Source organism: Misgurnus anguillicaudatus, chromosome 12 (genome assembly GCF_027580225.2).
Source record: "Misgurnus anguillicaudatus chromosome 12, ASM2758022v2, whole genome shotgun sequence".
Taxonomy (NCBI): Eukaryota; Metazoa; Chordata; class Actinopteri; order Cypriniformes; family Cobitidae; genus Misgurnus; species Misgurnus anguillicaudatus.
Window position 1 is genome coordinate 35,754,614 of NC_073348.2, and position 129,368 is coordinate 35,883,981.

Genomic DNA, 129,368 nt, shown 5'->3' on the forward strand with positions numbered 1-129,368 from the left:
ATATGATCACACTGGTGTTTTGATGTTGAATGGAGCAGGTAGCACATTCACCAGGACTCTCAGATTTATGTCTATCACCTGACTTAGCAAGTTGCATGATCGTGACTAAAGTAACTATTTTTATGATCGGAGCAAGCATGGGGCGGCCAGACATAAAAATATTAGTTTACCCGGCAACCTCTGACTAAAATCAGAACTGGCAATTTTGTGTCCGTGAGATGTACGCAAACGGCCGGCGTATATCCTGTGCGATATCGGGTCCCTAATGAACGAATAATTAAGACTATGGGAATTTATAAATAAAGAAACATCTAAATTATGATCAACAGATAATTGGAATAATGCACAAAATTCTTAATATATTAAATTGGAGTCAGATTATAATTTAAACACAGAGATCAAAGAAATTAATTTAATCATGTAATTATTCTTCTAGAAGCGCTGAGGAAGGAACGAACACGAGACCCCTTCACCCACTCCACTTGTATCTGTCGTTGGGCTTGTGGGTGGTACCTTACAAAAGCATTCACATAACGCATCTGAGTAATATACTTATGCCGCAATAGCTAGCCTGTCTGGAACCAAGCATATATTAAAACACAATACTGTGTGACACTTGCATTACATGCAAACCGCCCCTACGCTAATAGGATTTGGTTTCTCTCCCCGTTCTGTCCTCGAACCCGAGAACATTGAGGCAAGGTTCAGGCTGCCGTGGAGGTCAACACACCACTAATCTACTTGCCGCCCTTCGACGTGATGCCCAGCCGATGCCTGACCAACGACCACTGACGGAACCCGTTAAATCTCCTTATCCGTTTACATCCCACATATATATATATATATATATATATATATATATATATATATATATATATATATATATATATATATATATATATATATATATATATATATATATATATATATATATATATAACATCAATATATCTATAGGGTTTTTTCCTCCTATAACTTTTTGTTCCTCCCTGAGGAACCCCTGGGAGTCAGCCAACATTGGCTTAAATAGCCGCTGTATTTTGCTACTTTTATTGTCTGTCAATTTTTCTGTGTTTCCCCTGCTTCTTTTAACGTAAAGCTGCTTTGAAACATTTACAAATTGTGAAAATATAAATAAAATTGGATTGAGTAATTACTCAGGTGTTTAGTCTTAAATCCACCAGAATCATACACACTTGCTACTCATGCACAATGTTACTGTTCAATAAAAATGTCTTATTTATTATTATTACTACCTACAGCAGTGGTTTTATTATCTACTTTGACAGATATATGAAATTGCAGGAATGGAATTTCCATGTAATTTGGCATGAAGTCTATGTGAATTGGTGTCGAAGGCTTACAGTGCCACGAGTCAAGCCACTTTCTTATGCTTTACACCATGGCCATCCTGCAGGTACATTAGGCTAAGGTGCTAAGCCGCTTTACTTAGAGGGAAAGGACCGCAACAGATGACTCTGACATCATAAGGAGAGCCAAATTTCAATGACCTATTTTTTCATGTACTTGTAGAGAATGGTTTACCAAAACTAAGTTACTGGGTTAATCTTTTTCACATTTTATGTAAGGAATAATTGACGACGGGCCATTGAATTATAAGAAAATAATGCACACCAAGGTGGTAATGCGGCACGACGCGAAGCGGAGTGCCGTTACACCGCAGGTGTGCATTATTTTCAAATAATTCAAAGGACCGGAGTCAATTATTCCGCTTATACCACGGTTACCACAAACATTGCTCTGGTGCCTATTTTTAAGACATTTGAAAGGTAAGTGTGCGGTTTACAGAAAAATAATCAACACCCATAGAACATTTCTCAGCCAATCAGAATGCAGCATTCAACAGACCCGTGGTATAAAGGTTGATAAAAGCACCGGGGACCCAATCATAGCACTTAAACAATGAAAAAGATTTTCATGCCATGGCCCCTTTAAAGATGCAGATTTCATTTTAAGTTGGTAAAATGACCATTGGTGTGCTTGACCGGACAGCAAACTCACCAAACCTTAGCTCCATAGAAAATCTATGAATATCAAGAGGAAAATAAGAAACAAGACAAAAAATGCAGATGTGCTAAAGGCCACTGTCAAAGAAACCTGGGCTTCCATAACACCTAAGCAGTGCCACATCACCTCCATGTCAAAACTATATACTTGTCAAAATTCGAAGTGGATCAAAGCCTTACATAAAAGTTGTCTTCAAATCAATACAGATATACATACATACAGTATGTACATACATACTTGTATCTGGATACATCCATTCAACCATAATTTTTCATGCTTGGTCTTTCATGATTTTGAAACAATACATATGGATGGATATTTTTGAAAGGACTGCACAATTAAGACCAAAACAAAAATCATAACTGTTAGTTATTTCCCCTGATATTGCATTTACAGTTATCGTTTTGATTAATGGTATTTATTTTATTATTGTTGTAACACTGTGAAAACCTGGTAATTGATATCTAGGATGTTAGGTATCAATTACTAGGAGTTGCTGACATGTTTTAAAATGATGCCGTTTTAAATAACAAAACAGTAATGAAAAGAATATCATGTTGGATTTGGTGACTTACTGTACATAACCAACGTAGAAATTGAAAACACAACAAAACATTCTACAAATTCAGAGGGGATTCTTCTTCTAACCGTAAGAGGAAAAGACCAAAAGCACTCTGCCCTGTGTAAAGTATCGGTGTTACAAATAACCATACCACCTGTTAGTTTGTGCCCCGCTTACACCTAAATATCTTTTTGAAAAGTTGAAATCATTATGCAACATCAGAGTGGGTGGTGAATGGGTTGAGTCAGTCTGTTTCAGATATAAATGAAAAAACAGTAGAGAGAACAGATCAAACTCTTGCCAAGAGAAGACTTTACTCATGGCCTATGAGACAGAACATCATGAGACTCAATACTGCTTTCCTGCCATTAACTCATCATGCATCAAGACAAAACGCTCCACACATGAATACAATAACATGGATGTGTTTATTTCTTTGCTGTCATTATGGACTCTGTTTCTGAATCTGCTGGTGATCATCTCCATCTGTCCCGTCAAGAAGCTTCAGACTCCAACCAACATGCTCATTCTCTCTCTGGCTGTGGCTGACCTGCTCATTGGACTTATTGTCACACCCTTGGAAGCGATTAGGTTTATTGAAACATGTTGGTACTTTGGAGACACTATGTGTAGACTGTTTTTAATAATCATGGGATTGCTCCTCAATACATCTCTGAGTAATTTAGTTTTAATAGCTGTTGACCGTTATGTGGCTGTGTGTCAACCTCTGCTGTACCCACAGAAAATAACAATGACTAGAACAATAATTATTATCTGTGTTTCCTGGTTCTGCTCTTCAGTTTATAACATTTCAATTGTTATAACTACCTCACAAAGTAAATACACATGTTATGGAGAATGTACATTTAAGGTTATTTTTGTCTGGAAAATAATTGAGATGTTCCTGTCTTTTCTGTTTCCTTGTACCATCATTACAACGTTATATTTGAGAATCTTTTATGTCGCACATCAGCAAGTGAAAGTTATAAACTCTCTGATGAGCAGTGGAAAACATCTAACAGAAGGTTCAGTGAGGAGGAAATCTGAGAGCAAAGCCGCTCTGACATTAGGAATCATTGTGACAGTTTATCTGTTTTGCTGGATTCCCTTTTTTATTTTATCTCTAACACCAATCACAAGCATGACTTCTGCTATAGCCTATTTTATGTTATGGATGTTGTATATTAATTCAGGTGTGAATCCTCTCATCTATGCTATATTTTACCCCTGGTTTAGAACGTCAGTTAAACACATCCTATATCTATCCAAAATATGTAAGGCAGCATAACTGCTATTGGTCTTGTTCATTATAATAATAATTAAGGCTCTGGATTTACTAGCTTTTTTGATCAGTCAAGGGGGTTCAACACAAGATATTATGATTACAAAGAGTGGTTTGCCATATTACTAATAAACCCATTAGAGTGCTCAGTAAGCTCCTGTGTAGCTCAGCGGTAGAACATTAGCAATTCATAAGGTCATGGGTTTGAACTAAGGGAACACACATACTGATAATAATGTATAATGTACCTTGTAATGCACTGCACGTTTCTTTGGATAAAAGCGTATGCCAACTGTGTAAAAGTTTATGAAAACTGTAGGCCAAATATATAAATTATAGGCTGCATGTGTAAAGCTGTATACTAATAAAAGCAACTTAAAATGTTAAAGCTTGTTGCCTTATGCATGTTGTCAGCCTGATATAAAATTAATTTCTTTATTTCATGAGAGCAATTAAGCTGGATTTTGGTCTCAATGATAAAAAATTGCCTCCTAGAAAGAAAGGTAATATGGGCTGATTTATCTCGTAACAATATCTTTGCTCATTTGATCTCTTGGTTATTTACTCCTATACTGACAGGATCAAGAAAAAATTAACCATCTGAGAAATCAATTACAATAAACTCTGAAGGCCAATTATATTTGTTAGGCTTTGCTATTCAAAATGTGTGCAGGGTCTTGAGGGTCCTGTTAACACCTTTATGCTGCATCTAATCCACCAAAGCATCAATAAAAGTGTGAAACAAACTAACATTTAAGTAGATTGACAGACTGATGAAATAGTTGCTCTTCATGCAGGTCAGTGTCATGTCTTGCCCGTTCATGTGATGTTCAGTTAGCCAACAGTAAATTATGCATAAAAAAAATCATATTTCATATTTAATTCAACAATAAAATCAGCTTTATCTTATTGAGACACCTGTCCTGACAAATTCGTTTACTAAAAAGCTAAATAAGACATTTTATAGAACAGTATCATTGTGCCTGAGTAGCAAGTGTGCATGTTTGATTGTTTCATTTATAACTGCAATTTATAACTGACTAAAAATCGCAGTACTTAAACATGAAGATAACAAGTAGGAAACAAGTTATTATGTTTCAGACTGCACATTGTCTTTAAGTTAGCACATTTTTATTTCTGGCATAAAAAGATAAAAAAATCTGTAGTTTCTGTTTACATTTTGTGTGAACCGTTAAGACACATGCAGATTCATGTGCAGAACATACACTTAGGCATGGTCCGGTGTGAGATTTTGGTGGTATGATAACCTTTAGCAAAAATACCACAGTTTCACAGTTTTGCTGTATTGCCATTGCAACACTAAAAATAAAGCTTTTCAATTATAATTTTATTTAAAAATATATATAGTATAAAGTATAAAACAACAAGACTCAAAAGTCCAGGTGGGTAGATGAATGGAGGGCCTGAGATCCAGGGAGGTGCCGGTAGAGCAGGAAGCAATGGAGGTGCCGGCAGAGCAAAAAGCCAGTGAGCCGCCGGCAGACCAGGAAGCCAGGGTAGACCCGGTAGACCAGGAATCATGGACGGAGCCGGCAAACCAGGAAGCCAAGGCAGAGCAGGCAGACTAGGAAGGCAGGGTCGGGGCCGACAGACCAGGAAACAGGAACCAGGCCAAAACTGGAAACCACAGTGGCGCTGGTGATGACAGGAACCTGGGTAGCGAGACAGAGGAGAGAGGGACCATCTTCGCTGAGATAGATAGACAGTGGGATTCCAGAACAGTTACTTTAGCTGCGACAAGGAGCTTTAGAATTACCATTCTGGAAAGGACCTGACGTCATAGTAACTCAGGCACAGCCATCCTGGCAAGGGTAGAAAGTCTAGGAAGTTCTGAGGTGACCACATTGGCTGACCCTTTGGTCATGACAGAAAGTTCAGGGGATAACAGTTCATACTCTGTGGCCATGACATGAAACACAGCAGAATCAGGTTCAGACCTTTCGCCATGACAGGAAATATAGGAGAATCAGGTACATCCTCTGTAGAAACTGAAGAACAGAACGTAGCTCACACACACCACAGCGCTGTTGCCACCACAGGAAGTAGAATGGATAGGGGACATACCTCAGATGCCACAAGGACCACAGAACTAGAAACCGCCACACATGGGACACCAACCACCCGTAGAGACACCAGAGGGGTATCCACTAAAATAGACACCAACTGCCTGATATTCACCATAGACCCTGGCGAGACGGCCATCTTGGAAACTGGCTTTGGTGTGGTGCCCATCTTGGCCCAAAAAACTATTTAGGCAGAGCCTCCTTATCGGCTTTGCCCACAGTGAAGGGGAATCTGCTAAACGCCAGAGCCATCTCCAGAAAATCCACAAAACTCCCTTGAGGAACACATGGCATGAGTAGATTGCAGAGTGGTTGATTTAAACTGACACAATGAAAAGTAATAAGAGACTTATGAGGAAAATATGTGTTATGGGCAAAGACCAAAAAGTCCTGAGTGTGGTCCTCAAGGGAGTGGGAGCCCTGGAGGAGCATTAGGAGTCTCATGGCCGGAGACCAAAAAGCTGCTGGATCCATGTTCGGTTGAGTATTCTGTCACGTGGAGGTAGGCAAGAAAAGGCAGTGGATCCAAAAGCAGCTTAAAGTTAATTAATAGTCCTAAAGGGTGCATAAAACAGGAACTGAAACAGGAACTAGTGACATGAAACAAAATATACATATATATACATGGCCGGACTTACCATTGGGCTTGATTGGGCTTGAGCCCAGGGGCCCCGGCCAATAGGGGCCTCCGTGCTGGCTTGCGTTCGTTTGATTTGTTCAGTCGTTTTCATTTTTTATTTTACAGCCTGTTGGTTGGTGCGGAATTGTTTGGTGCTGCATTTAATTCGTTAATATATGTCAGTCATCTTGGTGCTGAATATGACGCGCTGAGTTTACTGCTTTTGAAACCCATAGATGCTAGTACAATATTACGCGAAATTAGAGTCATAAATGAGCTTTACAGATAACAAGAAAGAGCAACGCGAAAATGAAGCGCTCCGTATGAAAGATTACTAGAGTAGGTCTTGTAACTCTAGTTTTTCTTGTTTGTTTGTAATCTAACGTGATACGCAGCAAGTATACGCAGTATACCCACTAGGAAAGGTCAAGGATTTCCGTATACCCATTTAAAAAAGCGTGAAAATACTTAACAGTGTGTGACAAAACTTTGACACTTTCATTCATAAATTGACATCTGAATCACTCACCATTCGCATGCTCCACTTGTTACTTTGGCGGGTTTAACCTCATATACAGTCGGCTATTTGATATTTGGTACATTTGACATCATGCGGCACTGCGCGATCCAATCATTATATGAAATCAAATTATCACGGCGCAAAAGTGACTGTAAAGCAGACGGGGGTATTCATGTGGTTCAACAACAGCCAAAAAAATGACATCAGAGTACCGCGAGAGTGATTCGGAAATCACACGGAGAAGTCTGCTTTCTAATCGCTCTCGCGGTACTTTGACATCATCACCAAGCGGTCTGCGTAGCGCCAAATGAAATCCAATCTGCTCGCAGTCTGCAGCTCACACGACACTAACCAAACAGTCCCTGAACAAGTGAACGAGTGGAGCAGAGCTACGAAACATAACAAAATCCGGAGAGTTAACTACGCACATATGATTATGTCAACATTTAAATCATCAGTCCAGTTTATTACTTCATCTGGAGGTGAGGATTCACTAAATCATGGCCATGTTGATGTCCTGATGGTTTTTGATATAATCCACTAACTAGCCTACCTGTAGTTTCTCTTTCAGCATGTTTGCTTGTGCTTAACAGAATCACAGTTTAAACTTCTGAAAAGTGTTCATTTTTATATCTACGCTCAAGGTTTTAATGTATTACGTTCATATCAGACGCAAAAAATAATTAATGATCATCTTCTTCACTTTGGTTTTTGGTGTCTAATATTACATGAAGGTCTTGTCATAATTATTAAATAACATCCTAAAATCTTTTCTTTTCACTGCACCACTTAGGCTATATGCACAAAATACGCTTGTTGATTATGTTTATAACTTTATATAGTGTGATAAGGTGAAGGTTAATCAAAACATATCATTCTTTTCTTAAGCTAAATCTAACACAATGATTTTAAATGTTGTTATGGGGTATTTTTTAATGTGCATGATTAATTTGGATTTGTGACATCCCTAAAAATACATGATTTAATTTTAGACTGGGCTTATGTTCTGCTATAGAGATATAGGGGCAGTTTCCTAGTCAGGGCTTATCCTAGTCCAAGACTAAAATGCATGTTTAATCTGTCTTAATTTAAACACATATTGCACTGATATATCTTAACATATATCATTGCCATTGTTTTGTCTCAAGACACACACCAGTGATGTTTGTTGTAAGGTTTGTTTGTAAAACTACTTGAATGCCCTTATATAACCTAGCAATAGGCCTAGTGCTAGATTATTCTAAACCCTGTCGGGAAACTTCCCTAAATTGTAGTTCTATGATATATTTTTTATTTTAGGTTGTTTACTGTATGTGCACTCTCAGAATATAATTTACACAAGCTGTCACTGGGGTGGTACCCTTTCAAATAGTACACCTTTGTACCTAAAGAGTGCATATAATGGGTACAAATGTAACTATATCTGTACCTAAATGGTAAATATTAGGACCCATTTAAAGGGTACCGTTCCAGTGACAGCTTTTGTACCTTTTGTTTTGATAGTGTAGGGCCCAAAATTTATTCAAGCCCAGGGGCCTCCACCCTGTTAAGTCCTGCCCTGTATATATATATATATACAATATACAAATGGGTTACAAACAAAATGAAACAATAATCAACAAGATGACCAATGAACGAAAACTGAACAAAGAAATACAAACATGACTTCAAAAAAGATACAGGAAAGTGTAGACGCAAGACATGACTGTGACAAATATGATGCCTTTTGTTGTAAATTAAGTCTGTTGTAGTATCTTATGCCTACAATTAGTCACTTCCTATTATGAAAGTTTGATCAATTGTACATGAGGACATGTGCAACAAATACATATACTGTAAAGGATATTCTATTTATTATTAAAGTATTTATTAGTAATACATACAATGTTAATCATTGTATTGCATGGCTATTTTAAGGTGTGCCCCTAAACTTTTAGCTTAGCTCCTAAAATTTTCAGTCAGGGGCTGCATTGCTTCTAGTTAAAAAGTTTGGAACACTGTCTGTACTGTATGTATGTATCGACCAATGCTGTATAACCAAAGCTGAAACTACATGAAACTACATCTAAGATTTTAAAAGAATTGGCTGTTTTTTTCCAGAAAGCATAAAATTAATCACATAGGAAATAAAAAACACGTCATTATGTATCAGAAGAGTGGGTGGGAAGTCTGACCCTAGAAACTACATAAAGGACTAAAACCAGACAGAAACAAATTTCAAACAGAAGAACTCATGGCATATGAGACAGAAGATCATGAGACTCAATACTGCTTTCCTGCCATTAACTCATCATGCATCAAGACAAAATGCTCCACATATGAATACAATATCATGTATTTGTTTTTTTCATTGCTGTCAGCATGTACCGTGTTTCTGAATCTGCTGGTGATCATCTCCATCTCTCACTTCAAGAAGCTTTACACTCCGACCAACATGCTCATTCTCTCTCTGGCTGTGGCTGACCTGCTTATAGGACTTATTGTCATGCCTTTGGAGGCCATCAAACTGATTGAGACGTGTTGGTACTTTGGAGACATTTTTTGTGGATTTTATTCAGTGTTCATTGGACTGCTCCTCTCAGCATCACTAAGTCATTTAATTTTAATCGCTGTTGATCGCTATGTGGCTGTGTGTCACCCTTTACATTATCCACAGAAAATAACTACCGCTAAATCCATATTGAGCATCTGTATCTGCTGGTTTTGTTCTACAGCTTATAATATTGTCCCTGTGAGCAGCAGTTTACATTCTGACTTAAACAAAATGGATGTATGTTATGGAGTGTGCACTTTTACAGTTAGCTATGCATGGAGAGTCACTGATCTGATCATGTCCCTGCTGTTTCCATGTACTGTAATCATAACTTGATATATGAGGATTTTCTATGTTGCACATAAGCAAGTGAAAGTTATAAACTCTCTGTTGAAGGGTGGAAAACATATAATGAAAGGTTCACTGAAGAGAAAGTCTGAGAGCAAAGCGGCTCTGACATTAGGACTTATTGTAACAGTTTATCTGCTTTGCTGGATTCCATTCTTCATTTTAGTTCCAATAGAAAACACAACAATTATTTTTACCACAACAGTTCTCTTATGGATTGTATATTTACACTCTGCTGTAAATCCTCTCATCTATGCTTTATTCTACCCCTGGTTTAAAATGTCAGTTAAACAGATCATAACTCTTAAAATATTTCAACCAGCATCCTCTCTCATGGACATTTTTACAGATAATGAATCATAATTTTTGTAGGAAGGAGGGTTGGTTTTAGTTTTAGTTGAATTTTATGATAAATAAGGTACCCATTAAGCCCATGTTCCCTTTTAGGACCACTTTCAATTATGACATCAAATTATTAAAAGGGAAAATGATCTTTTTTGCTGTTTATTATTTTGAGCAATCCAGTAATTGGGTACTTCCCTGACATTTTTGTTGCATGCCAATCACATGTCGTCAATCTTGAGTTAGCCCTATTTACTGTATGTGTACACTCTCTCGGTAGACCTCACACAATGATACCCAAAATCTTTGGTGTATCAGGACCCTTCAGAAATGAACACATTTCTGCAATTTTCAGTCATATTTTTTAATCTTTTGTATATGTATTAATATTATGTCAAATAAAAGATACCAGTATTGTTTTTATTGTGTATAAACGAATAATAATCATTTTATATTATTTTCCTTTAAATGGAAAGATGAGTTGTATGAGCTTGTGCACAAAGCTAATCTAAAGGTCAAACCATAAGCCTTACTGACTGCTGAGGAATTAAGCGTGTGAACACTAAATGTTTTGTGATTGATTTTACATTCATTTACAAATAAATACACCGTAAATTATTTTATTAAACAGATTATATTCATAAATTAACTTTTTTAAAGATTTTTCTTAACTGGTAGAGTGCCACAAAACACATGCAAACTATACCAAACACAAGCTACAGTAAAACCACTAATGAATAATACAAACTATTTCTTAATTATTATCTTATATATTTAAAAGAAAAAAGTTTAATTTTTTACTATTTCAGCCCATCCTGTGTGTCTCAGTGAGGAATCATGTTTAATTTCAAGTTTAATTAAGTTTGATGATTGTCACTTTGATGAGTTAACAGTTCATTGTGTGCTTTCACCTTACCAACCGTCTACCTTACCTTACAGTAACACAATGTTAACCACCAATACAGTATAATAGATGTCTGTTACAGTTTTTTACAATCACTTTGCTGCTGTTTTCGGAACCTTGATGTCATTTTTCACAACTCTAGATACAAAACTCATAACCAAAGATCAAAATGCACATTTTTCAAAACTCTTAACTCTTTTCTCAATTGCTTGGATACAATACACATAAAACTTGGATCATTTGTTCATTCAACCAAAATCACCTGTTCAATATGACACAACTTAACATCAAAGTACAACTGTTTCAAAAGGCTATTCACACATCACATTTCAAATAAGTGTCTATTCATTTTCTTACAATGATCTAACTATCAATCAATACAACTGCCCAAAATGATAAGTAACTATTCGTAATAGTTGTATGGAAACAGACAAAGAATCTTCCATGTTTACTGAAAATCATGAAAGTTTCAAGATAATGAGGTTCATTGTAACCAATAAGCATGGAGCATGAACCAATTATCACTGTACTGTATAGATGCAGGCCCTTGTAATTGCTTGTCCAATTCTGCCAACTTGTTACTGATGATTGAGTGCAGATTGTGAAATGATGTGACCTATGTTGTGATTGTACTGTAGTGTTTTCATCAATACATTACAAACTTTGTTCAATGATTCCAATGTGTCTGTCGTATTCTCTCTACTACTGCAGTACTTTTATAGATATGTATTTGCTCTACATGTACCATAATGAAATCTGTATCACCAATTTTGTTCTACAATATTTAATGATTGTACAAACAATGACTTAGTGGAACTATCAGTTGCTTGTGTGTGGGTGATCTATAGTTATGTTTCCATGGTATTTCACAGTAAATTTGTGTTTTGAAACAATGATTGTGCAAGTGCAAGATGTCTTTAAAGATGTGAATGCACAATGCAATGTTTTGAACACTAGACAGCCTGTGTTACAAGTGATTACCGTTTTGAGTTTTGTATCTAGAGTTGTGAAAAATGACATCAAGGTTCTGAAAATAGTAGCAAAGTGATTGTAAAAAACTGTATCTCTAACACCAAACACAAGAATGACTTCTGTTACAGCCTATTTTATATTATGGATGTTGTATATAAATTCAGGTCTAAATCCTCTCATCTATGCTATATTTTACCCCTGGTTTAGAACGTCAGTTAAACACATCCTAAATCTATCCAAAATATTTAAACCAGCATAACTTCCACTGGTCTTGTTCATTATAATTTTGGATTTACTAGCTTTGTTCAAATCACTCAATGATGGGAATCAACACAATATATTAAAAGAGTGGTTTGCCATATTACTAATAAACCCATCAGGGTGCTCAGTAGGCTCTTGTATAGCTCAGTGGTAGAGCAGTGATAATGATGTATAATGTACCATGTTATGCACTATAAGTCGCTTTGAGGAGAAACATCTGTCATCTTTGTAAATGTTTACGGAAACTGCAGGCCAAATATATAAATTAAAGACTACATGTGTAAAGGTGTATATGAATTTTTTTGTACTGTACATTTCACCACTAAGCCACTCAACATAACAGACATAAAACAAAATGAAAGTTGTTAGCCATCACTTCACATCTTTTTTTTTAGTTAATGCTTTTAGATAAAGGTTTAAAGCTGTATTAACATATATTGATATACCGTGTACTGTTAAGTAGCAAAAAGGCACAATGAAATTGAAACAAAAAAAACTTTATTTTTTTATTATTGTAGTATTTTTCAAAAAAAAAAAAAAAAAAAATTATTGTAGTATTTTTACAAATTACTTATCTGTGAGATTCATAATTTGTATTTATTTATGTGCATGCCTGGATTGGCAATCGGGAGGATCTCAATATTATCCACCCCCACTCGCATAATTTGCACGTGGGCGATGTCCCCACCACTTTATGCCCAAGTTGATCTCAAATCCCGACCACTTACTGGAAGAATTATTGCATTAAGGTCTATTAACATCTTAAACGCATGAAAAACACCAGGACTGCTTTTCAAACCACTCACCTGCGACATTACGCTTGCCGCTAAGTCATAGATGTAACAATGAATCATCATTATTATCTATCGCAAGAGTTACAAAAATCTATTTGATGCATAACATCTCAGTACATTGGAAAAGTTTTATATGAATATGATGTTTTCTCGAGTAAAATTACATTTTAAAGTTTGTTTTTTGAGAAAGTATGCTTACATTATGTTATTTGACAATATACATGATCTAAGTACTACAAAAATAAGACAAGGATTTTTACTTTTCCATCTGCTTCCCCTGCCTACTTGATCAATTGTGTTTTTTTCAACCCAACAGGTAATATTACGACCACCATTTTCTAAAAATAAAAATATAGGGGAAAACAAACATTAATTCCCTTTTAGTAGTTTTTACCTTATGGTAGGGCTGCACGATTATGGCAAAAATCATAATTATTTAGGCTACTGTATTTGCATTGAATTGGAAATGATATATTTGAAAAATATAATGAATTTTTAGGCTGCAGAGAACAGTGCACTTTTGCAGATTTATATACGTTACTGAGGATCTAATTATATTAATATAGTCAGTCGTGAACTAAAGTGGGCCAGTCTAAAGGAGGTCGCACACCGCACAAGAAGTGCAGCACCACGTCTAGGCCAGCTCGGAGGTATCGTACACCGGAAGTGCACATTAAATAGCGCAAGCTTAGTCAGATAGGGTCTGCTTCAAAATGCTAAATATACGTAAGCAGCCAATGTTAATCGCTAAAGATTTTGGACAAATATGATGTTATTTAATGCTAAACTATGTGAGTGGCGCTCTGTGTCGTGACAGGGATTTGAGCAGTGTCTGGGGCATTCTTATCTCTAACGCTCATAGCTCCCCTGTGGTGCCTAGCATGATCCACCACTTCTGATTGCGATTTCTCCAGCCACATCACAGATGATTTCTTTAAGTCGATTTCTTTGTTGTTTCTATAACATTGTTTCTGTGGCTATCGGCTAACAACAGGCGTGGACTCTGGGTGCCTGGCATTGGTGAACTTGCCACAACGCTTCATCCTTGATATCAGTCATTAAAGAACTTGAACTCCTACGTCAGCCCCGGTTTTGTGTAGTAAGTGCTGCTTTATCTGAAAGCAGGTGATGACGATTTACTCTAATCAAGAAACCGACTTACTGACGCTCGCCTATGCAGAGTCTGCTTTCATTTGCCGGTGAGAGTACTTAGGAGCAGGCGCAACATCGCCCTTGGTGATGTTTCACAACCCCCTGTCATTGCCAGAGAAAAAGGAAACTGCTCTTATATTGACAAACTGGTGGCCCACAGTGAAGTGCAGGTCAGATGTAACACCCTCATCTGCCCTGGGTGAGGGAAGACAACAATGACAGTCTTGTCTCCCCTGGATCCGTCTCACTAGGACTGCTTTGAAGCCCAGGGGGTTCTAAGGGGGCTGGTGAGACAACCTCCTCCAGTTTGATCTCAGCTGTCGCTATGGTTTAGACTAGGGAGGTCACAGAACCAAAAATCTAGTAGTCGGTACCAATAACACAAAAAGTACACAAAAAGTATACGGTACTTGGTACTTAAGTCTGTTCCACAGTGTGTAAAAAAGAAAAATTATACTTTTCTCCTGACTCTCCTGGTGTACATCAATTTGTGCGACAGAAGCAGTTAGGTTTGTAACCACAGTAGGAGCAGCTTGGCAAGTAGCAGCTTGGCGGGAAGCAGGCGTAGCTTGCTTTATGTCGGGACCAAGTGCGGCAAGATTTGCTTAATTGCCTCTGTCTGCTTTTTCACAGTCGAGGACTTTACGCAGCAGTTCAATGTCAAGAGACTGTTCTCAAAAAGAAACCAAAAATGTCTGTGACTGTTGAGATATTTGTATGGTGGAGAGGTTGAAGGCTGGAATTCAGGTTCTCTGTGTTAAAGTTTTTTAGGCTTCTTAAATGTATTTCACATTTAGGCTTGATGTGAGAAGAGACCACCTTGAGAGATGGGGCGTTAAGAAAGCGTACTTTTTCAGCATTCCTCATCCCAGCGAGATTAAGCCATATGTGGTGTTACAAGAACAGCATTGTGGGCATTGCACAACCCAGAGCATGTGTGCTGACTCTAGTCACCCGAAGGGCAGGGGTCAATCACTGTGCACAAATCCTGCATCTGCTCTGGATCGTAACCACCCTTGTCTAGATTTTTTAATACCTTGGCCTGATATACCTGCTGGATGGGATGACCATGGCATGGAGGGTGGAGGCAGACTGTCCCATGGCAGTATAAAACTTACAAAGCTTACACGCCTTTGAGGGGAGCTTTGGCTCTAGAGGCACCAATGCACCACAATGGCGCACTCGACTGAAGGGAGCTGAGCGTAGCCCTTGGCTGCCCCCATCGAGGATGGTTAGGATGGACAAGCCCACAAAGCAGGTGCGCGCTGTAAAAGACTTTGTTAGCTTGTCGAGCACCTCTGGGAAGAAAGGCACTGGCACTGGATGCAGCTGAGCTTCGAGACCCGACCCCAGAAACCAAACGTCAAGCCTCAAGCGTTCTGGGGAGGGCAGAGGGTTCCACTCCAGCCCAATACTCCTGGCCGTACATTACACATTAGAGCAGTATGTTATCAGTCAAGCATTGTCTTCTTAACTGTAAGTTGTTAACTAATTTGTGGAGTACATAACTTACTGTTAAGCTAATAAACAATGACTCCATAAGTTTTCCTTTTCAATACAAGTCCAATATAACGTTATCTCGACAAAACTGCTAAGGATTCAAGTATATGTATATATATATATATATATATATATATATATATATACAGGCCAGCTGACAGTCTTGCCTGGGCCCGGGACAAGATAATCTTAGAGGGCCCCCCACCCCTTACTTTTTACTGGTAACAAGACATTTGGCATTATCAGATTCAGGACCCACGAATATTGCATATTATACATTGTATAAAACGTTTAGTTAAAGGTGCAGTGTGTAATTTTTAGAAGGATCTCTTGACAGAAATGCAAAATAATATACAAAACTATATTATCAGGGGTGTATAAAGACCTTTTTATAATGAACCGTTATGTTTTTATTACATTAGAATGAGAAGTTTTTATCTACATACACAGAGGGTCCCCTTACGTGGAGGTCGCCATTTTGTGTCGCCATGTTTCTACAGAAACCTTTAACGGACAAACTTTTTTTACTAAGTTGTCTCTGACGATGACATGTTTTACCGGTGGTGGCTACTGTAGCTTCTCTATGCGTTTCAAAAGCGAGGGGTGAGTGGATTGAGCCGTTGGTTGCAATATGCAACCTCACCACTAGATGCTTCTAAAATTTACACACTGCACCTTTAAATGTAGTGCACTGAGGGGGGATATTCATTGAATTTAATCAGTTTTTTGGGATGGGCGGTTGCAATCAATTTGTTTAAGCTACATTTAAACAAAAAAGATTAGTAAAGTAAAATATAAAACTTTTGTTTGAATGTAGCTTAAATAAATTGATTGCAACCACTTACCTTAAAAAACTGATTAAATTCAATTAATATTTTTTTTCAGTGTACTGACACTGTATACTGACACAAAATATCATAATCACGTATGAATTATGAACAGACTATTGGAAATATCAGTAAAACAACTTCAGCTAATATTATGCCGTGTTTGGACTAAAAATTGAATAAATATTACTCCTCTCTTTAGAAATTTGAAGTAAACATATAAACTCAATCAAAATTTCTCCAAACATGCACGCCTTTGAACCAAAAGCCCAGAGGGATATTATTTTGTAAAGAGCTTTCATGATGAGCATGCATTGCATTTTTCTCAATGAATGCGACTGAGGGTAGAGCCCTGCATTTCAGCCCAAGCCCGACCCGACCTTTTTACACCCCTCAGGTCGGGTTTCGGCCAATTTTAACCTCACAGCTGATACGCGGGCGGACCTTGAGCTTATTTAGGCTTCTCCGTCTTTTTATATTTTTCAATTTAATTAAAATAACATTTTGACAGACGATGATTGCAAAACAAACGTAGTAAGACTTTTAACCTATAGCACGAGTCCGCTATAAGCACAGCCAGCCACACATTTACAATGCAGCTGTTGCGTATTTAACAGCAGTACCGCAGCGCACCGGGAAAAAATATTAATGGAGGACTAAAACCTTGGATACTGCGCATAATCTATGCAAACAGCATCCAATACATAATCTATATATGCATAGCGAGGTTGTAAGCAGGTTGCATGTTTATTCGGTTTCATGTTTATTTCGTTTTGTTTTGTAGCTATAGCCCTTTTCATTTTTATATTTCTGCCCCCGTTGCAGCTGCGAGCAGCAGAGCAACCTGCCTCCGCTTTTAAAAAATAGTGTGTGTAGATAATAAACGTTTAAACTAACACTGTGATATGCTGAAAATATATATTTTATGTAGTTGTTATTATAGACAAGTGAAGTGTTGATTTGAGAGTTCAATTCATCAAACATGTCGTCAACTTGCTGTCGGCTGCTAACCGCTTGTTGGAACAAACAAAAATACTCTAAAATGTAAATAAAAAAAAAGAAATATAACTATTTTGCCATTTAAAACAAATCTGAACTGCTTTAATTGCTGCAAGAGTAGTACAGCTGTATATGGAATCTGTGCAAGGAGTTATTTTTTGCTATTTCTGCGGATTTCTTTTGCAAAATCTATGCGGAATTTTGCAGAATAATTAAACATGTTTTAAGCACATTAAGCACATTCATTTGAGAGAATGTGCGCTGTGAATATTACAAAACAATAAAATATTGTATAATTACATTTTATTAAAGGATTACCCTAAATTAAACTGGACCAACATGAACCAACAGATAATGAACAATGTGCTGTCACGACCATAGAGTTTTATATAAAATACATATATTACTGTCTACAGTGTAACAGTAAAAAGAAAAGGCTTCTCATTATGAATGTAGCCTATATCAAGATAATTTCATCTGTTTAACAATTTATATTTATCTTGTAAACGGATTTGAAATAATAAATAATTGTCGCGTCACTTAGCAATATAGATCTCATCTCATTATCTTCTCCGCGGTAAGTTTTATTTCAAATTCAAGTTTTACACATTAAATATTAAATAGTTTGTGCTTTCTCTCATAAAAACCTCACAACAAACAGCACATACTTCTAAACACACGCAATGCAGTGACTATATCTGCGGTCACAGATTCCTAATGGGGAGAATAAGGAATTCTATTTTCCTCTATTTTCCTCTATAAGGCCTATATTTTCTTCTTTTCTTTTATTTTCTGAGCACCGGACTTGTGCTGAGTCTGACCGGACATTTTGAGCGTACTGAACTTCAAATCAAATGAATAAAATATTTTCTTTATTTTTAACAATTATTCCATAGGTTCCAGTTCTGGGCCCCCCTCTGGGCCCACCCCCACCCTGGGCCCGGGACAACAGACCCGTTTGTCCCCCCCTGTCGGCGGGCGTGCATATATATATATATATATATATATATATATATATATATATACATATATATATACTCGAATCCTTAGCAGGTATATATTGTTCTGTTTGTGTTTTAAAGTTACTTATAATAAGTAAAGTTAACTGTTTAGTGCACTGATATCAGACTCAATTTGGATAATAAAGTTTATTCAATTGTTAAACACCCTGCCTAAATTACATATCATTGTCATGTCATTACAGTATAAGTTTTTGATCACCACATTTGAGTGATCGTTGCAAAAAATGTATATATTTATATATAGTATATTCTGTTAATGTATATAGTGTATTCTATGTACCGTACTGTAGTATAATATACTGTAGTATATATGTACTGTACTATAATATACACAAAGAATATTGTCAGATATATCTTTACCGGTCTTGTTTGTACTCCCTGATATCTGTATCTGCATCGGCCCAAAAAACAAACAAACATATCAGTCCATCTGTGTGTATGCACGCTTGAATATACTGAAACCAGTGCGGACATGTCTGTGCATGAGAAGGACACAGAAAGAAAGTATTTCCAGATACCCGGCCCGTGTAAAAAATGTACACACATTATCAAAAAAATTATGGCATTTTTGACCATTTTGGTCGCAGACTAGAGTCCTGCTTAGATGGTTTTGTATCTGAGCTCATCATTTACAAACATCTAAAAAGGAAAATGTTAAAAAATGGCAAAATAACATCTACTGAAAAACAATGTTGCATCAGAGTGGGAGGTAAATGGGTTGAGTCAGTCTGATTCAGATACTATATAAATGACAGAACAGTAAGGAGATCAGATCACCTCCTATCAGGAGGAGACTTCACTCATGGGCAATGAGACAGAAAACCAAGAGACACAATACTGCTTTCCTGCCATTAACTCATCATGCATCAAGACAAAACGCTCAACACATGAATACAATATCATGTATGTGTTTTTTTCATTGCTGTCAGTATGGACTGTGATTCTGAATCTGCTGGTGCTCATCTCCATCTATCACTTCAAGAAGCTTCACACTCCAACCAACATGCTCATTCTCTCTCTGGCTGTCACCGACCTGCTTGTAGGACTTATTGTCATGCCCTTGGAGGCGATTAGGTTGATTGAAACATGTTGGTACTTTGGAGACACTATCTGTAGACTGTTTTTAATAATCATGGGATTGCTCCTCGTTACATCTTTGAGTAATTTAGTTTTAATAGCTGTTGACCGTTATGTGGCTGTGTGTCACCCTCTGCTGTACCCACAAAAAATAACAGCGACTAGAACAATAATTATTATTTGTGTTTGCTGGTTTTATTCTGCAGCTTATAACATTTCAGTTCTTATAACTACCTCACAAAGTAAATACACTTGTTATGGAGAATGTACATTTATCACTACTTTCGCCTGGAGAATTGTTGACGTGCTCCTTTCTTTCCTGTTTCCTTGTACCATCATTATAACTTTATATTTGAGAATCTTCTATGTGGCACATCAGCAAGTGAAGGTTATAAACTCTCTGATGAGGAGTGGAAAACACCTAACAGAAGGTTCAGTGAGGAGGAAATCTGAGAGCAAAGCCGCTCTGACATTAGGAATCATTGTGACGGTTTATCTGTTTTGCTATATTCCTTTTTTTATTTTATCTCTAACACCAAACACAACCATGACTTCTGTTATAGCCTATTTTATGTTATGGATGTTGTATATTAATTCAGGTCTGAATCCTCTCATCTATGCTATATTTTACCCCTGGTTTAGAATGTCAGTTAAACAAATGCTAAATCTATCCACAATATTTAAACCAGCATAACTGCTATTGGTCTTGATCATTATAATAATAATTGAGGTTCTGGATGTACTTGCATTGTTCTAATTGGTCAGTGGGTTTCAAAACAAGATATTACACTTAAATTTGGCAGGGCTTAAAACACTGGTTTGCCATATAACTTATACATTACTGTATAGTTCAGTGGTATTTTAAGATGATCTCTATTTCATCTGATGTCAATATTTGTTGGTTTAATTACCCATGGAAAGTCTCTGTTAAAGTTTTTTTATATTTTCCAGTTAAGTAAGTGTACACTTTAAAACTGTCATGTCAATAACGTGGCTTCTTTCTTATTAATGTCAATACAATAAATAAATAAATAAATAGCAATACTTTCTTCATTTGCTGGATATAATTGCATCTGGTTTGTGCCTTTTAATTCACAGAATTTGCTTAAAGTATGTTGTCTCTCAAAAGCTTATGTCCATTTTTTGTCACATCCATATTGTTTAGGAAAACATAAACAGATTGTTTAATATATCTGTCTTAATTCTGTCCTAATAGGAGAAAATAACCAAGAGGTCAATCAAGTAAAAATATTGTTACTACATCTAGAACAAATCAGCCCACATTAACTTTCTTTCTAGGTGGCAAATTTTTATTATGAGGATCAAAATTCAGCCACACAGACCCCTTCACGGTTCACGTCACAGGAGGTTCCCTCTGCGCATGTCGGGGTCAGAAAAGCCATTACAGCAGATTGAGGCTGTGAAAATCGCACCAGGTCTTCCGTTAAGTTTTCGCGATTCATGCAGAATCTCAAAAACAAAAAAATACAACATCTGCAGCTGCAAGCAATTAATGTGCCGACTGGAACAATGCAAATATCAAAGAGGCTTGTGTTTGTAGTGCTCACTTCATTTGAGGTAAATCATCATTTTTCGTCCCTAGATTAAATTAAATTATAAAGCCTGGATGGTATGAACAGTTTGACCCCATGCTGCGCGTGCACCCGATAGTCATTCAATGTTTCCAAACCTTAAAGGGGTCTATTGCTCTCATGAAACTAAGAAATTGACTGATTGACATCTAATTAACATTTATAAGACAATACACATTAAAAATTAAGATTAAACATAGAAAATGAGCCATTGTGTACCAGACTCAGAAAGGTTTGCCAGCCTGTAAAACACATTTTCTGTCAGTTAGCAAATTTTTAACCCTGGCAAAAAAATCCATTGTTTTTGTCTAAATTTAAATTGAATGAGTTATTGACCTTTGTGTGAACAGTTATGACACATGCATTTATTTGCAGGAAATACACTGAACCTGTATTTTTATTGGCCTAAATAAATAAAATTCACAATACCTGTTATATAGATCAATGCTATTTAACCAAAGCTGACACCACACTGTTAGAAAAATAGTTTCCTAAAAAAAGGGAGAAAGTACTAGGACAACCGAGATGCCTGGCTAGCCGCCCTGACTAAAGGTTGTCTCCCTGGAGAACATGGGCTGACATTGGATTAACACAGAGATTGTAAAACCATGCAAAAGTATTAGGTATCACCTAACCCGCAGCTTACAGACTTCTGCTAGTGTGGCGCCCTGTGCCAGTGCCCAGGATGAGGCAATGCCTCTGGTGGAGTAAGCTCTCACTCCAAATGGGCACGGCGTAAATATTTTTCACAACATTGGACGTAGCTAAGCCGATGTAGGGCTTACACCCAAAATTTTTACGTATGGCTGCTGCAACCAGTCCCAGGAGGATGCGCCCCATGCAGGCATAAATGCACCACAATGGCACGCTTGACTGAAGGGAGCTGAATGTAGCCCTTGGCTGCCCCCCTTTAAAGGTTGGTGAGGAAAAGGTGCTGTAAAAAGGTGACTTCCACAACTTTGTAAGCTTGTTGTGCACCTCTTGGAAGAAAAGCACTGGCGCCGGTTGTGCCTGAGCTTTGCGACCCGACCACAGAAACCAAACTTCAACCCTCAAGTGTTCTGCAGAGGGTTCCACTCCAGCCCAGTACTCCAGGCCACCCTGGAAAGCACAGTCGCCATCTCTGCCTCCTTCTCACATAGCGCCAGCCCACCAGCCAGGGGAGGGTCTGTCAAGTCGCCAGCCTCCGGAGGCAAAAACCCACCTTCTGATGCTGTGATTGATAACTCATCCACATCCTGAGTCCCAAAAGTACCAGAGATGCCACAATAAGGCTGCATTTCTTCTGGAAACTCAACAGGCTGTAACAAGCATGTTGAGCAGTAAACATCCTGTTGGAAATCATCCAACCGAGAAGCACTCACTGTGGATCCCAAATCTTGTGACCTTGCTTTACTATTTTTACTGAACTATTTTTACATAAATTGTATGAGCAAGACATATCATCAGTTTGCAATCATGTATTTATTTTAACACCCCAGTGTATGTTTAGCTGTATTTGTTTTACACCAGTTGATAAACAACTAAAAAGGACACCTTTGTTGCAAAACTCTGCTTAAGGTACAGGTTGTAAAAGGACAATCATGTAAGCATTTTATCTTATTTTGTATCTCTTCTGCTCCTAATGGACAGCTTTGTTCAAAAATCATCTGCATATATCAAGACGTATATCATTAAGCATGTTCAACTGTATGCAGAGCTGCACAGACCAACTAAAATTAAAGTATTGTGAGATCAGATTGCTTGTTATGCTTTCCAATGGCTCTCGTGGAACAAAGATGCCGCCGAGACATGGCACTGTAGCAAGAGCTCTCCTGTGTGCTGTCTGTTTTATGTTTGTTTTTGTCTTTGATGGACTTGCCACTCTAAATTATGGCCGCAAAAACACTTCTGAGGATTCGTGAAGAAGTTTGTGGACTGTCATTTGTCAATACTGGACTGAGGTGTGCTGATTTTGATGCGTGCCCCCCCCACTCGAGGTAAAGGAGGCCAGTCATGCCCGCGGAGGTCGGGAGACTGGGCGGAGGTTTCTCCACTGAGCCACATCAAGACCCTGGGCGAGGCCCGGGACTGCTTCCATGTATTGTCTGACAGTGACGTGGCTACACAGCGGCGCACCAGGCTTCTCTGTCTACCGCTTGGATAGAGTGAAGGAGCGTACCAGGAAATCAAGGTGTGTTCTTTAATAATTAATGAACTTTGGTGCACAGATTGTGTCATTGTGAATAAAACTGCCAACGTTAATGTTAATGTAAATAATGTCTTATTTTGAAATGCCGCCCCTTTTATCTCCAAATAGTTTTCGGTGATGTTTCTGTGTGGAGAACATCCATGGGCAGACATTTCTGCTGCCTTGAGTGAATTAAATTACATCGTATACAAATTTGAGAACTCTAATGTTAATACTGTGAATATTGTAGCTGGTGATTGTATTAAATGTAATTTTAAAACTGTTTCTCCCAACTACTATCAGCATTTTAACACCCAAATAGGGGAGCACACATCATGGATCACTGTTATAATAACCTTAAATCTGCTTATAAATCCAGTCTCAGACCAGCCATTGAAAAAAAATCAGAAACAACTTGCTTTTGAACACTTCAAAAACGTGTGAACATCTTATTGATTTTTGTCACAATAGGAATCAGTTGCCTCTTACTATCAATGATTCAGATTAATGAGGATTGTAAATTCTTGGGCTTGACTCTTTCTCATGATTTGAATTGGAGCTCTAATACGACAAATACTGCTAAGAAAGCGAGACAGCGCCTCAAATTTTTTACATAGGCTTCAAGTAGTTTACTCTAAATACTAAGATACTGTTGCATTTTTATTATTGTGCAATCGAGAGTGTTCTGTTATTATCTGTTAATAAAGGAGCTCCTCAAGACCCTCGCAAATCTGTTCTTTGTTTTCTTGTTGTTTGTGCTAAACCTTGTTTGGGATGGTGAATCAGCAACCTTTCCTGATCTATCCTAAATTTGTGAATGTCCTGTAAATGACACCAAGCAATGGTTCCCTGGCTGCCTGGTAATCATTTGTACAGCGTACAGGTATGTGTCACACGTGTCCATTTGTGTGTATGCATGCTTGAATATAGTGAAAGTGGTGTGGACATGTGCGGACAAAGAAAGAAAATATTCTCGGATTTGAACTCGCACATTATCAAAAAATTATCACATTTGTGACCATTTTGGTCGCAGAGTCATGCTTAGAGGGGTTTGCATCTAAGCTCATCATTTAAAAACATCTAAAAAGGAAAATGTTAAAAAAAAGGTAAAAAAAATCTACTGAAAAACAATGTCGCATCAGGGTGGGTGGTAAATGGGTTGAGTCAGAATGATCCTGACAATGTATAAATAAGAGAACAGTAAGGAGATCACATAGATCACATCAAACTCTTTACAGGATGAAACTTTACTCATGGCCTATGATACAGAAGATCATGAGACTCAATACTGCTTTCCTGCCATTAACTCATCATGCATCAAGACAAAACGCTCAACACATGAATAAAATATCATGTATGTGTTTTTTTCATTGCTGTCAGTATGGACCGTGTTTCTGAATCTGCTGGTGATCATCTCCATCTCTCACTTCAAGAAGCTTCACACTCCAACCAACATGCTCATTCTCTCTCTGGCTGTGTCTGACCTGCTCGTAGGACTTATTGGCATGCCCTTGGAGGCTATTAGGTTGATTGAACCATGTTGGTACTTTGGAGAAACAATCTGTAGACTGTTTATATTAATTGTAGGATTGCTCACCTCTACATCTCTGATTAATTTAGTTTTAATAGCTGTTGACCGTTATGTTGCTGTGTGTCACCCTTTACTGTACCCACAGAAAATAACAACAACTAGAACAATAATTATTATCTTTGTTTCCTGGTTTTACTCTGCAGCTTATAACATTTCAGTTCTTATAACTACCTCACAAAGAAAATACACATGTTATGGAGAATGTGTAATTATCATTACTTTTGCCTGGACAATCATTGACCTGTTTGTATCTTTCCTGTTTCCTTGTACCGTCATCATAACTTTATATTTGAGAATCTTCTATGTGGCACATCAGCAAGTGAAAGTTATAAACTCTCTGATGAGGAGTGGAAAACATCTAACAGAAGGTTCAGTGAGGAGGAAATCTGAGAGCAAAGCCGCTCTGACATTAGGAATCATTGTGACGGTTTATCTTTTTTCCTGGATTCCCTATTATAGTTTAACTCTAACACCAAACACAAGCATGACTTCTGCTATAGCCTATTTTATACTATGGATGGTGTATATTAATTCAGCTCTGAATCCTCTCATTTATGCTATATTTTACCCCTGGTTTAGAACGTCAGTTAAACACATCCTAACTAGATCCAAAATATTTATACCAGGATAACTGTTATTGGTCTTGTTCATTATAATAATAATTAAACTTCTGGATTTACTGGCATTGTTTCAATCGGTCGGTGGGGTTTAAACAAGATATTATTTTAATTTAATTTTAATTAAATTTGGCAGGGCTCAAAGAATGGTTTGCCATGTTATTCATAAATGTATAATTAAATGGTAGGACATTGCATTATCAGTTGGACACTTTCATGCAAATGTCAACATCATATAAAAAAACAGTTATCCATTCTGAAATCTCAGATGTCAATATTTTACATTTTTTATTACCCATTAATAGCAATCCTTTCTTCATTTGCTGGATATAATTGCATCTGGTCTGTGGCTTTGTGCCACAGAATACCCACAAAGTATATTGTCTCTCAAAAGCCTATGTCTGGTTTTTGTCACATCCACAACCCTTTATAAACTGTTGGTTATGCATTCTCTGTAAATATATATTTTTTTGAAGTTTCGACTACAAATGTCACATCCATAATGCTGGGATTACTCAGGTCAAACTGAGGGAATAACATACTGATAATAATGTTTAATGTATGTTGTACTGCAGACCAAACATTGACCGTTATAAGTTACTTTGTAGAGTTGTGACTTTCGCGAACGAACCGATTCTTTTGAACGGCTCATAAACATGAACGATGGGAGCCGGGTCGCTGCTGGAAGGGAACTGTTCTTTCTGTTGTTCCTTTTTTCCCATGCGTGTTTCACACAAATTATCTCTTCCGCGAGACAGAACAGTTATTGGGGGAGGGGCTCACCCAGCGCAGGGGTGCTAATGCCTAACAGCATGAATCATTGCAGCCCACTTTGTTAATGTTCATTTAAGACTTGAAGGGGCTGATGTTCTATTTGCAAAGTTTACAGTAGTAATAGTAGTAATAGTGGACTGTATGTAGACATTTCCATTTTATTTATTATAATTTGTGGAAGTGTTTGTAGTAAAAGCTGTTTTGCACAGAAATTCATTGCAGCCGGCATTGTTTTTGATGTTTATTTGTGAGAAGGTATTGTATAAATAACATAAGTCAACGTAGCTTTACACATACACACACTTTGTACTAAAGGTAAATCCAAAATAGTGATGTCACTGTCTAAGCAGAGGGATGTTGTGCAACCCTATGGAATATAGTCAACACATGACAAATGGGGTAATAATCAATATTTCAGAATAATTCAAACTCAGATATTGGTGTGTGAAATCTGAGTTTTAATTATTTGACTATAAATCTCACCTTATCATTCCTCCCAGTGATTTTTCCAGGATAAACTGAGATGCCCCCAAGCTGGCTTCTAAAAACGGACTGAATTTAAAAAGAGCCAAAAAAGCCGTTCTTTTGAACGGATCGCCAAGATCCGGATCCCCTCAAAGAGCCATAAATCCCATCCCTATTACTTTGGATAAAAGCATTTGCCAACTGTGTAAATGTTTATGGATACTGCAGGCCAAATATATAAATTATAGGCTACATGTGTAAATCTGGATACTAGTATAAAACATAAGAACTTTAAATAAGTACTGTCTTAAATCCATCACAATCAACATTACAGTTATAGATGAAACAAGCAAACATGCAAGCTTGATTATTAACTAAGTTGATTAATTATTTTGTGTGCATAAATGACTATTGGCCAACAGAACATTTCTCACATGAACGTGCAAAACATGACACTGACCCGCATGAAAAGCAACTATTCCATCAGTCTGTCAATCTACTTACATGTGAGTTTGTTTCAGGCTTGACCTGGGCAATGCCTACGGGTCAATCCTGCATAGGCTGGTAGAAACCTCACTCGACCGACATTACTTTCCAAACAAGATCAAGAACCTCATACTGGACTATTACAACTCCTTCAGTTTGAGAGTCACCTCAGGAGCGTAAACATCTGCATTTCATCGGCTGGAAAAGGGCATTATCACTGGATGTACAATTTCTGTGATATTGTTTGCTTTGGCAATGACTATGCTGGTGAAGTCAGCAGAGGTGGAGTGCAGAGGCCCAATCACCAAGTCAGGCATACGGCTGGCCCCCATCAGAGCATTTATGGATGATCTGACGGTGACCACAACATCAGTCCCGGGGTGCAGATGGATCCTCCAAGGGCTCGAGCACCTCATCAAATGGGCTCAGATGGACTTTAAGCAGCCAAGTCCAGGTCCCTGGTAGTGAGGAAAGGTAAGGTTACAGACCATCTCCGTTTCACACTAGGAGGCATCCAGATACCATCTGTTCAAGAAAAGCCAGTCAAAAGCCTAGGCAAGATCTACGACTGTTCCCTAAAGGACACCGCAGCAATCCAGATGACCACTAACCAGTTGGGAAGCTGGCTGATGGCTGTGGACAAGTCAGGTCTACCAGGTAAATATAAAGCCTGGATTTACCAGCATTGCATCCTGCCCCGACTGCTCTGGCCACTGCTGGTCTACCGTTGAAGGCTTTGAGAGGAAAGTCAGCTGTTTCCTGGGAAAGTGGCTAGGGCTACCAAGGAGTCTCAGTGACATCGCCTTGTACGGTAGGAAGAACAAGCTAAAACTGCCTTTCAGTAGTTTGAAAGAAGAGTTCATGGTAACCAGAGCAAGACAGGAGCTACTTTACAGAGACTCCAGTGACATCAAAGTCTCTTCAGCAGGCATAGAGGTCAGAACTGGCAGGAAGTGGAAGGCCCATGAGGCAGTAGAGCAGGCTGAGTCATGGCTGCGACATGGCGAGCTGGTAGGAGCGGTGGCATCTGGACGGGCAGGACTCTGGAGCAACCCAAAACCTCGCTTTAACAAGGCCCAGGGAAAATAAAGGCGGCCGCTGATTCAAGATGAGGTCCGAGCAAGGGAGGAGGAAGCCTGCGGCAGCAGAGCAGTAGGGATGCGGCAGCAGGGGGCATGGACCCAATGGGAGCAGGCGGCAGAGCGGAGGATATCATGGGGAGAATTGTGGAAGTCAGAGCCACACCGGATTAAATTTCTGGTTAAGTCTGTCTATGATGTCCTCCCTAGCCCATCCAATCTATTTCGCTGGGGCTTGTCAGATACACCTTTGTGCCCACTCTGCAAGAGAGGAGGATCATTGGAGCACATCTTGAGCTGCTGTCCCAAAGAAGTGGGAAATGGGCGGTACCGTTGGCGCCGCTACCAAGTGCTGAGGGCCATTGCAGAGGTTATCAGCACTGGGATCGTAGGTAGCAAACACCAGCGACCAGTAAGGCAAAACATCGCCTTTGTTAAAGCTGGGGAGAAGCCACAAAAGCGCCTGAAACAAACAGGAGGGCTGCTCGCAACAGCACAGGACTGGCAGCTGAATGTCGACCTAGGGAGACAGTTCAAATTCCCAGAGAACATCGCAGTGACCACGCTCAGGGCAGACATAGTCCTGGTGTCGAAAAAAACAAGGCAAGTGTTCCTGCTGGAGTTGACGGTCCCCTGGGAAGACCGGATGGAGGAGGCGTTTGAGAGGAAGAAGGCCAAATACGAGGAACTGGCAGCCGAAGCAGGGGGTGGAGGACATGATGCAATCCTATTGAGGTTGGGTGTAGAGGATTTGTCGGCCAGTCACTCATTAGGGCCCTCATTAGGGCCCCAAAATGCAATAAACTCCAGTCCTCCTTCTCTGGAGAATACAATATATCTGCTCAACAAATCACAGTGCACCATTCCACGCATTGAAAAAAACAATGGCGGCACTTTGAATAGACACAGAATCCTAGTTTTCCTCCTCTACTTTGTACTTTGTGATCAACAAACAAACAAAAACAAAATAATACCTTTGTTGGAATGGACAAGCCTGTGGTGGTTTTCCACTCGGGCAACGAAAAAATGCCAGCTGTTGTTCTTACACGACTACATCAAGCTTCTGTCATGCTAACACATTGACCTCAGGGGATCTTATGAAAAACTTTTCATTATTTTACTCGAAGTCAACGAAAATCAAGCAGGACCAAAACATTTTACACCTGATCGCTGTCAAAAAAGTTCAGTGAAGACGTCCCAAGGATGACCACAGCAATGACAGTGTTCTTAATATAACAAAGTAAGTGTTTTGATTCATGCCATTAATATTTATTTTATCAGTGTATACCACAAGTCAACTAAATGAATATAACATGGCAAAGATGAATGCACATTTATATATTGATTCAATAGATTTAAAGCAATTAAAAAATAGTCATGAATTTATTGCATTTTGCAGAAAAAATATCAGTTTTTATAATAAATCTTTGAAAATCAAATTATGGATTTGAATTTTAATGTTATTATAACCTAAAGATGCTATGTGAAAGTTTGTAACAGAAAATTGTGGATTTCATCTTGTCACTTTCTTGGTATAGAAAACACATTTTTATCCAAATTAGTCAAAATGGATTTATTGCGTTTTGGAACCAAACGCTTCAAATATTGTAAGACAATGTTGCATCAGAGTGGGTGGTGAATGGGTTGAGTCAGTCTGATCTTGACAATGTATAAATGACAGAACAGTAAAGAGATCAGATCAAACTCTTAACAGGAGGAGACTTTACTCATGGCCTTTGAGACAGAAGATCATGAGACTCAATACTGCTTTCCTGCCATTAATTCATCATGCATCAAGACAAAACGCTCCACACATGAATACAATATCATGTATGTGTTTTTTTCAGTGCTGTCAGTATGGACTGTGTTTCTGAATCTGCTGGTGATCTTCTCCATCTCTCACTTCAAGAAGCTTCACACTCCAACCAACATGCTCATTTTCTCTCTGGCTGTGGCCGACCTGCTCGTAGGACTTTTTGTCATGCCCTTGGAGGCGATTAGGTTGATTGAAACCTGCTGGTACTTTGGAGACATTATCTGTAGACTGTTTTTAATAATCATTGGATTACTCCTTATTACATCTATGAGTAATTTAGTTTTAATAGCTGTTGACCGTTATGTGGCTGTGTGTCACCCTTTACTGTACCCACAGAAAATAACAACGACTAGAACAATAATTATTATCTGTCTTTGCTGGCTCTTTTCTTTAGCTTATAACATTTCATTTGTTATAAATACCTCACAAAGTAAATTCACATGTTATGGAGAATGTACAGCTATCACTACTTTCGCCTGGAAAATCATTGAACTGTTCCTGTTTTTTCTGTTTCCTTGTATAGTCATTATAACTTTATATTTGAGAATCTTTTATGTCGCATATCATCAAGTGAAAGTTATAAACTCTCTGATGAGGAGTGGAAAACATCTAACAGAAGGTTCAGTGAGGAGGAAATCTGAGAGTAAAGCCGCTCTGACATTAGGAATTATTATGACTGTTTATCTGTTTTGCTGGATTCCCTATTTTAATTTATCTCTAACACCAAACACAAGAATGACTTCTGTTATAGCCTATTTTATGTTATGGATGTTGTATATTAATTCAGGTCTGAATCCTCTCATCTATGCCATATTTTACCCCTGGTTTAGAACGTCAGTTAAACACATCCTAAATCTACCCAAAATATTTAAACCAGCATAACTTCCATTGGTCTTGTTCAATAAAAGAATAATTAAGGTTCTAGATTTACTTGTATTGATCGAATAGGTAAATGATGGGGTTCAACACAAGATATTATGCTTAAATTTGGTAGGGCTTAAAAGATTGGTTTGCTAGTTTAATATATGGGTAGTTAAGGCATTCTCTGTTAATTAATATTTTAAGTTTTAACTATAAATGTCACATCCATAATGCTGGGATTGCTCGGTTTAAACTGAGAGAACACATATCCTGATAATAATGTATAATGTACCTTGTACTGCACTGTAAGTCGCTTAGGATAAAAGCATCTGCTAACTGTGTTAATGTTTGTGGAAACTGTAGGCCAAATATATACATTTAAAAGCTACATGTGTAAAGGTGTGTAAAAAACAACATACGATGTTTTGTCTTAAATAATCAACATTGCAGTTGAATGTATAGATAAGGGGTGCCACAACTTTTTCCTAGCCAGTGCCAAAACTCAAACCTGATGGAGGGCTGTGGGCCGAAAGTAAATGATTCTGTGTTATATTAAAATTAAATATGCCCCGATTCTCTACCTAGTTTGGTATAGATGAAACAAGTAAACAAGCACACTTCCTACTCAGGCACAATGATTTTGCTTGATTAGTAACTAAGTAGATTAATTATTTTTATGTGCATAATTGATTGTTGGCTAACTGAACATTTCTCACATGAACATGCAAGACATGACACTGACCCACATGAAAAGCAACTATTGCATCAGTCTGTCAATCTACTTACATGTGAGCAGTGGTGGACAGTAACGAAGTAAATGTAATTCGTTACTGTACTTAAGTAGTTTTTTTGCGTATCTGTACTTTACTCAAGTACTTTTATTTTGGGAGACTTTTACTTTTACTTTACTACATTTTAAAGTCAAATATCTTACTTTTTACTCCACTACATTTAAAAAAATCGGTCGTTCCTTTTTATTTATCAGTGGATAAAAAACGTAACTGGGCAAACTAAAGCTGCACAAAAAAACCTAAGATGCACACGTGATGCGTCAAACCACCAATCAGGGTACAGCATGCGCTTCGTTTTGAACTTGTTGCCGCGCTGTTTCACGTAAGCTACGCGAGTCGCACGAGTGCAGCAGAGAATGAAACTGCATTCAAAAACAACGGAGGAGAATCCTCAGGAGATAACTGACCCGTCAAAACAACAATGGCTTTATTTATGCAAGTTTTTTTAAGTCCTTGAATAAAAGAACGAGTCCTTCGTGTCTTATGACTGCCTTGAAACTGTGCTATTTCGTTTTAAAAGAATACTCTTTCAAATCTAAGGAAACGTGTAGAGGTAAGCCATTTTTATTCTGGTTATATTTTTAAATGAGCAATCTTAACAGTAGCTTGCAGAAAACTGTTAATTGTGTTGCTAAAATATATACGACGTTATCATGAATGAACTTACCCAGATAGCAAAAAATAGCAATGAGTCGGCGGACCACCGGCGGTGCTCTGGCGGCAGTAAGCGTCATAAGGGCGTAATCGCAAACAGGTCTGACGGCGGACCGCCGCGGCAGCCGCTTTTGCATAAATTAAGCAGTCGGTCCGCCGGCTGCATGCTGGCGGCATCTCGCAACAAATGAGAGTGACGTATTCGGCGGCAAAAGTTTCATCCCCGCCAGCGGGACGCACCTATAGCCGACAGCTTTGGGCTGGCGGCATATAGAAGCCATGCGGATATTTTTTGCTATCTTAATCTTAAATTTAAGCTATGCAGGCTGAAGCTATTTTTAGCCGTATAGTTAGCTGTTTCACTTAAGTTCATTGTATTTGAAGCTCAGTGCTCTGTTATTTTGAAATGACAATTAATCACTATTAACACTGTTGTAAAATATAAATGACATTTTGACTAGCCATGCAGTGTATGATGCTTAAACAGGCAGGTGGATTGGAGTGCTCCTTATTAACTGAGATTGTTATTAATATTTTCAAAAGTTTTGCTTCCAAAATATATAAATACATTTAATTATGTATTACAATCAGTGGTGTAGTCTACGTGATACGCAGGAATACGCCGTATAAACTAGAAGTTGTCAAGGATTTCCGTATACCCACTAAAAATAGCGTCAGGATGCGTAACAGCATGGTTTTGTGACATTTCAAACTTTTAGTCATAATTTAGATGTGAAGCACTAACCATTAGCATGCTACACTTGCTACTTTAGCGGGTTTAATGGATATACATAAGCTATATATTTGATGACTTCCTGCCGAACTGCGCGATCCGATCGGCGTATGAAATCAAATTACTACTATAGCGGCGCTAGAGTGACTGGGGAGCAGACTGCTGTGGCACCACAAGAACCCACAGGCGAGTGACAACAAAGTACCGCGAGAGCGATGCCAGTTATCACATGGAGAAATCTGCTTTGAATCGCTCTCGCGGTACTTTGATATCACCAAGAGGTCTGCTTAGCGCCAAATGAAGTCGAACCTGCAGTGTAGCTGCTCACGTGACACTGTAAACAAACAGTCCCTGGAGAAGTGAACGAGAGTTATCCGGAGAGTTAACAACGCACATGTGAGTAAACAACATTTAAATCATCAGTCCAGTTTAATACTTTATCTCGAGGTAAGGTTTCAAGTGCAATAAAATAAGCCCGATTATGTCCTGATGGTTTTAAGCCTCTTTCAGCATGTTTGCTTGTGCTTCCCTTCTCTGTGTTCATTTATTTATCTACGTTCAAGATATGATCTTATATATCTTAAACTTCTATGATATATGATCTTAAACTTCTGTGAGGAAATTCATGTCTGCTCAGAGTATACTCACTACAAAAATCTAGACTACACCACTACTTACAATATACATATGACATGCTAAACCACATGAAACGTTTCTGAAATTATATTCTGTAAGGCTTGTTTTATTTGTCAAAGAAAGGGAGACTGATTTCTAGATAACGTTATGTATTTAATGTTTTGAAAACAATTGTGAACCTGTGCTTAAGTCAAGTTTTTATTACACTTAAACTGATAAATTATTTAACAAATAAATCTTGAAATGAGACTTACTGCTCTCAAATCCTGTTATTTCATTTGATGCTAAAGGAAGTTTTTTGTTTTTAAGGTTTTAGGCTTATGATAATTTTAATAGACATCAGTGTCTGATTTATTAATGTCCTTTTATTAATTGATTGGTTAGCCAAGAGAGTTATTTCACATAATTTGAGTTTTGTGACAAAAATGATACGGCCATAATAAATCACAGTACTTTTGTACTTAAGTACATTTTGAGGCAGATACTTTTGTACTTTTACCCAAGTAAAAATTTTAAGCAAGTACTTCTACTTTTACTTGAGTAATATTTTACCCTGGGTATCTTTACTTTTACTCAAGTACACGATTTGTGTAATTCGTCCACCACTGCATGTGAGTTTGTTTCACACTTTTATTGATGCTTTGGTAAATTAGATACAGCATAAAGGTGTTAACAGGACCCTCAAGACCCTGCACACATTTTGACCAGCAAAGCATTAACAAACATAATTGGCCTTTCAGAGTTTACTGTAATTGATTTCTCAAATGGTTATTTTTATCTTGATCACATCAGTAACCAAGAGGTGAAATGAGCATATTGTTATTGTGTCTAGGACGAATCAGCCCACGTTACCTTTCTTTCTAGAATGCCAATTTTTATTATTTCAGCCTCATTGCTCTTATAAAATTAAGAAATTCAATTAGATTGAGAACATGTGTTAGACAATAAGCATTAAAAATTAAGATTAGATGTAGAAAATGACCCATTAGGTTTCAGACTCAGAATGGTTTGGCAGCCTAAAGCAGATGCGAAAAAAACACAAAGTAAAAGACATTGTTTGTAAGTCAGTGAATTTTTATCTCTGCATAAAAAAGGTTTGAAAAAATCTATTTTTTCTGTCTAAATGGTAAATTGAATGAGTTATTGACCTTTGTGTAAACAGTTATGATTATAAGAAACAGTTATGAGAAACACCCAGAGTGACGTTGGAATCGTAGTCAACCAAAATCTATGCGATAGCAGCATGGCTGCCAACCGTGTTACCGACCTCCTCATGTCCATCAAAATCGACTCAAACAATCTACACCTTCTGGTGGTATGTTGTTATGCGCCGCAGCTTGGCTTCCCAGCAGATACCAAGGAGGAATTTTGGGAACAATTTGATGGACACATGCAATCAATAAACAGAGAAGAGTAGTTAGTGATTGGTGGAGACCTAAACGGACACGTTGGAAACGCCCGGGATGGATACCCTCAAAACCATGGTGGCCAAGGATATGGTACTCGGAACGATAAAGGAAACCAAGCCCTGGACTTTGCGGAAGACCATGATCTTCTCCTCGACCAGCACGACAGTCCCAATCAGGGAGTGCAAAGGGAACGTGGCAGAATGCTCGAATTACAGGCCAATCCAGCTCCTGTGTCATGCGATGAAAATGTTTGAGCAAGTTTTGGATGCGAGGATTAGAAACATCATCACCCTCTCACCCAACCAATGCGGCTTTGTCAAAGGATGTGGCACTACGGATGCCATGTTTGCGGCAAGGCTCCTGCTGGAGAGGTACAGAGAGAAGAACAAAGCTGTGCATGACACATTCCTCAACCTTGAAAAGGCATTTGACAGGGTAGCCCACAATCTCATCTGGCACTCACTTCGATCCCATGGACTCCATGTAACCTACGTGCATTGGGTGCAACTCCTATACAAGAATGTCACCAGTGCAGTCAGGTGCGCAGTGGGCATATCACCGCCATTCTCCCTCAGCGTTGGAGTGCACCAAGGATCGGCCCTGTCACCACTCCTGTTCATACTGTGTATGGACATGATCAATGGCGACCTGCACACACCCCTGCCATGGTCAATTCTCTATGTGGATGACGTCTTCCTCTCAGATGAAGAAAAAGGAGAAGTGGAAAGGCAAATGCACCTGTGGAAGGAACGTTCAGACGAAAACGGGATGAGGCTCAACACCAAAAAGACGTCACCATCAGCATTGATGGAGAAGATCTGAAGAAAGTGCCTTCAAGTACCTGGGCTCTACCATCAGCTCAGATGGAAGTATCACAACTGATGTGAGGTCACGTTTCAATGCGTCATGGATGAAGTGGAGGCAAGTCACTGGAGTCCTCTGTGATCTGAAAATGTCTGACAGGCTTAAGGGCAAAATCTACAAGACCATCGTCTGGCCGGTAGCACTCTATGGATCCAAGTGTTGGCCAGCCACATCCGCACATGAACAAGCCCTCCACACCATGGAGATGAGGATGCTCAGATGGAGCCTCAGACTCACTCTATATGATCCTGTCATGAACAAAGACTTCAGGGAGCAACTTGGCGTGACCCTCATTACGGACTAGATGCTTGAAGCATGGATGTGGTGGTACGGCCATGTGATGCGAAGTGAAGAGTCATCAGTGGCCAGGACTGCCATGCGTATTGAGCCAGAGGGCCGCTGCCCACACGGAAGAAGTAGACAGAGTCTACTTCAAAAAGTACAGATTTGGACCTCAAGAGTTTATATTAGTATAGAGATAGAGACTGTATTAGTATCAATCTCATAGGTACATATTGGTACATACTGAAACATATTAGGACCTTTAGAAAGGGTACTGCCATAGTGACAGCTGTTGTGCATATTTTTGACCTTAACAGTGTAAATGCAGGGTGATATCTATTATTTGCTCATCATATAGTGCACCATTAAACCCATTATAGAGGTGGGAGGTGAAACACAAACACCCGAAAATTCTCGGGGCAGCCGCATATGTCGAAATTTCAGTCAAAACCGTTCTATTTCATCATAAACAATCTGAAAACAGGGCTTTAAGTGTAAAATACCAAACTTGTCCTTTAATATATCTAAAAAAATTTAAATCTGATAAGTTTCTATTTAAACACGCTCTAGATGGAAATGTTTGACCATATGCCTGCGTCTTGTGTCTTTTGTAGCGTCATTCACATTAAAAAAATTTAACTTTTAAAAGTGACATGCATGATCTCTGAAAGCCAATGTTGATATTTGAAATCACCTAAACAAACACGCCCCTACTCCAATAGAATCGGGACCTTCTTTTGATAGACCCGGCCCACACATACGCAACCCAGTCAACGATGTCGGTTAGTAGACCCTTACTGCTGATTGGCTCGGACACAACTCTTTATTCCAAAGTGTTTTTTTTTTCAAAAATCATGCACCCGCCTTTAATGTTTATCAATGGCATTTTACAGCAGTGGACCTATCAGAAGTCCCCGCAGGCAGGGCAAGTGTTGTAAGCATGTTTATAATAGCAAACTGACATGGAAATATCTGTTGAATTAAAAACATTTTTTTCCCTGAGACCCTTGCAAGTCTGATCTTCGTTTTCTTGTTGTTTGTGCTAATTTTGTTTGCGTTGGTACATCCACAACATTTTCTTATCTATCCTACATTTGTGAATGTCCTGTAAATGACGTGAAGCAGTTGTGCCCTGGCTGCCTGGTAAGCATTTGTACAGCATACAGGTAAGTCTCAAATGTGTCCATGTGTGTGTGTGTGTGTGTGTGTGTGTGTGTGTGTGTGTGTGTGTGTATGCATGCTTGAATATACTGAAAGTGATGCAAACATATGCGTACGCGAGACGGCACAGAAAGAAAGTATTCCTGGATACCCGGACCATGTAAAATTTTAAATCACACATTATCAAAAAATTGCATTTGTGACCAGTTTGGTCGCAATCTAGAGTCATGCTTAGAGGGGTTTGCATCTGCAGCTCATCATTTAAAAACATCTAAAAAGGAAAATGTAAAAAAGGCAAAAAAAAATCTACTGAAAAACAATGTTGCATCAGAGTGGGTGGTGAATGGGTTGAGTCAATCTGATTCAGATACTATATAAATGACAGAACAGTAAGGAGATCAGATCAAAATCTTAACAGGAGGAGACTTTACTCATGGACAATGAGACAGAAGATCATGAGACTCAGTACTGCTTTCCTGCCATTAACTCATCATGCATCAAGACAAAACGCTCAACACATGAATACAATATCATGTATGTGTTTTTTTCAGTGCTGTCAGTATGGACTGTGTTTCTGAATCTGCTGGTGATCATCTCCATCTCTCACTTCAAGAAGCTTCACACTCCAACCAACATGCTCATTCTCTCTCTGGCTGTGTCTGACCTGCTCATTGGACTTATTGTCATGCCCTTGGAGGCGATTAGGTTGATTGAAACATGTTGGTACTTTGGAGAAATTTTCTGTAGACTGTTTTTAATAATCTTGGGAGTGCTCCTCTCTACATCTCTGAGTAATTTAGTTTTAATAGCTGTTGACCGTTATGTGGCTGTGTGTCACCCTCTGCTGTACCCACAGAAAATAACAATGACTAGAACAATAATTACTATCTGTGTTTTCTGGTTCTGCTCTTCAGCTTATAACATTTCAATTGTTATAACTATCTCACAAAGAAAATACACATGTTATGGAGAATGTACAATTATGACTACTTTTACCTTGACAATCAATGACCTGTTCCTGTCTTTCCTGTTTCCTTGTACCTTCATTATAACTTTATATTTGAGAATCTTTTATGTCGCACATCAGCAAGTTAAAGTGATAAACTCTCTGATGAGGAGTGGAAAACATCTAACAGAAGGTTCAGTGATGAGGAAATCTGAGAGTAAAGCCGCTCTGACATTAGGAATCATTGTGACAGTTTATCTGTTTTGCTGGATTCCCTATTACAGCTTAACTTTAACACAAAACACAGTAATGACTTCAGTTATAGCCTATTTTATGTTATGGATGGTGTATATTAATTCAGGTCTGAATCCTCTCATCTATGCTATATTTTACCCCTGGTTTAGAACATCAGTTAAACACATCCTAAATCTATCCAAAATATTTAAGGCAGCATAACTTCTTTTGGTCTTGTTCATTATATTAATAATGTAGTGTAATGTAGCTACATGTTTATATTCAATTTTTCGTACTGTAAATTTCACCACTCAAAAATCACTCAACTAAATTTTAAAAGCCACTAATTTTAATAGGCATGAAACAAAGTTGAAATTGTTAGCTATCCCTTTTTTTAAAACTCAGGTTTAACAGTTTACAGATATACTGTATTCTATACCCACATTGGCAGTCCGTCTTAAATGTTTTTTTTACAAGTTTTTCATTTGCTCTGACATGCACTGTGAGCTGTAAGGTCTTATATAGACAGGTGTGTGCCTTTCCTAATCAATTCCAATCAGTTTAATTAAACAAATCTTGACTCCAATGAAGGATTAGAACCATATCGAGGAAGATCAGAAGAAATGGACAGCATGTGAGTTAAATATGAGTGTCACAGCAAAGGGTCTGAAAACTTATGACCATGTGATATTTCAGTTTTTCTTTTTTAATAAATTTGTCTACATGTCTGTTTATTTTCTGTCAAGATGGGGTGCTGAGTGTACATTAATGAGCAATAAAATTAACTTTTTTGATTTTAGCAAATGGCTGCAATGAAACAAAGAGTGAAAAATTTAAAGGGGTCTTAATACGTTCCATAACCACTGTATATGATCTTATGTATATGTATATAATATGTTGTTCTGAGATTGCATTTTTATATTCATGTGTGGCATCATTTTAAAAGTCATAGTGCGATGGAGATCTAGTTTACAGATGGTTAAAGGAAAACCCACCGTTTCAATTTTTTACTATGTTCTTACCTCAACTTAGATGGAGTAATACATACCTATCTTTTTTTAATGCTTTTAATTAATCTTTGTACAGCACGTCGTGAATGTGTAAGCATTAAGCCTAGCCCCATTTATTTCTCAGGACCCAAACAGGGATGAACCCAGAAGCCACCAAACACTTCCATGTTTTCTCTATTTAAAGACTGTTACATGAGTAGATACACAAGCAAGTATGGTAGCACAAAAATGGCACTTTTTTAAAGGGATAGTTCACTTTAAAAAGAAAATTCTGTCATCATTTACTCATCCTCATGTTGTTCTAAACCTGAATGATTTTTTTTCTGGTGAACACAAGCACACAACAGTAAGTGACCATTGACATCTATAGTAGGAAAAAATATTTTGGAAGTATTGTGATAAATGACTAAGAAAATATTTTATGATGGTAAGCACACAGTTGACGGTACACATTAAATTCCATCATATTTTTTTATTCCTACTATGGAAGTCTATGGTCACTTACTGCTGTGTGTTTACCATCATTTCTCAAAATATCTTCTTTTGTGTTCATCAGAAAAAAAATATTTCATACAGGTTTAGAACAACATGAGGATGAGAAAATGATGACAGAATTTTCATTTTAAAGTGAACTATGCCTTTAAGCGGATAAAAATGAGAACTATATTGTATTGCAGAAGAGCACTTAGTTTGCAGCACTTCAACATCGGGCGCAATAATATTTACTGAAGTGTGAGTGAGAGGGGGAGTAGTCAGGAGTGATGATGTTACTGCGCGCCAAGGTTGAAGCAGGGCTCCAGACTAACTTTTTTCATTAGGAGCACAGTGACCCCAACTGAAAATTTTAGGGGCGCAACCCAAAAATTTAGGGGCATACACCGTAAATCAACATGCTGACTAAATAATCACATTTCTACAAATTTCCTAATAAATACTTAGATGATAGATGAAGAAAGTATAATGTAATGTGCTGTTTCAAATTCAGTGTCACATCACAAAAAAGGTCAAATTTACTGGTCGCACATGTGCGACTGGATGTAAAATTCAGTGGCACACTTTAAATTTTTGGTGGCAAAATGCCACCATTTGGGGGAAGTCTGGAGCCCTGCGAAGTGCTGCAAACTAAGTGCTCTTCCACCTTCACACAGAACATGTTTTTAACGCTTAAAAACGTGAGGCAGATAGCATTGCCTTTATTTGATTGAATTTAGGAAAAAACAGTGTGCTGTGGTTTTTTAATGTTGCTAGGCAACCACCGAGTCAGCTGTCCTGTAAGTCAAGGATTAAGCGTGAACGCAATTAAAACTTTGGTTTGCTGTTAACTGTCATATTGGCAGAAACTTTAAAAAGAAGCAGCATGCTCTGACATTGATCGAAGGTGAGAGGGGCAAAAACAGTAGGCAAAAAGTACCAGACTTTATTATCCCGTGAGCCCCACGGATATTTATCCAACAAAGAAGAAAACAGAGAGCCGTTGTTTTATAAAAATTGCCAAAAGAGGTAACTCGACTCTATTCAAATGCAAATACATAAATTAAACAGCTGCCAATTGTGGTTAAGTTGCGCTTGTTTAACGTCCTTCTAGTTAATGACTAACTTTTTATCACGTGAAGCATCAATATGGCGTATGTAGTACGCCCTATATGCTATTTAGTACATACTGTTTTAATGGTCGATGAGTAGGTAATTCATCTAATTCAGTCTTCGCTTGTTCCATGCGAAGAAAGGCCCATTCTCTCCCCGCATTTATTTGGACAATGAAAAACCATGAATGACGTTGAGTGCTTTTCGCTCAGCTTTGGCTTTTTTCAACTTCAGGCATTAAAAGCACTCATGCAAAAACATGGGGCGGAGGTGGCAAAAACGCAAGGCCCATAGGTTTTGCATCTGAGCTCACCATTTGAAAACATCTAAAAAGAAAAATGTTAAAAAAGGACAAAATAATATCTACTGAAAAACAATGTTGCATCAAAGTGGGTGGTGCATGCGTTGAGTCAGTCTGATCCTGACAATGTATAAATAAAAAGAAAAGGAGATCAGATCAAACTCCTATAAGGAGAAGACTTTACTCATGGCCTATAAGACAGAAGATCATGAGACTCAATACTGCTTTCCTGCCATTAACTCATCATGCATCAAGACAAAACGCTCCAGACATGAATACAAAATCATGTGTTTTTTTTCAGTGCTGTCAGTATGGACTGTGTTTCTGAATCTGCTGGTGATCTTCTCCATCTATCACTTCAAGAAGCTTCACACTCCAACCAACATGCTCATTCTCTCTCTGGCTGTGGCCGAGAGAGCACATCTAATACTAATAATAAGTCAATGGACTTGGCAAAAACTACGATAACACCTGTTGGAATGTGTAATTTGCAGCGATTTTTGTGTGGGCATGCCAGTGAACACCCCTGGCCACTCGGTGAGTTTCACGTCTTTGTGGACGAGGGTTTGGTGCATTTTGGGAAGGATTGTTCCAGTGCACCATTGGACCCATTGTGGAGGTGGGAGCTGAAACACAAACACCCGAAAATTCTTGGGCAGCCGCATATGTCGAAATTTCAGTCAAAACCGTTCTATAACATCATAAACAATCTGAAAACAGGGCTTTAAGTGTAAAATACAGAACTTGTCCTTTAAAATATCTCAAAATTTTTAAATCTGATCATTTTCTATTTAAACACGCTCTAGATGGAAATGTTTGACCATATGCCTGCGTCTTGTGTCTTTTGTAGCGTCATTCACATTAAAAAAAATTTAACTTTTAAAAGTGACATGCATGATCTCTGAAAGCCAATGTTGATATTTGAAATCACCTAAACAAACACGCCCCTACTCCAATAGAATCGGGACCTTCTTTTGATAGACCCGGCCCACACATACGCAACCCAGTCAACGATGTCGGTTAGTAGACCCTTACTGCTGATTGGCTACATGTGTGTTTTGGTACTCGGACACAACTCTTTTTTCCAAAGTGTTTTTTTTTTCAAAAATCATCCACCCACCTTTAATGTTTATCAATGGCATTTTACAGCAGTGGACCTATCAGAAGTCCCCGCAGGCAGGGCAAACTGACATGGAAACATCTGTTGAATTAAAAAAACATTTTTCCCTGAGACCCTCACAAGTCTGATCTTCGTTTTCTTGTTGTTTGTGCTAATTTTGTTTGCGTTGATACATCCACAACATTTTCTTATCTATCCTACATTTGTAAATGTCCTGTAAATGACGTGAAGCAGTGGTGCCCTGGCTGCCTGGTAAGCATTTGTACAGCGTACAGGTAAGTCTCACATGTGTCCATGTGTGTGTATGCATGCTTGAATATACAGAAAGTGATGCGAACATATGCGTACGCGAGACGGACACAGAAAGAAAGTATTCCTGGATAGCATGTAAAATTTTAAATCACACATTATCAAAAAATTGCATTTGTGACCAGTTTGGTCGCAGTCTAGAGTCATGCTTAGAGGGGTTTGCATCTGAGCTCATCATTTAAAAACATCAAAAAAGGAAAATGTAAAAAAAGCAAAACAATGTTGCATCAGAGTGGGTGGTGAATGGGTTGAGTCAATCTGATTCAGATACTGTATAAAAGTACAGAACAGTAAAGAGATCAGATCAAAATCTTAACAGGAGGAGACTTTACTCATGGCCTATAAGACAGAAGATCATGAGACTCAATACTGCTTTCCTGCCATTAACTCATCATGCATCAAGACAAAACGTTCCAGACATGAAAACAATATCATGTATGTGTTTTTTTCAGTGCTGTCAGTATGGACTGTGTTTCTGAATCTGCTGGTGATCATCTCCATCTATCACTTCAAGAAGCTTCACACTCCAACCAACATGCTCATTCTCTCTCTGGCTGTGTCTGACCTGCTAGTAGGACTTATTATCATGCCCTTGGAGGCAATTAGGTTGATTGAAACATGTTGGTACTTTGGAGACATTTTCTGTAGACTGTTTTTAATAATCATGGGATTGCTCGTCTCTGCATCTCTGAGTAATTTAGTTTTTATAGCTGTTGACCGTTATGTGGCTGTGTGTCACCCTCTGCTGTACCCACAGAAAATAACAATGACTAGAACAATAATTATTATCTGTGTTTTCTGGTTCTGCTCTTCAGCTTATAACATTTCAGTTTTTATAACTACCTCACAAAGAAAATACACATGTTATGGAGAATGCGTAATTATGACTACTTTCGCCTGGACAATTATTGATGTGTTTCTGTCTTTTCTGTTTCCTTGTACCATCATTATAACTTTATATTTGAGAATCTTTTATGTTGCACATCAGCAAGTTAAAGTTATAAACTCTCTGATGAGGAGTGGAAAACATCTAACAGAAGGTTCAGTGAGGAGGAAATCTGAGAGTAAAGCCGCTCTGACATTAGGAATCATTGTGACGGTTTATCTGTTTTGCTGGATTCCCTATTACAGCTTAACTTTAACACAAAACACAGTAATGACTTCAGTTATAGCCTATTTTATGTTATGGATGGTGTATATTAATTCAGGTTTGAATCCTCTCATCTATGCTATATTTTACCCCTGGTTTAGAATGTCAGTTAAACACATCCTAAATCTATCCAAAATATTTAAACTAGTATAACTTCTTTTGGTCTTGTTCATTATATTAATAATGTAGTGTAATGTAGTGATCTGGATTTACTAACATTGTTAGAATCATCAATGATGGGGTTCAACACAAGATATTATGCTTTCATGTGGCAGAGCATAAAAGAGTGGTTTGCCATATTACTAATAAACCCATCAGGTGTTCAGTAGGCTTCTGTATAGCATAATGGTACAGCAGTGATAATGGATTAAACTTTGGATTAAAGCGTCTGCCAACTGTGTAAATGTTAGAAACTGCAGGGCAAATATATAAATTATAAGCTACATGTGTAAAGATGTATATTAACTTTTTCGTACTGTAAATTTCACCACTCATAAATCACTCAACTAAAGTTTAAAAGCCACTCATTATAATAGTCATGAAACAAAATTGAAATTGTCAGCCATTCCTTTTTTTAAGGCTCAGGTTTAACAGTTTACATTGTATAAGAGCCATACACTGATATACTGTATTCTATACCCACATTGGCAGTCCATCTTGAATGTTTTTTTTACAAGTTTTTAATTTGCTCTGACATGCACTGTGAGCTGTAAGGTCTTATATACAGGTGTGTGCCTTTCCTAATCAATTCCAATCAGTTTAATTAAACAAATATTGACTCCAATGAAGGATTAGAACCATCTCAAGGAAGATCAGAAGAAATGGACAGCATGTGAGTTAAATATGAGTGTCACAGCAAAGGGTCTCAATACTTATGACCATGTGATATTTCAGTTTTTCTTTTTTAATAAATTTGCAAAAATGTCTGTTAATTTTCTGCCAAAATGGGGTGCTGAGTGTACATTAATGAGAAATAAAATGAACATTTTTGATTTTAGCAAATGGCTGCAATAAAACAAAGAGTGAAAATTTTAAAGGGGTTTGAATACTTTCCATACCCACTGTATATGATCTTATGTATATGTATATAATATGTTGTTCTGAGATTGCATTTTTATATTCATGTGTGGCATCACTTTATACAGTAGGTCATAGTGCGATGGAGATCTAGTTTACAGATGGTTAAAGGAAAACACCACTGTTTTTAAATTTTTTACTATGTTCTTAAACCAACTTAGAAGAAGTAATACATACCTATCTTTTTTCAATGCATACACTTAATCTTTGTACAGCGTGTTGTGAATGTGTTAGCATTTAGCCTAGCCCTATTCATTCCTAAGGATCCAAACAGGGATGAATTTAGAAGCCAACAAACACTTCCATGTTTTCCTATTTAAAGACTGTTACATGAGTACAGTAATTACTCAAACAAGTATGGTAGCACAAAAAATGTGGCAATTTTTTAAGCGGATAAAAATGAGAACTTTATTGTATTGCAGAAGAGCACTTAGTTTGCAGCACCTCGACCTCGATGGCAGTAATATTGACTGAAGTTTGAGCGATAGGGGGAGTAGGGGAGTGATGATGTTACTGATGTTAATGTTGCTAGGCAATTACCGAGTCAGCTGTCCTGTCAGTCAAGTATTAAACGTGAACACTCTTAAAACTTTGGTTTGCTGTTAACTGTCATATTAGCAGAAACTTTAAAAAGAAGCAGCATGCTCTGACATTAATCGAAGGTGAGAGGTGCAAAAACAGTAGGCAAAAATGGAATGCAAAATGCAAATACATAAATTAAACAGCTGTCCATTGTGGTTAAATTGCGCTTGTTTAATGTCATTCTAGTTAACGACTAACTTGTTATCATGTGATGCATCAACATGGCGGATGTAGTAGGTCCTATATGCTATTTAGTACCTACTGTTTTAATGGTCAATGAGTAGGTACTTCATCTAATTCAGTCTTCGCTTGTGCCACGCGATGAAAGGCCCATTCTCTCCCCGCATTTATTTGGACAATGAAAAACCCATGAATGACGTTGAGTGCTTTTCCGCTCAGCTTTGGCTTTTTTCAACTTCAGGCATTAAAAGCACTCATGCAAAAACATGGGGGAGGGGGCAGGCGGCAAAAACGCAAGGCCCATAGGTTTCGCATCTGAGCTCATCATTTAAAAACATCTAAAAAGAAAAATGTTAAAAAGGACAAAACAAAATCTACTAAAAAACAATGTTGCATCAGAGTGGGTGGTGCATGCGTTGAGTCAGTCTGATCCTGACAATGTATAAATAAAAAGCAAAGGAGATCAAATCAAACTCCTATAAGGAGGAGACTTTACTCATGGCATATGAGACAGAAGATCTTGAGACTCAATACTGCTTTCCAGCCATAAACACATCGTGCATCAAGACAAAACGCTCCACAAATGGATACAATATAATGTATGTGTTTTTTTCATTGCTGTCAGTATGGACTGTGTTTATGAATCTGCTGGTGATCATCTCCATCTGTCACTTCAAGAAGCTTCACACTCCAACCAACATGCTCATTCTCTCTCTGGCTGTGACCGACCTGCTCGTAGGACTTATTGTCATGCCCTTGGAGGCGATGAGGTTGATTGAACCATGTTGGTACTTTGGAGACATTTTCTGTAACCTGTTTTTAATAATTATGGGATTGCTCCCCTTTACATCTCTGAGTAATTTAGTTTTAATAGCCGTTGACCGTTATGTTGCTGTGTGTCACCCTCTGCTGTACCCACAGAAAATAACAACACCTAGAACAATAATTATTATCTGTGTTTCTTGGTTCTGCTCTTCAGCTTATAACATTTCAGCTGTTACAACTACCTCACAAAGTAAATACACATGTTATGGAGAATGTACATTTATCACTACTTTCGCCTTGACAATTATTGACGTGTTCCTGTCTTTCCTGTTTCCTTGTACCTTCATTATAACTTTATATTTGAGAATCTTTTATGTCGCACATCAGCAAGTGAAAGTTATAAACTCTCTGATGAAGAGTGGAAAACATCTAACAGAAGGTTCAGTGAGGAGGAAATCTGAGAGTAAAGTCGCTCTGACATTAGGAATCATTATGACGGTTTATCTGTTTTGCTGGATTCCCTATTATACCTTAAATTTAACACCAAACACAAGCATGACTTCTGTAACAGCCTATGTTATATTATGGATGTTGTATATTAATTCGGGCCTGAATCCTCTCATCTATGCTATATTTTACCCCTGGTTTAGAACGTCAGTTAAACACATCCTAAATCTATCCAAAATATTTAACACAGCATGGTCTTGTTCATTATAATAATAATTAAGTTTCTGGATTTACTAGAATTGATCGAATCGGAAATTATGGGGTTCAGCAACTAGACTGCTCCACATTTTATGATAAATTTCGTGAAAGACAAGAGCGCTCGCTGGCAAAAAAAATGGTTTCAGTGAAAAATACAAAATGGCAACAGTGAATGATGCTGTTGCACAATCTTGTTTCCACTTATCTGCAATTTTATGTAAGACTACACATATTTTTTACATAGCTAACAATTGTTATCAAGTGTAAATATTGGTATGTGTGCTGTGGGAGTTGTGGGTCAAGATATTACGATTACATTTGGTAGGCCTTAAAAGAGTGGTTTGCTGGTTTATTATATTGGTAATAAATGCATTCTCTGTTCATTTATATTTCAAATTTTAACTACAAATGTCACATCCATAATGCTGGGATTGCTCAGAGGCAACACACATACTGATAATGATGTATAAATGTACCTTGTACTGCACTGTAAGTCGATTTGGATAATTATTAAATGTTTATGGAGACTGCAGGCCAAATATATAAATTAAAATCTTGTGTAAAGGTGTGTATAAATAAACAACATACAATGTCTAATCTTAAATCCATCAGAATCAACATTACAGTTGAATGTATAGATAAAACAAGCAAACAAGCACACTCACTACTCAGGCACAATGATAATTATTTAACTTGATTAGTAACTATGTTGATTAATTATTTTATGTGCATAAATGATTGTTGGCTAACTGAACATTTCTCACTTGAACGTGCAAGACATGACACTGACCTGCATGAAGAGCAACTATTGCATCAGTCTGTCAATCTACTTACATGTGAGTTGGTTTCACACTTTTAATGAAGCTTTGGTGAATTAGATGCATCATATAGGTATTAACAGGACCCTCGAGACCCTGCACACATTTTGAATAGCAAAGCATAACAAATTTAATTGGCCATCAGAGTATACTGTAATTGATTTTTCAGTTGGTTATTTTTATCTTGATCACGTCAGTAACCAAGAGGTCAAATGAACAAAGATACCGTTACTGCGTCTAGGACAAATCAGCCAACATTACCTTTCTTTCTAGGAGGCCAATTTTTATTATTTCAGCCTCATTGCTCTCATGAAATTTAGAAATTCATTTAAATCAATTGACAACATGTAGCAATTAAAAGTCATTTGCCAGTCTAAAAAGTCATTTGCCAGTCTAAAGCAGATGCGGAAAAAAGTAAAACCCATTGGCTGTTAGTCAGCAAACTAGCATAAAAAGATTTTTAAAAAATCTATTGTTTCCGTCTAAATGTTAAATTGAATGAGTTATCGATCTTTGTGGAAACAGTTATGTTGCGTGCATTCATGTGGAGAAAATACACTAAACTTGTATTTTTATTGGCGTAAAGTAAATAAAATTCACAATACCTGTACATATCAATCAATGCTGTATAAATATGGTCAAAATATGTACACTAGCTGTCAATAGGGCTGTACCCTTTCAAAAGGTATAGATTTGCACTTATAGAGTATATATTAGTACATAAAAGATAGATACTGTATTAGAATCTCATAGGTACAAAAGACTTAAACCAGAAGCAAACTCCAAACTAAAAAAACTCATGAGGATCACGAGACTCAACACAACTTTTCTGCCATTAACTCATCATGCATCAATACAAAACGCTCCACACACAAATACAAAATCATGTATGTGGGTGGAAAATGTGTAATGAAAGGTTCACACAGGAAAAAGTCTGAGGGCAAAGCGGTTCTGACATTAGGATTTATTGTCACGGTTTATCTGCTTTGTTGGATTTTGCCTGCAATTATGAATACAATATTGCCCACCCTATCAGTGAACTATGGCTCTGTGTAGTAAATGGCGCTCCATTTGAAATCATGTGATGGCCATTTACTACTAATCACCGAACCGGCTTTACTGACGAGGTGCACATAACAATCTCATCCGATGTATCGTCCAGCCATAGCTTATTGTGAATTCAAAATCTTGAGTTCACGTTATACAGTAAGTGCACAATGAGTGTGACCTCACATAGTGATCATACTGTAGCATGAGTGCACTGTGAGTTTGTCGTGAGCTCACATCATGATCACACTCACTCTGCCATAGCAGGACAGCACACATATGTCTGGAAAATGTTGGCCCAAGAACATCACCCTAAGAAATATTATAATGTAAGATGATCATCTGATCAAATTTAGGATACTTTTGACCCAGCATTTTGTACAGCCCTACACATGATGTGTATAAACCATATAAAATGTCAAGACATGGTTATGACATCAAGAAGCCTAAATAAAGGCTATAGAAAGCTCACACATACAGTAGGTAAATGGAAATTCACTAATTTATGTTGTTTAAGTATCGTGGCCTAGTGGTTAGAGAGTCAGACTTACAGTATTTGTAACCCTGAAGACTCCCACAGCTGGCAGGAAGTGATTGAGTGTTGGGTTGTGTCAGTTATAGTTGCCCTGTGTGGGTGCGTGTAGTTTGTGTGTGCTCATGACTTGCTATGGATGAGTTTGCTATTCAGTGGATGGTTTAAATGCAGAAACAATCACGTCTCTTTCAGTTTTTCTTTTATTAGCTGAATAAACTTTATCAATTGCTTTCAATTACCAAACACTAGCATATTAGCTCTCTGAATGACATCTGGAACTTGTTATATTGTGTGCTTTATGGGTAGTATGAGCACACAGTGAGTGTGCAGTGTGGTTACACTTTTAGATTACTGTGACCCACACATTGTGACAACATTATGAGTATCTTGTGAGCTCATGTTGACTACACTGAGAGACCAAATTGTTGACTGGGATTGACAGTGATTTAAAGCTTGATATATTTAAATATTTTATTCTGATAATTTTCTATGTGAACATGCTCTAGATCAGCGATGGGCAACTTCGGTCCTGGAGGGCCAGTGTCCTGCAGAGTTTAGCTCCAACATGCCTCATCACAACTGCCAAAAAGTTTCTAGTATGCCTAGTAAGACCTTAATTGGCTGCTTCAGGTGTGTTTAATTATGGTTGGAGCTAAACTCTGCAGGACACCGGCCCTCCAGGACCAGAGTTTCCCATCCCTGCTCTAGATGGACATGCTTGACCAAACGTCTACGTCTTTTGCATCGTCTTTCACATTAAGCATGTTCATTTTTAAGTGTGGCTCATCAATGGCAAGTGGACCAATCCAAAGTCCCCAAAGGCAGGGCAAGTGCTGCAAACATTTGTTTGTAGTACAAAACTGACATGGCAATATCAGTTATTAAAAGGAGCTCCCAGAGACCCTTTCATTTTGTTGTCACGGAGTGACTTTTTAGGGGCGGAACTGAAAGTGATGGAGATTAGTTCCGCCCGGACAATAATCCCCGAACACCAGCCACTTCCGGGAACTCCGGGCAACTGAAATCTGGGCTTTATTGATCCCAGGTGTGCAGATGAGCGTGGCGGTCGTGGATTGGGCGATTCGAAGAAGAGGAGGAGAATAAAGGGAGCCTCAAAAACACCGGAAGAGAGCAGTTTATTCCAGCCGATACAGTGGGTGAGACGGAGTGTTTGGGTGAGTGAAGGGAACGAAAGTGCTGTGGATATCGTTGACTGGGAGAAGAGAAATCAAGGATTTGGCATGAACGGAGACTGGGCTGAGTATACATCTAAGCTACCTACATTTGAAATGTCCTGTGGAAATGTGTAACGTGCTTTGAAGCGATTGTAAGCAGGAAGACTTACCGGAAGTACCACCGAAGGAGACCGACTTACCATTTTACCCCAAATTACCATTGTGTCAGCGTTACCTCATGAGTGTGAAAAAACAGTAAGCCTCTTGTGAGTTGTGGCATAGTGTGTGAGCGGCCCCACTGTGGGAAGGATTTGTCGGTGAGCTGGGAACAGCTAGAGAGGGAGGACGTTGGATTGTCGTGGCGGCGACGCTTATATCTGGCCACTCGTTACAGCAGTGCCTCAACGATTCCCAGGACGAATCCCCGGTCCGATGTGGTTCTGACCCTATTTTCACTGAGAGTGTGTGGAGTGCAGTGGGTGAGTCTTTTGCTTTGCTGTGTGTGTACACTTGGAACTTGCAGTGTAGTGCTGTGTCCATGTTGTCAGCAACCACCTTTTAGGCCGGACGTAGATCCTGTGAAGAGATTGAGTATTGGTGCTGGTGAATGACCATCTTCACATATATGCCGCTTGTGACATCCTGATCCCTTTTCCCCACTTGGCGGTGGCGAGGCAATGACATCAAGTAAGAACAGTGTGAATATTGTGGGAAATATTAACGGTGAGAAGTTGTGGCTGCTGTATGGGAAAACCAGATGTGTGGGTATGACTACCTGTTTGTGGAGTGTCTTCAGAGGTTTGCCCCTGTCTCGATCTCTTGTCCTGTTAGTTGGAAGAGAGGAAAGGGAAGCATTCGATCCACTCTTGTGGTACACCACGGGTGTAACAACTTACCTGAACATACCTGTGTGGTGACACCAGCCGAGGCCGCGTTAGGCCCAACGAGCAGCAGCCTTGACCCGTGCATCTATTTGCCCTTGTTCGAGGTCAAGAGGTGGTATACCCTTTTCCCACATATTTACTAGAGCCAAGTACATTCAAGAAGGAGTTTGTGTGTCTGCTTTTGCTATTCGCCCAATAGGTTGATCCTACGGCTCCGTGTCGTCGTGAAAGTGTTGTCTACGGTTGAAAGGGACCGTGTGGAGTGCTGTCCGGGAAGACTGTCCCGGCGAAGAAGGCCATCAGTGTCGTGCCGAAGATATCCTCTCCTGTCTCTCAAGCTTCAGATAAGGCTAGAGCCTGACGTCCACCTCCCTGAAGGTCTGTGAGTTATGTCCATTTCCTGCACCTTCTGTACACTGACCGTACGCCCAAAGCTAAAGCCAGCATATTGTTTTGTATACTCACCTGTATGCCCAAGCAAAGACCCAGTCGCCCTCTTGTATACTCACCTGTATGCCCAAGTAAAGACCCAGTTGCCCTTCTGTATACTCCCGTACGCCCAAAGCTAAAGCCAGCGTATTGTTTTGTATACTCACCTGCATGCCCAAGTGAAGACCCAGTTGCCCTTGTGTATACTCACCTTACGCCCCAAGCTAAGAAGCCAGTGCATTATTCCTGTACTCTTACCTGTATGCTCCAGTAAAGATTCAGCATACCCTTCTGAAATACTTACCTGAACGTCCAAGGTTGGGAGGCAGCGTAGCACCCGAGAGGATCCAGTGTGTCTGTCTGTACGTCGACCTGTTGCTAAGCATTAAAAATCAGTGTTTGCTCTCTGTACACTTACCAGGACAATCCAAGCCAGATCCCGTGCAGCCATTGTGCACCTCTGCCTGTATCTGGAAGGCCAGGAGTCCAACACGCTAGGCCGCCCAGGAACTCGCCGTGAATACCATCAGGTACTCGCCTCGCATATCATTCAGTGGTACTTACCATCTTCATCTTTCACGTCCAGGAATGGAAAGGGCCCCCTGGCAGTTCCCCTGCAAAACAGAACGAAGGCACGCTGTGAATAATCTGATTGACGTTGCCTAAACGGAGAAATAAGAGGAGTGGAAGACCCACCTGAAAGTCCCTGTGACGGAGTCCGAGCGACTCGAGAATACTTACTCTCTGGCCCGAGAGTTGGATTTTAGCCCCCCTTTCCACCTTTCCACTTACCTTTTGAATAATTTAAAAAAGCTTGTTTTAAACTTTACATACGCTCTCTGTGTGTCTGGTCATTGGGGTGCTCTTGGGACCTCCTCGAGGTGGAAACTAGGGAGGGGCCAGACTCACGACACCTGTGGTCCGCTCCGACCTGTGACATTGTTCCCAAGACATTCGCAAATCTGTTTCTCGTTTTCTTGATGTTTGTGCTAAACTTTGTTTGATGGTTGAACCGTAACTTTTCTTTATCTATCCTATATTTATAAATGTCTTGAAAATGACGCAAACCTGGTAATCATCCGCACAGGTATGCACGCTTGAATATACTGAAAGCGCTGAGGACATGTGCATGCATGAGACGGATCCAGAAAAAAAAATACCCAGATATGGACTCATGTGCCAGGCAGGTACTATAACAACCTGAACTTTATGTATTCACAATAACGCAACAGTGTAAAATTTTGACTCACACATTATCAAAAAAATTATCGCATTTGCAACTATTTTGGCCGCAGTCTAGAGTCCTGCTTAGAGTGTTTTGCATCTGCACTCATCATTTACAAACAAAAGGCTAAATAATATCAATTGTAAAACAATGTTGCATCAGAGGGGGTGGTAAAATGGGTTGAGTCAGTCTGATTCAGATACTGTATAAATAAATGAACAGTAGGGAGATCAGATCAAACTCTTACTCATGGCCTATAAGACAGAAGATCATAAGACTCAATACTGCTTTCCTGCCATTAACTCATCATGCATCAAGACAAAACGCTCCACACATGAATACAATATCATGTATGTGTTTTTTTCATTGCTGTCAGTATGGACTGTGTTTCTGAATCTGCTGGTGATCATCTCCATCTCTCACTTCAAGAAGCTTCACACTCCAACCAACATGCTCATTCTCTCTCTGGCTGTGGCCGACCTGCTCATTGGACTTATTATCATGCCCTTAGAGGCGACTAGATTGATTGAAACATGTTGGTACTTTGGAGAGACTATCTGTAGACTGTTTTTAATAATAATGGGATTGCTCATCACTACATCTCTGAGTAATTTAGTTTTAATAGCTGTTGACCGTTATGTGGCTGTGTGTCACCCTCTGCTGTACCCACAGAAAATAACAATGACTAGAACAATTATTATTATTTGTGTTTGCTGGTTGTGCTCTTCAGTTTATACCAGTTCAGCTTTAACTACCTCGCAAAGTAGATACAACTGTTATGGAGAATGTACATTTATTGTTACTTTTGTCTGGAAATTTATTGACATGTTTCTGTTTTTCCTATTTCCTTGTACCTTCATTATAACTTTATATTTGAGAATCTTCTATGTCGCACATCATCAAGTGAAAGTTATAAACTCTCTGATGAGGAGTGGAAAACATCTAACAGAAGGTTCAGTGAGGAGGAAATCTGAGAACAAAGCCGCTCTGACATTAGGAATCATTGTGACGGTTTATCTGTTTTGCTGGATTCCCTATTATAGTTTATCTTTAACACCAAACACAAGCATGACTTTTATTATAGCCTATTTTATGTTGTGGATGTTGTTTATTAATTCAGGTCTGAATCCTCTCATCTATGCTATATTTTACCCCTGGTTTAGAGTGTCAGTTAAACACATCCTAAATCTATCCAAAATATTTAAACCAGCATAACTTCTATTGGTCTTGTTCATTTTAATAATAATTAAGGTTCTGAATATACTAGCATTGATCGAATCGGACAATGATGGGGTTAAACACAAGATATTACGTTTACATTTGGTAAGGTTTAAAAGATTGATTAGCTTGTTCAATATATTGGTAATAAAGGCATTCTCTGTGAATTTATATTTCAAGTTTTCAATACAAATGTTAACATCCATAATGTTGGGATTGTCCGGTTCAAACAAAGGCAACACACATGCTGAAAATAATGTACCTTGTATGGCAGAATGACTACATGTTTAAGACAATAGGCATTAAACATTAAGATTAGACATGTAAAAATAACCATTATGTTCCAGACTGGGACTCAGAAAGGTTTACCTGCCTAAAACAGATGCAGAAAAAAACACATTAAGCAAAACAAACAAGAACAAAAAATCTATTGTTTCTGACTACATTTAGAACGAGTTGTTGACCTTTGTGTGAACAGTTAACTTATGACACATGCTTTCATGTGCAGAAAATACACTGAACCTGTATATCATTGGCCTAAAGCATGGGTCTCCAACCCTGTTCCTGAATGGCACCTGTCCTGCAGAGGACATGTGCCCTCCAGGATCAACGTTGCAAACCCATGGCCTAAAGCAATGATTCTCAACTCCAGTTCTCGGGCCCCCAATCCCAGAATGTTTTAGATGTCTCCTTATATGAAACACCTGATTCCACTTATCAGGCTCTTTCCAGAATGTTTGAAACCTTTCCTTAACACTTTCACCGCATTTTTCATGATTTTCACAAAAGTTTAATGCCTTCCAGAAAATGCTCCTTTTTAAATATATAAACATATAATATATAAAATAAAAGAACAGACCCTCTGCTTTCAAACAAAAAAAATCTGTTTCATCCTACCTTTATGTGTTCTGTTTTTATCACCTCTCAAATATGGGTAGGTTTCATCAAAAACAGCAAATTTTGAGCAAAAAGCTGAGAAAATTCCATTTTTGTGAAGGACTTTTGATAGAGATCAGATGCAGAGCGATCTTTAAAACATACACGGACTTACAGCTGTTTGCCCTAGGGCAATACTTCCGGTTTTTATAAGTTGCCACCTGGTGGATAATAGCGGTATTGCAAATTGACGAGATATCTCGTCAATGGCGTGGAAAGAGTTAATTAACACACTAACAGGCTGATGAACTGAATCAGGGGTTTTATACATGGAGAAATCTAAAATCTCCCGGGACACTTTAATGTTTCAGATCATCAAACAAATGTAAATATTGTAAAGATAATAAAACATGCAGTTTTTAAATGGAGGTTTTTATAATTAAGAGAAAACTAAATCCAAAACTACATGGCCCTGTGTGACAAAGTGTTTGCTCCCCTGTTAAAACATGAAAGCCATCATGCAGAGATCCAAAGATATTAAGAAACAAATGAGAAAGAACGTAATTGAGTTCTATCAGTCTGGAAAAGTTAAAAAGCCATTTCTAAAGATTTGGAACTTCAGCGAACCACAGTAAGTGCCATTATCCACAAATGCAGAAAACATGGAATAGTGAAGAACCTTCCCAGGAGTTGCCGGCTTACCAAAATGACCCAAAGAGCGCAGCAACAACTCATTCAAGAGGTCAAAAAAGACCCCACACCAACATCCAAAGAACTATATGCCTCACTTGCCTCAGTTAAGGTAAGTGCTCTTGACTCCACCATAGGAAAGAGACTAGGCAAAAATGGCCTGTATGGCAGAGTTCCAAGACAAAAACCACTGCTGAGCAAACTGTTTGTTACCTTAAGCTGAAAATAGCTTTGATTCTGCAACAGGACAATGATCCAAAACACACTAGCAAGTCCACCTCTGAATGGCTGAATTAAAAAAAAGTAAAGTATTTGGAGTGGCCTAGTCAAGGTCCTAACTAATATATACTGATATATTGTACTCTTACATCCAAATTACCAGTCAGCCTTGAATGTATTTGATGGCAAGATTTACATCCTTAAATGAACAGTTCAGTGGAGGTTTATCAATTCAATTGTGGTCTCTTGATTATAAAGTCTGACTTGTAATCCAAAGGTTGCAGATTTAATTCTCAATGCAGGCAGAAAATGACCAAGATGCTCACAACCAAAACTCACTGGATAAGTTAAATGCAGAGGTCAAATTTCATTATGGGATAAAATACTTGCCAATTGTATCCCTTTCAAAAGAAGCAAGTGTTAACAGTGCCCTCGTGCGTACATATAATAACTATAAAATACCTATAATTGGGCCAAAGTAAAGTTCAGGAGAGAAAGCATGCACCTTGCGGTGTTCAGGAAAGTAAGGCTTGCACCTCCCGGTGTTCAGGACAGTGACAGAGCAGGATGACAGGGGGGTACCAGCAGAGCAGGATGACAGATAGGTGCCAGCAGAGCAGGATGACAGTGAGGTGCCAGCAGAGCAGGATGACAGGGAGGTGCCAGCAGAGCAGGAGGACAGGGAGGTGCCAGCAGAGCAGGATGACAGTGAGGTGCCAGCAGAGCAGAATGACAGGGAGGTGCCAGCAGAGCAGGATGACAGTGAGGTGCCAGCAGAGCAGGATGACAGGGAGGTGCCAGCAGAGCAGAATGACAGGGAGGTGCCAGCAGAGCAGGATGACAAGGAGGTGCCAGCAGAGCAGGAGGACAGGGAGGTGCCAGCAGAGCAGGATGACAGGGAGATGCCGGCAGAGCAGGAAGCCAGGGAGGCACAGCCTGCCCCAGGAGCCATTGAGGTGCACCCGCACACAGGAGAGACAAACTGCATCCTTCTCCATCACATAGGAGACTGGAGAATTGGAGAGGCAGACAGCCGCCATGGCCGTAACACAGGTGAGGGAATAGTAGGAGAGGCAAAAGGCCACAGTGACAGTGAGAGGATAGCCCTGCAAAATTTTCTTTAAAGAGTTTAGGGAGGTGTTAGCAGCCCAAATGCACCCTATGGCTTGCACCTTGTGGCAGTTAGGAGAGCAAGCATGCACCCTGTGGTAGTTAAGAGAGTGAGCGTGCACCTCGTGGTGTTCAGTAGAGCGAGCAGGCACCTCGCGGACTTCAGGAAATCGAGCAGGCACCTCGCGGACTTCAGGAGAGCGAGCAGGCACCTCGCAGACTTCAGGAGAGTGCGCTTGCACCTCAGAGAGTGCAGAAGAATGAGGGTGCACCTTGCGGAGTTCAGGAGTGGACAAATTAAGGACGTCTTGTGGGAAAATCTTAATATCAGGATTTGTGGAGGTATTTGAAACAGGTTTTGAGGTTGTTGGAGCACTGCTCTGTTTTCGGGATAGGGCTGGATGATTAATTAATTTGTCCTCGTCAGCAATGTGAACCTCGAAATTAGAGCCAAGTAATTGGATGACATTATAAAATTGACTAGGGTTAATTAATCATTATCAGGCGACAGGGGAAAATCAAATAATCCATTCAAAAACAAAGATTGAGCATTGCGTCGCCCAAACTTGCTTGATGGGCAAAGTCCAAAATTTCCTCCACTAACATCTTCAGAGGCTGACCATCTTGGTGGAGGTGGAAGAAGGTTAAACCTACACTCTTAAAATAAATGTGTTAATTTAACACATATCTGTGTTATTTTTAGAACAACACACTTTGTGTTGTTTTAACACATCTTGTGTTGTCCCTTTTATTTATATGAACTCAAAATCATCACGAAATGACACATAATGTGTTAAAAATAACACATAATGTGTTAAATAGTTTAACACAAAACAGTGTGTTAAAATTAACACATCCAGGATGTGTTAATTTTAACACATTATTTTGTGTTAAAATATTTAACACATTTTGTGTTGTTTTTAACACATTATGTGTCATTTGAGTTCATAAAAATAAAAGGGACAACACAAGATGTGTTAAAACAACACAAAGTGTGTTGTTCCAAAAATAACACAGAGATGTGTTAAATTAAGGACAACACACTAGATGTGTTGTCCTTAACTAGACACAAGATGTGTTAATTTAACACATTCGTTTTAAGAGTGTATCGAGATAACATGTTAAGGAACGGTCTTCTGTCATGTTACGTGTTGTGGAGGATGAAGGAGATAAAGAAGATGAGGAATATCCAAAAATCAAAAACTTTAATAAACAATAAACTTAAAAAACATACAGGCTAGGAATAAAACAAAACAACGTAACATAAACAAGACTGGAAAACAATGGGGCAAACAGACAAGAGTACATATAGTGGAGCTCATGAGGGTAATGGCTGGCAAGTGAGGAGGATTGCAGACAATAAGCAGGAGAGGGAATGTGGAGGATTATGGAACATGGAGAAAATGGGAAAAACATGGAGACCGAAGCAGGCAGACAGACCGGAGCTGATAAAATCAGTTTTAGAACTAGTAGGCATAATGTTTCTTAAAATGAAACATGGCAGGTAGATCCAAAACCTGCTAAACGCCTTATACACCAAAAATTAGATAATGATATTAAACGGATGCTTTTGGCACGCATTATATTTTAAGTTTCAAATTCGCTTAATCACAGCCTCAGGCCATTCAGAAAAACTGGTTTGTTGGCAGAATTCATTCAAAGTCTAAGAAAAAAGCTAATTTACAAGAAAATGTCAGATGCACTAACGTGGTTTTGCATCTGAGCTCATCATTTAGAAACATCTACAAAGGAAAGGGTAAAAAAGGCAAAATAATATCCATTGTAAAACAATGTTGCATCAGAGTGGGTGGTGAATGGGTTGGTTAATCTGATTCTGACAATTTATAAATAAGAGAACAGCAAGGAGATCAGATCAAACTCTTAACAGGAGGAGACTTTACTCATGGCCTATGAGACAGAAGATCATGAGACTCAATACTGCTTTCCTGCCATTAACTCATCATGCATCAAGACAAAACGCTCAACACATGAATACAATATCATGTATGTGTTTTTTTCAGTGCTGTTAGTATGGACTGTGTTTCTGAATCTGCTGGTGATCATCTCCATCTCTCACTTCAAGAAGCTTCACACTCCAACCAACATGCTCATTCTCTCTCTGGCTTTGGCTGACCTGCTCGTAGGACTTATTATCATGCCCTTGGAGGCAATTAGGTTGATTGAAACATGTTGGTACTTTGGAGACACTATCTGTAGATTGTTTTTAATAATCATGGGGTTGCTTCTCAATACATCTCTGAGTAATTTAGTTTTAATAGCTGTTGACCGTTATGTGGCTGTGTGTCAACCTTTGCTGTATCCACAGAAAATAACAACAACTAAAACAATAACTATTATCTGTGTTTCCTGGTTTTGCTCTTTATTTTATACAATTTCAGCTTTAACTACCTCAGAAAGTAAATACACATGTTATGGAGAATGTGCATTTATGATGTCTTTTGTCTGGAAAGTCACTGATGTGTTCCTGTCTTTCCTGTTTCCTTGTACCATCATTATATCTTTATATTTGAGAATCTTCTATGTCGCACATCATCAAGTGAAAGTTATAAACTCTCTGATGAGGAGTGGAAAACATCTAACAGAAGGTTCAGTGAGGAGGAAATCTGAGAGCAAAGCCGCTCTGACATTAGGAATCATTATGACAGTTTATCTGTTTTGCTGGATTCCCTATTACAGCTTAACTCTAACACAAAACACAAGCATGACTTCTACTATAGCCTATTTTATGTTATGGATGTTGTATATTAATTCAGGTCTGAATCCTCTCATCTATGCTATATTTTACCCCTGGTTTAGAACGTCAGTTAAACACATCCTAAATCTATCCAAAATATTGAAACCAGCATAACTTCTATTGGTCTTGTTCATTATAATAATAATTAAGGTTCTGGATTTATTAGCATTGATCGTATTAGACAATGATGGGGTTCAACACAAGATATTACAATTACATTTGGTAGGACTTAATAGAGTGGTTTGCTGGTTCAATAAATTGGTAATAAAGGCATTCTCTGTAAATGTATATTTCAAGTTTTAACTACAAATATCACACCATTTGGATTGTTAGGTTTGAACTGAAGGAACACACACTGATAATAATGTATAGTGTACCTTGTACTGCACTGTAACTCGCTTTAGATAAAAGGATCTGCCTGTGTAAATGTTTATAGAAACTGCAGGCCAAATATATAAATTAAAAAGCTACATGTGTAAAGATATGTACAAAAAACAACGTACAATGTTTAGTCTTAAATCCATCAGAATCAACATTGCAGTTGAATGTATAGATGTAACAAGCAAACATGCAAACTCAATACTCAGGCACAATGATAATAATTTAGCTTAATTAGTTACTAAGTTGATTGATTATTTTTATGTCCATAAATGACTGCTGGCTAACTGAACATTTGTCACATGAATGTGCAAGACATGACCTGCAGGAAGAGCAACTATTGCATCAGTCTGTCAATCTATTTGCATACGAGTTTGTTTCACACATTAAATGATGCCTTGGTGGATCATCTTTAGATGCAGCATATAGTTGTTAACAAAACCCTTAATACCCTGTACACATTTTGAAGAGCAAAGCATAACAAATATAAATGGCCTTCAAAAATTACTGTAATTGATTTCTCAGATAGTTCATTTCTGTCTTGATCCTGTCAGTATATGAGCAAATAACCAAGAGGTCAAATAAGCAAAAAATACTTTTTATTTAGTGCAATTTTATTTCATATCTGCAATTTTCAGTCATTTATTTTGTATATGAAAAATGCATGTGTTTGTTAACATATCATATGTATTTTAAAGGAAACTATTTACATAAGCCCACCTTTTTTCATTCAAAGGTCAGTTTCAACTGTGTCCAATCTACAAGAGCAGTACATATTAATATACTGATATACTGTTTTACAACCACATTGAAAGTCAGTCTTGAATGTATTTAATGGCAAGATTTACATCTTTAAACAAACAGTTCAGTGGAGGTTTATCAATTCAGTTGTTGTCTCTTGATTATAAAGTCTGATTTTAAAATGTTGCAGATTTGATTCTCAATGCAGGCAGGAAATGACCAAGATGCTCACAACAAAGACTCACTGGATAGGTTAAATGCAGAGGTCAAATTCCATTATGGGAGAAAATACTTGCCAATTTCATCCCTTTCAAAAGAAGCAAAGGTGTTAACAGTGCCCTCGTGTGTACATACACTCACCTAAAGGATTATTAGGAACACCTGTTCAATTTCTCATTCATGCAATTATCTATTCAACCAATCACATGGCAATCTGGTCAAGACAATCGCCTGGGCCCGGTTGCATAAAGCACCTTAAGTGTAATTTTCCTAAAGTTGTTTCCTTTAAACTTAAGGGTGTTGCAGAAAAACCCTTAAGTTTTTTCTGTTGCGTCTCCATGGCAACAATAGTATTTTATAACAACAAACCGGGGTTGCTGTCATGAAACACTTAACGATTACCCTTATCTAAAAGAATCGTTTAAGGGATTATATGCAAAACTCTTTAATTATTATCTTACAGTAGTTAAGGGGAATTTACCCCTTACGTGTCATACTTAAGGGAAAAACTTAAGGTGCTTTATGCAACCGTGCCCTGAACTCCAAACTGACTGTCAGAATGGGACAGAAAGTTGATTTAAGCAATTTTTAGCGTGGCATGGTTGTTGGTGCCAGCCGGACCGGTCTGAGTATTTCACAATCTGCTCAGTTACTGGGATTTTCACGCACAACCATTTCTAGGGTTTACAAAGAATGGTGTGAAAAGGGAAAAAGATCCAGTATGCAGCAGTCATCTGGGCGAAAATGCATTGTTCATGCTAGAGGTCAGAGGAGAATGGGAACTGATTCAAGCTGATAGAAGAGCAACTTTGACTGAAATAACCACTCGTTACAACCGAGGTATGCAGCAAAGCATTTGTAAAGCCACAACACGCACAACCTTGAGGCGAATGGGCTACAACTGCAGAAGACCCCACCGGGTACCACTCATCTCCACTTCAAATAGGAAAAGGAGGCTACAACTTGCACAAGCTCACCAAAGTTGGACAGTTGAAGACTGGAAAAATGTTGCCTGGTCTGATGAGTCTCGATTTCTTTTGAGACATTCAGATGGTAGAGTCAGAATTTGGCGTAAACAGAATGAGAACATGGATCCATCATGCCACTGTGCAGGCTGGTGGTGTAATGGTGTTTAGGGATGTTTTCTTGGCACACTTTAGGCCCCTTAGTGCCAATTGGGCATTGTTTTAATGTCACGGCCTACCTGAGCATTGTTTCTGACCATGTCCATCCCTTTATGACCACCATGTACCCATCCTCTGATGGCTACTTCCAGCAGGATAATGCACCATGTCACAAAGCTCGAATCATTTAAAATTTGTTTCGTGAACATTACAAAGAGTTCACTGTACTAAAATGGCCCCCACAGTCACCAGATCTCAACCCAATAGAGCATCTTTTGGATGTGGTGGAACGGGAGCTTTGTTTCCTGGATGTACATCCCATAAATTTCCATCAACTGCAAGATGCTATCCTATCAATATGCGCCAACATTTCTAAAGAATTCTTTTAGCACATTGTTGAATGAACGCCACGTAGAATTAAGGTAGTTCTGAGGTGAAAGTGGGTCAAACTCAGTATTAGTAAGGTGTTCCTAATAATCCTTTAGATGATTGTATAATAACTATAAACTAACTATAATTGGGCCAAAGTAAAGTTTAGGAGAGTAAGCATGCACCTTGCGTTGTTCAGCAAAGTGAGCTTGCACCTCCCGGGGTTTAGGACAGCGACAGAGCAGGATGACAGGGAGATGCCAGCAGAGCAGGATGACAGGGAGATGGCAGCAGAGAAGGCGGCCAGGGATGCGCTGACAGAGTAGGATAACAGGGAGGTGCCAGCAGAGCAGGATGACAGGAAAGTACTGGCAGAGGAGGAGGCCAGGGAGACTGTCCATCACTTAGGAGACTGGAGAATTGGAGAGTCAGACAGCCGCCGTGGCCATAGCACAGGTGAGGGGATAGTAGGAGAGGCAGATGGCAACAGTGGCAGCGAGAGGATAGGTCTCAAAAAATTTTCCTCAAAAAGTTCAGGGAGGTGTTAACAGCCCAAATGCATCCCATGGCTTGCACCTTGTGGCAGTTAGGAGAGGAAGCTCACACTTTGTGGCAGTTTAGAGAGCGAGCGTGAACCTCGTGGTGTTCAGGAGAGCAAGCGTGCATCTTACAAACTTTAGGAGAGCAAGCAGGCACCTTGCGTTTTCAGGAGATCGAACAGGCAGCTCACAGAGTTCAGAAGAGTGCGCTTGTACCTCATGGAGTGCGGAAGAATTGGTGTGCACCTCGCAGAGTTCAAGAGTGGACAAACGAAGGACTTCTGGTTGGAAGTTCTAGATATCAGGATTTGTGGAGGTATCTGGAACAGGTTTTGAGTAAGTTGGAGCACTGCTCTGGTTTCGGGATAGGGCTGGATTATAAATTAATTAATTTGTCCTCGTCAGCAATATTAACTTTGAAATTAGAGCCATTTAATTGAATGTCATTATTAAATTGACTAGGGGTAATATATCATTAGCAGGCGACAGGAGAAAAAAAAACAAATAATCATCAGGTCTATGCAAAAACAAAGATTGAGCATGGCGTCATCCCAACTTACTTGATGGGCAAAGTCCAAAATTTCCTCCACATACATCTCCAAAAGCTGACCATCTTGATGGAGGTGGAAGAGTAGGTGATCCTATGGAGATAACATGTTCAGGTACGGTCTTCTGTCATGTTACGTGTGGTAGAGGATGAAAGAGATGAAGAAGATGAGGAATATCCAAAAATCATAAACTTTAACAAACAATAAATGTAAAGAAACAGGCTAGAAGTAACACAAAACAATGTAACATAAACAAGACTGGAAAACAATAGGGAAAACAGACAGAGTATATATAGTGGAGCTGATAAGGGTAATGTGTGGCAAGTGAGGAAGATTGCAGAAAATAAGCAGGTGAGGGAATGTGGAGGATTATGGTAAATGGAGAAAATGGGAAAAACATAGACAGACACAGGAATAAAGACTGTAGCTGAGAAAATCTGAGTTTTAGAAATAGTAGGCATGTTTCTTAAAATGAAACATGGCAGGTAGAGACAAAACCTGCTAAACCCCACCTCCGCCAAAAATTGGATAATGATATTAACCGGATGCTCTTGGCATGCATTATATTTTAGTTTCAAATTCGCTTAATCACTGCCTCAGGACATTCAGAAATACTTGTTTGTTGGCAGAATTCATTCAAAGTCATTTACAAGAAAATTTCAGATGCACTAACATGGTTTTGCATCTAAGCTCATCATTTACATACATCTAGAAAGGATAAGGTAAAAAGGCAAAATAATATCCATTGAAAAACAATGTTGCATCAGAGTGGGTGGTAAATGGGTTGAGTCAGTCTGATTCAGATACTTTATAAATAAGAGAACAGTAGGGAGATCAGATCAAACTCCTATCAGGAGGAGACTTTACTCATGGACTATGAGACAGAAGATCACGAGACTCAATACTGCTTTCCTGCCATTAACTCATCATGCATCAAGACAAAACGCTCCACACATGAATACAATATCATGTATGTGTTTTTTTCATTGCTATCAGTATGGACTGTGTTTCTGAATCTGCTGGTGATCATCTCCATCTGTTACTTCAAAAAACTTCACACTCCAACCAACATGCTCATTCTCTCTCTGGCTGTGGCCGACCTGCTCGTAGGACTTATTATCATGCCCTTAGAGGCGACTAGGTTGATTGAAACATGTTGGTACTTTGGAGACACTATCTGTAGACTGTTTTTAATAATCATGGGGCTGCTCCTCGCTACATCTCTGAGTAATTTAGTTTTTATAGCTGTTGATCGTTATGTGGCTGTGTGTCACCCTCTGCTGTACCCACAGAAAATAACAACAACTAGAACAATAATTATTATCTGTCTTTGCTGGTTTTGCTCTTTATTTTATAGCATTTCAGCTTTAACTACCTCACAAAGTAAATACACATGTTATGGAGAATGTACAGTTATCGTTACTTTTGTCTGGAAAATCACTGACATGTTCCTGTCTTTCCTGCTTCCTTGTACCGTCATTATAACTTTATATTTAAGAATCTTTTATGTCGCACATCATCAAGTGAAAGTTATAAACTCTCTGATGAGGAGTGGAAAACATCTAACAGAAGGTTCAGTGAAAAGGAAATCTGAGAGTAAAGCCGCTCTGACATTAGGAATCATTATGACAGTTTATCTGTTTTGCTGGATTCCCTATTACAGCTTAACTCTAACACCAAACACAAGCATGACTTCTGTTATAGCCTATTTTATATTATGGATGATGTATATTAATTCAGGTCTGAATCCTCTCATCTATGCTATATTTTACCCCTGGTTTAGAGCGTCAGTTAAACACATCCTAAATCTATCCAAAATATTTAAACCAGCATAACTTCCACTGTTCTTGTTCATTATAATAATAATTAAGGTTCTGGATTTACTAGCATTGATTGAATCAGACAATGATGGAGTTCAACACAAGATATTACGCTTACATTTGGTAGGGCTTAAAAGACTGGTTCGCTTGTTTAATAAATTGGTAATAAAGGCTCTCTATCTGAATTTATATTTCAAGTTTTTACTACAAATATCACATCCATAATGGTGGGATTGCTCGGTTTGAACTGAAGATACACACATACTGATAATAATGTATAATGTACCTTGTACTGCACTCTAAGTCGCTTTGGATAAAAGGATTTGCCAACTTATAAAATTTTTATGGAAACTGCAAGCCAATATATATAAATTAAAATCTACATGTGTAAAGGTGTGTATAAATAAACAACACATATAATGTTTGGTATTAAATCCACGAGAATCAACATTGCAATTGAATGTATAGATGTAACAAGCAGACATGCACACTCACTACTCAGACACAATGATAATTATTTAGCTTGATTAGTAACTGTTATGTGCATAAATGACTGTTGGCTAACTAAACATTTCTCACATGAACGTGCAAGACATGACACTGGCCTGCATTAAGAGCAACTATTGCATTAGTCTGTCAATCTTACAGTGAGTTTGTTTCACACTTTAATGATGCTTTGGTGGATCATCTTTGGATGCAGCATACCATAGGTGTTAACAGGACCCTCAAGAGCCTGTACACATTTTGAATAGCAAAGCATAACAAGTATAATTGGCCTTCACAAATTACTGTAATTAATTTCTCAGATAGTTAATTTCTTTCTTGATACTGTCAGTAAATAGGAGTAAATAACCAAGAGAGCAAGCAAATAAGTAAAGAAGTAAAGATATTGTTACTGCGTCTAGGATGAATAAGCCCATGTTACCTTTTTATCTAGGAGGCCAATTTTTATTATGGAGATCAAAATCCTGCCTCGTTGCTCTATCAGATTGACTACATGTATAAGGCAATAAGCATAAAACATTAAGATCAGACATTATGTTCCAGACTGGACACTAGAAAGGTTTCTCTGCCTTGATGAAGAAAAACACCTTAAGCAAAACAAACAACAAGAAAAAAAAATCTATTGTTTCTGTCTAAATTTAGAACAAGTTGTTGACCTTTGTGTGAAAAGTTATGACACGTGCTGCGTCCGAAACCGCCTACTTCCATACTATATAGTCCGCGAAAAGCAGTAGGCGAGGCAAGTGGTATGTCCGAATACACAGTATTCAAAAAACAGTATGTGAAAAGTACCCGGATGTCCTACTACTTCCGGTTAAATTTTGCAGCGTGCACACGATGGACATTTCACTATCCCATGATGCCCCAGAAGAGGAGTTATCCACGAAGAAGACGGCGTGTAGGCTGAATTCGCACTGGAATGACACAACATGATGACAACGTATGTCATGTGATGTAGCAACATGCCTGATGTGGTACTTCCGAATTTCAGTCATACTACCAGGATTCATACTATACAGTACCTACTGTTTTAACGGTAAGTAGGTACTTCATCTCATTCAGTACCTACTGTACAGTATGCAGTTTCGGACGCAGCCATGCTTTCATATGCAAAAAATACACTGAACCTGTATATCATTGGCCTAAAGCATGGGTCTCCAACACTGTTCCTGAATGGCGCTTGTCTTGCAGATATCAGCTCCAACCCCACACCTGAACCTGCTACTCAAATTAGAGGCAGGTGTGTTGGAGTGGGGTTGGAACCAAATTATGCAGGACATGTGCCCAGGAACAACATTGGAGACCCATGGCCTAAAGTAAATAAAAATCACAATACCTGTACCCATCAATGTTATTGTGGCCAAAGCTGACATTACTTCGCCAGAAAAAAAAGATCAAAATATATATACCCCAGCTGCCACTGAGGCTGTAACCTTTCAAAAAGTACAGATTTGCACATATATAGTATACAATGGTGTGACAAAGTCTTGTAAGGTTTTTATTTTTAAGGTTTATATTATTAAGAAAAAACACAATTTTAAAACTACATGGCCCTGTGTGAAAAAGTGTTTGCCCCCCTGTTAAACATGTTAGCCATCATGCAGAGATCCAAAGATATTCAGAAACAAATGAGAAAGAACGTAATTGAGATCTATCAGTCTGGAAAGGTTATAAAGTCATTTCTAAAGATTTGGGACTTCAGCGAACCACAGTAAGTGTCATTATCCACAAATGGCAAACATGGAACAGTCAAGAAGCTTCCCAAGTGACCAAAATTACCCTAGAAGCGAAACAACTACTCATTCAAAAAGTCACAAAAGCCCCAGAACTGCAGGCCTCCCTTGCCTCAGTTAAGGTAAGTGCTCTTGACTCCATCATAAGAAAGAGGCTGGGCAAACATATAATAACTCTAAAATAACTATAGTTGGGCCAAAGAAAAGTTCAGGAGAGCAAGGGTGCACATTGCAGCGTTCAGGACAGCGACAGAACAGGAGGCCAGAGAGATGCCGGCAGAGCAGGAGGCCAGGGAGGTGCACCTTGCACAGAGGAGAGACAGACAGCATCCTTGTCCATCACACAGGAGATTAGAGAATTGGAGAGGCAGACAGCCGCTGTGGACATAACACAGGTGACGGGAGAGTAGGAGAGACAAAAGTCCAGAGTGGCAGTGAGAGGATAGCTCCCCAAAATTTTATTGAAAGAGATCAGGGAGGTGTTAGCAGCCCAAATGCATGCAATGGCTTGCACCTTGTGGCAGTTAAGAGAGCGAGCATGCACCTCGTGGAGTTCAGGAGAGCAAGTGTGCACTTTGCAGTGTTCAGGAGAGCATGTGTCACAAGTCGGGGCTGGCCACTAATGTAAATGAGCCACGCCCCTTTTTAACTTCCACCTCGAGGAGGTCCCCAAAGCCAACCCAATGACCAGACAACACAAGTGCGTGAAGAATAAAAAATATAAATTTTATTTAATTTAATTAAAATGAATAGGGGAAATAGGGAGGGGGAAAGGGATTTAAAACTAATACTCTTTTTCTGCCCTCCAGGTGGGCCGTGGTCGGAAGAGTAAGGGGGGGGGGGGGGTTATGATCCCGTGGCGCCCTCCTCTTCCTCCTGGAGGCAGAATGGAAAATGACAAGATAAGTGCTGGGTCAATGGGCCTTTTTTTGTAACGTACCCTTCCTTTAGTTGGTTCTGTAGTTTTTCAATACGTGACGTTGGGATTAGCTTCGTTGGTGTTCCTCCAATCACGAGTGTCTCTCTCCTCTCTCTCCACAGGCTACTGGCAGGGACACAGAAGAACAGTTATCTACACAGCTGACTTTCCTCTCACCGCTCCAGCGTGAGGCGACATACAGTAAGTATGGTGCAGGTAAGGTTCCACTTTCTCTCTTTCTCCACAGGCTGCTAGCTGGGACACAGAAGAGCAGTTATCTACACAGCTGACTTTTCTCTCACCTCTCCAACGTGAGACGGCGTACAGTAAGTACGGTACAGGTAAGGTTTTCACTTTCTCTCTCTCTTCACAGGCTGCGGGGTGGGACACAAAAGATCAGTTATCTACACAGCTGGGTTTCCTCTCACCTTTCCAGCGTGAGACGGCGTACAGTAAGTACGGTACAGGTAGGGTCTTCACTTTCTCTCTCTCTTCACAGGCTGCTGGCTGGGACACAAAATATCAGTTATCTACACAGCTGGGTTTTCTCTCACCTTTCCAACGTGAGACACATACAGTAAGTATGGTGCAGGTAAGGTCTTCACTTTCTCTCTCTCTTCACAGGCTGCGGGCTGGGACACAAAAGATCAGTTATCTACACAGCTGGGTTTTCTCTCACCTTTCCAACGTGAGACACATACAGTAAGTATGGTGCAGGTAAGGTTTCACTTTCTCTCCTTCTCTCTTCACAGGCTAACACTCGTGGCTAATAGACAGCACATTCGAATTACATGCATCTCGTTTGGGATTGTAAAATGGTGGACTTACAGTGACCGTATTCCCACACTTGACCGATGCCTCGAGACTGTATGGTAAATTTTTGGGCGTCGGGGAACAAATCCTCCCAGCGGCTCCTACTATTGCGAGGGGGCAATTCTACACCGTCACACTGAGCTGAGCGCTGCCCTCTCCTCTCCGTTCCCTCGTCTATAGGACACTGAACTTTGGCGCCCCTTTGAAGAGGCTTCGGGACAGGTGGGATCTAAACTCCCCCTCCCTCCGCAGACAGTAGATATTATGCAGTATGTATGTACAAACAAGCATTAATTCTTCATTATACTCACACGGTCTCCGGTGGTCACTCTTCACCACCACTCACAAACAACCCAGATCCAAAAGATGGCCACTGACTATCACCATGGTAAATCTTCCCATTAAGGGCTCGCCCACAGCATATGCCAGGCAAAATATAATGACTGGTGCCGGCAGCCTTTCCGTTCTTCCACGATAAAGGGATGGAGGCGGGGGTTTAGCTGACAATACACACACAGCAAAGACACTGCACCACTTCAAAGTGAATTTTCCACAGCAATACAGACTCACCCACCGCACTCAAGTGAACACTTAGGAACCCCGTCTTCTTCCACTTCACCGGAGTTCGTCTGGCGTTGTTAGCACAGCCCAGTCTACGTCCACAGAGCTATAGCAGCCCAAACTCGTCCTCTTCCGGCTCTCCCACCACACTGTTTCGTGGTAGGGCCGTCCTCCCTTTTCTGAAGTCCTCTGCCACACAACGGGTTAACATACAATGCCACACAATCACAATTTGTGTACTCACAGTCACCGTATAAGCTGCTCTGCTGCTTCCTCCATCTTCACACGTACACAGGCCAGTATTTCCAGCTTCACACAATGAGGCGTTTGACTCCTATGACAATGTTTACTCAAAGAGTTCAATAGCTTCCAGTTTCTCCATATAAACAATCACTCACGCTAACTCCGATCCTCTTTCTGTTCTTGTTTCACATCCCAGCGAATACGATTTGCTTCGTCCCACACAGCCACGCCAGCCTAGCCTGGAAAGTGTACAAGCTCTAACACAGCGCCGACACAGCACCAACAACGACTCCAGCAATCCACTTCTTCGTGGTGCTCCTTTAAATAATCCACAGCATGCCTTTCTTTCACCTCCTGCAGCTCTGTCCTCTCTCCGCTCGCTTCCCAGCGATCCCCGGATCAACAGAGCCTTCGGCTCTTCAAAAGGTGCGTGTCTTTAGTCCGCCCTTGGCGAAAAGGAGCTTTCCCCGTGTCAATCGCTCCTCTACTTGTGTTTCCTGCAGAGCTATTCATGTGTGTCATCCTCACCCAGCCTCCAATCAAAATCTGCTTCCTTATTGTTTTGCACCTGTGGCTCGTAAGGTCCCGATTGTGTTGCCCTGGAAACCAGGAAGTACTGGTGTTCTTTTTCAAATTTGGTCCGGGCAAAAACCATCTTCGGGCGGAACCAAGTTTGGCCATTTTCTGTTTCGCCTATAAAAGTCACCCTGTGACACATGCATGCACCTCGATTTCTGTTATGTTACGTGTGGTGGAGGATGAAGGAGATGACCAATAAACAATAAACTTAAAAAACATACAGGCTAGGGATAACACAATAAACAACATAACATAAACAAGACTGGAAAACAATGGGGAAAACAGACAGCATATATTGTGGAGCTGATGAGGGTAATTGCTGGCAAGTGAGGAGGATTGCAGACATTAAGTAGGTGAGGGAATGTGAAGGATAATGGGAAATGGAGAAAATGAGAAAAACATGGAAACAGAAACAGGCAGACAGACTGGAACTAGTTTTAGAACTAGTAGGCATAATGTTTCTTAAACTGAAACGTGGCAGGTAGATACAAAACCTGCTAAACGCCAAATCCATAAAAAAATTGATAATGATATTAACTGGATACTCTTGGCACGTATTATATTTTCATTTGAAATTCGCTTAATCATGGCCTCAGGCCATTCGGAAATACAGGTTTGTTGGCAGAATTCATTAAAAGTCTAAGAAAAAAGCTAATTTACAAGAAGTGTCATATGCACTAACATGGTTTTGCATCTAAGCTCATAATTACAAACATCTACAAAGGAAAGGGTAAAAAAGGCAAAATAATATCCATTGAAAACCAATGTTGCATCAGAGTGGGTGGTGAATGCGTTGATCCTGACAATGTATAAATGAGAGAACAGTAAGGAGATCAGATCAAACTTTTAACAGGAGGAGACTTTACTCATGGCCTATGAGACAGAAGATCATGAGACTCAATACTGCTTTCCTGCCATTAACTTATCATGCATCAAGACAAAACGCTCACCACATGAATACAATATCATGTATGTGTTTTTTTCATTGCTGTCAGTATGGACTGTGTTTCTGAATCTGCTGGTGATCATCTCCATTTCTCTCTTCAAGAAGCTTCACACTCCAACCAACATGCTCATTCTCTCTCTGGCTTTGGCTGACCTGCTCGTAGGACTTATTGTCATGCCATTGGAGGCTATGAGGTTGATTGAAACATGTTGGTACTTTGGAGAGACTATCTGTACACTGTTTTTAATAATCATGGGGCTGCTCCTCGCTACATCTCTGAGTAATTTAGTTTTAATAGCTGTTGACCGTTATGTGGCTGTGTGTCACCCTCTGCTGTACCCTCAGAAAATAACAACAACTAGAACGATAAATATTATCTGTGTTTCCTGGTTTTGCTCTTTATTTTATACCATTTCAGCTTTAACTACCTCACAAAGTAAATACACATGTTATGGAGAATGTCCAGTTAGCGTTACTTTTGTCTGGAAAATCACTGACGTGTTCCTGTCTTTCCTGTTTCCTTGTACCATCATTATAACTTTATATTTGAGAATCTTCTATGTTGCACATCAGCAAGTGAAAGTTATAAACTCTCTGATGAGGAGTGGAAAACATCTAACAGAAGGTTCAGTGAAAAGGAAATCTGAGAGTAAAGCCGCTCTGACATTAGGAATCATTATGACAGTTTATCTGTTTTGCTGGATTCCCTATTACAGCTTAACTCTAACACAAAACACAAGCATGACTTCTATTATAGCCTATTTTATGTTATGGATGATGTATATTAATTCAGGTCTGAATCCTCTCATTTATGCTATATTTTACCCCTGGTTTAGAACGTCAGTTAAACAAATCCTAAATCTATCCAAAATATTTAAACCAGTATAACTTCTATTGGTCTTCTTCATTATAATAATAATTACGGTTCTGGATTTACTAGCATTGATCGTATCAGACAATGATGTGGTTCAACACAAGATATTACACTTACATTTGGTAGGGCTTAAAAGACTGATTTGCTTATTTAATAAATTGATAATAAAGGCTCTCTCTGTGAATTTATATTTCAAGTTTTAATTACAAATATCACATCCATAATGGTGGGATTGCTCGGTTTGAACTGAAGATACACACATACTGATAATAATGTATAATGTACCTTGTACTGCACTCTAAGTCGCTTTGGATAAAATATATATTAAAATCTACATGTGTAAAGGTGTGTATAAATAAACAACACATATAATTTTTGGTATTAAATCCATGAGAATAAACATTGCAATTGAATGTATAGATGTAACAAGCAGACATGCATACTCACTACTCAGACACAATGATAATTATTTAGCTTGATTAGTAACTGTTATGTGCATAAATGATTGTTGGCTAACTAAACATTTCTCACATGAACGTGCCAGACATTACACTGGCCTGCATGAAGAGCAACTATTGCATCAGTCTGTCAATCTACTTACATGTGAGTTTGTTTCACACGTTTAATGATGCTTTGGTGGATCATCTTTGGATGCAGCATACCATAGGTGTTAACAGAACCCTTAAGACCCTGTACACATTTTGAATAGCAAAGCATAACAAGTATAATTGGCCTTCACAAATTACTGTAATTCATTTCTCAGATAGTTCATTTCTTTCTTGATCCTGTCAATATAGGAGAAAATAACCAAGATGTCAAATAAGTAAAGAAGTAAAGATATCGTTACTGCGTCTAGGATGAATATGCCCATGTTACCTTTTTATCTAGGAGGCCAATTTTTATTATGGAGATCAAAATCCTGCCTCGTTGCTCTATCAGATTGACTACACATGTATAAGGCAAAAAGCATTAAACATTAAGATCAGACATTAAATGAACCATTATGTTCCAGACTGGACCTTAGAAGGGTTTCCCTGCCTTGATGAAGAAAAAACACATTAAGCAAAACAACAAGAAAAAAAATCTATTGTTTCTGTCTAAATTTAGAACAAGTTGTTGACCTTTTTATGAACAGTTATGACACATGCTTTCATGTGCAGAAAATACACTGAACCTGTATATCATTGACCTAAAGCATGGGTCTCCAACCCTGTTCCTGAATGGAACCTGTCCTGTAGATATCAGCTCTACCCCCACACCTGAACCTGCTAATCAAATTAGAGGCAGGTGTGTTGGAGGCCAAGTCCACACGGACACGGGTATATTTATAACCGGAGTTTTCCCTAAAAAAAATCCCGTCCACACGTGCTCGGTTTAACTTAAATATTCATCCACACGATAAAGCAAAAGCATGTTATCAAGCGCTGTCAAGAACATGCCACACCAGCAGGCGGGGATATAACCCAAATCATGTTCCGCAATATAGTGAGATAACTGAGCATCTATCTGTATACATGTTAGAAGCCCTGTTAGCACAGTTATTATTAGCAAGATACGTCCGTCATTGCACAGAATCATCAACAAAGCAGTCAGCGGCGCACAATCTTGACGTCAAACACAGTGGATAACGGCACACACTCTGACGTCGCAAGGCAAAACCCCCGGTTTTACTCTCTACACGATACCACTGTAACCGGGGTTTCTTAAAAAGCTCACCCTGGCCGGGGTTTTCAAATATGCTCAGTTTCAGTAACCTGATACTGCGGTTTCGTGTGGACGAACGGCTGAACCGCGTGAAAAAACTCACGGTTATAAAAATACCCGTGTCCATGTGGACTAGGCCGGAGTAAGGTTGGAACTAAAATATGCAGGACATACCTTCCCAGAAGTGACCGGCCGACCAAAATGACCAAAAGAGCGCAGTGACAACTCATCTGAGAGGTCGCAAAAGACCCACAACAACATCCAAAGTTAATGAGGCCACGGCTGACAAATAAGCGGTACGGTCCCTTGCCCCCACTATGCTAACGTTGGCAATTTATTCGCATGGGGTTTTTGACGCGAACCATGTAAGCGCCCTTACTCACTTGCCTCTGTTAAGGTAAGTGTTCATGGCTCCACTGAAGAGAGAGACTCTGCAAAAATTGCCTGCATGGCAGAGTTCCAAGACAAAAACCACTGCTGAGCGAATAGAACATAAAGGTATATCTCAGCTTTGCCAGAAAACATCTTGATGATGCCCAATACTTTGGGGACTTTTTGGAAGGTGTGTGTCCCATTACGTCTGGCATAAAAGTAACTCCCTATTTCAGAAAAAGAACATCATACCAAAAGTAACATACACTCACCGGCCACTTTATTAGGTACACCATTCCAACCGTTTGTTAACGCAAATTTCTATTCAGCCAATCACATGGTAGCAACTCAACGCATTTAGGCATGTAGACATGGTCAAGACAATCTGCTGCAGTTCAACCTGAGCGTCAGAATGGAGAAAAAAGGTTATTTAAGTGACTTTGAGCGTGGCATGCTTGTTGGTGCCAGACGGGCTGGTCTGAGTATTTCAGAAACTGCAGATCTAGTGGGATTTTCACACACAACCATCTCTAGGGTTTACAGAGAATGGTCCGAAAAAGAGAAAATATCCAGTGAGCGGCAGTTCTGCAGGCTAAAATGCCTTGTTGATGCTAGAGGTCAGAGGAGAATGGCCAGACTGGTTTAAGCTGATAGAAAGGCAACAGTAACTCAAATAACCACTCCTTACAACCGAGATATACAGAAGAGCATCTCTGAACGCACAACACGTCGAACCTTGAGGCGGATGGGCTACAGCAGCAGAAGACCACACCGGGTGCCACTCCTGACAGCAAATAATATGAAAATGAGGCTTCAATTCGCACAAGCTCACCAAAATTGGACAATAGAAGATTGGAAAAATGTTGCCTGGTCTGATGAGTCTCGATTTCTGCTGCAACATTTGGTTTAGGGGGCAAACACCTTTTCACACAGGGCCATGTAGTTTTGGATTTTGTTAATAATAAAAACCTTTATTCAGAAACTGCATGTTGGGTTCACTTGTGTTATATGTGACAAATATTTAAATTTGTTTGGTGATCTAAAACAGTGGTTCCCAAACTTTTTCAGCATGCGCCCCCCCCCCCCCTTGTGTACGGTGTATTCCTTCGCGACCCCCCAAAGAAAATTTGTGACAAAAACTGTTCTAAAACTCAACATTTTAATAAAAAACATTAAATTATACAAAAAATAGTGCTGTTGGTTAGTAGCCTTATTTTTTTAGGTTTAATTACACAGAATTCATGATAAATTAATGTATTTCATAAAATGCCATAAAACTGGTGCCCCCCTGGCACCATCTCGTGGCCCCCAGTTTGAAAACCACTAATCTAAAACATTATGATCATAACCACTTTTCGGTTAATTTGATTAATTGTCAATAATAATTATATCAATAAAACTCGACGATGGTCGAAAAAGTAAAGTCATGCACAAAAATAATTAAGCAACCGTGCAGGAGTTGAACTAGCCATGATCACAACAATGCTTAATGCCAAAGTGGATCTAATCCAGTACTAGGGATGGAAATTATCGGTTAATTCATAAGGTCAATCAACTAACGATTAACTGATAAGCGGCTATTTTCCTGAGAATGTAAATTTCTCACTGTATCAGTAGTGTCTTTAACATAAAAAGGAAAATACTGCTTATATACACTGAATAAACATGCATGTTATTTTGCTCAATTGATGTTTTATTGATACAGTACAGATAATGGCATTTTTGTAGTTTAACAAGATAAATTATCCACAGAAAATTAAAATAAATAAAAAATAATTGTGCACTGGCTGACCTGTTGCATGTGAAACATTAAGGGTGGGTTGCACCAACAAGTATTAGGCCTAAATCTGGTTTAAATCAAGGCTTATTAATAATTCTGTTGCACAAAACTTTAACCTGTTTAAAAATAATCAGGGTTACACTGTCATTTTGATCCAGGTTTAAATTGTACAGTAAAACTAGATTATCTTTAATCCTGTTGCTCCATTACTTTAAACTCTGTTTTTTAATCTCAGTTAGTGATTAACTTTAAACTTGCATATGAAGAGGTTTAAATATTTTTTTACCATTTAAATGTGTGGCCAAATCATCAGAAACAGACACCGCGAGTGTGGTGGCACTATTCAAAGATGCATTTATAACGTCTCAACCGAGTGTGCCTCATAAGCCTTGAAAAGTGAAGCCTCTGGCTCTTTGATCGCCCCCTGGTGGCTGGCTGCAGTACAAGTCATAACCCCGCCCTCTCCATTCAAATGAATAGGACTTTGCTCTAAATAAAAAAAATTAAACTTCCAATAAAAGTTTTCGAAAGATGGTTTTGGTCCTTTCAAGTAGTTGTTATCACGCTGATATATGTTCAAGTGTTAATTTTTGTGATAAGTTTCAGTTTAGCTTGTAATTTGATGCTATAGAAACGGGGCGTGTCGTTATGATTGGAGTGGTTGAATTGGCCGCGCGAGCGTTTGAACGGAAGTTTGATACCGCGGCTCCGCCTCTGGCTTCACGGCCGATTCCTTCTGCACATGCCTCGGCTCCAAACTGACGTTTTTACGTAACATGGCGGCGACCGTGGTCGGACATTTTTGGCTTCAATTCATTACAATGGTGGGAGGCGATGTTGCGTCGTCCATCTTTTTTTACAGTCTATGGTCTCAACAGAGTGAGATTGGCAGCTAAAAAATAGGCTATTAACAGCACTGGTGACAGGTACCGATGCTCGTATGCGCTTCTCCCCTGCTCTGTCACACGCTCCAGTCAGAAACCAAAGAGCATGCAGTGCAGACACACGATGGCGCTTCATGACAAATGCGTCGGCACACAACAAAACAAAACACAATATATATTATATTAAATATATGTAGGCTACATTAAAGATATACTATGCACATTTAAGGACATTTTACGTCATTTATTTGTTTATATTTTTCTTACGTGGGATTCGGATGTGAAAAGCGCTGCATAATAAACTTAGCCTAACTAAACTAAAACATAAGAGGTGATAGCTGTAGCCTACATAAATGCTTCTTGCTTTAATCTTGTGAGTTCCTCTTCAGCCTTTTTGATGCTGTTATGTTTGTAATAGTTCATTGTTCAGAGTTCATATTGATGATCTTATAGGATCTTTTCCTTTACCTGTCGCTGTTCTCTGTGCTTGTGTGTTCCCTCACACGTGTCCTTCGTCAAAAAGCGTGACTGGCTAAAGTAGTCTATTAAAAATGAATATGACCTTGATTTTAAAAGCCATAATCACACCGCAATCAAATGTGCTGTTAAATTTGCTCTGAATGCGCGTGTCAATTTTATTTTTGGGCACTGCAAGGCTGGTTTTTTAGAAGTAAGTGAGATTCACTGCATGTTTTGGCATTCGGTAGCATGGTGATGTAGGCTATTTGTTACATATCAATGAGATGCACGGTGAAGCTTTTTAAGTTCTTATTTATTTATATTCAACAAAACATCGATTATAATTAAGAGACAAGCTTTTTTAAAAGCAGCAAAGAAAACTTTAATTAATTTAGATTGAAAGTCTAAGGAAAAAAAAGCTAATTTACAAGAAAATGTCAGATGCACTACTATGGTTTTGCATATAAGCTCATCATTTACAAACATCTACAAAAGGAAAAGGTAAGAATACAAAGTAATATCCATTGAAAAACAATGTTGCATCAGAGTGGGTGGTGAATTGGTAGGTTAGTCTGATCTTGACAATGTATAAATGACAGAACAGTAAGGAGATCAGATCAAACGCCTATCAGGAGGAGACTTTATTCATGGCCTATAAGACAGAAGATCATGAGACTCAATACTCAATACAAGAGGCTTCAAACTCCAACAAACATGCTCATTCTCTCTCTGGCTTTTGCCGACCTGCTTGTAGTACTTTTTGTCATGCCCTTGGAGGCTATTAGGTTGATTGAAACATGTTGGTACTTTGGAAGCAGAATGACTACATGTATAAGACAATAAGCATTAAACATTAAGCTTAGACATAAAAAATTATCCATTATGTTCCTGACTGGGACTCAGAAAGTTTTCCCTGCCTTGATGCAGAAAAAAACACATTAAGCAAAACAAACAAACAAAAACAAAAATCTATTGTTTCTGTTTAAATTTAGAACAAATTGTTGATTTGTGTATGAACAGTTATGACACATGCATTAATGTTCAGGAAATACACTGAACCTGTATATCATTGGCCTAAAGCATGGGTCTCAACACTGTTCCTGAATGGCACCTGCAGATATCAGCTCCAACCCCACACTTGAACCTGCTAATCAAATTAGAGGCAGGTGTGTTGGAGTTGGGTTGGAACTAAAATATGCAGGACATGTGCCCTCCTGGAACAACATTGGAGACCCATGGCCTGAAGTAAATAAAATTCACAATATCTGTACCCATCAATGTTATTGTGGCCAATGCTGACATTATTTAGTCAGAAAAAAGGATCAAAATATATATACCCGCCTACCACTGAGGCTGTAACCTTTCAAAAAGTACTGATTTGCACCTACAGAGTATAAAATGGTGTGACAAAGTCTTGGCCCCCCTCCAGATTTCTTATGTTATTGCATATTTGTCACACTTTATTTTTTTCAGATCATCAAACAAATTTTAAAAGTCATCAAAGATAACACAAGTGAACACAACATTCAGTTTTTAAATGAAGGCTTTTATTATTAAGGGAAAAATAAATTTTTAAATTACATGGCCCTGTGTGAAAAAGTGTTTCCCCCCCTGTTAAGACATAACTTACTGTAACTGTGGTTTATCACAAGTGAGTTCAATTTCTCTAGCCACACCCATGCCTTATTACTGCTAGACCTGTTCGCAATCAAAACAATTACATAAATAGAACCTGCCTGACAAAGTGAAGTAGATCAAAAGATCCTCAAAAGCTAGCCATCATGCTGAGATCCAAAGATATTCAGAAACAAATGAGAAAGAGCGTAATTGAGATCTATCAGTCTGGAAAAGGTTATAAAGCCATTTCTAAAGATTTGAGATTTGGGAACCACAGTAAGTGCCATCATGCACAAATGGCGAAAACATGGAACAGTGAAGAACCTTCCCAGGAGTGGCCGGCCAACCAAAATTACTACTCATTCAAAAGGTCACAAAAGACCCCACAACAACATCCAAAGAACTGCAGGCCTCACTTGGCTCAGTTAAGGTAAGTGCTCTTGATTCCACCATAGGAAAGAGACTGGGCAAAGATATAATAACTATAAAATAACTATAATTGGGCCAAAGTAAAGTTCAGGAAAGCAAGTGTGCACCTCGCAGTGTTCAGGAGAGCGGCAAAGCAGGATGACAAGGAGGTGCCAGCAAAGCAGGAGGCCAGGGAGGTGCGCTTCGTACAGAGGAGAGACAGACAGCATCCTTGTCCATCAAACAGGTGACAGGAGAGGCAGGAGAGGCAAAAGGCCACAGTGGCATTGAGAGGATATCCCCACAATAACTTTCTGGAAAGGGATCAGGGAGGTGTTAGCAGCCCAAATGCATGCCATTACTTGCACCTCGTGGAGTTCAGGAGAGCAAGTGTGCACCTCGTCTTCTTTCATGTTACGTGTGGTGGAGAATGAAGAAGATGAGGAATATCCAAAAATCATACAATGTAAAAAACAATAAACTCAAAAAACATACAGGCTAGGAATAACACATTAAACAACGTAGCATTAACGAGACTGGAAAAAAATGGGGGAAACAGAGAGTATATATAGTGGAGCTGATGAGGGTAATGGCTGGTGAGACACAAAACCTGCTAAAAGCCACCTCCATAAAAAATTCGATAATGATATTAACTGGATGCTCTTGGCAAGCATTATATTTTAGTTTCAAATTCACTAAATCCCGGTCTTAGGCCATTCAGAAATACGGGTTTGCTGGCAGAATTCATTATAAGTCTAATAAAAAGCTAATTTAAAAGAAAATGTCAGAAGCACTAACATGGTTTTGCATCTATGCTCATCATTTACAAACATCTGCAAAGGAAAAGTCAAAAAGGCAAAATAATATCCATTGAAAAACAATGTTGCATCAGAGTGGGCGGTGAATGGGTGGGTTAGTCTGATCCTGACAATGTATAAATGACAGAACAGAAGGGAGATCAGTTCAAACTCCTATCAGGAGGAGACTTTACTCATGGCCTATGAGACAGAAGATCACGAGACTCAATACTGCTTTCCTGCCATTAACTCATCATGCATCAAGACAAAACGCTCCACACATGAATACAATATCATGTATGTGTTTTTTCCAGTGCTATCAGTATGGACTGTGTTTCTGAATCTGCTGGTGATCATCTCCATCTCTCACTGCAAGAAGCTTCACACTCCAACCAACATGCTCATTCTCTCTCTGGCTGTGGCCGACCTGCTTGTAGGACTTATTGGCATGCCCTTGGAGGCGATTAGGTTGATTGAAACATGTTGGTACTTTGGAGATATTTTCTGTAGACTATTTTTAATAATCATGGGATTGCTTTTCTCTACATCTCTGAGTAATTTAGTTTTAATAGCTGTTGACCGTTATGTTGCTGTGTGTCACCCTCTGCTGTACCCACAGAAAATAACAATGACAAGAACAATACCTATTATCTGTGTTTCCTGGTTCTGGTCTTCTGCTTATAACTTTTCAGTTGTTATAAGTACCTCACAAAGAAAATACACATGTTATGGAGAATGTACAATTATGACTACTTTCACCTGGACAATCATTGACATGGTCCTGTCATTCCTGTTTCCTTGTACCGTCATTATTACTTTTTATTTAAGAATCTTCTATGTCGCACATCAGCAAGTGAAAGTTATAAACTCTCTGATGAGGAGTGGAAAACATCTAACAGAAGGTTCAGTGAGGAGGAAATCTGAGAGCAAGGCCGCTCTGACATTAGGAATCATTGTGACGGTTTATCTGTTTTGCTGGATTCCTTATTATAGTTTATCTCTAACACAAAACACAAGACTGACTTCTGCTATAGCCTATTTTATATTATGGATGGTGTATATTAATTCAGCTCTGAATCCTCTCATCTATGCTATATTTTACCCCTGGTTTAGAACGTCAGTTAAACACATCCTAAATATATCCAAAATATTTAAACCAGCATAACTTCTACTGGTCTTGTTCATTATAATAATAATGAAGCTTCTGAATTTACTAGCATTGATCAAATTGGTCAATGGGTTTTAAAACAAGATATTACGCTTAAATTCGGCAGGGCTTAAAAGACTGGTTTGCCATATAACTAATACATTACAGTATAGTTCAGTGGTAGCGTATTTGAAAATGATCTCAGATGTCAATATTTGTTGGTTTAATTACCCATGCAAAGTCTCGGTTAAAGTTTTTTTAAATCATTTTTTATATTTTTTCCAGTTAAGTAAGTGTACATTTCAAAACTCCCATGTCAATAACGTGGCTTCTTTATAATTAATGCAAATAAAATAAAAAAGTCAATTAATCAATTAATTAATAGAAATACTTTCTTCATTTGCTGGGTATAATTGCATCTGGTTTGTGCCTTTTAATTCACAGAATTCGCACAAAGTATGTTGTATCCCAAAACCTTATGTTCGTTTTTTAAAAAATCCATAAAGCTTTAGAAAAACATAAACAGATGGTTCAACATATAATAAATGGATTCTCTGTAAATTTATATTCTCTGTATATTCCAAGTTTTGCCTACAAATGTCACATACATAATGCTGGGATTGTTAGGGTTGAACTAAGGGAACACATACTGATACTACTGTAATGTACATTGTAATGCACTGTAAGTTACTTTGGATAAAAGTATCTGCGAACTGTATGGAAACTGCACGCCAAATATATGAATATAGGCCACGTGTTTAAAGGTGTAAACTAATAAAAAAAAATCAACATTATTTGTATGCGCAAAAATTACTGTTGGTGAACTGAACATTTCCCACATAAACGTACAAGACATGACACTGACCTGCATGAAGAACAACTATTGCATCAGTCTGTCAATCTAGTTACATGTGAGTTTGTTTCACACTTTTAATGACGATTTGGTGGATCATCTTTCAATGCAGCATATAGGTGTTAACAGGACCCTCAAGACCCTGCACACATTTTGAATGGCAAAGCATAACAAGTATAATTGGCCTTCAGAGTTTACTGTAATTGACTTCTCAGATGGCTCTTTTTTGTTTTAATCCTGCCGAATAGGAGAAAATAACTAAGCTAAATACATTTTTAGGTTGAACAAGTAAAAATATTGTTACTACCTCTAGAACCAATCAGCCCACGTTACCTTTCTTTCTAGGTGGCAATTTTTTTTATGAGGATTAAAATTCAGCCGCATTGCTCTCATGAAACTAAGAAATTCAATATCAGACTGACAAGACAATATGCATTAAAAATTAAGATTAAACATAGAAAATGAGCCATTATGTACCAGACTCAGAAAGGTTTGCCAGCCTAAAGTAAAACACATTTTCTATAAGTCAGCTAATTTTTATCCCTTAAAAAAAATGTATTGTTTTTGTCTAAATGTTAAATTGAACGAGTTATTGATCTTTGTGTGAACAGTTATGACCCATGCATTTATGTGCAGAAATACACTGAACCTTTATTTTCACTGGCCTTAATACATAAATTTCACAATACCTGTATATATATATCAATACTTTTTAACCAAAGCTGACACCACACTGTCAGAAAACATAGTCCCCTAAAAAAGGGAGAAGGAACTAAGGCAAATGGGATGCCTGGCTAGACACACGGACTAAAGGTTGTCTCCCTAGAGAACACGGTCTGACCTTGGATTAACACGGAAATTGTTAAACCATGCAAAAGTATTAGGCATCACCTAACCCGCAGCTTACACATTTGTGCTAGGGTGGCACCCTGTGCCAGTGCCTAGGAGGAGGTGTTACCTCTGGTGGAGTAAGATCTCTCTACAAATGGGCACGGCAGATCTTGAGTCCCATGAAGAGATGAGGTGCAGCCAATTCAAATTAAACTCCTCACGCCTCTAAGGAACCTACTAATCCGATCATGCTGTCCCAGTGATCTACTCTTAACATAAGGGTTATGGGCTGCAATGGCAGCTTGAGGATAGACAGAAAGAGATGTTTTTCATATTAATGGGGGAATCTCCTCAACCACCACCAATGTGCAGCATGCACCTGGATGATGTGACGCAGCCATATTGCGCCAGAACACCCACAACACACCAGCTTATTAGTGGAGAGGACACAGAGAAATATAGCTGATGATTTGTATATATATGGGGATGATTAGTAGGCCAATGAGCAAGTTTGGCCAGAATGCCGTGGCACACCCCTACTAGAGGTCTACACGGAAGACCCGAGACCCGAAGACCCGGGACCCGACCCGGGACCTGTACGGGTTCGGGTCTATATTTTAAATGATCAGCCGGGTCCGGGTCGGGTCTCAATCTATTACTTCGGGTCCGGGTCTGTTTAACATTGTGGGTAATACCCGAGGTCGATCGGACTCGGAGAACACACACTCACATTTAAATAAAATAGTTCTCCAGCAACAAAAACTTAGATGAACTGTCACATACATTTTTTCAATGACGCTAAAGTTGCGTTAAAAAGTTTATATTTGGTTGCTCCAACCAGGCAGCTTACGCGCATGCGCTCTTGTAATGTTTCTCTGGCTACCAGTCAGGAGCTTCTGCAGTGAGACGCAATGACTTTACCTTTGACAATTGGCTATTTTATTTATAGGGCGGGACCTATTCCGCCGTACCGCGCATTTTGCACTGACGTGACTTCTATAATTTTTATAACAATATTATAAATTGACTGTTATATCTAAAGTTTTCGTGACTCTGCTCAAAGAGCAAAGAGATGATAGCAAAGTAAAGCTAACGAAAGCAGCTATGACACTGAACGAGCAATCGTTATTATAATCCAAATGGGCAAACATTATTAAGCAAGTTGACCCGATACACAACAAAGTGGACTTTTAAAGCTGGAATAAGCATTAAACATTTCAATCGTCAAGAGAGGAATAACTGGAACTTTCTTGGAAATAAGGATTGTGCATCACACACAGTCAGGTACAAGGAGGGAGAAGACAACTTCTAACGTTATGGGTAAGACAAAAAGTTTAATTTTCGCTACTTGTTTATTGACTTAATAACATTTAGCTAAAGAATATTTGCCGGTCGGGTCTGTGTCTTCCCGGACGGGTTCGGGTCCAGCTTTTAAATAATAGACGGGTCTGCGTCGGATCCGGGTCCAGCTTTTAAATAATAGACGGGTCCGGGTCGGTTCCGGGTCCAGCTTTCAAAACAACAGACGGGTCCGGGTCGGTTCAGTGTAGCACATTTACGGGTCTGATCGGGTTCGGGTAGGAATTTTTGGACCCGTGTAGACCTCTAACCCCTACTCTTTATCGAATGACATCCTGGGATTTTTAATGACCACAGAGAGTCAGAACCTCGGTTTAACGTCTCATCCGAAATACGGTGCTTTTTGGCAGTATAGTGTCCCCATCACTATACTGGGGTGTTAGGAGCCACACAGACCTCAGGGTAAGCACCCCCTGCTGGTCTCACTAACACCTCTACCAGCAGCAACCTGGTTTTCCCAAGAGGTCTCCCATCCAAGTACTGACCTGGCTCAACCCTACTTAGCTTTAGTGGGCAAGCTGTCTTGGGCTACAGGGTGATATGGCTGCTGGCTAATACGCAAGCAGTGTGCTTTCATGCATGGCCGAGTGAGAGACCACACCAATAAATTATTTTATATCATATAATAAGGCCTACTAAATATTAACAAAGACACAATAAAGAACTTATTAAAAGTTTGGTGAGGATGTGCGAGCCCACAATGCGGGTGTGCACTGTAAAAAGGCGACTTTCATGACCTCGTAAGCTTGTCGTGCACCTCTGAAAAGAAAGGCACTGGCGGCAGATGTGGCTACGCTTCGTGACCTGACCCTAGAAACCAAAGTTCAAGCTTTAAGCATTCTGGGAAACGTTTCACTCCAGCCCAGTACTCCTGGACACTGCCATTTCCGTGTCCTTCTCAGAGAGCGCCGACTCACCAGTCGGGGGGTGGGGGTGTCGAGTCGTCAGCCACCGAAGGTAAAAGCCACCCTCCAATCCTGCGATTGATAACTCATCCTGACTACCAAAAGTAACAGAGATGCCACTATAAGGTGGCTCCTCCATTTCCTCTGGAAACTCAATGGGCTGTAATGAGCGTGCTGAGCAGTGAACGTCCTGTGGGAAATCTTCTGACCGAGAAGCACTCACTATGGATCCCAAATCTTTCGACTATTTTACGTAAATTGTATGAGTAAGACATTGCATCAGTTTGCGATTGTGTATTTATTTTAACAGCCCATTGTATGTTTAGATGTATTTGTTTTACACCACTTGATAATATACTAAAGTTTATCTACTAAAAACTCTGGTACAGGTGTTAAAAGGACAATCATGTATGCATTTAATCTCTGTTTTGTGTCTATTTTTGCTCCTGACGGATAGCTTTTTTTAAAAAACCACATGCATATATCAAGATGTATGTCAATAAGCGTGTTCAACTGCATGCAGAGCTGCACAGACCAACTGACAGTGTATTTAAAGTATCGCGGAATCAGACTGCTTGTTATGCTTTCTAATGGCTCTCGGATGTCATGTGATGTATCAACATGGCGAATGTATTACGTCCGTTCTCATTCAAACTATACATATTTATACTTTTTAGTACTTACTGTTTTAACGGTCAACTTCATTTAATTCAGTACTTACTGTCACAGTATGTGATTTTGAACGCAGCTTGTGAGTGCAGTCTCCGGGTTGTTCCAAGCAACTGTAAACTTCTGTCACCAAAATGGAAGGCCCGTCTCTCCCCGCATTCAATTGGACAATAGAAAAAACTTGAATGACGTTGGGTGCTTTTCCTCTCAGTTTTGCTTTTTTCAACTTCAGATTCTAAAAGCACTCCTGCAAAAACACACGGTGCGGCAGGTGGCAAAAATGCAAGGCGTTCGGTGAGCAAAATGCTCACTGCCCATAGAAAACAATTTAAAGCAGGCGCCTGTCACAAGAGAAATGTGATCTGTGTGATCCACCTCTTAGAGGGTTTTGCATATCGGCTCATCATGTACAAATATCTAAAAAGAAATTTTTTTTTAAAAAAGGTCAAAATAATATCCATTGAAAAACAATGTTACATCAGAGTGGGCGGTGAATGGGTTGAGTCAGTCTGATTTAGACAATGTATAAATGAGAGAACAGTAAGGAGATCAGATCAAACTCTCAACAGGAGGAGACTTTACTCATGGCCTATGAGACAGAAGATCATGAGACTCAATACTGCTTTCCTGCCATCAACTCATCATGCATCAAGACAAAACGCCCCACAAATGAATACAATATCATGTATGTGTTATTTTCATTGCTATCAGTATGGACTGTGTTTCTGAATCTGCTGGTGATCATCTCCATCTCTCACTTCAAGAAGCTTCACACTCCAACCAACATGCTCATTCTCTCTCTGGCTGTGGCCGACCTGCTCGTAGGACTTATTGTCATGCCCTTGGAGGCGATTAAGTTGATTGAAACATGTTGGTACTTTGGAGACACTATCTGTAGACTGTTTATATTAACTGTAGGATTGCTCACCTCTACATCTCTGAGTAATTTAGTTTTAATAGCTGTTGACCGTTATGTTGCTGTGTGTCACCCTCTGCTGTACCCACAGAAAATTACAATGACTAGAACAATAATTATTATCTGTGTTTGCTGGTTCTCCTCTTCAACTTATAACATTTTAATTGTTATTACTACATCAACAAGTAAATACACATGTTATGGGGAATGTACAATTATCATTACTTTTGCCTGGACAATCATTGACCTGTTCATGTCTTTCCTGATTCCTTGTACCGTTATTATAACTTTATATCTGAGAATCTTTTATGTCGCACATCATCAAGTGAAAGTGATAAACTCTCTGATGAGGAGTGGAAAACATCTAACAGAAGGTTCAGTGAGGAGGAAATCTGAGAGCAAAGCCGCTCTGACATTAGGAATCATTGTGACAGTTTATCTGTTTTGCTGGATTCCCTATTTTATTTTATCTCTAACACCAAACACAAGCATGACTTCTGCTATAGCCTATTTTATATTATGGATGTTGTATATAAATTCAGCCCTGAATCCTCTCATCTATGCTATATTTTACCCCTGGTTTAGAATGACAGTTAAACACATCCTAAATTTATCCAAAACATTTAAGCCAGCATAACTGCTATTTGTCTTCTATTTCTCTGTTATTTTCTATTTCAAGTTTTAACTACAAATGTCACCTCCATAATGCTGGGATTGCTAGGTTCGAACTGAGGGAACACACAAACTGATTATAAATGTACCTTGTACTGCACTGTAAGTCGCTTTGGATAAAATCTTCTGCTAACTGCGTAAATGTTTATGGAAACTGCAGGCCAGATATATAAATTAAAGACTACTGTAAATGTTAAGTCTTAAATACATCAAAATCAACATTGCAGTTATAGATTAAACAAGGACAAATGCTCAATCACTACTCAGGCAATATGATACCAAGCATAACAAATATAATTGGCCTACAGAGTTTTCTGTAATTGATTTCTCAGATGGTTCATTTCTGTCTTGATCCTGTCAGTGACCAAGAGGTCAAAACAAGCAAATATATTTTTACTGCGTCTAGGATGAATCAGCCCATGTTATCTTTCTATCTAAGAGGCCAATTTTTATTATTAAGATCAAAATCCTGCCTCATTGCTCTCACAAAATCAAGAAAATCATTTAAATCAGATTGACAACATGTATAAAACATAAAAAAATAAGATTAGAAGTAGAAAATGAGTCATGTTTCAAACTAAGAATGGATTGCCAGCCTAAAGCAGATGCGGAAATAAACATTAAGTAAAACACATGGTGTGTAAATCAACAAATGTTATCGCTGGCATAAAAATATTAAAAATCTATTTTTTCTGTCTAAATGTTGAATTAAATGAGTTATCAACCTTTGTGCAGTGAACAGTTATGACACATGCATTCATGCCTGAATTTTCATTGGCCTAAAGTAAATAAAATTCACAATACATGTATATATCAATCAATGCTGTAGACTGTAACCAGGCTGACACTACACTGTTAGACAAAATTGGTCAAAATATGTACCCCAGCAGTCACTGGGGCTGTAGCCTTTCAAAAAGTACAGATTTGGACCTAAAGAGTTCATATTAGTACATCAAAGATAGATACTGTATTAGTAACTCATAGAAACCTTTAAAAATGTCCTTAATTTATGTAGATTGTATTTAATGTTCATTGGACTGCTCCTCTCAGCATTGCTTAGTCATTTAGTTTTTATTGCTGATTATTTCTATGTGGCTGTGTTTAACCCTTTACATTATCAACAGAAAACTACTGCTTAACTACTGCTAAAATGTCTTCAGTTACTATAGTAACCTCGGTTCACTGAGAGACGAGAACGAGAGATTGTGTCAGAAGCTGATGCTATGGGATCCTTCCTTCTATCACATCTTCTCTAAAGCCTTATTGCATAATGCCAGTGCAGTTGAAACTTGCACTGCCCAATGACCCTTAAGACATCAGAAAGGGGTGGTGACACCTCCACTATAAAAACCGCTGTCTGAACAGAATAACCTCAGAATACATACAACTGAACGAGAATGCTCAAAGCTCGCAGCCATGCTAGCAAGGGTACTAAGTGAGCACTAATGTTTAATAAGAATATAATAGATTCACCCAGCGAGCGGAGAGAACAGAGAAAATCCAGATGGCGTCGCAAGAAGAGTAAAAGCAAAGTCATTGCACAGACTCTGCCTCCCTCTTGTCGATACGACCTGGTGGAACCCAGCCAGGGAGATGCTAGACATGAGAGATAGAAGTAGAAGGAATGTAAAAGGCGCACTTACCGAAAGCACTCAGGAAGCCAGAGAAGACACATCTAGGCTGTAAAACCAAGCAAACATGTTCTTAGAAGACCAACCAACTGGTGAACAAATATCCTGAATAGACGCACCCTTAGATAGAGCCCAAAAGGAGGTGATAGCTCTCGTCTAGTGGTCTCTAATATTAATAGGGCATTCCACACTGTTGTAAGCCAAAGCATTTACATTTACATCACATTTAGTCATTTAGCAGACGCTTTTGTCCAAAGCAACTTACAAATGAGGTAAACAATAAAAGCAATTATAGCAACACAAGAACAGCAATACATACGTGCACTGGAAATAGTCTCATCAAATCCAACACAGTATACATGGGGTGGTTAGTCATTTTTTAAGAATGTACAAATAAAGAAAAAGGAAAATAAGTCATATATTAGGAAGTGAGGTAATTGCAGAAGAGATGGGTTTTTAGTCGATTCTTAAAGACAGCTACAGAGTCAGCAGATTGTGACGCGACCGGCAGATCATTCCTTAGTTGTGGAACAGCTCCAGAAAAGGCACGTGATAATTATTTTTCCCTTTTTTAGATGACACCACAAGCCATTGCTCGGTGACAGAGCTCAGGGATCGAGAGGGTACATAAGGCTGTATAAGCGGGGGTGCTGACCCAGAGGTGGTTTTAAAGGCCAGGAAAAGAGCTTTAAATTTGATGCGAGCTGCAATAAGAAGCCAGTGTAACTTGACAAAGAGAGGAGTGACGTGCGCCCTCTTTGGCACATTGAAGACCACTCTTGCTGCTGCATTATGAATCATCTGTAGGGGTTTGGTTGTGCAGGCTGGAAGTCAAGCCAGTAGCGCATTGCAGTAGTCCAGCCTGTACAGGACAAGAGCTTGGACTAGGACCTGCGTAGCGTACTCATTTAGGAAAGGTCTTATTTTCCTAATATTATAGAGGATGAATCTACAAGAGCAAGCAGTGCTGGTAACATGCTCAGAGAAGCTAAGCTAACTATCAATGACCACTCCCCGGTTTTTGGATGTCCTGGAAGGTGTGATGGTCGAGGAACCTAGTTGAATGGAAAGTTTGTGCTCAATCTTTGGTTCTGATGATATGACAAACAGTTTTGTCTTCGCAAGGTTAAGCTGGAGATGGTGATCCGTTATACAGAGTGAGATGTCCCTCAGGCATGCTGAGATGCGGGCAGAAACCGTGGGATCATCTGAGTGTAACGACAAGTGGAGTTGAATGTCTTCCGCATAGCAGTGGTAGGAAAAGCCATGTTTTCGATTGACGGAACCCAGGGATGTCATTTATATCGAAAAGAGTGGTCCAAGCACAGAGCCTTGAGGCACCCTGGTATCGAGACGTTGGGGTTCGGAGACGTCACCTCTCCAGGATACCCTAAAGGACCTACCTGAAAAGTACAACTTGAACCATAAAAGTGTCAGAGACACCCATAGCCATGAGGGTCGACATGAGGATGTGGTGATTGACTGTGTGAAAAGCGGCAGATAGATCCAGAAAGATCAGTACAGAAGATTTGGAGGCTGCTCTTGCCCGCCTTAGGGCTTTAATGACTGAGAGCAGTGTAGTCTCAGTGGAGTGACCGCTTTTGAAACCAGACTGGTTGTTATCCAGGAGGTTATTTTGTGTGAAGAAAGAGGAGAGCTGGTCAAACACCACACATTCAAGAGTCTTGGCAATGAAGGGAAGAAGAGAAACGGGTCTGGAGTTCTCGAACATAGCAGGACTGAGTGTAGGTTTCTTCAGCAGCGGGGTTATCAGTGCCTCTTTAAATGCTGCGGGGAAGGTACCAGTGGAAAGAGATGAATTGATAACTGATGGCCTGAAAGAAGATGGGTGGGTATGGGATCTAACGGGCAAGTAGTCAGATGGTTGGAAGCAAAGTAATCGCATCCACCACCCAGTGAGAACGTCTGTTTGGATACCAGCTGTCTCTTTGCCACCATAACAGACAAAAAGCTGATCTGGCATTCATAAAAGCACAGAGGGCTCTACATAAATGTGCAGTGCCCTTACCCGCCACAGTTCACGCTGAATAGCAGTGTCTGCTAACACGGCCTGCTCAGGTGAAAATGCAGGGAGAGAGATAACTTGCACTTTAAAAGGTGTGAAAATAAACTTTGGTAAATAACCTCGTTTTGGCTTAAGCTTAACATTACAGTTATCATGTCCAAACAGCATGCAATCAGCATGAACCGAGTGCACTTTTATGGTTTATGAACAGTTTGGTAACAAACATTCCTCAAAACAAAGACATATATACAGGTTTGTACCAACATGAGAGTGATCAAATGATGACAGAATATTATTTTTGGCAGAACTCTACCTTTAAGGGCATAAATGCATCTGGTAGATGGGGGAACCTTATGATATGAGGGGGCAGTATGGGGTGACTAGATGGCGATCTTCTAATTGAATAGTCACTTCCGCCTGCCCAAACAGAGTCTTAAGCACACATTGATATGGGGTTGCCCTGGCAATTTCTGTACAAGACCACCGTGGTGTTGTCTGTACAAATAAGGACATGGTGCCCCTCAATCTGAGAGAGAAAGCTCCAAAGCACTAGGAAAACTGCTTTGAGCTCAAACTTGATATATGTGCCACAAACAATAGCAGTAGATAGTCTGACATACACAAAATTAATGTGTGTTATGGAAAGTATACTTGTACAATGCGCAATGGGCATTGAGGAGGAGAAAATCGCTCTTTTTGTGAGGGTGTTACAAACTTATTGACATTGCAACACAACGAGAACTCAAAGCTTTCTCGGCGTCGCCTGCAACAGTTGTGGGAACATCCATAGAAAGCTTTGTTTGCTGCTTAGAGTCCTTCTTCTCACAGCACTTTCGTCAGGAATACTGCTTAGCACCAGCTGGCGTCATGTTTTGACCGGGTTTCTTGCAACGTTTCCTGGACGATTCGCGCCAAGGGCTTCTATGGCGCATCACCAGTTTGGGTGCATGGGGCATTGTTGTCTGGAAATTCTGCAGCACTGGCATGGTGTGGAGTGCAGACAGGCTTTTTTGGAGGCAGCATAAACTTAAAAAGCCAAGTAATCCGTAGTACAGCATGGCTTTAGAGGCTGAAATTGTTTCGGGGGACAGCTGACTTGCCTTTGAGAGTTTTGAAACATGTAGGATTGACTGTAAACGCGCTTTGGTTAGGCGGCCTGTAAATGCGACCGAATCCAGTTCCATACCGAGAAAAGAGATCCTCTGCACAAAGCAAAGTTTGCTCTTCTCCCAGTTGACCCGAAGACCCAAACAAGCGAGATGCCGAAGCGTTAAGTCTCTGTGTTCGCACGGCATCTGCAGAGATTGAGCTATTATAAGCCAAGATCAGACGTAACCCAGCACTCTTTTTGGGTACTATGAAGTACGGGCTGTAAAACCCTGACATCATCTCGATTGGAGGGACCGGGTCCATCGCGTCCTTCTCCAGTAGGACCGCAAACTCTGCACGCAGTACGTGTGCGTTGGCATCTTTCACCGTGGTGAAGCAGATGCCTGAAAATTCGGGGGTATGCCAATTGAACTAAATCATGTAACTGAGGCGGATCGTGTGTAATAGCCAACGAGACGGGTTGGGAAGCTGTTGCCAGGCACCCAAAGAACGGGAATTAACAGCACTACCAATGTACCTGCGGTGGGGCAGCAGAGACGGAACGGAGGTGTCTGTTGGTGTGTGTGTCGTAGCAGCACAAGCATCGACAGTGTGTGGTGTAATACTGACCTGAGTACGCTGAAGGGTGGCATGGTCGTCTGGCTTCTGAAACAAAGTGACCAGACTTCCAGCAGCATCAGCTGGCAATGGAGGAAGAGGAGGGTGAGCGGGTATGGGCCCGTTCACGGCTCTCACATTCCTTTGGAGACCTGGAGACAAAAGGGTAATGCACCCACAAACACACAACAAGATTTTTGTGTTTGTGGGTACATTCCCCTTTTGCTAAAAGCCAGCAGAACAGAAAAAAACAAAACAAAAGATTCTCCAGCCGGCCCTCCTCTTTAGAGTGATCCCCACCAACTCCAGGTCACCCGTCTCAGCGCCGCTTGGACTTCAGTTTACCTGCACAAGCTGCAGGCTGAGCGGGCGGGGTGGGCTGCTGACGACCAGTTCCGAGATGAGGTCCGAGGATGGGGATTGGAGGCGGCCGCCACAGGATGCCCTTGGCAAGAGGCAGACTGAGGAGCCGATGTTGATGTACCAAGGGTAGCTATCTTCCTCCGCTGCATGATCTTAGCGATCGCCTTGGTCTGCTTTTGAGTGGCGGAGAACTGTTGGGTGAAGCTCTCCAAGGACTCGTCCAAGAGGCCAGTCTGGGAGACGGGAGCGTTCAGGAACTTGTTCTTGTCGACTTCCGTCATGTCAGCCAGACACAGCCAGAGATGGCGCTCTTGGACCACCATGAAGGACATCGCATGACCAACTCCCTGGGTGGTCACCTTGGTTGCCCTGAGCACCAAGTCAGTGGCTGCTCGGACCTCCCTCATGCAAATCCCTCAAAGCCTTCGCTTGGTGAACCTGCAGCAGTGCCATGGCATTCAGGGCGGAGGCCGCCTCCCCACAGGACTCCTCTTCCAGACCGGAAGGCTGCTTGCAGGCTCATGAGGGAAGGGTCGGCCGGTCCTTCTAGGAGGCAGCGGTGGCCGGACACAGCTGCATTGCGACCCCCCCACTCCACTGAAGGGATCCTTTAAAGGCTCCACCGGTGAGAGAGGTGAGAGGTGATAGCTGAAACGGCGGCAGGCGGTTGGAAAACGTGGCTCTCCAAGTTCGAGTCAGCTCATCGTGTACCTCAGGAAAGAAAGGTACCGGAGGTGTGGGTTGAGATGCCCGAGCAGCTCCAAAGTACCAGTCCTCAAGGGCGGGCAGTTCAAGAGGGGGCAGTCCACTCCAGTGGTACTGCTTGTCCAACCAACTTCAGCAATGGTGTACTCCGTCAGAGCAGGTAGCTTCTCAGTAGCAGATACTGCTGGCTTTCGAATCGAAAAAGCTAATTTGGTATTCTGCACCTGCGGCTTATATAAGCACCTGGCAGGGAGGCGCCAGCATTATGCAAATACCTGCATGCTAAGTTCATTGCCGTTTTTGTAGTTCTCGAAGTAGATTGGTCTCTCTAGCTAATTCCCAATTTGTAGGTCAGACGTGACGTCGTAGTGTCCGACTGAAAGGGAACGAATAAGTTTGTTGTACAATGATATTAAAGTTTTCAATCTCTGAATAAATACAACTTAAATGAATATGAAAAGCAGATTATTCTTATAAATTAACTTTTTTAAAGATAATCTTACCTTAATCATCATAGTGACCTTGCATGTTTAAAATATATGCTGGTTTTGCATTGACAAAAATTGACAGTGATTTAAAGCTTGATATATAAATCAAATTATTATAATCTGATAATTTTTGATGAACGTGTTTGAACATATGCCTGCATCTGCATCTTGCACATTAAAGAATGTTAACTTTTACGTGTAATTACGTCAATTTCCTGTAAATGACCCAAAGTAGTGGTGTCCTGGCTGCCTGGTAATCATTTGTACAGTGAACAGGTATGTGTTAAACACGTCCATCTGTAGGTATGCATGCTTGAATACTGTATACGTAATAATGGTGCGGACATGTGCATGTGCGAGATGGAAAGAGGAATAAAGTATACCTGAATATGGACTCATGTGACAGCCAGGTACCAAAACAACCTGAACATTATGTACTCACACCAATGTGTCGGTGTAAAATTAGAAGTTGCACATGATCAAAAATTGTTTGCATTTGTGATCATTTTGGTTGCAGTCTAGAGTTCTGCATAGAGGGGTTTGATGTTTTCACTATTGTTTTCATTATTTGAAAACATCTGAAAAAAATATGTAAAAAGGACAAAATAATATCTACTGAAAAACAAAGTTGCATCAGAGTGGGTGGTGAATGGGTTGAGTCAGTTTGCTTCAGATACTGTATAAATGAAAGAACAGTAAGGAGATCACATCAAACTCTTAACAGAAGGAGACTTTACTCATGGCCTATGAGACAGAAGATCCTGAGACTCAGTACTGCTTTCCTGCCATTAACTCATCATGCATCAAAACAAAACGATCCACACATGAATACAATATCATGTATGTGTTTTTTTCATTGCTGTCAGTATGGACTGTGTTTCTGAATCTGCTGGTCATCATCTCCGTCTCTCACTTCAAGAAGCTTCACACTCCAACCAACATGCTCATTCTCTCTCTGGCTGTGTCTGACCTGTTCATAGGACTTATTGTCATGCCCTTGGAGGCGATTAAGTTGATTGAAACATGTTGGTACTTTGGAGACACTATCTGTAGATTGTTTTTATTAATTGTAGGATTGCTCACCTCTACATCACTAAGTAATTTAGTTTTAATAGCTGCTGACCGTTATGTGGCTGTGTGTCACCCTCTGCTGTACCCACATAAAATAACAACGACTAGAACAATAATTATTATCTGTGTTTTCTGGTTTTGTTCTTCAGCTTATAACATTACATTTCTTATAACTACCTCACAAAGAAAATACACATGTTATGGAGAATGTACAATTATCATTACTTTCGCCTTGACAATCATTGACCTGTTCCTGTTTTTCCTGTTTCCTTGTACCTTTATTATAACTTTATATTTGAGAATCTTTTATGTCGCATATCAGCAAGTGAAAGTTATAAACTCTCTGATGAGGAGTGGAAAACATCTAACTGAAAGTTCAGTGAGGAGGAAATCTGAGAGTAAAGCCGCTCTGACATTAGGAATTATTGTGACGGTTTATCTGTTTTGCTGGATTCCCTACTTTAGTTTATCTCTAACACCAATCACAAGCATGACTTCTGTTATAGCCTATTTTATGTTATGGATGTTGTATATTAATTCAGGTCTGAATCCTCTCATCTATGCTATATTTTACCCCTGGTTTAGAATGTCAGTTAAACACATCCTAAATCTTTCCAAAATATTTAAACCAGCATAACTGCTATTGGACTTCTATTTTTATTTTTATTTTATATTTCAAGTCTTAACTACAAATGTCACAGCCATAATGCTGGCATTGCTTGGTTCAAACTGAGGGAACACACATACTGATCATAATGTACCTTGTAATGCACTGTAGGTCACTTTGGATAAATGTATCTGCCAACTGTGATATGTTTATGGAAACTGCAGGCCAAATATATAAATTAAAGGCTACCTGTGTAAATGTTAAGTCTTGAATGAATGACATTTTATTTGATATGGACATTACATTGGACAAACCAGATGTATTGTTTGAGTGTTTTAGCACGAGTGCTAATTCGCATCACTTGTCCATAGTTAAATACATCCAACACTTAAATACATCAGAATCAGCATTGCAGTTATAGATGAAAAAAGCACACATTCACACTCACTACTCAGGCACAATGATACCATTCTATAGATGCAGCATATAGGTGTATAGCTGTCTTGATCCTGTCAGTAACTAAGAGGTCAAATGAGCAAAGATATTGTTACTGTGTTTAGGATGAATCAGCCCAAATTACCTTTCTTTCTAGGAGGCCAATTTTTATTATTTTATTAAGATTAAAATCCTGCCTCATTGCTCTCACAAAATTAAGAAATTTATTTAAGTCAGATTGGCAACATGTATAAAACACTACGCATTAAAAAATAAGATTAAAGTCGAAAATTATGTTCCAGACTAAGAATGGATTGCCAGCCTAAAGCAGATGGTGGAAAAATTAAATAAAAGACATTTTCTGTAAGTCAGCAAATATTTATCGCTGGAATAAAAAAGATAAAAAATCTATTGTTTCTGTCTAAATGTTAAATTGAACGAGTTATCAACCTTTGTGTGAACAGTTATGTGCAGAAAATACACTAAACCTACATTTTCATTGGCATAAAGTAAATAAAATTCACAATACCCGTATATATATTTTTCAATCAATGCTGTATAATCGAAGTTGACACTACACTGTCAGAAATAAATAGTCAAAATATGTCCTAACTGTCACTGGGGCTGTAACTATTCATTAGAGAGGGAGGGACACCTCCCTCCCTCTCCCTCATAACTATGAGCCGCGGTTGTGGACAAATGTGAAGTGAATGCCGTGAGAGAGAGCAAAAATGCATGAGAGACAGAGTGTGCGCGCGAGAAAGAGACAAAATATGCGAAAGAGACCGAGTCTGTGCACACAGGAGAGAGAGAGAGAGAGAGACAAAATGCGTGAAAGAAAACAATCAACAATCAACAAGAAAATCAATGACTTCTGGCCACTTTGACGCTCTCGCTGGTGGCGGTATGAATGCACAGTAAGAAATAACATCACCTCATAATCACTGCATTGTTTTGTAGAAAATCATCATAAGTCAACCAACTTACCCAGCATTAAATATGCAGATTTCATGTTTTCAGTCTCTATTTCCTTTAGTATTAGCTATGCGTCTCGTATGACTGGGGAGTTATGTTTTCACTTATAGGACTAATTGTCATGCCTTTGGAGGCCATCAAACTGATTGAGATATCTTGGTACTTTGGATATAATTTACGTAGATTGTATTTAATGTTCATTGCACTGCTCCTCTCAACATCGTTTAGTCATTTAGTTTTATTCGCTGATGATCCCTATGTGGCTGTGTGTAACCCTTTACATTACCAACAGAAAACTACTGCTTAAGAACTGCTAAAACGTCTTCAGTTAGTGTCGTAACCTCGGTTCACTGAGAGAAGAAAAGGAGACATTGCGTCAGAAGCTGATGCTATGGGATCCTTCTTCTATCACATCTTCTCTAAAGCCTCATTGCATAATGCCAGTGCAGTTGAAACTCACACTGCCCAATGACCCTTAATACATCAGAAAGGGGTGGTGTCGCCTCCACTATAAAAAGCGCTGTTTGAGCAGCATAATCTCAGAATACATACAACTGAACGAGAATGCTCAAAGCTCGCAGCCATGCTAACAAGGGTAGTGAGCAAGCATAAATGTTTAATAAGAATATAATACATTCACCCAGCGAGCGGAGATATCCGGCACTGCAGCATATCTAAACAACAGAGATAATCCAGATGGCGAGAAGAGTAAAAGCAAGTCAATGCACAGACTTTGCCTCCCTATTGTCTTAACGACCTGGTGGAACCCAGCCAGAGAGATGCTAGACATGAGAGACAGAAGTAGAAGGGAAGTAGAAGGCGCACTTACCGAAAGCACTCAGGAAGCCAAAGAAGACACATCTAGGCTGTAAAACCAAGCAAACATGTTCTTAGAAGACCAGCCAATTGGCGAATAAATATCCTGAATAGACGCACCCTTAGATAGAGCCCAAAAGGAGGTGATAGCTCTCGTCTAGTGGTCTCTAATATGAATAGGGCATTCCACACTATTGTAAGCCAAAGCATTTACATTTACATCACATTTAGTCATTTAGCAGACGCTTTTGTCCAAAGCGACTTACAAATGAGATAAACAATAGAAGCAATTATAGCAACACAAGAACAGCATGCACTGGAATAGTCTCATCAAGTCCAACACAGTATACATGTGTTGGTTAGTCATTTTTTTAAGAATGTACAAATAAAGAAAAGGGAAAAATAAAGAAAGATAGTAAGTCATATATTAGGAAGTGAGGTAATGACAGAAGAGATGTGTTTTTAGCCGATTCTTAAAGGACAAGTTTGGTATTTTACACTTAAAGCCCTGTTTTCAGATTGTTTATGATGAAATAAAACGGTTTTGACTGAAATTTCAACATATGCGGCTGCCCGGGAATTTTCGGGTGTTTGTTGTTTCACCTCCCACCTCTACAATGGGTGCATAGGTGCACAGGAATAATCCTTCCTAAAATGCATTAAACTTTTGATTACACAGACGTGAAACTCACTGAGTGGTCAGGGATGTTTACTGATATGCTTACACAAAAATTGTCTTATTTTTCTAATATTGTAGAGGATGAATCTACAAGAGCAAGTGAGGCTGGTAACATGCTCCGGGAAGCTAAGCTGATTATCAATGACCCCTCCCAGGTTTTTGGCTGTCATGGAAGGCGTGATGGTCGAGGAACCTAGTTGAATTGAAAGGTTGTGCTGAATCTTTGGTCTTGGCAAGGTTAAGCTGGTGATCCTTTATCCAGTGTGAGATGTCCCTCAGGCATGCTGAGGATGTGGGCAGAAACCGTGGGATCATCAGGGTGGAACGACAAGTGGAGTTGAGTGACGTCCGCATAGCAGTGGTAGGAAAAGACATGTTTTCGAATGACAGAACCCAGGGATGTCATGTATATCGAAAAGAGCAGTGGTCCAAGCAAAGAGCCTTGAGGCACCTGCACTGTCGGAGACACCCATAGCCATGAGGGTCGACATGAGGATGTGGTGATTGACCATGTGAAAAGCGGCAGATAGATCCAGTAAGATCAGTACAGAAGATTTGGAGGCTGCTCTTGCCCACCTTAGGACTTCATTGACTGAGAGCAGCCCAGTCTGAGTGGAGTGACCGCTTTTGAAAGCAGACTGATTGCTATCTAGGAGGTTATTTTGTGTGAAGAAAGAGGAAAGCAGGTCAAATACCACATTTTCAAGAGAAACGGGTCTGTAGTTCCCTAGCATAGCAGGACTGAGTGTAGGTTTCTTCAGCAGCGGGGTTATCAGTGACTCTTTAAATGCTGCGGGGAAGGTTACAGTGGAAAGAGATTAATTGATAATGTGGGTGAGAGTAGGGATAACTGATAAAAAGATGGCCAGAAGAAGATGGGTGGGTATGGGATCAAACGGGCAGGTATTCGGATGGTTGGAAACAAAGCAATCGCATCCACCACCCAATGAGAACGTCTGTTTGGATACTGCCTGTTCCTTCACCACCATAACAGACAAAACGCTGATCTGGTGTTCAGAAATGCACAGGGTGCTCTATGTAAATCTGCAGTGCCCTTACTGGGCACAGTTCACGCTGAATAGCAGTGTCTGCTAACACGGCCTGCTCAGGTGAAAAACGCAGGAAGAGAGATAACTTGCAATTTAAAAGGTGTGAAAATAAACTTTGGATAATAACCCCATTTTGGCTTTAGCTTAACATTACATTCATCATGTCCAAACAGCATCCAATCAGCAGGAACCAAGAGCAGTTGTAAGTCCCCTATTTACTTGGCTAATGTCAACGCTAAAAGAAAAAAAAAGGTTTTTGAAGAAAGCTTTCTCAAGCCCGTAGAAAGTAATGACACAAACGGGGAGTGTCAGCGCTCTGAGGACCAAGCCAAATCCCAGGTTGGCACATAGGGGGTGGGAAGGTCTGATGCGTCTAGCTTTTCTTAGAAATTTCACCACCAACTCGTTCCTGTCTAACAAGTGCCCATCCACCAAAGCGTAAAATGTAGCAATGGCAGCAACACACACTAAGTGTAGAGGACATGCCCCCTAAGTCTAACTGGTGTGCCATCACATCACACACAGGACAGTTTACCAGGTCTAGTGTAAACGGGGTTCATGAACAGTTTGGTAACAAACGTTCCTCAAAACATCTTCCTTCACGTTCATCAAAACAAAGACATATGTACAGGTTTGTAACAACATGAGAGTGACGAAATGATGATAGAATATTATTTTTGGCAGGACTATCCCTTTAAGGGCATAAATGTGTCTGGTAGATGGGGGAACACAACTGTGTGAGTGTGTCGAACATATGATGCGGCAGCGCACTCTGTTAATGATTCTCGCACACCCTACACACTTGAAGGTTTTACAACTCAGGGTTGGGGCACCATATCGAGCCTTTTGATATGAGGGGGCAGTATGGGGTGACTAGATGGCGATCTTCTAATTGAATAGTCACTTCCGCCTGCCCAAAGAGAGTCTTGAGCACACATTGCCCTGGCGAATTTATATATGAGACCCCCATTGGGTGTTGTCTATACGAATAAGGACATGGTGCCCCTTGATCTGAAAGAGAAAGCTCCAAAGCGCTAGGAAAACTGCTTTGAGCTCAAAGCATTATATGTGCCACAAACAATAGCAGTAATATACACAAAATGAATGTGTGTTATGGAAAGTATACTTGTACAATGCGCAATGGGCATTGAGGAGGAGAAAAACGCTCTTTTTGTGAGGGTGTTACAAACTTTATTGACATTTCAACACAACGAGAACTCAAAGCTTTCTCGACGTCGCCTGTAACAGTCGAGGGGACATCCGTATAAAGCTTTGTTTGGTACTCAGAGTCCTTCTTCTCGCAGCACTTCAGTGAGGAATACTGCTTAGCAACAGCTGGCGTCATGTTCTGACCGGGTTTCTTGCAACGTTTACTGGAAGATTTGCGCCAAGGGCTTCTATGGTGCATCATTAGTTTGCTGTCACAGGGGATGACATTGTATCTTCAATATAAATATGTATATGTGTGTGTGTGTGTGTATATGTATGTGTACATGTGTATACATATGAATGGCCCCTATGCTGATAGGATTTTGTTTTCTTTCTTCATTTCAAGTCCTCGACCCCGAGGACAATGAGACAAACAGACCCAGTTCTGGTAAATGGGAAAGTCAGCACACCTCAGATCTACTGGCTGATCTTCAACGTGATGCCCAGCTGATGCCTGACCAACGACCACTGGCAGAACCCGCTTAACCTCCTCTTAATCTCCAAATCCATTTCTATATATATATATATCCCTTGTGTGGTGTTCGGTCTGTGGGACCCGTTTTTAATGTTTACTGAAAGAAAAATTATGCAATTAATTGTTGTTTCAACCTCAGATTCCTTGGCCTTGGCTCATTATCTATGAAGAACATAAAAATAAACAACTTTATAATTAATGTACACTGTACACCCCCCCTACACATTTATATTACATATGTGGTGTTCGGGTCCACTGGACCCGGGGGATAATAAAAGTGTAAAAATTGAATGTGCTATGTAACTTCACTCTGTTTTTCTCCTATCTGGGACTCCTGTGAGTGCATGAGTGTGTTTGTATATATGTCTGTACATATGTGATGGATGCATGTCAGAGTTTTGTCCTCCTGCTTTTGCTGTAATGCCGCAAGGTTACAACATGTTATACCGTGCATGAACATTTGTCTGTACCTACTGTCCCAAACACTTTACCTTCTGTCTAACGGGAACCATTCTACATTTTACCATTATAAAAAATCCATAGTTTTATTGTAGTAAAAGAGTAGTAATCATGGTTATTTGGTATATTGATTACCATTTGTAAAACCATGGGTTTTCCACAAAACCTATGGTGTGTGTACCTGCTATTTATCACGTTGTGGGGACCAAATGTCCCACAAAGATGTGTGTGTGTGTGTGAGAGAGAGAGAGAGAGAGAGAGAGAGAGAGAGTGAATAATAGAGAAAGTAAAATATTATCCATGTATTTTCATCATTCTTAGTTGTGGCCAATAGCAACACATGATTGTACTGCAATGTGTGTGGACCATAGATGGACACAGTTTATAAAATGCAAGAAATGCATACACAACACAGCTACACATTAAAAATCTGCTGTGTTGTGTAGGCTGGCATGAACAGGTTATGTGTTCAGTGTGGATGATGTCTTATGATACGGCATCTGTTCAGTTGGGGCCTGTGCTGTGTAGACGGACAAAAATGTGTACAATTTCAAAAAGTTCAAAAAATTAAACATCAACAGTGATGAAAAACTTTGTTTCATTTATACTTATTTAAGATAAATAGGATTTTCCCCCCAATATCTGGATCAGAATAGAATTTTATTCTTTTATTTCATATTACCACAAAAACGAATGGCACCTTAGTTTTTAAATTGTCCTCTACCAGTGGTAAATGACCAAAATTAACCATAAATTCTGTCTATATTACTTGCAATAAGGCTAAAGTAAACATCTGTAAACAATATTACATAAATTTGTATGAATGCATTGGTTTAAGATACTAATAATGCTCTGGGTCCACCAGACCCACAAACACTGTCTAAGTAACAAAAATACGAACACCACACAAAAGATATATATATATATATATCCCAAGGGTTTTTCCCTCCTAGGACTTCCCTGGCTAAAAAGTCTGGGTTTTTTTTCTCCTAGGGTTTTTTTTTAACCCGGGGAGGCAGCCTTCTTGGGCTTAACTTTGCATCCTCTTCTTTACATTACATTAGTAATACGCACCCTTATAATGTTGATTCATAGCCACAGCAAATTTAGCTGTGCTATCGTGTTATTATGTTGTGCTATCTGCCGATTTTCTGTGCTTTCCACTGATTTTATTAATGTAAAGCTGCTTTGAAGCAATCACCAATTGTAAAAAGCGCTATATAAATAAAATTTAATCGAAAAAAAAAATAATCTCGGTTGGAGGGACCGGGTCTATCGCATCCTTCACCAGTAGGACCAAGATCTCCGCACGCAGACCTGTGCCTTGGCATCTTTCACGGTGGTGAAGCAGATGCCCGAAAATTTGGGGGTATGCCGATTGAACTGAATCATGTAACCGAGGCAGATCGTGTGGGAATTAACAGCACTACCGATGTACCCGCAGTGGGGCAGCAGAGAGGAACGGAGGTGTCTGTCTGTGTGTGTGCCGTAGCAGCACGAGCATTGATAGTGTGTGGTGTAACACTGACCTGAGTCCGCTGAAGGGTGGAAGGGTCGTCTGGCTTCTGAAACGAAGTGACCAGACTTCTGGCAGCACCAGCTGGCGATGGAGGATGAGGAGGGTGACTGGGTATGGGCCCGTTCACGGCTCTCACATTCCTCTGGAGACCTGGAGACAAAAGGGGAATGTACCCACAAACACACAAAAAGATTTGTGTGTTTGTGGGTACAGTCCCCTTTTGCTAAAAAGCCGGCAGAACAGAAAAAAAACACAGCCAGAGATGGCGCTCTTGGACCGCCATGGTTGACATTGCACGACCGACTGCCTGGGTGGTAACCTTGGTCGCCCTGAGCGCCAAGTCAGTGGACTGCATCGCGACCCCCTGCTCCACTGATGGGGAACGGAGGCGGCCGCCACAGGACGCCCTCGGTGAGAGGCAGACTGAGGAGCCGACGTTGATGGACCAGGGGTAGCTCTCTTCCTCCGCAGCATGATCTTAGCGATCGCTGTGTCTGCTTTTGAGTGGCGGAAAACTGTTGGGGGAAGCTCTTCAAGGACTGGGTGAAGCTCTTCAAGGACTCACCGAAGAGGCCGGTCTGGGAGACGGGAGCATTCAGGAACTTGTTCTTGTCGACTTCCGTCATGTCGGCCAGACACAGCCAGAGATGGCGCTTTTGGACCACCATGGTGGACATCGCACGACGGACTGCCTGGGTGGTAACCTTGGTCGCCCTGAGCGCCAAGTCAGTGGCCGCTCAGAGCTCCGAGAAGGCAGCTGAGTCGTGGTCTCCCTCATGCAGATCCCTCAAAGCCTTCGCTTGGTGAACCTGTAGCAGTGCCATGGCATGCAGGGTGGAGGCCGCCTCCCCACAGGACTCCTCTTCCAGACTGGAAGACTGCTTACAGGCTCATGAGGGAAGGGTCAGCCGGTCCTTCCAGGAAGCAGTGGTGGCTGGACACAGCTGCATCGTGACCCCCTGCTCCACTGTAGGGATCCTGATTTATCCTTTAGCGGCTCCACCGGTGAGAGAGGTGAGGGGTGATGGCTGAAACGGGCCCAGGCAGTTGGAAAACTGGGCTCTCCAAGATCGAGTCAGCTCATCGTGGACCGCAGGAAAGAAAGATACCGGAGGTGTGAGTTGAGACACCCGAGCAGCTCCAAGGGGGGGGGCGAGGGGAGGAGGAGGTACAGTCCACTCCAGCCCTACCGCCTCTGCCACCCGAGAGAGCACAGCTGCCATCTCCAGGTCGAACACCGGCGCCGCGACCCGACCAGAAGGAGGAAGGACATCTGAGTTGACTTCGGAGGGAGACGCCCCCCCCTCTGATGCGGCGGTAGATGAGGCACCTAAAGGAGGAACAATAGATTTGGTAGACATCCAGATCACGAGCCTACCGTCTCCATTGGAACCTCTACCAGCTGTGGATCAGGGCGCAGAGAGCCGGAGTATGAATCCCCCAAACGAGCAGGGGAGAGGCAACGCACACACTTAACAGTGGTGTACTCAGTCAGAGCAGGTAGCTTCTCAGTAGCAGATACTGCTGTCTTTTAATCGAAAAAGCTAATTTGGTATTTTGCACCTGCGGCTTATATACGCACCTGGCGAGGAGGCGCCAGCATTGTGCACATACCTGCATGCCAAGTTCATTGGCGTTTTAGTAGTTCTCGAAGTAGATTGGTCTCTCTAGCTAGTTCCCAATTCGTCTGTCACGATGTGACGTCGTAGTGACCGACTGAAAGGGAACAAATAAGTTTGTTGAAGAATTACGTTAAAGTTCTCAATCTCCGAATAAATACAACATAAATGATTGTGAAAAGCAGATTGTTTTTATAAATTAACTTTTTTAAAGATAATCTTACCTTAATCATCATAGTGACCTTGCATGTTTAAAATATATGCTGGTTTTGCATTGACAAAGATTGACAGTGACTTAAAGCTTGATATATAAATCAAATTATTATAATCTGATAATTTTTAATGAACGTGTTTGAACATACGCCTGCGTCTGCATCTTGCACATTAAAGAATGTTAACTTTTATGTGTGGCTTATCAGTGGAACTTTACAGCAGTGGACCAATCAGGATTCCCCAAAGGCAGGGCAAATTTTGCATGCTTTATTTTATAGTAGAAAACTGACATGGCAATATCTGTTATGAAAGGAGCTCCTTGAGAACCCTCGCAAATCTGTTCTTTGTTTTCTTGTTGTTTGTGCTAAATTTTGTTTGGGATGGTTAATCAACAACCTTTCCTCATCTAATTTTGGAAATTTCCTGTAAATGACCCAAAGTAGTGGTGTCCTGGCTGCCTGGTAATCATTTGTACAGTGTACAGGTATGTGTTGAACACGTCCATCTGTTTTTATGCACCCTTGAATACTGTATACGTAATATCATATGGACATGTGCGAGATGGAAACAAGTATACTTAAATATAGACTCATGTGACAGCCAGGTACCAAAACAACCTGAACATTATGTACTCGCACCAATGTAAAATTTGGTGTAAAATCCGAGTCGACATGATAAAAAAAATTATTGCATTTGCGACCATTTTGGTCGCAGGCTAGAGTCCTGCATAGAGGGGTTTGAATCTGAGCTCATCATTTGAAAACATCTAAAAAGAAAAATATTTAAAAAAGGACAAAATAAAATCTACTGATAAACAAAGTTGCATCAGAGTGGGTGGTGAATGGGTTGAGTCAGTTTGATTCAGATACTGTATAAATGAGAGAACAGTAAGGAGATCAGATCAAATTCTTAACAGAAGGAGACTTTACTCATGGCCTATGAGACAGAAGATCATGAGACTCAATACTTAATTCCTGACATTAACTCATCATGCATCAAGACAAATCACTCCACACAAGAATACAATATCAAGTATATGATTTTTTAAGTGCTGTAAGTATGGACTGTGTTTCTGAATCTGCTGGTGATCATCTACATCTCTCACTTCAAGAAGCTTCACACTCCAACCAAGATGCTCAGTCTCTCTCGGGCTGTGTCTGACCTGCTCATAGTACTTTTTGTCATGCCCTTGGAGGCGATTTAGTTGATTGAAACATGTTGGTACTATGGAGACACTATCTGTAGATTGGGTTTATTAATTGAAGGATTGCTCACCTCTACATCTCTGAGTAATTTAGTTTTAATAGCTGTTGACCGTTATGTGGCTGTGTGTCACCCTCTGCTTTACCCACAGAAAATAACAACGACTAGAACAATAATTATTATTTGTGTTTGCTGGTCTTGCTCTTCAGCTTTTAACATTTCATTTCTTATAACTACCTCACAAAGAAAATACACGTGTTATGGAGAATGTACAATTATCATTACTTTTGCCTTGACAATCATTGACCTGTTCCTGTTTTTCCTGTTTCCTTGTACCGTCATTATAACTTTATATGTGAGAATCTTTTATGTCGCATATCATCAAGTGAAAGTTATAAACTCTCTGATGAGGAGTGGAAAACATCTAACAGAAGGTTCAGTGAGGAGGAAATCTGAGAGTAAAGCCGCTCTGACATTAGGAATCATTGTGACTGCTTATCTGTTTTGCTGGATTCCCTATTTTATTTTATCTCTAACACCAAAAACAAGCACAACTTCTGTTATAACCTATTGTATGTTATGGATGTTGTATATTAATTCAGGTCTGAATCCTCTCATCTATGCTATATTTTACCCCTGGTTTAGAATGTCAGTTAAACACATCCTAAATCTATCCAAAATATTTAAGCCAGCATAACTGCTATTGGTCTTCTATTTCTCTGTTATCTTATATTTCAAGTCTTAACTACAAAGTTCACAGCCATAATGCTGGGATTGCGTGTTTCAAACTGAGGGAACACATATACTACTAATAATAAATAATATAAGTTGTAATGCACTGTAAGTCACTTTGGATAAAAGTATCTGTCAACTGTGTTAATGTTTAGGGAAACTGCAGGCCAAATATATAAATTAAAGGCTACCTGTGTAAATGTTTAGTCTTAAATACATCAGAATCAGCATTGCAGTTATAGATGAAAAAAGCACACATGCACACTCACTACTCGGGCACAATGATACCATTTTATAGATGCAGCACATAGGTGTCAACAGGACCCTCAAGACCCTGCACACATTTTGAATAGCAAAGCATAAAAAATATAATTGGCCTTCACAAATTACTGTAATTGATTTCCCAGATGGTTATTTCTGTCTTGATCCTGTCACTAACTAAGAGGTCAGATGAGCAAAGATATTGTTACTGTGTCTAGGATGAATCAGTCTTTTACCTTTCTTTCTAGAGGGCCAATATTTATTAATATCAAATACTGCCTCAATGCTCTCACAAAATTAAGAAATTAATTTAAGTCAGATTGGCAACATGTATAAAACAATATGCATAAAAAAACAAGATTAAAAGTAGGAAATTAGTCATTATGTTCCAGACTAAGAATTGTGTTATTGTATGTTTCTTGTTTTGTGTATGCTTTGGCAATATTGTAAGTGACACAATCATGCCAATAAAGTTCTTTAAATTGAAATTGAAATTGAAAATTGAATAGATTGCCAGCCTAAAGCAGATGGGGGGGGGGGTAAATAAAACACATGGTGTGTAAGTCAGCAAATTTTTAACACTCGAATAAAAAAGATTAAAAAAATCTATTGTTTATGTCTTAATGTTAAACTGAACGAATTATCAACCATTGTGTGAACAATTATGTGCAGAAAATTCACTAAACTTATATTTTCATTGGCCTAAAGTAAATAAAATTCACTATACCCGTATAGTACTATAATTTATAGTATTTAGATGTTTACAGCATCCCACATGGAAAGAACCTATATGTGGATATATGTGCATATATGAAACCTATATGCAGCTTATATGCACATATATGCTTCATATATACAGCATATATGCACATATATAAAAATATATATGCCCATATATGAAACATATATGCAGCTAATATGCACATATATGCAGCACATATACAGCATATATGCACATATATAAAATATATGTGCGCATATATGAAACATATATGCAGCTAATATGCACATACTATATGCAGCACATATACAGCATATATGCACATATATAATAATATATATGCACATATATGAAACCTATATGCAGCTAATATGCACATATATGCTGCACATATACAGCATATATGCCCATATATGATAATATATATGCTGCATATATGCAAAATTGAGGTGCATATATGTGCATATACAGGCCATATAGGTCTCCTGTATTGCTTCTTTATATCCACATATGAGCCCTATAAGTTGTGTCTCCTATAAAGCAGGATCTGGTCATTTTAGCTCATATCTCACTTTGGCAAATGTCATACATGCCCAGCTCATATTTTCTATTATCAAGGCAATAACTTAGAACTAACAAAAAAAAATGCAAGAACTTATGTATGTGCAGACACATGAAATTTGTGTCACATGTAATTGGCATTTTATGGAATTTAACTACACTCTATGAAAGGATGTTTTAATCCTATTTAACACACTATGTGTCATTCCATCTTGATTTTGAGTTTAAAGAAAGAAAAGGGACAAGATGTGTTAAAACAACACAAAGTGTGTTGTCACAAAAATAACACAGAGTTGTGTTAAGTTAAGGACAACACATTAGACACATTCGTTTTAAGAGTGTATGGCAATTACAGAAAAGTTATGATGTCAAATCCTGGCTCCTGCAGGTGCAGACTGTCATTGGTTGGACCTTTATTTATGTTTAATTTATTAGCAGCTACAGATTTTAATAATTTTACCAATATATAGGTTAACATATATGTACATATAATATAGGAAAACGGCCAATTTTATATATGTCACATATATGTAAAACCTATATCAAAACCTATATTGAAACATATATGTTTATATATGTTTTTTCCATGTGGGATAAAATGAATCATAGGAAATAAAATACATGTCATCATGTATAAGATGAGTGGGCAGTAGTGTGGGCTGGGAAGCCTGATCCTATGGAAACCACATAATAGACTAAAACTAGAAGCAAATTCCAAACTAAAGAACTCATGACCAATGAGACAGAGGATCAATATTGCTTTCCTGCCATTAACTCATCATGCACCAAGACAAAACGATCCACACATGAATACAATATTATGTATGTGTTTTTTTCATTGCTGTCAGTATGGACTGTGTTTCTGAATCTGCTTGTGATCATCTCCATCTCTCACTTCAAGAAGCTTCACACTCCAACCAACATGCTCATTCTCTCTATGGCTGTGGCTGACATGCGCATAGGACTTATTGTCATGCCTTTGGAGGCCGTTAAACTGATTGAGATATGTTGGTACTGTGGAGATCATTTATGTAGATTGTATTTAAATTCTTTGGACTGCTCCTCTCAACATTGTTTAGTCAATTGTTTAGTCACGTTGTGACCGCCGAATTGGGAACTCGCTTAGAGAGACCAATCTGCTTCGAGTACTACTAATACGCCAATGACCTTGGCATTGAGATATTTGCATAATGCTGGTGCCGCCCCGCCAGGTGCCTATATAAGCAGCAGGTGCAAATATGGAAATTAGCCTTTTCGCTTCAAAAGCCGGCAGTATCTGCTACTGAGTTTGCTGATTCCTGAAGTTGGTTGGACTAGCAGTACCACAGCGGACGCTTCGCAGTATTCCACGGCTCCGGAGATCAGCTTCCTTTTCAGGATGGCGTTTCGTCCGTGTGATCTTGGGTGTGGCAATGACATGGGTCCGAAGGACCGTCACGAGCGCTGTCTTTCATGCTTGGGCATCGAGCACGCGGAGGCAGCGTTTGCTGAGGGTAAGTGTTCTCACTGCGAGAACATGTCCCCTGTGGATTTGCGGAGACGGTTGTCTTCCCTTCGGGAAAAACGCAACCCGCATCCTGCTAGTGCTGAGCGTCGCCATGGTGCGGATGTGAGGCTCTCAAAGGATGACCTCTGCATCACTGTGCTGAACCGGTCGGGGGATTTGTCCTCCGGCTCTCAGCCTCCTCGTTCACAGCCGGCAGAGGTTCCAATGGAGACTGCAGCGTCGTGTTCTACGATGTCTGTAGAATCTGTTGTGCCTCCCTCCGGGTCCACAGAAACCGTAACATCCGAGGGTGGGCCCCCTCCCCCCTCCCTCTGATGTGGATCCCAACGCCCTTCCTCCCTCTGGTCGGGTTGTGACGCCGGACAGCAGAGACCGTAGGGTTAGAGTGGGTTAACCCTCCTCGGCCCGAACCATCCCGTCTGGATGATTGGTTCTTCTGAGCTGCCCGGGTTTCACAGCCCTCTCCTCCAGTGCCATTCTTCCCTGAGGTGCACGAGGAGCTGACAAGAACTTGGAAGTCGCCGTTTTCAACCAAATTGCGGCCGTTTCAGCCCTCCCCCCTCACCTCCCTCACCAGCGGAGCCGCTAAGAGTTATACGAGGATCCCTCCCGTGGAAAGGAGGATCGCAATGCAGTTGTGTCCGGCCACCGCTCCCTCCTGGAATGACCACCCAACCCTCCCCTCCCGTGCTTGCAGACAGTCGTCCGGTTTAACGGCCGCTGCCCACCAGGCATGCGTAGGGGCAGCTTCAGCCCTGCACACAATGGCGTTGCTGCAGGTTCACCAAGTGAAGGCCTTGAGGGACCTGCACGAGGGAGGACACGACTCGCCTGTCCTCCCGCTGAGGAGACCAGACCACCAGCACCCTCATCGGAGTCTGCGCTCTCTGCAGAGGAGACCAGACGACCGTCACCCTCAGCGGGCTCAGGTCAGTGTCACACACACACATACTGTAGATGTTTATGCTGTCACAGCAGACGTACCGGCAGTCCCACCTGTCTTGCTTCTCTGCCCCACCGCGGGTACACTGGTAGTGCCATTCATTCCCGTCGTGCGGTACCTGGGGGCTTGGCTTCAGCTTCCCAGCCCGTCACATTGGGTTTTAAGCACAATCCGCCTCGGTTACGAAATACAATTTAACCGGCACACACCCAAATTCTCGGTACTATGTATTTAATAGTACCCAAGAAAGGCGGTGGGTTACGACCGATGCAGCAATAGACCTGAAAGACGCGTACTTTCATGTGTTCATTCTCCCTTGTCACAGACCGTTTCTCCGGTTTGCGTTCGAGGGTTGGGCATATCAGTACAAAGGTTTGCCGTTCGGGCGGTCTCTCTCTCCCCGTGTGTTCACGAAAGTAGTGGAGGCAGCGTCAAAGCCCCTCAGAGAGAGCGGTGTTCGCATATTGGCTTACCTCGACGATTGGCTTATAATAGCGCATTCTCGGCGGCACTTTGCAAGCACAGAGATTTAACGCTTCGGCATCTCACCCGTTTGGGTCTTCGGGTCAACTGGGAAAAGAGTAAACTCTGCCCCACGCGGATGATCTCTTTTCTCGGGATGGAGCTGGACTCACAGAAGAGTGCTTCCAGTCAATTCTGACTTGCCTCGGTTCATTTCAAGGGAAGAATGCGGCGTTGCTGCAGGTTCACCAAGCGAAGGCCTTGAGGGACCTGCACGAGGGAGGACACGACTCGCCTGTCCTCCCGCTGAGGAGACCAGACCACTAGCACCCTCATCGGAGTCTGCGCTCTCTGCAGAGGAGACCAGACGACCGTCACCCTCAGCGGGCTCAGGTCAGTGTCACACACACACATACTGTAGATGTTTATGCTGTCACAGCAGACGTACCGGCAGTCCCACCTGTCTTGCTTCTCTGCCCCACCGCGGGTACACTGGTAGTGCCATTAATTCCCGTCGTGCGGTACCTGGGGGCTTGGCTTCAGCTTCCCAGCCCGTCTCATTGGGTTTTAAGCACAATCCGCCTCGGTTACGAAATACAATTTAACCGGCACACACCCAAATTCTCGGTACTATGTATTTAATAGTACCCAAGAAAGGCGGTGGGTTACGACCGATCTTTGATTTGCGTGTTCTGAACAAATCTCTTCAGAAGAGGTCTTTCAGGATGATTAAACCTAAGCAAATATTCAATTCAATTTGCCCCCAAGATTGGTTTGCAGCAATAGACCTGAAAGACGCGTACTTTCATGTGTTCATTCTCCCTTGTCACAGACCGTTTCTCCGGTTTGCGTTCGAGGGTTGGGCATATCAGTACAAAGTTTTGCCGTTCGGGCGGTCTCTCTCTCCCCGTGTGTTCACGAAAGTAGTGGAGGCAGCGTCAAAGCCCCTCAGAGAGAGCGGTGTTCGCATATTGGCTTACCTCGACGATTGGCTTATAATAGCGCATTCTTGGCGGCACTTTGCAAGCACAGAGATTTAACGCTTCGGCATCTCGCCCGTTTGGGTCTTCGGGTCAACTGGGAAAAGAGTAAACTCTGCCCCACGCGGATGATCTCTTTTCTCGGGATGGAGCTGGACTCACAGAAGAGTGCTTCCAGTCAATTCTGACTTGCCTTGGTTCATTTCAAGGGAAGAATGCGGTCCCGCTGAAACAATTTCAAAAGCTCCTGGGGCATATGGCAGCAGCCGCGGCTGTGACACCGCTCGGGCTGCACCATATGAGACCGCTTCAGCGTTGGCTTCACGATCGAGCCCCGAGGAGAGTGTGGCGCCCTGGCATCCATCGTGTAACCATTACACCTGCGTGCCTAACTTTCCCCTCGTGGTCAGACCCCGCGTTTACATTACATTATTAATACGCTTGCTTGTACGGTTTAACCTTAGCCGCTATATTCTACTTCTTATATTATCTATTGATTTTCTGTGTTCTCCCCTACATCTACTCATGTAAAGCTGCTTTGTAACACTTAACAATTCTGAAAAGCATTATGTAAATAAAATTTAATTGAATTGAACAAGAGATTATCAGCTAGATGCATTTTTTTTTGGGGGGGGGTCGCATCGAATGTTCTTTGACTGTTATACATAATAAATGTGTTTATGAATAAAGGTTGATCTGTTGAAAGCCGTTATTTTGAGTAAGATGCCAAATGTATTCAAATTTGACATTGAAGGGGTGCATACAACCTTTTTGCCCACCGGCAAACTATAGTTGCCGCACATTCAAATATGATTTTCAAAAAAAGAAATGTGTTTGGCTTGGGCTCCACATTGTGTCCCACCGGGTTCCGTTGTGAGTATTTTCCGTGGGGATAATCCCACCAGCCCACGTTTCCCTTAGCAGAGCACTGCTTTGCTTACACAGCCACGGCTGTCCTTTATCAACTAAGATATTTTTTCGTCCACCATTAGCCCTTAAGAGGGGCGGTGGCTTCCGCAGTATTCCTATCCCGCTCAGGTAGGGTGCTTCCCAGTCGCTGGCACTTCAGTGGGGTTAAAGGAACATCTAGTGTCCGGGCTTCATCCTATTCTCCATTCCTTAAGTGGATTTGGAGTGTTTTTTTGCAGACACTGGAAGAGGTCAGCCCCTAGTGGCATTTTGGTATGGATTCCCAATTCGTCGGTCACAACGTGACGTAGTAGTGACCGACTGAAAGGGAACATCTCGGTTACGGATGTAACCCTCGTTCCCTGAAGGAACGTCAATCCCGTCGCCACAGGTGCTGCTCCCTGCTGTCGGCCGGTCACTAATTTCCATATTTGCACCTGCTGCTTATATAGGCACCTGGCGAGGCGGCGCCAGCATTATGCAAATATCTCAATGCCAAGATCATTGGCGTTTTAGTAGTACTCGAAGCAGATTGGTCTCTCTAAGCGAGTTCCCAATTCGTCACGACGTGACGTCTCTGTTCCCTCCTTCAGGGAACGAGGGTTACATCCGTAACTGAGACGTTCACTGAGAGATGAGAACGAGACATTGCGTCAGAAACTTCCTTCTATCACATCTTCTTTAAAGCCTTTTTGCATAATGCCAGTGCAGTTGAAACTTGCACTGCCCAATGACCCTTTAGGCATCAGAGAGGGGTGGTGCCGCCTGAGCACCGTCTGAGCAGCATAACCTCAGAATACATACGACTGAACGAGAATGCTCAGAGCTTGCAGCCATGCTAGCAGGGGTAGTTAGCAGGCATAAATGTTTAATAAGAATATAATACATTCACCCAGCGAGTGGAGATATCCGGCACTGCAGCATATCTAAGTCACAGAGAAAATCCAGATGGCGCAGACAGTAAAAGTGCGTAATTGCGAAGGCTCTGCCCCCCTCTTGTCTATATGACCTGGTGGAACCCAGCCAAGGAGATGCTAGACATCAGAAATAGAAGGGAGAATTAGAAGTAGAAGGCGCAGTAGAGGGCACGCTTACTGAAAGCACTCAGGAAGCCAGAGAAGACACATCTAGGCTATAAAACCTGTCTGTTTGGATACTGACTGTCCCTTCACCACCATAACAGATAAAAAGCTGATCTGGTGTTCGGAAAGGCACAGGGTGCTCCACATAAGTGTGCAGTGCACTAACTAGGCACAGTTCACATTGAATAGTTGACACGGCCTGCTCAGTTGAAAACGCAGGAAGAGAGACTGGAGCGGCAGTGGCTCAGTTGTTCATGTAGGTTGTCTACAAACTGAAAGATTGGTGGTTCAAACCCTGGCTCCACGGGACCAAGTGTCAAGGTTTCCTTGAGCAAGACTCCTAACCGCAGCTGCCCCCGATGAGCTGACTGGCACATTGCATGGCTGACACTGTCGTCGGTGTGAATGTGTAAGTGAATGGGTGAATGTGAGGCAACTTTAAAAGGTGTGAAAATAGACTTTGGTAAATAACCTTGTTTTGGCTTTAGCTTAACATTCAGTCATCTGGTCCAAACAGCATGAAATCAGCATGAATCGTGAGCACTTGTAAGTCCACTGTTCCCTTGGCTAATGTCAAGGCTAAAAGAGAAAGCTTTTTTTAGGAATACTTTCTCAAGCCCGTAGAAAGTAACGGCTCGAACGGGGAGGGTCAGCGCTCTGAGGACCAAAGCCAAATCCCAGGATGGCACATTTGGGGACAGGAAGGTCTGATGCGTCTAGCTTTTCTTAGAAATTTCACCCTAAGTCTAACTGGTGTGCCATCACATCACACACAGGACAATTTACCAGGTCTAGGGTGAATGGGGCTCATGAACACTGTAACAAACATTTCTCAAAACGTTTAGTAACAAACATTCCTCAAAACATCTTTCTTCACGTTTAACAAAACAAACACATTCATACAGGTTTGTAACAACATGAGAGTGAGAAAATGATAACAGAATATCATTTTTGGCAGACATTCAGTCATGATTAGATCGGAAGTGACGTCACGCTGAACAGATCGTGCATCGGAGCTCCGTCGAGTTCTTCATCTAAAATCCTTTTTTTTACTATCTTATTCCTATTTATATAATATAACTTATTAAGTTTTACCTAGGAATATTTTACCGTGAGGATTATTGAGCAGTACTACGACGTGAAACTATTTATCACTAATAAACACCCAGTGTTAGCATATAGCCCGCTAGCATCAACAAACGCTGCCGACTGAAGCTAGCATTTTCCGATCTAATGGCGGATTCATCTGATATATGCTTTTCTGACCTGTCCTCGCCTGAGCGGGAAGCTGTGGAGGAGTTGATCGGTTTGAGCAGATCCAACGCGAGCTACAGCGCCCACTTCACCATGTCTCCGGACGTCCACAAGCGACCGAGGCATGCAACAAACGAGCGCTCCACGCGATGCAGCTTCACGGACCGTGAACGAGTGAACGGAGACGCCATTGCCCAACATGAAAGCGATCGGGAAGCTGTGGAGGAGCCGCTGCCCGGCCTTCGCAGATTCAGCATGCCCCACATCACCCTGGACCCAGACGTTCGAGGGCGACTGAGGCGTACCACAACCGAACACCCCACGCGATGCAGCTCCGCGGAGCGCGTTCGGGTAAACAAAGACGCCATCGCCCAGCATGAAAGCGGTAAGACTCCGCTTGTTATTGTAACATGTACTACTTGCTACATGTATAGTTTAGCTTCTGCCGTTAGCATAGATGGGTTTACATGCACTAAGTGTATTGAAGTATTAAGATTAACTGAGAAGGTTGCTGAACTAGAATCGCGCATCCGAACGCTAGTTGAGGATAGCAAAACCGCTAATGTTACTGTTGTAAATACTGTATCGAGCGAAAAGACTAATGGCTCGGTTCCGACATCAGATGCTAATGTAAACATTCCAAATACTGTATCGAGCGCGCATAGTGTTCCGACATCAGATGCTAATGTAAACATTACAAATACTGTATCGAGCGCGCATAGTGTTCCGACATCAGATGCTAATGTAAACATTACAAATACTGTATCGAGCGCGCATAGTGTTTATCATAATACACATGGCTCGGTTCCGACATCAGAGTCAAGTCGGCGGTCTAACTGGGTGACTGTCAGGCGGCATAGTCATTTACGGCGTCCCTCTAAGACCCATAACGTTACGGTACTTTCTAACAGATTCAATCCCCTAAGGAATACACTAGCTGAAACACCTGTTAATAGTGCCCTGGTCATTGGAGATTCTATACTCAGGAACACTAACATTGTGGCACCAAACACCATAGTCGACTGTATACCATAGTCGACTGTATGGCTGCACTGTGGTGCCATCTTCCACGGTTAGGAACTTAGGTGTGATGTTCGACAGCAACTTATCCTTCGATAGTCATGTCGCCAACGTCTGCCGCACAGCATTCTTCCATCTTAGAAATATCTCGAAAATACGACATATACTGTCTACATCTGACGCAGAGAAGCTTATCCATGCTTTTATGACCTCTAGAATAGACTATTGTAACTCGCTACTCGGGGGATGCCATGCAAATCAAGTAAACAAGCTTCAGCTAGTTCAAAACGCTTCCGCAAGGGTACTTACTCGATCTAAAAAGTACGACCACATAAGCACAATTCTGGCATCTTTACACTGGCTACCAGTTAAATATCGCATACAATTTAAAATATCACTAATCACCTACAAAGCTTTAAATGGCCTAGCACCCTCATATCTTAGAGAATTACTATCAGAATACAATCCATCACGCACACTACGGTCGCAAAATTCTGGTCTCTTGATTATCCCTAGACTATCAAAAGTGTCTAAAAGTGGAAGGTCATTTTCCTACTTAGCCCCTAAGCTCTGGAATGATTTAGCAACCGATGTCCGAGAATCAGACACAGTCGATAATTTTAAATCTAGACTTAAAACTTTTCTCTTCAACAAAGCATTCGCATAATTTGTCTAGTAAAAATACTTAACTCGAAATAGTTATTTGTACGGAACAAAGCACTCGCGGTCATAACACAGACCAACCAAATAAATAAATAAAAACCTTATCTTAACCTATAGTCGGATTGCAATTTTGGAACTTTCGTGTTCTTGTGAATAGTATGCCATACAAACCCGTTTGCCACTGAACCTGCATTAACGACGACAGTGGGGCCTCCAGCCTTAGTCAAAAGGGTTGGCACGTATGGTTGGGTTGTGATTTTGGCATTTTCGTGTGTCTTGTGAATGGTATGCCATACAAACCCGTTTGCCACTGAACCTGCATTAACGACGATAGTGGGGCCTCCAGCCTTAGTCAAACGGGTTGGCACGTATGGTTGGGTTGTGATTTTGCCATTTTCGTGTGTCTTGTGAATAGTATGCCATACAAACCCGTTTGCCACTGAACCTGCATTAACGACGACAGTGGGGCTTCCGGCCTTAGTCAAACGGGTTGGCACGTATGGTCGGGTTGCGATTTTGGCGCTTTCGTGTGTCTTATGAATAGTATGCCATACAGACCCGTTTGCCACTGAACCTGCATTAACGACGACAGTGGGGCCTCCAGCCTTAGTCAAACGGGTTGACACGTATGGTCAGGTTGCGATGTTGGTGTTTTCTCGTGATCTTGTAAATAGTATGCAATATAGACCCGTTTGCCACTGAACCTGCATTAACGACGACAGTGGGGTTACAGGCCTTAGTCAAACGGGTCGACAGGTTTCATTTTCTCTTAAAAATCGGAAGGTGACCCTTAGTTACCATATATACCGTCGCAGTGGGCCCCCAATTTGCAAAATCCTCAACTGTGGATAACATAATTATGCCGCAATAGTTAGTCTGTCTGAAACTAAGCTGATTAAACCACATCACTGTGTGACACTTGCATTACATGTGAACGGCCCCTACGCTAATATGATTTTGTTTTTCTCTCCCTGTCTTGTCCTCGACCCTGAGGACAATGGGACAAACAGACCCAGTTCCGGTAGATGTGAAAGTCGGCACACCTCTGATCTGATCTACTGGTCGTCCCTCAATGTGATGCCCAGCTGATGCCTGACCAACGATCACCGGCAGAACCCGCTTAATCCCGCTTAATCTCCTTATCCGTTTATATGTGTTTATATACAAGTATATCTCCCAAGGGTTTTTCCCTCCTAGGACTTTTTATTTTTTATTTCCTCGGCTAAACAACCCGGGGTTTTTGTTTTTTTTTCTCCTAGGGTTTTTTTTTTACCCCGGGGAGGTAGCCTGCTTGGGCTTAATTTAGCTTCTCCTCCTAGACGTTACATTAGTAATACGCTCGCTCATAATGTCGAGTCATAGCCGCAGCAAATTTGACTGCTTATGCTATTGTGTATTATGTTGTGCTATCTGTCGTTTTTCTGTGCTTTTACTGCTTCTATTAATGTAAAGCTGCTTTGAAACAATTGAGTATTGTGAAAAGCGCTATATAAATAAAATTGAATTGAATTGAATTGAAATATACCGGGAGCCAGAACGTCTGACATTAGATCCAAACTTAAAGTGCTGGCTAATGCTAAACGGAAGTTTTCTAAGATTGTTATTCGCGCCGGAACAAATGACACCAGACTCCGACAGTCGGAAATCACCAAAGATACTATTAAAGAGATGTGTGAAATTGCAAAAACAATGTCAGACAATGTAATATGCTCTGGTCCCCTCCCCGCCTACCGGGGAGATGAAACACATAGTAGATTAGTGTCTCTCAATGGCTGGATGTCAAAGTGGTGCCCTCAGCATAATGTAGGGTTTATAGACAATTGGAAGCATTTCTGGGGTAGACAATTCCTCCTAACCCGAGATGGCCTTCATCCGACATCAGAAGGAAGTGCTATACTCACCAGAAATCTGATTAATAGTCTTAATTCTGATATAGTATGACTATCCAGGGCCCAGGTCAGGAAACAGACGGATCAGCTTAACTGTCCGTCTGTTAGCTGGCATGATATGTCAAGATCACATATATCCCAGCACTTTGAGTCGATTTTACCAGAATATCAATACATTTCAACTGTATCTGTTCCCCGAACAAGCAAATACAGAGCACCGCTTGCCACATCACGTACAAATTTGATCAACATAAAATTAGAAAACAATACATTACAAGATGAACCTTGAATGTTAAAATTCGGCCTTCTTAACATTAGATCGCTTACCAATAAAGAACCTATTGTTAATGAAATAATTAATGACCAAAACTTAGATGCACTCTGTTTAACAGAAACCTGGCTTAAAGCAGATGACTATACTAGTTTAAACAAATCCACCCCACAAGACTATTATTATAAACACGAACCTCGATTAAAGGGGAAAGGGGGTGGTGTAGCTACAATATACAACAACATTTTTAAAGTTAACCAGAAATCTGAACTAAAATGTAACTAATTTGAACTAATGTTATTAAATATGGAAATAACTGATCGTAACAACAAACAGCTTTCTTTTGTCTTAGCTACAATCTATAGACCTCCGGGCCACCATGCAGATTTCCTTAAAGAAATAGCAAATTTCCTGTCTGAGCTTGTAGTCACTGTAGATAAAGCTCTTATTGTTGGTGATTTTAATATTCATGTGGATAACTCAAAAGATGCATTAGGACATGCGTTTATGGATGTTCTAAATTCTCTCGGTATTAAACAAAACGTGTCAGGGCCCACGCATACTCGTAAGCACACATTAGACTTAATTCTGTCACTTGGACTCAATATTAATGACATCGAAATATCACCTCAGAGTGATGCAGTTTCTGACCATTACCTTGTGTCATACACTGTACTTCTAGATAGAATCACTCAATCCACAACATGCTACCAACTAGCCAGAACTATAATTTCCACCACTAAAGATAGCTTTATTAGCACTCTTCCAGACCTGTCCCAAATGAAACATGTAGCAAATAACTGTGACGATCTAGATACTGTAATAGAAAACTTGAACAATGTCTGTTCTAACACACTGGATGCCGTTGCTCCCATTCGAAAAAAGAAAATCAAAGAAAAATCGCCAGCTCCATGGTATGATCATCACACCGCAGCTCTTAAAAAGGCAGCTAGAAAAATGGAAAGAAGTTATAGAAGCACAAAGTTAGAGGTATGGCGTGTAGCATGGAAAGAGAGTGTTAAACACTACAGACAGGCTATAAAAACAGCCAGATCTACCTATTTCAGTACGCTTATTAAAGAAAATCATAACAACCCTCGTTTCCTCTTTAGCACAGTTGCAAAACTGACAAGAAACAAAGAACAAACAGAAACCAATAGTAAACACCAACACAATAGTAACGATTTCATGAACTTCTTTTCTAACAAAATTACGGCTATTAGGGAAAACATCGTAACTACCCAAGCAGCCATCACTCTACCCATTAGTTCACTAAACACTAGATTGCCATATGGACATCTTGATTCATTTAAACCTACTACAATAGATGAGCTCTCTAAACTAGTCACATCATCCAAATCATCGTCCTGTATATTAGACCCCGTTCCCACAAAACTACTTAAAGAGGTATTCCCTGTAGTGTCAACCCCGGTTCTAAATATCTTTAACTCATCGCTAAAAATAGGATACGTTCCAACAGCTTTCAAGCTAGCAGTTATTAAACCGCTGATTAAAAAAACACAGCTTGATCAGGGAGAGCTTAATAACTTTAATAACTATCTCAAATCTCCCTTTTCTGTCGAAAATATTAGAAAAAGTAGTCGCAAGCCAGTTACGCACATTCTTGACAAATAATAGTACGTATGAAAAGTTCCAATCAGGATTCAGGCCCCACCATAGCACAGAGACAGCGTTGCTTAGAGTTACAAATGACCTCCTGTTAACATCCGATTGTGGTGAAATCTCAATCCTTATATTACTAGACCTTAGCGCAGCCTTTGACACAATAGACCACACAATCTTACTCAATAGACTAGAAAACTATGTTGGTATCAGTGGTCAGGCGTTAGCCTGGTTTAGGTCGTATCTAACCAATCACTATCACTTTGTTTATGTAAACGAGAAAGAGTCATATCACTCCTTGGTTAAATATGGTGTACCGCAGGGATCAGTTTTAGGTCCTATCCTGTTCTCATTATATATGTTACCTCTAGGAGACATTATCAGGAAACATAACATAAGTTTTCACTGCTATGCGGATGATACCCAGCTTTACATCTCCTCACATCCCAGCGAAACCCACACATTTTCTAAGCTAACAGACTGCATTAGCGATGTTAGTGACTGGATGGCACATAACTTTCTTAAGCTCAACTCCAATAAGACAGAGATGCTTATTATTGAACCGAATCGCTACAAACATAATATGTCAGATTACAAGTTGCACATAGATGGCTGCACTGTGGTGCCATCTTTCTCGGTTAGGAACTTAGGTGTGATGTTCGACAGCAATTTATCCTTTGATAGTCATATCGGCAACGTCTGCCGCACAGCATTCTTCCATCTTAGAAATATCTCAAAAATACACCATATACTGTCTACATCTGACGCAGAGAAGCTTATCCATGCTTTTATGACCTCTAGAATAGACTATTGTAACTCGCTACTTGGGGGATGCCATGCAAATCAGGTAAACAAGCTGCAGCTAGTTCAAAACGCTTCTGCAAGAGTGCTTACTCGATCTAAGAAGTATGACCACATAAGTCCAATCCTAGCATCTTTACACTGGCTACCAGTTAATTATCGCATACAATTTAAAATATCACTTACCACCTACAAAGCCTTAAATGGCCTAGCACCCTCATATTTTAGAGAATTACTATCAGAATACAATCCATCACGTGCACTGCGTATGCAAAACTCTGGTCTCTTAGTTATCCCTAAAATATCAAAAGTGTCTAAAGGTGGAAGATCCTTTTCCTACTTAGCCCCTAAGCTCTGGAATGATTTACCAACCGTTGTCCGAGAATCAGACACAATAGATACCTTTAAATCTAGACTTAAAACTTTTCTCTTTAACAAGGCATTCACATAACTGTTTTAGTAATGGTACTCATCTCACAATAGATAGCTTGTACAACCTGATAAATAAATAAACTAAATCCTCATTTTCGTCAACATTTCAAAGCATGGTAAATGCTATTAATAAACTTAAGAAAATGTTTAATCTCTCCTTACTTGTTTACATATGTGCAGCAAACCATGAGCCAAGGCATAAACTTTTAAAAAACAAATGTCACGTATAAAATAGAAAAGGCTACATATAAGGAAAAGAAACGCTACTTTGTGCACATACAAACCACAATACAAGACCAAAACTTCAAAACTAGACCAATAAAACCCCGAATTGGGCCATTATTGGCCAAGCGCAGAGGAGTGATTGAAAATTATGTATGGCATTATGTTATCACTTGCTCGGCCCTCCACCTGAGGTTTCTGAGTTGAGTAGGGGAGTACTGTGAAGCCCAGACAGGCATCAGGGAGATGGCTGGCGCAGTCACGTCCCCGTCTCCCCTTTACTCCCTTGCTCGTCCGGATTTCAATAAAGCTCGGTGGGTATAGATTTGTGGTGTTAAGCCCACTAGTCGGGGGCGGGACTTCAGTCCTTAAAAGGGTGTCACTGCATCCATTTCCTAAAACATTCGCCGTCCCGTGCACTTTTCTCGTTCTCCCTAAACCAAACTGTGCAGAGTCTGTCACTCTGTATCTTCAATACGTATATGTACATGTGTGTGTATGTGTGTGTATATGTATATATATATATATATATATATATATATATATATATATATATATATATATATATATATATATATATATATATATATATTTTTATATATATATATATATATGTATGTTTGTGTATATGTACATGTGTATACATATGAATGGCCCCTACGCTAATTGGGTTTTGTTTTTCTTTCTTCATGTCTCGTCCTTGTCTCCGAGGACACTGAGACAAACAGACCCAGTTCCGGTAAATGTGAAAGTCGGCACACCTCTGACTCACCGGCAGACCGTCAACGTGATGCCCAGCTGATGCATGACCAACGACCACCAGCAGAACACGCTTAACCTCCGCCTAATCTCCTTAATTGTTTCAATTCAATTCAATTCAATTTTATTTATATAGCGCTTTTCACAAGTGTTAATTGTTGCAAAGCAGCTTAACATGAGAAGATGTAGAGGAGAACACAGAAAATCAATAGATAATAAAAGAAGTAGAGAAAGCGGTTAAACCGTACAAGCAAGCATATTAATAATGTAACGTATACAGTAAAGTGCTAAGTTAAGCCAAAGTTGGCTGACTCTCCCTGGGACTAAAAACCCTCTAGGAAAAAAAACCCAATGGGAAAAAGTCCTAGAAGGACAAAAACCCTTGGGAGGAATTAATATATATTTATATATATATAGAAACGGTAGGGATAGGAGGCGGGTAAGCGAATTAAACTGGTTTAGCCGGTGGTCGTTGGTCGGGCATCGGCTGGTCATCACGTTGAAGGACAGCCAGTGGATCAGTGATGCAATGATCTTATCAGCAACCGGAACTGGGTCTTTTTGTCTCATGGTCCTCATGGTCGAGGACGAGACAGGTAGAGAAAAACAGAATTCTATTAGCGTAGGGGCCGTTCGCATGCAATGCAAGTGTCAAACATTATAGTGGTTCAAGTCAGCTCGGTTCCAGACAGGCTAACTATTGCGGCAATAGTATATTACCCATATGAGGTATGTGAGTGCTTTGTTCTAGACAAACTAACTACTGCGGGAAATGTACATTTACTGGACATTTTATGTGAATGCTTTGTTAAAGAAGAATGTCTTAAGTTTAGATTTAAATTGATCGACTGTGTCTGATACTCGAACATTATTTGGTAAATCATTCCAGAGCTTAGGGGCTAAGTATCTACCACCTTTAGACACTTTTGATATTCTAGGGATAATTAAGTGACCAGAATTTTGTGAGCGCAGTTTACGTGATGGATTGTATTCTGATAGTAGTTCTTTAATATACGAGGGCGCTAGGCCATTTAAGGCTTTGTAGGTGATTAGTAATATTTTAAATTGTATGCAATATTTAACTGGTAGCCAGTGTAAAGATGCCAGAATTGGACTGATGTGGTCATACTTTTTAGATCGAGTAAGCACTCTTGCGGCGGGGTTTTGAACCAGCTGTAGCTTGTTTACCTGATTTGCATGGCATCCCCCGAGTAACGAGTTACAATAGTCTAGTCTAGAGGTCATAAAAGCATGTATAAGCTATTCTGAGTCTGATGCAGACAGCATATGGCGTATTTTTGAGATATTTCTAAGATGGAAGAATGCTGTGCGGCAGATGTTGGCGATATGACTATCAAAAGATAGATTACGCCTAAATTCTTAACCGTGGAAGATGGCACCACCGTGCAGCCATCTATGGGCAACTTGTAAGCTGACATATTATGTTTGTAGCGATTCGGTTCAATAATAAGTATCTCAGTCTTATTGGAGTTTAGCATAAGAAAGTTTTGTGCCATCCAGTCCCTAATATCACTAATGCAGTCTGTTAGCTTAGAAAACTGGTGGGTTTCGCTAGGATGCAACGAGATTTAATGGTTGGTATTATCCGTATTGCATTGAAAACTTATTTTTTTTTTCCTGATAATGTCTCCTAGAGGTAACATATATAGCGAGAATAGGATAGGGCCTAGAACTGATCCCTGAGGTATGCCGTATTTAACGGGGGAGTGATATGACTCTTCCTCATTTACATAAACAAAGTGATAGCGATTGGTTAGATACGATCTGAACCAGGCTAATGCCTGACCACTGATGCCAACATAGTTTTCTAGTCTATTGAGTAAGATTGTGTTATCTATTGTGTCAAAGGCTGCACTAAGGTCTAGTAATATAAGGATTGAGATTTCACCACGATCGGATGTTAATAGGAGGTCATTTGTAACTCTAAGCAGCGCTGTCTCTGTGCTATGGTGGGGCCTGAATCCTGATTGGAACTTTTCATATGTATTATTATTTTCTACGAATGTGCGTAGCTGGCTTGCCACTACTTTTTCTAATATTTTAGAAAGAAAAGGTAGATTTGAGATTGGTCTAAAGTTATTAAGATCTCCCTGGTCAAGGTTTTGCTTTTTAATGAGCGGTCTAATAACTGCTAGTTTGAAAGCTGTTGGAACGTATCCTAATTCTAGAGATGAGTTAAAGATATTAAGTACCGTGTCTGACACTACATGAAATACCTCTTTTAGTAATTTTGTGGGAACGGGGTCTAGTATACAGGACGATGATTTGGATGACGTTACTAGTTTAGAGAGCTCTTCTATTGTAGTAGGATTAAATGACTCAAGATGTTCGTTTGGTAATCTAGTGGAAAATGTACTATTGGGTAGAGTGGTGCCTGCTTGCGTAGTTTCTATGTTTTTCCTAATAAACATAATTTTGTCAGTAAAGAAGTTCATGAAGTCATCACTATTGTGTTGGAGTTTACTATTGGTTTCTGTTTGTTCTTTGTTTCTTGTCAGTTTCGCAACTGTGCTAAATAGAAAACGAGGGTTGTTATGATTTTCTTTAATAAGCGTACTGAGATAGGTAGATCTGGCAGTTTTAATAGCCTGTCTGTAGTGTTGAACACTCTCTTTCCATGCTGAACGCCATACCTCTAACTTTGTGCTTCGGTAGTTTCTTTCCATTTTTCTAGCTACTTTTTTCAGGGCTGCAGTATGATGGTCATACCATGGAGCTGGCGGTTTTTCTTTGATTCTCTTTTTTCGAATGGGAGCAACGGCATCCAACGTGCTAGAGCAGACGTTGTTCAGGTTTTCTATTATAATATCTAGATCTTCACGATTATCTGCTGCATGTTTCATTTGAGACAGGTCTGGAAGAGTGCTAATAAAGCTATCTTTAGTGGTGGAAATTATTGTTCTGGCTAATCTGTAGCATGTTGTAGACTGAGCGGTCCTATCTAGAAGTATTGTGTATGACAGAAGGCAATGGTCTGAAACGGCATCGCTCTGGGGTGATATTTCAATGTCATTAATATTGAGTCCGAGTGACAGAATTAAGTCTAGTGTGTGATTACGAGTATGCGTGGGCCCTGACACGTTTTGTTTAATGCCGAGAGAATTTAGAACATCCATAAACGCACGTCCTAATGCATCTTTTGGATTATCCACATGGATATTAAAATCACCAACGATAAGAGCTTTATCTACAGTGACTGTAAGCTCAGATAGGAAGTCTGCTATTTCTTTAAGAAAATCTGTGTGGTGGCCCGGAGGCCTATATATGGTAGCTAAAATGAACGAAAGCCGTCTGTTGTTGCGATCAGTTATTTCCATATTTAACAGTATTATTTCAAACGAATTAAATTTTAGGTCGGATTTATGGTTTACTTTGAATATTTTATTGTATATTGTAGCTACACCACCCCCTCTCCCTTTTAGACGAGGAACATGTTTATAATAATAGTCTTGTGGGGTGGATTCGTTTAAACTGGTGTAATCGTCTGCTTTAAGCCAGGTTTCTGTTAAACAGAGTGCATCTAAGTTTTGGTCAGTAATTATTTCATTGATAATTGGTTCTTTGTTGGTAAGTGATCTAATGTTAAGAAGGCCGAATTTTAACATTTGAGTTTCATCTGTTAATGTATTGTGTTCCAGTTTTATATTAATAAGATTTGTACGAGACGAGGTAAACGGTGCTCTGTATTTATTTGTTCGAGGAACAGACACAGTCGAGATGTGTTGGTACTCTGTTAAAAAAGGCTCTATGTGCTGGGATATATGTGATCTTGACATGTCAAGGCAGCTAACAGACTGATGGGTAAGCCGATCTGTCTGTTTCCTGACCTGGGCCCTGGATAGTCAGACAATATCAAAAGTAAGACTATTGGTCAGGTTTCTAGAGAGAATAGCACTTCCTTCCGGAGACGGATGGAGGCCATCTCTCTTTAGCAGGTCAGGTCTTCCCCAGAAATGCTTCCAGTTGTCTATA

General features: G+C 40.0%; 11 protein-coding genes and 3 pseudogenes across 11 annotated transcripts; 12 read left to right on the plus strand and 2 right to left on the minus strand.

Annotated features, from left to right (window-relative positions):
- Positions 1-9,289: 9,289 nt before the first annotated feature.
- On the plus strand, positions 9,290-10,339 carry LOC129447111 (trace amine-associated receptor 13c-like; annotated as a pseudogene).
- A 9,212-nt stretch (positions 10,340-19,551) lies between these two features.
- LOC141368903 (trace amine-associated receptor 13c-like) lies at positions 19,552-20,520 on the plus strand. Its single transcript, XM_073873728.1, has one exon. The coding sequence runs from the start codon at positions 19,552-19,554 to the stop codon at positions 20,518-20,520; it is 969 nt and encodes a 322-aa protein (XP_073729829.1).
- Positions 20,521-24,940: 4,420 nt separating this feature from the next.
- Positions 24,941-27,701, plus strand: LOC129446242 (trace amine-associated receptor 13c-like). Its single transcript, XM_073873729.1, has 3 exons — positions 24,941-25,782; positions 26,194-26,250; positions 27,557-27,701. The coding sequence occupies exons 1-3, from the start codon at positions 24,941-24,943 to the stop codon at positions 27,699-27,701; spliced, it is 1,044 nt and encodes a 347-aa protein (XP_073729830.1).
- A 10,539-nt stretch (positions 27,702-38,240) lies between these two features.
- Positions 38,241-39,209, plus strand: LOC129445990 (trace amine-associated receptor 13c-like). The gene has a single exon (XM_055206960.2). The coding sequence runs from the start codon at positions 38,241-38,243 to the stop codon at positions 39,207-39,209; it is 969 nt and encodes a 322-aa protein (XP_055062935.2).
- Positions 39,210-43,623: 4,414 nt separating this feature from the next.
- LOC141368904 (trace amine-associated receptor 13c-like) lies at positions 43,624-44,614 on the plus strand. The gene has a single exon (XM_073873730.1). It carries the CDS (start codon positions 43,646-43,648, stop codon positions 44,612-44,614), a length of 969 nt encoding a protein of 322 aa, XP_073729831.1. The 5' UTR covers positions 43,624-43,645.
- A 9,518-nt stretch (positions 44,615-54,132) lies between these two features.
- On the plus strand, positions 54,133-55,098 carry LOC141368905 (trace amine-associated receptor 13c-like). Its single transcript, XM_073873731.1, has one exon. It carries the CDS (start codon positions 54,133-54,135, stop codon positions 55,096-55,098), a length of 966 nt encoding a protein of 321 aa, XP_073729832.1.
- A 4,181-nt stretch (positions 55,099-59,279) lies between these two features.
- On the plus strand, positions 59,280-60,865 carry LOC141368906 (trace amine-associated receptor 13c-like). Its single transcript, XM_073873732.1, has 2 exons — positions 59,280-59,465; positions 59,885-60,865. The coding sequence occupies exons 1-2, from the start codon at positions 59,280-59,282 to the stop codon at positions 60,863-60,865; spliced, it is 1,167 nt and encodes a 388-aa protein (XP_073729833.1).
- Positions 60,866-65,538: 4,673 nt separating this feature from the next.
- LOC129447422 (trace amine-associated receptor 13c-like) lies at positions 65,539-66,504 on the plus strand. Its single transcript, XM_055209156.2, has one exon. The coding sequence runs from the start codon at positions 65,539-65,541 to the stop codon at positions 66,502-66,504; it is 966 nt and encodes a 321-aa protein (XP_055065131.2).
- A 6,304-nt stretch (positions 66,505-72,808) lies between these two features.
- LOC141368907 (trace amine-associated receptor 13c-like) lies at positions 72,809-73,675 on the plus strand. Its single transcript, XM_073873734.1, has one exon. It carries the CDS (start codon positions 72,809-72,811, stop codon positions 73,673-73,675), a length of 867 nt encoding a protein of 288 aa, XP_073729835.1.
- An 8,203-nt stretch (positions 73,676-81,878) lies between these two features.
- LOC129446632 (trace amine-associated receptor 13c-like) lies at positions 81,879-82,847 on the plus strand. The gene has a single exon (XM_055207816.2). The coding sequence runs from the start codon at positions 81,879-81,881 to the stop codon at positions 82,845-82,847; it is 969 nt and encodes a 322-aa protein (XP_055063791.2).
- Positions 82,848-86,307: 3,460 nt separating this feature from the next.
- LOC141369224 (5S ribosomal RNA) lies at positions 86,308-86,424 on the minus strand (annotated as a pseudogene).
- A 1,584-nt stretch (positions 86,425-88,008) lies between these two features.
- Positions 88,009-88,999, plus strand: LOC129447099 (trace amine-associated receptor 13c-like). The gene has a single exon (XM_073874765.1). It carries the CDS (start codon positions 88,031-88,033, stop codon positions 88,997-88,999), a length of 969 nt encoding a protein of 322 aa, XP_073730866.1. The 5' UTR covers positions 88,009-88,030.
- Positions 89,000-91,086: 2,087 nt separating this feature from the next.
- On the minus strand, positions 91,087-95,168 carry LOC141368908 (uncharacterized; annotated as a pseudogene).
- A 1,525-nt stretch (positions 95,169-96,693) lies between these two features.
- LOC141369210 (trace amine-associated receptor 13c-like) lies at positions 96,694-97,662 on the plus strand. The gene has a single exon (XM_073874766.1). The coding sequence runs from the start codon at positions 96,694-96,696 to the stop codon at positions 97,660-97,662; it is 969 nt and encodes a 322-aa protein (XP_073730867.1).
- The last annotated feature ends 31,706 nt before the right edge of the window (positions 97,663-129,368 follow it).

Coding starts and splice junctions, on each gene's coding strand:
- LOC141368903 (XM_073873728.1), top strand. CDS start 19,552: ATGGGCAATGAGACAGAAAACCAAGAGACACAATACTGCTTTCCTGCC.
- LOC129446242 (XM_073873729.1), top strand. CDS start 24,941: ATGTATGTGTTTTTTTCATTGCTGTCAGTATGGACCGTGTTTCTGAAT. Junction 25,783..26,193: donor TCAGTTAAACACATCCTAAC/TAGATCCAAAAT, acceptor TCTCAAAAGCCT/ATGTCTGGTTTTTGTCACAT. Junction 26,251..27,556: donor CTGTTGGTTATGCATTCTCT/GTAAATATATAT, acceptor AGTTTGTTTCAG/GCTTGACCTGGGCAATGCCT.
- LOC129445990 (XM_055206960.2), top strand. CDS start 38,241: ATGGACAATGAGACAGAAGATCATGAGACTCAGTACTGCTTTCCTGCC.
- LOC141368904 (XM_073873730.1), top strand. CDS start 43,646: ATGGCCTATAAGACAGAAGATCATGAGACTCAATACTGCTTTCCTGCC.
- LOC141368905 (XM_073873731.1), top strand. CDS start 54,133: ATGGCCTATAAGACAGAAGATCATAAGACTCAATACTGCTTTCCTGCC.
- LOC141368906 (XM_073873732.1), top strand. CDS start 59,280: ATGGGGCAAACAGACAAGAGTACATATAGTGGAGCTCATGAGGGTAAT. Junction 59,466..59,884: donor TAAAATCAGTTTTAGAACTA/GTAGGCATAATG, acceptor AACTCTTAACAG/GAGGAGACTTTACTCATGGC.
- LOC129447422 (XM_055209156.2), top strand. CDS start 65,539: ATGGACTATGAGACAGAAGATCACGAGACTCAATACTGCTTTCCTGCC.
- LOC141368907 (XM_073873734.1), top strand. CDS start 72,809: ATGTATGTGTTTTTTTCATTGCTGTCAGTATGGACTGTGTTTCTGAAT.
- LOC129446632 (XM_055207816.2), top strand. CDS start 81,879: ATGGCCTATGAGACAGAAGATCACGAGACTCAATACTGCTTTCCTGCC.
- LOC129447099 (XM_073874765.1), top strand. CDS start 88,031: ATGGCCTATGAGACAGAAGATCATGAGACTCAATACTGCTTTCCTGCC.
- LOC141369210 (XM_073874766.1), top strand. CDS start 96,694: ATGGCCTATGAGACAGAAGATCCTGAGACTCAGTACTGCTTTCCTGCC.